This window comes from Oryzias latipes, chromosome 21 (assembly GCF_053564925.1).
Source record: "Oryzias latipes strain Hd-rR chromosome 21, Olatipes_Hd-rR_3.1".
Classification (NCBI taxonomy): domain Eukaryota; kingdom Metazoa; phylum Chordata; class Actinopteri; order Beloniformes; family Adrianichthyidae; genus Oryzias; species Oryzias latipes.
In genome coordinates this window covers 1,538,845-1,643,631 of record NC_136257.1, presented here as the reverse complement: position 1 = coordinate 1,643,631, position 104,787 = coordinate 1,538,845, and the positions used below count along the sequence as shown (strand labels likewise).

Genomic DNA, 104,787 nt, shown 5'->3' with positions numbered 1-104,787 from the left:
TGGTGACAACATTACCTGGACTATGACCAATAATATAGTTCACTTGACTTTTTTTCTGAATTGTCTGGGTTTACTCATACAATGTAAAGCTATGAAGACAACTGAAAGCATATGTCTGAATATTATCCTATTGAGAACATATCTCTTATGTATTTAGAACCTTAAAGTGAAATGGATGACCATCGGTTACCATTTGAACTTGTCGTGATGAAAAATAGTTTATTTGGGCATGAATCCATCCTGGAGCAGCATTTGTTTAGTTTTATCCTGCTTTTTGTCAGGAGCTGGACTACACTGTTGTCTGTGCACGGGGATTTGCTTTGATCCGTGCATGTTACACAAACTACTAAGAAGGTGCAGGATTGAAAGCAAAGGGTCAAGTCCAGCAGTCAGTCTTACAAAAAACCAATCAGCAAACAGATGTTTTCTGGTGCAGCTGGAATCAGTTTTGGAGCAGATTGAGAGCAGGAGGCCACCTGTGTTCTTGATGTGTAGAGGAGTTAACAGCAAAAAAAGCTGCTGATGGAAGCTTTAAAGCAGCTTTAACTGTCCTTAATCTGAAAATAAAGTGACCTGTTTTCAATTTCTCTGCTATACTTAAGCCTTTTACAGTTTTACTGCTGTGGCGTTTAAATGTGTCAAATCTGAACTGTAATTTGACCAGAATGTCCGAGAGGAGTTTTATTACATTTGACTTCAATGTTTCTATGAGGGGCAGCACTTTTCTGGTTGCTAGGAAAATTACTTAAACACAATTGATAGTTGCTGAAAACTGATTGAGCATGTTAATGTCGTATACTTATACAGCGCTCTCCTACCTACAAGGCCCAAAGCACTTTACAGTCACACACACAGTCACACACTGATGGCGGCTCCGCTGCCGAACACTGGCGCCAACCTCCCACCAGAGACAAGGTGGGGGTCAGAGTCTTGGGCGGGTAAGGCGGGAATCAAATCTGCAGTCTTCCGATCGGAGGTCGACCGCCCTACCACTGCACCACAAGAAGCGATTACAACAAGAAGAGTAAAGTGGTTTATATTTAAAATACATGGTGTTGGATTCATTTTTTTATGTTGCGCCTGGAACAATGACAGTCACGATTCATTAATCCTTCAGTTATTTCAACAAAGTCCTGGAGATTCAATTAGAAGGTTAAAGAGAAAAAAATGCCACTAAAATTCGAATTCCCAAAAACCCAATCTATAGATATCAAATTCAGGCCTTTCTTTGAATTGTCTGAACTGCTGCCATCCTGGTCCCTTTACATCCTCATCGTGTCCCTCAAACGCTAAGTAATTCAAGTCCGTCTCACCTTGTCGCTGCTCGCCACAAGATGAGACACACACACACTCTCCTTCTTGGTCAAATAGCCCTTCCACAGCCTGGAGGTGTGTTTGGGGTCTTTGTCCTGCTGAAAAAGAAATGATGGTCCAACTAAACACAAACTGGATGGAATAGCATACCGCTGCAAGATGCTGTGGTAGCCATGCTGGTTCAGAATGCCCTCAATTTGGAATAAATCCCCAACAGTGTCACCAGCAAAGCACCATCACACCTCCTCCTCCATGCTTCACGGTAGGAACCAGGCATGTAGAGTCCATCCGTTCACCTTTTCAAAGACACAGTGGTTGGAACCATAAATCTCCAATGTGGACTCATCAGACCAAAGCCCAGATTTCCATGGTCTAATGTCCATTCCTTGTGTTCTTTAGCCCAAACAAGTCTCTTCTGCTTGTTGCCTTTCTTTAGCAGTGGTTTCCTAGCAGATATTCTAGCATGAAGGCCTGATTCTCACAGTCTCCTTTAACAGTTGTAGTAGAGATGTGTCTGCTGCTAGAACTCTGTGTGCCATTGACCTGCTGTTAAGCTGCCATTTCTGAGGCTGCTGACTCGGATGAACTTATCCTCTGCAGCAGAGGTGACTCTGGGTCTTCCTTTCCTGGGGGGGTCCGCATGTGAGCCAGTGTCTTTGTGACTCACTTGGGGACACTTTCAAAGTTTTCCCAATTTTTCAGACTGACTGACCTTCATTTCTTAAAGTAATGATGGTCACTCGTTTTTCTGTACTTGGCTGCTTTTTTCTTACCATAATCCAAATTCTAACAGTCTATTCAGTAGGACTATCAGCTGTGTGTCCACCTGACGTCTGCACAACACAACTGATGGTCCCAACCCCATTAATAAGGCAAGAAATCACACTTATTAAACCTGACAGGACACACCTGAGGAGTGAAAAACATTTCAGGTGACTACCTCTGGAAGCTCTTCCAGAGAATTCATCCTCATTGGGGTACCAATGCACTTAACAATAACATTACATAACAAAAACACACAAGTTTATTTTTGCTGTGTTTTCACATTACATTTTTTTTTCAATCATAATGATAATCCAGTTATTTTTTACTAGAGAATTTCTGGAAGAAAGCCCTTCAGTGTTTGTGTTCAAACCAAGCATGTGTGTCTAGAAGCCCAGATATGTCAGTGTTTACCTCCGTGGGACACTTCCTGTTCCCTGCTGTCCACAGATTGTGTGACAGAGGAAACCACAAACTGAAGCAAAATAAACTGCTGGACTTTTAATCAGAAACAATAAAGCTACAGCTGCTCTGTTCTGTCATCTCTGACGCCATGGCAACCATCTGTCAGGAAGTTGCTTTCTCAAGTCTTCAGCATTATCATTAACATGAGGTCGGCTGCCAAGTCTGTCTGGCTTACGTTCAAACCCGCGCAGCTTACATGCCAGCTACAGAGGACTTCCACCAGCACCAGTCTTCACTCTGCCTGTTTCTCCTTTACCAAACCAGCAGCGATGACGGCGTTTTTTCTTTTTCTTTACTCAGTGGTTCATCGAGTCTCACAGGATTCCCAAGACTCCACTGGGGGGTCAGTCTGATGTGCCCTCACACTAACAACATGTGGCTCCACACAAACCTCTTTAGAAAATGGATTCTAAAATGTCACATAGATTCTTATTCAGCATTATATGTGGATTTGGTTCAAACGTTGTGGCCAGAAGTGGGACTTTGGCTTAACTAGAACATCTGACACCACAATCGTCTTTCCTGAATGTCCTTTCATGAAAAGGACATGTTTGTCTTCAGGGAAGTCCCATGGCCAAAATAACCCTCAAACATACCCCCCTCCCCCAAATAATTTGATTAGATAGTGCAATTAAAAAATCCAAATTGTTGGATCTGTAAAGGTTTTAAGTGTTGGGCTTAAAACATGTTTTTCCTTTTTTTGTTACAAGCAATTAATCAATAAGCAATATTCATCTATAGTTATTAAAATTCCTTCAAGAGTTATATATCAGGCCTGTGCACACGTAGGGCCCTAGGGGTGATGGAGCATCTGCCCTTTTTTAGTCCTTCGGATTTTTTACAATTTTATTTTCAGTAACATTAAAAAATTCCCGTTAGACACACAAGAAACAAAAATCTCACATTATTCTATCGTACCCTTTTTTTGTGATGTGGGGGTTCTGTCTTTGCGGCTCCGCTCGGACTCTGAGTCGCCAGAGAGAGAGGCAGTGAGTGACAGTTAGACAGACAGATAACTGAAGACACGTGACAGTGAAGCAGCTGGAAGCTGTGAGTTCTGGTCAGACGAGTCACGTCCACTGATTGAACAGCTAAAACGTGGCTCCTATTTCAGAAAAACGCTCCAGGACTCACTTTCTACTGTAGCTACACATCTAGGCACGGTGCAACAAGTCAGCACACAGCAGATCGTTTGGGAACAGGAAGTAGGTCCTAAATACAAATTAAAACGCCGGGGAAATGTTGAAAATAAATGAATAGTATTTATGGTGAGTTCAGAGATTCAGAGTGAGTTCCCCATGTTTTTGGATTCGATTTGCCTTCATTAGACTCTGTCATTCAGTTTCACCATCATCTGTATTAGAATCTTTCCAGTCACCATAAATTCCTGTATGGAGGATCCAAAAGAGAATTTAGCAGTGGATCCCAATCTAAAACCAGAGTCACATCGGATCCAGCTGTCAGGAACTGGAGGTGTAAAATGCAGGAAACTGGGTCTTTTGGTAGAAACGTAAAGATTTAATTAATAAACTTAAATGGGACAAAAACCAGTGAGAAACAAAAAGCAGAGAAAGCAGAAGATCTGATGATGTAGAACTGAAAACCAGACACTTATAATAAACAGAAAATAAGACCGCTGTGGATGATCAACACCAACCTGGAATGTCTGACAGAGGACAGACAAAGACCCTCGAGATGATCCCAGGCCAGTCCGTGGGTGACCGAGCTTCTACCCTATCTCAAGGGAGGGCCCAGCCCCCCTACAGAGAAAGCTCATGTCAGCCGCTTGTATTCAGGACCTGGTTCTTTGGGTCATGACCCAGAGCTCATGACCATAGGTGATGGAATGAAAATGGACCGGTAAACTGAGAGCTTTGCTTTCTGACAGCTCTCTCTCCACCACAACGGACCGATACAGCGACCGCAAAACGCAGATGCTGCTCCAATCCACCGGTCAATCTCACCGTCGTGAACAAGACCCCAAGGTATTTGAATTCCTCCACCTGGGGCAGGGACACTCCACCCACCCAGAGAGGACAAACTATCTTTCTCTGGCCAAGTACCACGGCCTCAGATTTGGCAGTGCTGACCCTCATCCCAGCCGCTTCACACTCGGCTGCAAACCGCTCCAATGCACGCTGGAGGTCCCGGCTCCATGAAGCCAACAGGACATCATCATCATCTGCAAAGAGCAGAGAGGAAATCCTGTGGTCTCCAAACCAGACCCCCTCCGGCCCCTGGCTGTGCCTAGAAATTCTGACTATGAACAGAACCAGGGATAAAGGGAAGCCCTGCTGGAATCCAACATGCACCTGGAACAGGTCTGACCTACTGGCTATGCAAACCAAGCTCTTGTTGTCATTGAGAGTACGAGTATCTATTACTTTTAGGTTTCTGTGTCTCACTCCTTTCACTTGCCTTTCAGCACATAAGCTAAAGCTAGGAACTGCTCGACTTTCCCTGCGTCTGGAAATTCTTTATTTCAAAAATGACTTAATGTTTAAAATTTTGGCAACTTTTTCTAAAATATGTATTGACAGATAGAAATGCTCTACATGTTGAGGCTGTACCCTTTAACGCCTCCTCCGGGAGCCCAGCGGTGGGGGATTTCCTCAGCTTTCATCCAGCTCAGAGGTGTGTTGCTAAGTGACATTTCTGCAGCGCTGAAAGCGTCTCCTCCATGCCGGGCATCCAGCTCTGTAGCCAAAATCTAAACCTAACACACCAAAGGGCTCCGCAAACATGTTTCCTCCTCTGTCCAGAGATGCCCAGGGGGCATTTGTTGGGTTTTTGTGGCAGTCACTGTTCTCTTCATCCAGACCCACCCTAACACAGTCAATGCTTTGTTTGCTGCATTAGGAAAAAGAAAAGCAACCTGGTGTCTGAGTAAGATGGCTGACAGGCAGCAGAAGGCATGCAGGGTTTTTGTGGTTTCTGAGACAGAGTCCACACTGAGCCTGCTCAAACAGCTTTCAAAAGTCCGCTTTATGATGGCATGAGTGGCTTTGAATCCGGCCTTTTCCCTCTTCAATTCCTTCCTGTCTGTTGGTTTACTGTGGTAACTTCAAATAGAAGGTACGAATCAGTGAGCAGGTCATTCGGAAGTCTCAGTCTCTGCATGCTTCATGTTCCTAAAGGCGGGAAATGATGCAAAGATGCGCTGCCTTTCACTTTCACCTAAAAGGCAAATATCGTTTTAACTCATTTGTGTAGCAAGTTTTTTTCAAATTTAAAGATGAACTTATGAATACTCAAAGAACTACTTATGATCAAAAGGGAGGGGGACTTGCCTTAAATATGCTAGCCCGAGAATGATTCCTGTGCTTGCTATCTGCTTCGCCCTGAAAACATACCTGTGGAGGAATGGAAGAGTTTTAAGGAGATGAGACAGAAGAGTTTCCAGCTGGACTGTTTAGAGGAGCTGTGGTTTGGGGGAGGAAGTGTGGAGCGACAGAGAAGACCGTGGTGGTGCAGGAGTCCACACTCTCCAGGCTCTTACAGACGTGTATCTATGGTTTTAGACGTCTTCATGCCTCCCAATGACATCATTTCAGACCTCATCTATGTAAAGCACGGCTTTCTTGAAGATCAGTCCCCAGTCTGGCGGTTCTGCCATGGATGCATGTTTAAGCCCTGCAGCTTTTTGGTTTGTTATTTGCATTTTACTCAGTTCTGTCTGTTCTTAGCATTTCTGTATGCTTTTCTTTTTTTAGTCTACCTTTATGAATGTTGATTCTTTCTGTTTTTATGATCTTGTTACTTGGACCTTATGTCCATAAGACATTATTCATGAATTCAGTCATTTATAGCTCTTACAGCAGCCGTAGAACTTACATGGAGTAAAGTGCATTTTGTTATTCCCTGTGAAGGTATTTGTGTTTTGATGCTGTGTCGTTTGATCTCACTATGTCGTAGATATAACTGTGGTGGTCTGGAATCTTGCACGTCTTAGCCTCTCAAGATGACCTTTATGTAAAAGTTAACGCGTGTTATCGATGACCTTCTGACCTTTGTCCCTTCTACTGCCGAGCACTTTCTTCTCTAGATTGAATGTCTTTGTCAGACTAAGGCCTATTCAAGCCCAGGTCATCTCAACTCATTATGTGTCGTCTATGCCTTTAGCCAATCAGGCGCTGATCTGCTTCACGCTGTTCTAAGGAGCAGTGAGTTCATATAATACAGTTTCCACAGCTCATCAAACTGAACAATGAGGAATCAATCTAATTCACGCTAACAGACCGTCTGCAGGCTCCAGCCCTGGACCCCTTTGGAAGCACACAACTGTTGTTGAGATGACCCGGAGTTTCTGAAGCAACCGCACACACACTGTTGGTCTTTCTGTTATTGTGAGAACTTTTAGGTAACAATTCCTGTAACCCCAGACTGTAAACGTTCTCTTTCCCTGCACTCATTCTAAATGTAAAGCTAAGTTAAACAGATCAAAACATGATGCGAAACAATGGATGCTGCAAACATTTTTGTGGGCTTTCCCTGCCACCGTCTTGTCTGGTGTTGTAGATCTGAGCCTCCGTCGCTCTGGTCCTCAGGGCTTGTTCCTGTGGTGCCGGGATGAATCGTTCTGTGCTGTCCTGTAGGCCAACCACAGGAAATACACTTTTGCAGGTAGACTTTCAAGCAAAGATCTATGATCTATGAGATATAAAGATGAGGGGTTTGTTGACGGTTTCTTGTCTTCAACAAGCCACTATCATTTTCTCTTGTAAACCTTTTCAAGTGTCTGCTCAAGGCCAGGAGCCTTTGTTTAGCAGTTTCCAGTACTTCAGGTATGGTCATCTCATTGGCACTTGGGTGTTTATTGCACCTGTCTGGGGCTCTGTCAGCTGACTCACATCCCCCCCGAGCCGCCGTGATTTTAGCCGCCAACTGTACCTTCCAGAGCTTTGGTCTGTAGCAGTCACTGACTGCAAGGACCATTTTGTGTCTGCGCAGTTGGAAAATGTTTTGCGTGTTTGAGAGAAAATTGCACGAAAAGTCACCAAAATTTGCACACACCTAGGACCCGGCAAAAAGGAATTTTTGGCTATGTAAACTACACCCCCCCCCAGACAATGATATCACAGCGAGTGATACCGTAAAAAAAATGAATGGGTGAGGTCATCTCACAATGGAGAGGTAGATGTGTACAGGTAAGACAGAGAAGCAGCAGGTTAGGATGAGGAAGGACATAGATGTGTTGATTGGCTCTTTAAGGGAGGAGTATAAACAGACTTTGGGAGATCAGGAGGTTCTTCCAGACGACTGGACAGAAACAGCTGAAGTGATGATGGAGACTGAGAGGAGACTCAGTGTTTCATCTGGAATGAAGAAGTTCAGGAGTTTGTTCAGAGGAAAAGGTTATGTAAGAAAAGTAGAACTCTGAGAGGACAGAAGACATGAGAACAGAGAGATGCAGCACCTGGTGGAGGTGAAGCAGGTAAAGGTCAAAGGGCGGATGAGAGTATGACAGTTTGGACACAGAGGAGGGAGACACGGATCTGTGCAGATGAGCAGCAGCTTAGGACGATGAAGGACAGATGGATGGAAATGTGTTGACAGGTTCTAAAAGTGTGACGGGAAGATGGAAGGAGAACCTTGAAGGTCTGATGAATGAGGAGCATGTTAGAGAACACAGAGAAGAGGAGGCTGCTGTGGAGCAGAAAACAGCAAAGATCAGTAAAGATGAAGTGAGGAAGACGCTGACGAGGAGGAAGAGTGGAAAGATGGTTGGTCCTGCAACCATACCTACAGAACGTTGGAGATGTTAGACATGGATGAAAGCTGGAAGGCAGTGGGGAGATGTTCTGGAGGAGAAGCAGAGGAGGTGGAGGTGGGCCGTACGGATGGACAGCTCTGATATTGTCTGCATTTTTGTTGCATCCATATGTTAGCTTGGGGTTGTGAGTGACTGTAAGCTAGCGGGAAAGACTCAGACGGATGTCGGGAAGCAGGGCAGGTCTCACTACATGTAAATCAGTCCCACGACTCAGAGGTGAATTTCTAATGAACGCCTGCCGCTCTGCAGAAACTATGTCCTAGAAAAAGAAAAACAGCATCATCATCATCTTCATTAAAAGACCACTGGGAACGATTTGACAACAGACTAAACAAATGATGATCAGCGTGGGACTTTAATAACATTGGTGAACAGTTCTAAAACCACACAGCTAGAATGAACATAGAAAATTAATTTCTGCTTTGCTTTTTTCTAAACTGTAACAAAACTAAATAAAAAATAAACTCAAGTTGGGAGATCAGGTTGGTCTCCTGCCACTAAGGCGCTTTCCAGCACGCCTGAGGTCTACGTTGGACTTCATCTCCCATAAGTCCGCGCGGCTTGGCGTCTCCTTGTACACCTGTGACATCGGAGCTGGCACGCGCATCATCACAACGGACAAAGCGGCGCGGCGCGAGGCGGACTGGGCGGGGCGCTGCCGCCGCTGCTTCCTGTCGTCTGGGTGTAACGGTCCGTGAGGATGGACGCGGCAGAGTGCGGGGTCCGGGTGATGTGCCGCTTCCGGCCGCTCAACGACACGGAGCGAAGCCGCGGGGACAAATTCATCCCCAAGTTCAGCGGGGAGGACACGGTGGTTCTGGCGGTGAGTGCGGGGCGGCACGCGGCGCGGAAAAAAAAACACTACACAGCCGGGGGCGGGGGGCACACCCCACGGGTGGGGGCGGGGTGAGTCTGTGTCTGACGGTGGGTGTGGGGGGTTTAAAGACGAAAAGCAGCAGCAGCAGGTATTTGACAGGGGGGGGGGGGCATCATCCGATGATGGAGGCAGAAGAAACGGATCTGCAGAAACAGACGGGGGGGGTTCTGGAAAAACCATCCATGCTCCTGTTCTGTCTGACTGAAGCTCCAGGATAAGAAAGGAAAAACGGGAAAACAGGAACTTCAAGGCTTTGGGCAGAAATCCGAACAGGAAATTCCCACTTTTCTGTGGAACATGTTGGTGGTAACTGGAAGGAAGAAGCTGCAGGATTGATGCTGTATTGCTGAGTGAAAATGAAACGTAAAGGGGAATAACTGGCCTAAAAAAGGTAAAATAAAGGATCAAATTTGACCATAAATAAAGTGAAAACAGCCCAATAACAAAAAAAAACATGTTTTTGTGAAAAAACCCAGAGTCGGGTATCGAACCAGCAAAGCTATACACTATAACTCACATTACTCCAACAACCAGGTACAGTGAATGGGACATATAATCCATATAATCCTGGAATATCTGGAAAAGTTCAAGGATCTGAAGGACCAAAAGTCACAGCTGGAAAAAGCTGAAAGAGCTGAACATTTGAAGAGTTGAAATAGATCAACAATTGTTGGGGTTAAGCAGCAAAAATGCAAGAAGATACTAAAATAAAGAAAAAGAAACAGGAAGACAATGGATTCAACCAATAATACAAAAATAATTCAGGCTGGTTGCAAATTGTGGGCATGAAAAAGTTTTCAATCACCCTGAGAAGGAGACACTTCAAGTGTCTGCAGTTTTAAGTAGAAACATCCCAAAATAAAGGACACCTGCAGCTCTTCTTAGCCTCCACTGGTTCCTTTTCAGTCATGGGAAAAAAGGAGGAAAGATAGAATTTCACTGTTTTTCCCACATCAGTTATTTTCTTTCTTCATCAACTAGAACAGATCCAGACTGGAGGCAGTAGTGAAAATGATGATGAGGCTTTTATTTTGACAGGATGTTTCCTGTGTTTCAGGGAAAACCTTATATGTTCGACAAAGTCCTTCCTCCAAACACGGAGCAGGTTCAGGTGTATGACTCCTGTGCAAAGCAGATCGTCAGAGGTGAATGTCTCTTTGTTTTCTACTGTTATGTTGCTTATCTTTTCTATGTGTGTGTTGCTCTTGTGTTTCATGTTTGTTGTGTTGCTTCTGTTTGTATTGATTGCTGTGTGTCTCGCTCTGCATTTCAGATGTATTGGGGGGATACAACGGTACCATCTTTGCCTATGGACAGACATCATCAGGAAAGACTCACACAATGGAGGTCAGTGTGTGTGTGTGTGTGTGTGTGTGTGTGTGTGTGTGTGGGTCGGTGTGTGTGTGTGTGTGTGTGGGTGTGTGTGTGTGTGTGTGTGTGTGTGTGTGTGTGTGTGTGTGTGTGTGTGGGTGTGTGTGTGGGTGTGTGTGTGGGTGTGTGTGTGTGGGTGTGTGTGTGTGTGTGTGTGTGTGTGTGTGTGTGTGGGTGTGTGTGTGTGTGTGTGTGTGGGTGTGTGTGTGTGTGTGTGGGTGTGTGTGTGTGTGTGTGTGTGTGTGGGTGTGTGTGTGTGTGTGTGGGTGTGTGTGTGTGTGTGTGTGTGTGTGTGTGGGTGTGTGTGTGTGTGTGTGTGTGGGTGTGTGTGTGTGGGTGTGTGTGTGTGTGTGGGTGGGTGTGTGTGTGTGTGTGTGCATACAGGACTGAACATGTCTGGGATTTCTACCTGTTTTCATGTCGTATCTGTGTTCAGGGAAACCTTCACAATTCCCGCCTGATGGGGATCATCCCTCGCATAGCCAGAGACATCTTTGATCACATCTATGCTATGGATGATAATCTGGAATTCCACATCAAGGTGATGTTGGTGACGTCCACCTTACATTGCAATCTATGCTTTTTAAGGATGAACGTCTTCAGATGTTTAACATCTTCCTAACTTTACTTGATGTCTATGAACTTCTCTTAATCTGCAGGTTTCCTACTTTGAAATCTATTTGGACAAAATCAGAGACCTATTGGACGGTAAGACGTGTTGCGCAGTCAGACGTATTTCATGTTTTTTGCAAACGGGACTTTTTTAAACGTAACATTTTGTTTCAGTATCAAAGACCAACTTGGCTGTTCATGAGGACAAAAACAGGGTTCCTTTTGTCAAGGTACAAGGTTACATTCCTGCATTTGCATGCAAGTTTCAAACCAACCCATAAGATGTTTTGTTTCGCTAGTAGGACTGTAACGTGTTTGAAACTATATATTTATTTGTGATATACATGTAGTATTAAGGGTACATGATGCACTCTAGTCTTTTGGCTTTTGCGTCTCACAATAGTGATCTAACCCTGCAGACTGAGGTCAGCCAGTCATAGATAAAGCTAGAAGACATTACAATGAGTCAAGACAATTCCTTTAATTGGACTCTGTGGCCCATGATAAATTCATGAAATCTCTACTTATTGAGCTGCTTAAATACAAACACGTACCGAGTATACAGTTCAGTAATGTGCATCTTTTTGGTAATGACATGACCCAGTTACTGCTCTCAAAGCTTCCCTGTGTAGTTCCTTCTATGTGCACACAGCATTTATAAAAACACATGCATGAAATACCCTCACAAACAAGTTCTTGTGGCTACGGCTTGGTTGGACAGGAATAAATGTTAAGTTGTATCCATCTCTGTGATTGCCCAGACAAGGGTACGTGTCTCATCCCACAATACATTTCCCCCGGCGTATGCAGATGAACCTGAAGAGAGGTTTAATGTTGGGATTTTATCAGCACAGTGTTACTTGTCTGACATATTTGTCTGTCCTGCTCTGAGCCCTCCATGCACTCATGCTGACAGACATGTCTTGATGCAGAAGGTCTATAAGCTCTCCAAGGAACATTATAAAATGTCTTCTGTCACGCAGGTTGGTTGTTTGAGTGACCTTTAGAAGTAGTAGAAAATGAGCGAGTACCAAAACTCATTTATCTTTTAAGCAACAAGTGTAGAAGTCTTCTGGCACATGACTTTGGTTTCAGCTTTGAGTCTGAATGTGGCGGAGGACACGGATGGATGGCCTCTGCTGACATCCCATTTTGGCTTTTCAACCACAAACGTGTCAATCAGTCCTATGTCAACTTTGACACGGGAACATTTTGCTTGGACTGGTCATGAAGTGGTTGAGTTGGACCGCCAGCGAAGGAACATGGTCCAGGGGAGGAGTTTAGCTTTATGAGCTGTACGTTCAATACTGGCATGATTCGTAGTTGATGCTTCAACATTGTTTAAACTGCCTTTCAGTGGAAAAGAATGTGCCATAGCTGGGTGATACTTTTGTCAAATACATTTAATATTTGTGTATTATGACATTGGCTTCACTGGGGGATAATAATCTCTCACCTCACAGTGAGAAGGTTCTGGTTCAAATCCCAGCTGGGTCCTTTCTGTGTGGCTTTGCATGTTTTCCCCATTAGTTTACTCCGGTCCAAAAACATACTTCATAGGTTGATTGGTGACTCCTCCTCCTCTTTCGTCTTTGTCTTCTTCTTCTTCAACTTGAGCCTTGCTAACGTTCCACCTGCTCTCCTGGACACACAGCATGTCTACCTTCCTCCTCTGCATCATGTCCACCAACTCTTCACCTTTTCCTGTCATAGTTCCAACATTCAGAGTCCCTACTGTCAGTCCAACACTCATGACTTTCCTCTTCTCTCTCTTCCTACCAATGCGCCTTAGATCAACAGTTGTCCGATTTCCACTCTGACGGGGAACAGCACCGATAGCGGTTGCTGTTAACCCGGGCCTCGACTGATCCAGTGTGAATATAATAAAGAAATGCTTGTTGCCAGCGATGCTAACCACTACAGGCCATCACTCCTGACTGAGTGTAGGTAGACAGAAAGACCGGCACTGGACGAAGCTCATGGCGCCCCCTTGGAAACAAACCCTGGTTTGCCAATCCTACACGCTGAGCCTTTCAGCCGCTTACCTGGCGCCCGCGTCACGACAAAAAATGTGCATGAAGACTTTCACTCAACAGGCTCACATAGCGATCTATGATCTTAAAATGTCCTGCAGGCCTCCTGCGTGACTCTTACAGTTTTGCTCATTTTCCACCTGCAGACAGGGCAGTTAGTGGTACCTGAGGTTTAGTGAATTCGTCTGTTTTCAGCCAGCTGTTTAGCAGCAGTTTTAGACTCTGTAGAGGCTTGGGGTGAATCTGAATTCCTCCCCTACGCCGCTGGCTTCTCCCTATCCCTCCAATTGTTGGGCGTTTGGAGGGATAGGGGTGTCTGAAATGGAGACCCTCGTGATGGAGGCCTCTGAATCCCTGCGATTCTTCTCCGCTACACAGCGAGACGCGTTTTTTCCCGTGGGTGTGTGGTCTTTAGTGTGCTCTGAAGCACAGAAGTTTACATGTAAATGTAAGTAAACCTTTTTGTTTTAGCATTTTAAAGTTAGAGAACTGATGTTGTCATGCTCTTCTGGAGCGCTGGCAACGTGCCAGCCAACGTGGAACTGGCGACTATTGATGATGTCATCGAGTGGTAGTGACGTCCACAGCAGAAGACCTTATTTTTCTGTTACTCTAAATTAGGAGGGCTAAATGTTGGAGTAGGGAGAAGCTGTAGGGGAAGAATTCAATGTGGGTCCTTTTTATCAATGGAATGACCTTTGACCCTGAGACTTTTTTCCTCATGTGAGTGAGCTTTTCTTTGGCTGTAATGCTTGATTGACACTATGTGACAGTTTGCTGTGTTGTGCCGTGTAAAAAAATGTTACTTCATAACACAATTCAATTCATTGCATGGGCAATACATTTATCTTGGCATATGCTGCTGAGTCACATGACCGGCCCATATGCCGCACTCTTCCATCAAGCTGGTTTTGACCTGTGGCCACGCTTTCTGCAGGGCGCTTCAGTGTTTCCTGTTCTCCAACACGGATGAACGGAGTTCTCTGTCCACAAAGTGACACGTAACAGCAAGCAGAAAAGAACAGACACACATTTCAGACCAGACAAGCAAAGATCCAACAGACACAGCAGCAGCAAACCGTTTCCTCTCCATCAAATCCACAGCAACACCTCAATATGGTTGGTGTCCTTTGAAACACGTCCCATCGACACACTTCCTGTATAGGTCACGTGATGTCTTAAAGCGGTACACGCACTAGTACCGCTAGTGTACTAGTACCCGCTTGTGGGTACACTCACTCTTGTGGGCTGAGCTCAGTGCGTATTTATCCGGATTGTTCATTCCAGCACTACCAGTAGTACTTTTAGTTGTGCTGCCTTGATTCTGTGTTTTCAAGCCAAAAATGTATTTTTAGCTTGTCAAAGCAAACATTGCTTTTCTAAAATTAAGAGAAGTAACAAAAATGAGATGGCAGCTGTAAACTATAAACAATGAATGTAATAGTTTCAGTAAAATGCTTTGCAAAATAAAAGGTTTTCAGTTTTTGGTTATAATAATAATAATAATAATAATAATAATGGACGCTCACAGTTCTTCCAATGTGTCCATCATTCATTCATTCTGCTGATGTAGCCTCTACATCAGCAGTTACCCCCACCTGGGGCAGACGGACAGAGGCGTGGCAGGCCGGTTGGCGCCATCACCGGGACGTTCAGACACATTCACACAGCGTAAAGTGGTTCTCTTCTCCCGTTAGGGCTGTACAGAGCGTTTTGTGTCCAGTCCTGACGAAGTGATGGACATCATTGATGAGGGAAAAGCAAACAGGCATGTTGCCGTCACAAGTAAGTCTTATGACAGCGTCACGTCTTCAGCTGCCTGATTTCTGAAGGAGCTGCATTGGAGATTTACAGTCATCCTTAGAAACCAGTTCATAGAAGTCTGCTGTTAGATACGAACATTTACAGATGGTTTATTTGATCTCATTTGTGTATTCGTGTTGTAAATAAGTGGCTTAACTGTCTCCTGGGGGAGTTTTTTCACCTATAATTCAAACTTGAAATCCTAATTGACAATTTAATCTAGCAATTTGAAAATAAATGTAGCAGTAGAGAATTCAATATGAAAACAATCCAATAGTAAAAGTTTTAAACAACATCAATTACATTTTTAATTGCCATTCATTCTTCCATACAATATTAAATTCACCCAAGCAGTTGCAATAATAAAAAAATAAAACAATCATGCCGTGTGATTTCCATATTTCTTCAGATGATGTCTCTGAGAGGAAATGCAGCGACGAAAATGTCAGAACTTGTAAAATCACAGCGGTTCACATACTTCTGTGCCTCACTGGTCACCAGGTGACAAAAGATTCAGGATAACATTGGATGGGAAAAGCGCCACACAGTAGAAAATGTCATCCAAGTTAGATGCAAAAGACACTGGAGAAATAAGGATTGTGCAGATTCAAATTCAACATTTCTCTATTAAATATTTTCTATCTTTTTTAAAACATACAACAGAAATAATTACTGTTATTTGCAGCATATTCTTCTCTGTTGTTCCTCTCTTCTTTGTCCAGTTTATAGAGATGAGGCAGAATCAACGTTGAAGGTTTATTATGATATCTGTAACTGCAGTTGAAATGCACACACTGCCAAGTGGAAGAAAGAGTCCAGCTTACTTTGAGCTGTTTGCTAAACTATTGTGAGGAAAACCAGGATGGTAGTTGGGGGGTAAAAACTCTAAAATTACCCCCAAAAATGTAACCATATTCTGTCCTCATCCAGGACTGAAACCACCAATAGAATGACATTTACATGCAGAGATATACTGTTGGATTTTTACTCCAGTGCGGTCAAGTTTATATTCAATAATAATAAAAAAAAGAGAAATAAAAAAGGTGCATCAAAGTCACAATGATAGAAAATGTCAAGTTTGATTTTTTTGCATTTTTAATTCAGCAAATATTCTGCAGCAGGAGGATCTCATTTAACAGAGGGGGGGGGGGGGTGCTGCTGATAAAAAGAAATTAAATTAAAATGGTTAATATTGAATAATAAAACAATGTTTTCATTCTATTATTGTAAATTTTGAAAGCTATATTTTATGAATGAAAGCCTTAAAGGCCACAAAAACATAATGTATTTTTCTAAAAAGTGACGTGGAACAAAAAACACACAAAAAGTATTAAAAACAAGAAAATATTTTAACAAAAAACACCAAAAATGAGAATGTGCAAACACTGCAAAACACTTCCACAGTAATAATTCATAAAAAAGACATTGAAAAAATGAATTATGAACTTTTCTCATTAGTTGTGGGTTGACTGGTTTCTGAATTTGCAGCTTTTCTAACTTCTGCCTGACTGATTTGTTGATATTGTGAGTCGTGACACGACCGTCTCCATTCTTCCTGCAGACATGAATGAGCACAGCTCCCGCAGTCACAGTATTTTCCTGATCAACATCAAGCAGGAGAACGTGGAGACAGAAACCAAACTGTCTGGGAAACTCTACCTGGTGGACCTGGCTGGCAGTGAAAAGGTGTGGCTGGGCTGGTTGTGGCTCCAGTTTCTTTAGCCTGTCCTCGTGGAGATCGTCTCTGAGCTCTTCTCATGCCGCCGCTGTTGTTTCTCTGTTCAGGTGAGTAAAACCGGTGCAGAGGGAGCCATATTGGATGAAGCAAAGAACATCAACAAGTCTCTGTCTGCCCTTGGAAACGTCATTGCTGCTCTGAGTGAAGGAACGGTGAGTCTGTTACAGCCAGTGTGACACAAACATGTTTGATTGATGCTTTCGCTTTTGCCAGGAGGGCCAGATTTCCAGTGGGGGCTGTCAAACTACTAAGTAGTACTACCAAAACTAATATTATTAAATGCAGAGTTATAGTTTAACAACATAAATTTGGTTGTTATTTCATTTGTTGCATATGTTTTGTTGTGCAGTTGTGCAAGTTCTCCCACACAAAAACATGAGAGAGGCATGAAATTTACATCATAGGTAAACCTCAACTATGAGAGAAAAATGAGAAAAAAATCCAGAAATCAAATTATCTGATTTTTAAAGAATTTATCTGTAAATTATGGTGAAAAATAAGTATTTGTTCATCTACAAATGAGCAGGATTTCTGTCTCTCACAGACCTGTAACTTCTTCTGTAGAGGATCCTCTGTCCTCCACTGGTTACCTGTATTAAAGACTCCTGTTTGAACTGGTTATCTATAGAAAGACTCCTGTCCACAACCTTTATGGACTCTAAAATGTTTATTCTAGAAACATGGTTGAAATTCGCCCCTCATTGGCTCTTCCTGGCATGCCAAATATGGTAAAAATGTTTTTTAGGTTTTGTACCTGGAACCTGGAACTTGAATTGTTAGTGTGTGCAAGTAACAAAACCAAAGTTACAAGTACAAAACCAAAGTTACAAGTAATAAAACCAAAGTTACAAGTAACAAAACCAAAGTTACAAGTACAAAACCAAAGTTACAAGTAACAAAACCCAAGTTACAAGTACAAAACCAAAGTTACAAGTACAAAACCAAAGTTACAAGTAACAAAACCCAAGTTACAAGTACAAAACCAAAGTTACAAGTACAAAACCAAAGTTACAAGTAACAAAACCAAAGTTACAAGTACAAAACCAAAGTTACAAGTACAAAACCAAAGTTACAAGTAACAAAACCAAAGTTACAAGTACAAAACCAAAGTTACAAGTAACAAAACCAAAGTTACAAGTACAAAACCAAAGTTACAAGTAACAAAACCCAAGTTACAAGTACAAAACCAAAGTTACAAGGGACAAAACCAAAGTTACAAGTACAAAACCAAAGTTACAAGTACAAAACCAAAGTTACAAGTAACAAAACCAAAGTTACAAGTAACAAAACCAAAGTTGCAAGTAACAAAACCAAAGTTACAAGTAACAAAACCAAAGTTACAAGTAATAAAACCAAAGTTACAAGTAACAAAACCAAAGTTACAAGTACAAAACCAAAGTTACAAGTAACAAAACCCAAGTTACAAGTACAAAACCAAAGTTACAAGTACAAAACCAAAGTTACAAGTAACAAAACCCAAGTTACAAGTACAAAACCAAAGTTACAAGTACAAAACCAAAGTTACAAGTAACAAAACCAAAGTTACAAGTACAAAACCAAAGTTACAAGTACAAAACCAAAGTTACAAGTAACAAAACCAAAGTTACAAGTACAAAACCAAAGTTACAAGTAACAAAACCAAAGTTACAAGTACAAAACCAAAGTTACAAGTAACAAAACCAAAGTTACAAGTACAAAACCAAAGTTACAAGTAACAAAACCCAAGTTACAAGTACAAAACCAAAGTTACAAGGGACAAAACCAAAGTTACAAGTACAAAACCAAAGTTACAAGTACAAAACCAAAGTTACAAGTAACAAAACCAAAGTTACAAGTAACAAAACCAAAGTTGCAAGTAACAAAACCAAAGTTACAAGTAACAAAACCAAAGTTACAAGTAATAAAACCAAAGTTACAAGTAACAAAACCAAAGTTACAAGTACAAAACCAAAGTTACAAGTAACAAAACCCAAGTTACAAGTACAAAACCAAAGTTACAAGTACAAAACCAAAGTTACAAGTAACAAAACCCAAGTTACAAGTACAAAACCAAAGTTACAAGTACAAAACCAAAGTTACAAGTAACAAAACCAAAGTTACAAGTACAAAACCAAAGTTACAAGTACAAAACCAAAGTTACAAGTAACAAAACCAAAGTTACAAGTACAAAACCAAAGTTACAAGTAACAAAACCAAAGTTACAAGTACAAAACCAAAGTTACAAGTAACAAAACCCAAGTTACAAGTACAAAACCAAAGTTACAAGGAACAAAACCAAAGTTACAAGTACAAAACCAAAGTTACAAGTACAAAACCAAAGTTACAAGTAACAAAACCAAAGTTACAAGTACAAAACCAAAGTTACAAGTACAAAACCAAAGTTACAAGTAACAAAACCAAAGTTACAAGTACAAAACCAAAGTTACAAGTAACAAAACCAAAGTTACAAGTACAAAACCAAAGTTACAAGTAACAAAACCCAAGTTACAAGTACAAAACCAAAGTTACAAGGAACAAAACCAAAGTTACAAGTACAAAACCAAAGTTACAAGTACAAAACCAAAGTTACAAGTAACAAAACCAAAGTTACAAGTAACAAAACCAAAGTTACAAGTAACAAAACCAAAGTTACAAGTACAAATTGAAAGTCTCAATTCTAGCTCCATAGGATTCCACCAGCAGGTGACGTTAGTAGATCACACCTGCATAGGTGAGTGTGGGAATTCCCCAAGCTGGTGGCGAGCTGTGCTTCTCCAAAGCCGGCCATGCGGCAGAAGCCTCCTGGATCTCTGAGATGAAGGGAAGGAAAAGAACAGCATGTAGGAAAACTCAGAGAGAAACAGCAGGGACAGAAACGGGCCGAACACACGAAACACTAAAAGACGAAACCATAAGCAGCAGGAACGGGAATTGAACCTCAACAAACATACATATGTATATATTTTGGCTGCATTTTTGTCCTGCCAGCAGTGCTGGAGGCCATATTTCATCCACTTTTCTAACAGGACCGTGAGCTTCAGGCTGCATTTGACCTGCAGACCGATCTTTGGACTTGCCTGTTTCAGAAACAGTGTTACATGAATTCATCGGAAGTGAACAAACTGATGACGCATATGTATGGTGTTTATGGCCATTTAAAACCGTTTTTTCTAGAGATTCTTGGACACCTGGAGGTAAAATCCTTAAAGTGGAAACATCTTGAGGGATTTGTCCTCATGGACATTCTGTCTGCTGCTCTCTTGCAGAAAGGACATGTCCCATACCGAGACAGTAAGATGACTCGAATCCTGCAGGATTCATTGGGAGGAAACTGTCGAACCACCATCATCATATGTTGCTCGCCATCCGTTTATAATGAAGCTGAAACCAAGTCCACCCTCATGTTCGGACAGAGGTAGTAGATCATCCTTCATCAACCTCTGATTCAGTCCAGAATGTGTAGAAATCCTCTGCTGAGTTTGAAGATGACAAAGACGGTGTGTCTGCCTTGTTTTCATGTGAAAATGTAAATAACAAAATACTCACCCACCTTTTTTTTACAGGAGAGCTTCTATTATTTTCTGTTTCCCAGAAAATCCAGTTGATATTTATCCAGATCTTCATCTGTAGCTGGAGCTTCCTTCCAGGACAAACTTACCTGTTTCCATTTGCATCCCTCCTGGTTTCTTTAGTGATGTGACCATAAAGCTTTTGATTCTGCATTTAAGGGCCAAAACCATAAAGAACACGGTGTCTGTAAATCTGGAGCTGACTGCTGAGGAATGGAAGAAGAAATACGAAAAAGAAAAAGAGAAGAACAAGAGTCTGAGCATCGTGATCCAGAAACTGGAGAGTGAGCTAAAAAGGTGGCGAAAAGGTCAGAAACAGAGATTTATTAGTCATATTTCATCATTTATTAGGTGTTTTTTTTAGAATGAGTTCTGAATTTAAAGCAAAACACCAAACACATATGATAAGAAAATAAAATAATTTAAATAGAAATACATTTGAAATTCAAAACATCTTCCTCAAAAGAGTCTTTCTTAGTGCTGGGACAAAAAAAAAAAACTATTGAAATCAGTCTTCTGTTCTTTTTGGGCTAATAATTAGTTTCCCCCACTGGTGTCAATATAGAGGGGGGCAAAAAGGTATTTAGTCAGCCACTGATTGTCTAAGTTCTCCCACTTAAAAAGATGAGACAGGCCTGTAATTTACATCATCTGTAAATCTAAACTATGAGACACAAAATGAGAAAAAAATTCCAGAAAATCCCATTGTCTGATTGTTAAAGTATTTATTTGTTAATTATGGTGGAAAATAAGAATTTGGTTAATAACAAAAGTTCAACTCAATACTTTGTTAAATGCTATTTGTTGACAATAGCAGTCAAATGTTTTCTGTGAATTTTCTGTGAGTCTTCACAAGGTATTCACAACAAAATGTAGATCTCCTCTAGAACAGTGGTGTTTTGGCCTATTCTTCCATGTAGATCTCCTCTAGAGCAGTGATGTTTGGCCCATTCCTCCATGTAGATCTCCTCTAGAGCAGTGATGTTTGGCCCATTCCTCCATGCAGATCTCCTCTAGAGCAGTGATGTTTGGCCCATTCCTATATGCAGATCTCCTCTAGAGCAGTGATGTTTGGCCCATTCCTCCATGCAGATCTCCTCTAGAGCAGTGATGTTTGGCCCATTCCTCCATGCAGATCTCCTCTAGAGCATTGATGTTTTGGCCCATTCCTCCATGCAGATCTGCTTTACAGCAGTGATGTTTGGCCCATCCCTCCTTGTAGATTTGCTCTAGAACAGTGATGTTTGGCCCATTCCTCCATGCAGATCTCCTCTAGAGCATTGATGTTTTGGCCCATTCCTCCATGCAGATCTGCTTTACAGCAGTGATGTTTGGCCCATTCCTCCATGCAGATCTCCTCTAGAGCAGTGATGTTTTGGCCCATTCCTCCATGTAGATCTCCTCTAGAGCAGTGATGTTTTGGCCCATTCCTCCATGTAGATCTCCTCTAGAGCAGTGATGTTTGGCCCATCCCTCCTTGTAGATCTCCTCTAGAACAGTGATGTTTGGCCCATTCCTCCATGCAGACCTCCTCTAGAGCAGTGATGTTTGGCCCATTCCTCCATGCAGATCTCCTCTAGAGCAGTGATGTTTTGGCCCATTCCTCCATGTAGATCTCCTCTAGAGCAGTGATGTTTGGCCCATCCCTCCTTGTAGATCTCCTCTAGAGCAGTGATGTTTGGCCCATTCCTCCATGCAGATCTCCTCTAGAGCAGTGATGTTTGGCACATTCCTCCATGCAGATCTCCTCTAGAGCAGTGATGTTTGGCCCATTCCTCCATGCAGATCTCCTCTAGAGCAGTGATGTTTGGCCCATTCCTCCATGCAGATCTCCTCTAGAGCAGTGATGTTTGGCCCATTCCTCCATGCAGATCTCCTCTAGAGCAGTGATGTTTGGCCCATTCCTCCATGCAGATCTCCTCTAGAGCAGTGATGTTTTGGCCCATTCCTCCATGTAGATCTCCTCTAGAGCAGTGATGTTTGGCCCATCCCTCCTTGTAGATCTCCTCTAGAGCAGTGATGTTTGGCCCATTCCTCCATGCAGATCTCCTCTAGAGCAGTGATGTTTGGCCCATTCCTCCATGCAGATCTCATATAGAGCAGTGATGTTTGGCCCATCCCTCCTTGTAGATCTCCTCTAGAGCAGTGATGTTTGGCCCATTCCTCCATGTAGATCTCCTCTGGAGCAGTGATGTTTTGGCCCATTCCTCCATGCAAATCTCCTCTAGAGCAGTGATGTTTGGCCCATTCCTCCATGCAAATCTCCTCTAGAGCAGTGATGTTTTGGTCCATTCCTCCATGCAGATCTCCTCTAGAGCATTGATGTTTTGGTCCATTCCTCCATGCAGATCTCCTCTAGAGCAGTGATGTTTGGCCCATTCTTCCATGCAGATCTGCTTTAGAGCATTGATGTTTGGCCCATCCCTCCTTGTAGATTTGCTCTAGAACAGTGATGTTTGGCCCATTCCTCCATGCAGATCTCCTCTAGAGCAACGATGTTTTGGCCCATTCCTCCATGCAGATCTCATATAGAGCAGTGATGTTTGGCCCATCCCTCCTTGTAGATCTCCTCTAGAGCAGTGATGTTTGGCCCATTCCTCCATGCAGATCTCCTCTAGAGCAACGATGTTTTGGCCCATTCCTCCATGCAGATCTCCTCTACAGCAGTGATGTTTTGGCCCATTCCTCCATGTAGATCTCCTCTAGAGCAGTGATGTTTGGCCCATCCCTCCTTGTAGATCTCCTCTAGAGCAGTGATGTTTGGCCCATTCCTCCATGCAGATCTCCTCTAGAGCAGTGATGTTTGGCCCATTCCTCCATGCAGATCTCCTCTAGAGCAGTGATGTTTGGCCCATTCCTCCATGCAGATCTCCTCTAGAGCAGTGATGTTTGGCCCATTCCTCCATGCAGATCTCCTCTAGAGCAGTGATGTTTGACCCATTCCTCCATGCAGATCTCCTCTAGAGCAGTGATGTTTTGGCCCATTCCTCCATGCAGATCTGCTTTAGAGCAGGGATGTTTTGGCCCATTCCTCCATGCAGATCTCCTCTAGAGCAGTGATGTTTGGCCCATTCCTCCATGCAGATCTCCTCTAGAGCAGTGATGTTTGGCCCATTCCTCCATGCAGATCTCCTCTAGAGCATTGATGTTTGGCCCATCCCTCCTTGTAGATTTGCTCTAGAACAGTGATGTTTGGCCCATTCCTCCATGCAGATCTCCTCTAGAGCAGTGATGTTTTGGCCCATTCCTCCATGCAGATCTGCTTTAGAGCAGGGATGTTTTGGCCCATTCCTCCATGCAGATCTCCTCTACAGCAGTGATGTTTCTTCTCTTTTATGGTCTGGTGAAGAAAACCGAATTGATTGGCCAGAGTGATGTGTTTCTTATCTACCACTAAAAGGACAAGCCTCCAACGCTAAGAACATCTTCACAACTGTCGATCCTTACAGTCCCACTCCCATCATCTATTGATCTATTCTCAAAGCGTTTCCAGTGGTCTCTTAATTATGATTATAACGTTTTACTTCTGTCGTTTTCTAGGACATAGTTTCTGCAGAGCAGCAGGAGTTCATTAGAAATTCACCTCTGAGTTGCTGTTAGTGCATAGTAATCTTGAACTCTTTATTTTTTTCTGTTAAGGTTGTAATTCTAATGCAAATTGGCTTCATAGTGTTTTCTTTTAATTCTGTTTTGGTGTAAATAATTCTTGTTTACTAGAAAGAAAAACATTTGACAAAAATGTGAACATATTTCTGCGTCACTGTCCGTCGGAGTCCAGACTTTGCACAGGTGAAGCACACGAGCAGTTTAAATGAAATGTGAAACTGAGCGGTGGGTGGTGTCTCCTACAGGTGAGTCTGTACCTGTGGAGGAGCAGCTGAGCAGCAGAAACAAGAAGAACAGCAGTGAGACGCCAGCTTTGCCTGAGAGCGTTGCTCCGCCCACCGAGGAGGAGAAGCTGCAGTACGAGAAACTCATCACGGACCTGTACCAGCAGCTGGATGATAAAGTGGGTTCAGTCCTACCAAACCAGGCTTTTCTATTCAATTTGATTTGATTTCTATAGCCCAGAATTACTACCACAGTCGTCTTAATGGGCTTCCTACCGCTAACTGTGTAGTAAACATGAATCATAGAGAACATGTAGAACTAAACTGGGCATCTCTGCCTTTAGAACATCCTTCTCTGTAAGGAAACTCCTAAAAAAAAAGAAGAAACCTCAGGGGGGTCCACATGGAGGGATCTCTTAGAGAGAATTAACCTATCAAACTCTACAACTACATGTTTGAATAGTCCAGCAGATGAGCTTCATCCAGATGGAGTTGGGTTGTTTTTTTCCGTCACGCCTGAAAAGTTGGACGAGGCTGAAGTTGGCGTCTGATTCTTTAGCTTCCATGTTGACAGTAATGGGGTAAAATCTAGATCACACTGGACTGATTCTTACATGAAGTCTAGTGATCAAATGACGTTTGAAGAAGACATTTCACAGAAGATGAAGACAAACTTTACCCTTAAAACTGGAAGCTAAAAATAAAAACCGAAGATCCACTTCAGCCTGGTACAGGCAGCTCTGTGGACAAGAACCCTGTTCAGGCCACAGTGTAATGTCCTGACCTACATTACATTACATTACACTACACTACACTGTGACCTGAAAAGGGTTGGAGACTATTGCTGTAATGCATTTCCATTACCAGAGACATTGTGCAGATTAGGCGACTAAAAGTGACTTGATGAGATTGTCACAGCTCCATAGTCACAGTAATGGTTATCTAATTTTGTTACTTTCTGGACAACAATTGCTCATTTAGTTACTAAGGAGTTGGAAACACTTGGTGACTTTAATCTGACCGTTTCTATGTGTGAAGATGTTAACGTTGCTGAAATCTTCTTCGCAGGACGATGAAATTAACCAGCAGAGTCAGATGTGTGAAAAACTTAAAGAGCAGCTGATGGATCAGGACGAGGTAAGCCTCCTCAGAAACACGCCGTCAATGTCAACGTACCCGTTCCTGAGAACCGGATGCTCCGCCCACAGCTGCTGACGTCCAGTCGTCAGGAGTACCAGCAGTTACAGGAAACGCTGTCGCAGCTGCAGAAAGACAACGAGGCGGCTAAAGAAGAGGTGAAGGAGGTCCTACAGGCTCTGGAAGAGCTTGCCGTCAACTATGACCACAAGAGCCAGGAGGTGGAGGCAAAGACTCAGAGCATTGAGCAGTTGAATGAGGAGATTGGACTCAAAACTGTAAGTCCTCCTGCATATGGAAACCTAACGAGAACGTGGATCAGTTTGGTGAAGGTCTCTGTGTCTTGTTGTCTCAGGCGGCTCTGGAGGCAGCAGAAAGGGACTCATCCACCAAACAGGAGCTCATTTTGTACCATAAGAAGAGGTCTGCAGAGATCCTCAACCTGCTGCTCAGGGAGCTCGGTGAAATCAGCAGCGTCCTTGGAACAAGCGAGCTCAGAATTGTGAGACCCCCCCCCCGTCTTTGTGTACATGCTTTGTCAGATCTGACCAGGATCTATGGTCACATTTCACCATAGATCCGTATTTAGGCGGTTAGTAGAAAAAATCCATTGGCTTTTTTTGTTTGACACTAAACACCTAAAGAGATTTACAGAACCTTTGTCATGTAAAATCAACGGATTGAGCTTTTAATTGTATTATAATTATTCCTCAACCGAGCGGGTCCTCACATTGTGACGTAGATAACTAAGAACCGCCCCTTCCAGGAAGAGTCTGTGCTGTCAGCTCCGCCCCCAGGCTAACAGACACGCCCACTTTCTCAGTAGAGCTAGCAGTGTGTGGCTGTTGTAAGGCTCCACAATCTGCACGTCCAGCTCTTCGTGGGCGAAGAGGCCGAGATGATGTCATTAAAGGGGCGGCACCCACAAGAGAGAAAGGCGGAGCCTCAGAGATCGAGTCTTACTTCTGAGTAGGAAAATTATCGGTGAAAATAACTCATATTTCATTAAAAAGTGGTTATTTTAGTGTGCCAAAGGTACTATGTGATCAAATAGTTTCCTCTGAAAGGCTTAAAAAGACCTTTGAAAATGACAGCTGTCTGTCTGTGGGCTGTAAGGCTGCTAAACATTTATGTTTAGAGACATTGTGCAGGTTAGGGTCTTAGGATCACTGAGACCCCTCCAGGTGAGATGTTGCATGGAGCCTCAGTCCGAGGAAGCTTGACAGTCATGTTTATCTTCTTCCATTTTCTAAGAATTGCTCCAACAGTGGAGCTTTTTCACCAAGTTGCTCGACAATTGGATCGGTTAGTTCAAAAGGGGCCCAAGTCCGAGAGGTTTGTTGTTCCAGGAAAATGATTTTAATTGCATATCTTAAAGGGAGGCTACACCAAATGATTCATACTTTACCCAGATTTAGCACCAGTTCATAGCTTCCAAATGTGATAATATGAAGCACCTCACTTTTATCATTTCAGAGGACCAGCAAACTAAAGTCTCTGGACTTGGGCCCTTTTGAACTAACCGATTCAATTGCCCCGTTGCCCTTTCCAGTCTTGTGATGGTCTATGATCTCTGGTGTCTTTGGACAGTTCTTTGGTCTTGGCCATGTCAGTAGTTGGCGTCTTACTGATTGTATGTGGTGGACCGTGTCTTTATGCAGCTAACCACCTCAAACAGGTGCCTCTAACCTAGTAAAGAAGTGGACGTGGACTATGTAGAGGCGGACTAACAGGTCTTTAAGGGTCAGAGGTCCAGCTGATAGACGGGGTGCACATAGTTTTTTCCAGCAGTAGCTAACAAATAAATGGTTGAAAGAATCCTGCAATGTGATTTTTGGATGATGTCTCTCACCTAAGAGGAAAATGTCAGACCTTCCTGATTTCTAAAGTTCAAATACTGTACAGTTACAACCTGAATCTCTAAATAAATACTTTCATAAAAGTCCAAAAATAATATTATTACCAAAAGTTAGTTAAATTAGTTTAACTGGCTAAATGGTAACTATCGTTAGTTGACAGATGTTGTTTTTGGTCCAGAAGTTTTTTAACACATTCTTTATGAATTTGGGTCATATTTGCTTCTGCTTCCTTTTCCCATCAAACACTTGTTTTCCTCACTGCTGCGGTTCTACAGGGTTCAGTCAGAACAAAGTTATTCAAGTTTAACCAGAAAGATTCAACTAAATACCTGGATGTGTCTCTATAGTGCATTTGGTAAATACATGATGGGGGAAAATGGAAATGAACTTCATGAATCTAAAGATTGAACTTTGTAAAACAAGGTTTCTCCTCCACTACTTTGGTTCAGATGGCTGAAGGAAGCGAGATGATGGAGGAGGAGTTTACCACTGCCCGCCTCTTCGTTAGTAAGATGAAGTCTGAGGTGAAATCTCTGGTGAGCCGCAGCAAACACCTGGAAGATCAGCTGACAGAGATCACCTGCAGGATGGAGGCCAGTGAGAGGGAGCTCGGGGCCGGTCAGCTGCTCATTCTGCAGGTAAGCTGTTCCTGGATCACCTGACACCAGTGGTGCTGGCTGGTATCTGACATGAGGAACGTTTCTATCATTCTACACAAAGTGAAGTAAAAACACACATCAAGGTAAAGATCATAACACTGCTAAAAGCAATAGCTGTTATTTCTACTGTGGACTTCAGGTTTGGGCAGTTTTTGACAGTTGATGACCTGTATGTTGTAGAAGTACTATACTGCCATCCAGTGGCTAGAGGTAGTACTACACAGAGGGCCAAATGAGGAAATGAAGAGATACTCTGGTTCTCTAATGACAACTTCTTTAGCGTTTTTTGGCCTTTTCCCCCTTCTTACTTCTTTCATTACTGTCACTCTTCTTGCTGTTTTTAGTCGTATTCACATTGAATTAGTTTAATTTTAACATTGATGGCGGTGCAGACCACTTGACAAAGCTGTGTTACGTGACTTGATGAATGTCACCAACCAGGTTGGGCTCTTTTCTCTGAGATTGTCTCCGGGTGGGAGTACAGAGTTGGAGCTTTTGTGTACATCTGAGTTGTGTAAGATGTAGGTGGCTTCTATTAGCAAACCCTAAAGAATGACTAAATACAATGTTTAGGTTGAACTTGGGAATTGATCCAGTATTTTTAACTTGAATGAACTTACCTATGAGAAGAGGAAGGCTCAGACGTGAGACTCTTCGGTGTCTTTGCCAACACTTTCCATCGGCCTCCCAGTGCAGGGCGTGGTCTGAGCTGCTGTGATAGGCTGCAGGAATGTAAAGGCCCTGCTGTTTGTTGTGGAATCTGTTCAGCTGCAGACCAAGGCAGCATCTCTGACAGACGATGTGCACAAACTGGAACTGAAGAAGAGACAGCTGGAGGAAAGCCAGGATGCCCTGATGGAGGAGGTCGCCAAGCTCCGCGCCCAAGGTCCCACATGTTCACCAAGACAGATGGTGCTGCGTGATGGCTGCAATAAATGTGTTGTGTTGTCTGCGTGTGTCCAGGTCAAATGCATGAGCTAACAGTGATGGACAAAGAGAAGGAACACCTCAGCAGGCTAAAGGATGCTGTGGAGATGAAGGTAAACCTTTCCTTGGAGCTGTCATCTCACTGAGTGATGTCAGAGTTCGGGTCAGACTGGATCCTCCCAGCTTTTGGGACCTTAACGTTGTCTTTAGATCTGTGTCAGCTTTGGTTTGGAGAGAAAGAAGAGCAACGTTCAAACCTGATTACATACAAACTATGGATCTAAACACTCAACAAACTACAGCGTTCCCCGGATATTCGCGGTCTCACATATGTTCTGTCAGTCATGTGACTCCTCCGGTTCATTACAAAAACTCAGACTTTAGCGTCTGAAGGAGATGCTGCGGGGGAGGAGGGGAGCGGCGATGAAGAGCACGCCGGCTTCCTCGCCGTCCGATAAGGAATATTTCCCAGCTGTTTCCAGCGGTTCCTGAATCACTATAACCGGACTTTGTGCCTCTGAACGGAGAAATGGCGTCAGCTGAACCTGAAACGCCGAAGAAGAAGCATGAATGACACCGGCCTTTTCTGAAAGCAACAACGCTCAGAGCACGGTGCCGCCGGACTGACGCGCCGGCGCCGACGCTGAGATCCTGCTGCAGGACGTCTTCCCTAAATGAAGGAGGAGGAACGGCTCCTGGTTTTAGGGGGCAGAGTGACAGGAGAACGTGGAGAATGTGGGTTTTAAAGTACGCTACAGTACAGGCTATTGTTCTGAATAAAAAAAATAGAATTCCTAGTAGAGCCGGGCGATTAATCCATTCAATCGACTAATTTGAACTTGTTGTTTTACACCATTTATCTTTGGGAAAATGGAGATGTTATGTTCCCAGTGCTCTGCTCTCTTCTGATGTTCGGAGTAAAGTTGTAACAATTCACTAGGATAACTAGTCCTGTTACTAATAAATAAATACACGAAAGGGGGTTAAACACAAAAGAGCGTCTTAATGCGGAGAAACAATTTGCAGATAACAGAAAATTTCAGACACAACCCGTGCATAAATCAACAGCCAAAATTAAGGTAGAGTCAGTTCAAACAATATGATCATCGTTCCATTCAAAAACAAACATTCAGGGGATTTGGCGTGCTCAGCCTTAGTCATTCATAGAGTTCAATTCTTCCGGAAAGTCAATAATTCCAAAAAATGAGGAGAGTCAATAAAGAAAGAAAAAAATAGCCCTATAGCGATCGCTATTTTCTGGTATACCAGTAACTAAAAAACTATGGTTGGATCTCACCAGTGTTCTTCCAGGATCGCTGACGTGGCCTCTCACAGCAAACTCTCCTGCTCCCGATCACGAAACACGTCTGCTGTGGGAACCGCGCCTCCCGGTAATCATCCTCCGTCGATCTAATGATCCGGCTCCAGTGGGTTTCTTTCTTTTTCCGCTAAAGCCATCAGCATCCGAAAAAGTCAGAGAATTCACTCCAAACATCCACCTGTGGAGCTGTCATTCGCGGCCTGCAGGTGACAGGGGAGATCCTCGCGCCACACCCCTCATCGGCGTTTTCGAGGAAGTCAGCTGGGGAGGCGCGGTCTCGTCATCACCCCCTTATATAGTCTTTTGATGACGTTCCCCATTATTTAGTTTTGATTCTTTTCTGTTTATGGAGTAATTTACATGAAAAAAACAGGCAACCCTTTTCTCCCCACAGCGGGAGTACATACATACGTTTTTATATACAAAACATAAATTCCTGACGGCACCATGTCAGAAGAATTTTCTTAACTATGTCTTGCACACATCAGTATAATGTGACATTGTCACAAAGTCAGCCCACCGGTCTCTCCAAAGCGCAGATGTGAAGACAGTAACTTCATTTTGGGTGTGAAGTTGTGCGTATGAAGAGGTCAAGTCAACAGAGTAATGCGTGCTGGGAAAAAAAAGAGTGCACTGGGAACATCAGAACTCAAAAAGGCCTGAGGGTCCTGGAAGACCACAGTGGTGGATGATCACAGAATCCTTTCCACGCTGAATAAAACTAGGTGGGGTTTCACTATCATAGTCTACCATTTAGAGACGATTTCAGCAGCACAAGCACAAAGGATTCACCGCCAAGCGCTATTCCGCCTCAAACCGGCTTCAGCCTGCAGTGAAGCCTGCAACACATCACAGAGGAGGAAGTCCAGCCTTTGGCGTCCGTGGATCCAGACTTCAGGCTGAAGCCTATGTTGATTTGTTTAATCAGACTTATTTTCAGCCCCTTGAATTAAACCTTAAAGTCTGAACTTCCGTTCTGTTGTAGTTTCTTTATTTCATGCAGAACCCAAAGATCGGATCAGCTGGGTTGTAGATGTTCACATGGGAAGACTGAAGAGAATGAAGCAGCCACATTCTGGTGTTGGAGAAGAGTGTCCCTGAAGGCAACTGATGCGTTTTCTCCTTTCAGAAAACTCTGGAGGAACAGATGCAGAACCACAGGGAGGTGCATCAGAGGCAGCTGAGTCACCTTCGGGATGAAATTGAGCAAAAACAGCGAGACTTGGAGCGAGTCAAAGAGTAAAGACACAGAACCTGGACTATTGGGTTGAACCGTCTCCACATTCCAGCTGCTTGTTTTCTGTCCTCAGCATGAATCAGTCGCTGGTCCTGGAGAGCAGAAAGCTGGAGTCTGACCTGAATAAACTCAAAGCTGAAGATCAGAAAAAGGAGCAGAGACTCCAGAAACTGATGTGAGTTTCTCCGCCTGATTCTTTTGATCACTTTCTGCGCTTTTCAATAACTGTGCCAAAACACTTATCAGTCATGTTTTATTATTGAAAGATCTTTTAGTTCAAGCTGAAAGGATGTGTTCACTACTTGAAAAATGTGTGATCTCGTGACGGAAATGTGAGCAGTGGAGAGGAAGCTGCCCAAACACTTGAGGTTTTCCCGCCTGTCTTCATGATTTCCGTCTCTTTGCTCCATCTAGGCTGGGGAATGCCAGAAGAGAACAAGCCAGAGAGGACCTAAAAGGCTTGGAGGACACTGTGGTACTTCCACTTTCATCTGCATTTCAGGCCTTTTGAACCACATGACATATTTAGCCACCTTTCTCTTCTTCTTTTTCTTTTTTTTTCCTGAACAGGCGAAAGAGCTGCAGACTCTGACGGACCTCCGAAAACGATTTATTCAGGACCTTCAGTCTCGAGTCCTTTGTGTAAGTAAATGGAATGAGTTTAGAGATCTGGACAGAAACAGTTGAACACCGCGGGTCATCGTGAGACGTAGAGCCCTTTCCTGAAACGCTGCATCTGTTGCTTCCATGTTGAAGTCATACAATGAAGTGTTAGTTCAGCCACTTTATGAGACGGTGCAACCCAAAACAACAAAGTACATCTACTTCTGTATTGCAGTATTCTTTTATTGACTCCTTAGGTTCTTCTGTTATCAGACATCTGACATGTTTCGACGTCCGTGTCTGATAACAGAAGTCCGTTAATCTTTCATGTCACATCTTATAAGCAGCAGCCAGCTGTTTGAGCATTAGATGTCCAGAAGGGGATCGAACTCAATCAGGAATCGGAAAGTTACCTAAAAGGCTGAGTAAATAAATAAAAAATGTTGATCTTGGCACAAAATGCAGTTGTTGGGAAGATTTGAGACAAAAGAACAAGAGTAAAAAAGGAAGAGTCCCCCCCCCCCCCCCCCTGATTGTAAATGCAGTACTGTGACCGTTGAAGCACAGAGACAAACGGAGGGCTGCTGTCCCTTCAATGCTGCTGTACTTCCTAATGATGTGGGTGCTAGAAACGTAAACGCTAGTGTCAAAAATAATTCCGTTTCTTCTTCTTCTTTTTTGGAAAACAGGGTTCCGAAAATGACAGCAGCGAGGCTGGCGGCAGTTTAGCCCAGAGACAGAGGATCGTCTTCTTAGAAAACAACCTAGAACAGCTCGGCAAGGTCCACAAACAGGTTTGTCAGAATATAGTCTGATCCTTTCATTACGCAATGAAAAATGAGATTTATTAGGTGACAGAGCTTTAGAACGAGGCCATGGATACCAACGGCCAAAGCCAGTTTCCTCCACAGGGCGGCTTGGCGCTCCCTTAAAGACGGGCCGAGTAGAGCCGCTGCCCCTCCAATCCAGATGGAGGAGAACCAAAACTCCAGAACCAGAAAATCTTTGAGCTCCCTTTAAAACCTCTCCCAGCCTGAGACAGACAGACAGTAGTCTGGAAGTCGTTCTTACGTCAACTCTTCCTCTGGCTGCTTCCACTTGTGTGTGTGTGTGTGTGTGTTTGTGGGACAGTTTGTGTGTAGAACCATGTTGTCTCTGATTAGCGTCAATGACACATGGCACCACATGTCAATGGCCAATCAGAACAATCATGTCAGCTCATAGAAACTCATTTTGTTTAAGGTTCAATAACAGCATTACGGTTCCCCGGTTACTGTATTGGTGTTACCTGAAGGCCGTCTCACACATTACCACGTACATTATGGGATGAAAATTGAACGCCCATTTGGAAAAAGGGCCACATGCACCCAGGTGGATGTTGCCATGTGGTGCATGTATCCAAGGCTTAAGCTAAATTTCATTGTTTTCTTTTATTTGGTCAAAATATTCCAAAAGTGACTTGACTGCAGCGCTATAATGACCCCGTCCCTAGTTTGTTGGATCCAACTGCCACACTTTGGACGTCCCACTACAGAAAAAAAGACCTCTTTGTTGAACTACTCCACACATGGACACACCAACCATGACAACATGTGTGTGACTTTAGATTTGGAAAGAGACCGTTTCATTCACCGTCACCACCTGCTGTCTTTAGCTTGTTCGGGATAATGCAGACCTTCGCTGTGAGTTGCCCAAGTTGGAAAGGCGGTTGCGAGCCACGGCCGAACGAGTGAAAGTTCTGGAGACTGCTCTGAACAAAGCCAAGGAGTCGGCTTTGAGGGACCGAAAACGGTACCAGCAGGAAGTGGACCACATCAAAGACGTAGTCCGATCCACAAACATCTCCAAGAGAGGACACTCTGCTCAGATTGGTAAGAAGAGGTGACCCCAGTGCATGAAAACGAGTTTTTAGATGTAAAAAAATCACAATTTGTTTGTTCAGCCAAGCCGATCAGAGCTGGCCATCATTACCAGAGGCAGCCGTCCTCATCTTTAGCCCCAAGGATGGCCGTTAAGGGCGGCAGCAAAGCGTCTAAACAAGGTCATCCTGCCGTCCAACAGCAGCACGACCCAAAACTCCTGTGACGCTAACGTCATTCCCAAAGCTAAAGCAGCCAAGCGGGAGGTGAGTCTCAGCCGCCTGAGTTCTGATATAAAGGATGGTGTCAGATTGCCGCTGGTTGCAGATCTTTATCTCTAAATCGGTTTCCTGTGATCGCCGAGTCATCGTGCGATTGTGTACTTCAAGCTTTTTCTTCTGTCTCTGCCTCATGGAAGAAGCTCCTCTTCGCTAGCTGCCTTTGTCACGTCTGCGTCTTTTAACGGCGGACTAACCTTACGCCAGACAACGGAACGAAGGAAGCCCAAGTAAGAAAGCAGAGTACTGGCAGAATAAACATCCAGATTTGACCAAAAATCAATCCTCTAACACAACCAGTCCAAAGAATGGATCAAATCGATGTACCGCCAGCCCTAACCAGTCATTGTTGTTCTGAGGGAGGATCTGATAGCGAGCAGGAGGGGCGCCGCCACGCCTGTCATTGTTTCAGGTGCTCCCCGTCGATCCACTGATTACCTGGATCAGGTGTGTGGGACACGACCGACTGGGTATGTTAAAAAGACCAGCAGGAATGCGGCCCTGGCTGCCCACCCCCGGTCTAAATGGAAGCACCAGCTCTCCCTCCGGGGTAGAGTCTTGTTGTCAGTAGTTTGGCGGCACTTTGGCACAAAAGGAGGGAGTCGTCTCCTCCTGCCATTCAGGAGACTGTGGTGGATTTCTGCTGGTCTGGACATCGCTGGTGGAGATGGGCTGTTCTCTACCTTCTGGTTGAGGAGAGCGGTCAGGGACCTTCAGGCGGGGGGCAGCTCCCCTTCCCACCACAGCTGTTCTGTGGTGGCAAGGGGGGCTGAAGGGGAGAAAGCACATATTGCAGGTGAGTGGCATGGATCACACCCAGTGGAGGAGGAAGAGGAGGGATGTTGTAATGAAGGAATGAAGAATGAGCCGCCTGAGCAACTGGACCACCATCAGCTGGCAGAAGGGTGGGGGCAGGCAGTGGGGAGGGACCAGCGGGGGGGTTTGGTGCAGATAACAGTGAGGATGACAGGTGTAACATCAAACTATAGATTCAGGTGTTCAGGTCATGGCTTCTTCAGTGCTTCCCATTTTGGTTCAGGTTCCCCTCAACCCTCTCCTTGTAGCTCTCTCTGGCTTTTCTTGAACAGTTCCTCACTTCTGTCTCCACCTTTCTTAGTATATCTTCTTTTTTATGGTGCTAGTGGACGGTAAATGTGGTCCTGCGTGGACCTAGACCACGCCCACTTTCATTTGATGCCAACCTTTAACCACGTGGCTCAGAATCTTTGAGTTACAACATGAGAAGCTAACTGTGGTGAAGGGTTATTTCGCTTTTTCTGTAGAAACAACAGTCTCCTTCTGTTTTTACAGGTAGTGTCCTGAACCCAGATCTGTCTCCTGTCACCAGAAACCTCCTGTTTTCTGGAAGAGAACACGACTTTCCAGAAATGTCCTGCTGCTTTCAGCGCGTCAAAGGCAGAGAGTCCTGAACGTTACAACAGGGTTGGTATGAAGACTGAAGGAACCAAAAGAAGCACAGCCCAAACCTGAGTGTACTCTTTTAAAACGTGTATTTATTACTGTTTACAGAGCAAACCGCTCCTTCATATACAAACATTCAAAATAAGATGACTAAAACATGAGCAAAGGGTGACAAAAGCAAATCTGAGGTCAAAAGAAAATGAAAAGTGAACAGAGTCATTGTTTGGACAGAAATGACAGACCCTCTTTTTTTAATCTGAACTATAAAATAACCACAACCCCCAAAGTGGATTTTGTTTTCAACAACCTGAAGTCATTGATCCAAACTCTAAGAACCGATACTTCAGCAGCAGATGCTGAGAAGGACCAAAACAGGAGAAGTTGTGTGTTCCACAAAAGAACATCCTCCTTCATCCTTTTTGAATACCTGAAGAAGAGGGGGGGGTGTCATCACGCTGGCCTACCCATCATTCTGTGCATCACCTTTACTAGATGCTGTGCTGCTAACACACTCACACACACACACACACACACACACATCAACCGGCTTCTGCTCTGAAGGATTGTGGTCATTCTAAGCAATGTGACTCCATAGTTGTGTTGCAGTCGCCTCATGAACAGTCGTATCATCTGTTTTAGTCAGTTATCTTTTGCTTTGTGTTCTGAAGAACACTATGAGAGACATGTGTCACCTTTTCATGTAGAAGAACAAGTCATCTGCATACAACTAGCATGTGTGGTATAAAAGCAGATCCTTTGGTATTTGGCTGATATTGGGTTCATGTAACCCCCCCATCCTCATCAGTCATCACATAAATCTGATGATGGGATGTAAAAACTCCTCAAACTTTGTCTGATGGTCTCACCACTCGGAAGAATAGACGATAAAGTGATGAAGAAAGTATTCAGTCAGCCAGTCATAGGCAGACCTCAACTATCAGAGACAAAAGGAGAAAAAGAACAGACCCCTGCCACTCTTTCACACTCTCGTGTATGGCTGCCTTGATTTGGATGTTTTTATCCTCATTCTCATGTTGTTCTACTCAGAATGCTGTCTGGAGCTACGATGCTGCCTAATGTTCTACAATGAACTACCAGGAGACGGGATTACAGTTTTCACCGACTTCAGTTCATTGTTTTATTCCTCTGTTTTTGTCCAATTTCCACTGATTTAGCCACAAAAGACTTTCCGTCTGATAAAGTTCAAACCATTGACTGTATATGAGAACTGGACTGAGTGACCCCCCCCCCCCCCCCCCCACACACACACACAAACACACACACAGGAAGTGGTTCCAGGAAGCCAAAATCCCACAGACCTTTTTAGAGAAATAAACAGCTGTTAGTGATTCTGTTGGTCAGAAGAGCCGTTCTGGACCTGAAACCTCTTTTAACATCTTTCTGATAATCCTCATTTTTCATGATTTTTTTTTCTCTATTGTAAGTTCTTCAAGTTATAAACGGACCAATCAGGTGCTCCAGTAACAGCCTGTGGTTTCTGCAGTGGAAGGAGTGTGGACCTCCAACACGCTCAGGGAGGTTTTTCCATGGATGGTAAGGAATGTTTCCTTCAGAAATGCCCCTGGACTCTGTCCCTCGGTGAACCAACAGCGTTATCCACTGCTTCACGCTCAACGCTCTCGTTTCTGACGGTTTTCATGAAAGCCCTTCTTTCCTCCGTCTTGTCGCCTTTTTGTGTATTCTTAGCTGGAACTGTGCTCATGTTGTTCTGTCTGTGAACGTCTTTGTAGATGCTCTCTTTCTCTAAAGTCGTGCCTTTTGCCCGCTCCTTGTTGTGAGAAACATGTTCTTGTTTACCTGTGACCCTTGTGCTATCCTTTGGGAGTTGGGTCATCTAGACCCACTAGACAGTGTTCTGAACCTTTTTTCTTCAATGATTTGTGATCTTCACTGGTGTCCATGGATTACATGAAATCTTTCCACCTTTATCCACCTTTGTAATGGTAGGGAGAACACATCCATGTAAGGGGGGGTCATCTAAGATAGCACAAGGGTTAAAGAAAAGTTGATTTAAATAAAAACGATGGTTTGATGGACGAAAAGACTTTTCATCTTTTGTAGTTGCACTTTCACATTTTCTTTAAAGTGACTTATCAGTCATAAGTAGATAAAATGTTGTTTCAACGTCAAACCGCTTTGAACAGTTTACAAAGACCCCATTTGATCTGAGAATGATGTTTTTCTCATGAGAAGCGGAACAAAAATGAGAGAAAAGAACTTTGATTTGAATAGAAAACAAATTCTTCTGGTGAAAAATGTATTTAAATAATTAGGGGTGTAAGAAAAAAATCGTTTTTGCAATATTTCGCAATACGTCATTTGGCAATACTTGTATGGATTCAAAATGCTGCCAGATCGATATTTATTTAATTATTTCTGAGCGTCCTTCAGCGTCTGACTCTTGTTGTCCACTTCACCCTCCGACCGCTAGTTGGCAGCAGAGAACATGGAGCCTCTTTGAGCAGCTCTACTCTGCACAAGACAACAGGAAGACTGCAGCCAGAGGCAGCTGGTTCTGTTGTTCTGAGACATGAAATACTTAGTTTTTACTGGAATGGATACCAAACAGAAACTCTGAGCCATGTTGCTGCCAGTAAGATATGAAAACGTGGATTTCTGTGCTTTTTAGAGGCTCAGATAAATAAGATAGACAATGAAGCACGGCAGCAGCTAATAGGCTAATGCGCTTAGCATCTGCTAACATGCTAGCAAAGCGGGCTAAAGTTCTGCAGAACCTCAAAGCAATGGATTCTAGTTTAGGGACCTGATGGGTCAGAGGGATGTGAACAATGCTCTGAAAAAGGCTGACTGTGGTGATCAGTGTTACTAGTTTACTTCCGTGTGTGAGAAGCGTGTCTGCAAAGGTGCAACAGAGCAGAAATGTAAACAAAGACCTTTTTTGTCACATTAAAGCAACTTTCCTTCGTTCTGTCCTGCTGCCTCATCATCACACTTTATTGTTTCTGGAAAGAATCAGTATATGTCCCCCACCCTTTATTTTTAAAGCACCATTCAGGCTCCTGAACTGTTTAAAAGCACTAGAGAAGCTACATTAATGCTGAAAATAAACAGCATTTTATTTCCCCAATAGAAACTTATTGGTTAAGAAACATCCATTCTTTGTTTTTTATATATATATATATATATATATATATATATATATATATATATATATATATATATATATATATTTTTTAAATCAGACAATGTTGACTGTTACCTTTCTATCGTTTAACTTACCAAAATAAAAGCACTATGAATTTGCTTTGGTAAACGCAACTTATATATGAGATACAATTGCAGTGTTTAACATTAAAATTATGATCATTAAATAAACTGAATTTGACCATTTTATTACAGTGGAAGACATTAAAATTCAGGTTAAGTTTTTTTCAAAGTCATATTTAAAAAAACAGAAAACATGTTTTGGTAAAATATCGGGATACGTATCGTATCGCCAGACTCTTGCCAATACACACCCCTATAAATAATGGGTGTAAATGTTGAAATGACGTCTGTCGGACCTTTAAGGTTCTGGTGGAGACTTTAGGGTTTGGTCTGATCTGGGCTCAGGTTGGGTCTTCGTGCTTTTCTCTCTCTCTCTCCCATGAATCTGCTGGGAGTCTGTCTAAAAACTCAAACAATTTGAATAATGAACGCATTAAAATATTCATTGCATGAGTGAAAGTGGACTTCACTTCTTCATGGCACACATCTGCAGACAGTTATCATTCCTCGCTCTGTTCGCCTTCAGATTAACCTGAGGCTCCAACTGCAGTTCCTCATCCGTCCACCAGGTGGAGGTGCAGCAAAAACAACTGCACATAGGAAGCACAACGTCCAAAAGAGTAAGGCCTCAAAAACAGCTTGAAGTGTTTTGAGTTTGTGCTGGAGGCTCCATCCTCACATCTTCTGGTCTCTGCCGGCTCCCAGTGTTTGTTCAGAGCAGGAAGGACATCCAGATCCGTGAACGTTGAAACATTTCCTACAGTTCAGCTTCACTGAATGCTCTGCAGGGACTTGTTTGGAATGTGCTGCACAGCAGGAACGGTTCCTCAGTTCTTGGTCCGGATTCTGTGATCCTGCAGGTCCGCTGGAATGCAGATTTACAACCTTCAACCGCCACCAGCAACGCGGGGTTCAGTGTGTTGCTCAAGGACACTTCCACACATGGGCAGGCAAGGCGGGAACCAAACCTGTGATCTTCTGATCAGGGGTTGACCGCTCCACCCACACTACATGTTCAGGAGTGGCTGGATGGCTCTGCACATGGGAAACCAGGGTTCAATTCCCAGAGGAAGCGTTGATCCAGAGTGGGACACCAGTACCCAAACATTTATGGTTTGTGTGAACCGGTTCCAAAGGAAAAGGATTTTCTCCTGATTCTGGTTCTACATGAGAACAAATGCCCCCCCCCCCCACACACACACACACACACCCACACACACACTTTCCTGATCGGTCTGGGATTCTTCTCCCTGCTGCTATTGGTCAGAATCCTGAGTGGATCAGAACATTTGAGCCGCCTTCATCCACGAGCTGGAAGAAGTTCAGAGAAACGTTTGGAGCACGAAAAGCTTTATTGTCACGGCGAGCAAGAACAAAGTTACACACAGGACAAGTCACAGGTTTCATTAAATATCTATTCAGGGGTGTGAGGGGGGCAGGGGGGATGGAGGGTGTGTGTTTGGGGGCGGGGTCAGCAGCAATGGGACAGGGGCAGCCCACAGATTTACAGTACGTTCATGTCACGATCAAGTTTCACGAGCAAAAAGACGGCGCTGCAGGCGGGGTCAACCTGTGGGGGGTAGTTCCTTTGAGGCCCCCCCCATCCCGGGAGGGTCCGGGTTAATCTCTTCACGTTTCACCGCCAAACAACAGAAGCTGTGCAAAAAGCAAAAAACGGTCCTGATTTCTGCGAAGTGGAAGTGAACCGATTGGACCATCATGTGTGGGCGGAGTCAGAACCTTTGGTCCTCGCCGAGCAGAGGAGCGATCCTTTCCTTCCTCTACTTCAGTAAAGCTGCAGGAATCTGCGGGTCAGTCAGTGCGGGGGAGAGTGCATGTGAGTGCACGTGCACATCAACACTGTAAACATGGCGGCACCTCCAGCTCCAGAACGGCGGAGCAGGAAGGAATCTGCAGCAAACACTTTCTTCAACCTGCAGCGCCCCCCGCAGGCCCCACGTGGAAATACACTGAAATACTTTACCCAGAAGGGGGGGGCAGAGTGGGCGGTGGAGGTGGGGGGCCTGGGGGCATCTATAAACACTGCAAATAATGGCAGACACACCTGCAGCTTTCAGACCTGCAGCGGCGCCGGTCTGAAAGCTGCTGGGGGGGTTTGGGGGCAAGCAGCAAATGGTGTGAAAGAACAGGGTGGGGGGGGGTGAGTCTGTGGACATTCATTAGCATGCAGCACTAGGAGTGCTCCAGCAACCACTTGAAGAGGGGGGGCTGGTGTTGCCCCGTTCCGTCCTGGGGCTCCTCCTCTCTGGGCTGGGGGGGTCGGGGCCCCTGGCTCTCTTCACAGTAGCGCAGCAGCGAGTGCAGCAGGTCGCCGACCCTCCACCTCCGGTCTCGCAGCCTCTGCACCACATCCGGCAGCTGGGGGGGCAGAGCTACATCAGATGTGCTGACTCAGCAGCTCAATGTTTAGATCGGGGGGGGCAGACTCCAGGCCTCCTGCTGTTGGTTACCTGGACCAGGTGTCTTCAGCCAATAGAGAGCCTCAATGGCAGCTTGGTTGCAGGACACCGGCCCCCCAGGCCTGGAGTCTGCCCCCCCCCGATCTAGATGATTATTTTAGACATGACGACTGCGATCATCGAGCGTATCAGAGAACTGGACGGAGGCGGCGAGGCGTCCGTCACCCTAAGAAAAGGCTTCACCTACGTCCGTCTGGTTCATTTAGGTCATTGTTTCTATGGCAACAACTCTCACCAATCGGGAGTGAGCTGGTTGGAAGGCCACACCCCTTTCCCCAAAAATGAGCAAAACGAAATCTGTCAAACCGTTTGAACGTTTGACGTTGGGACCAGCAGGAACCACATGCTGTTTATGAGGCGTCTGATTGGTCGGTTTATAACCTGAATAACTTGGGATAAAAAAAAAAATAAGACGTTAAAAAGTATCAGATCCAATCAAATCCATCCATCCGTGTAACAGCTGTTTATTTCCCTATGGAGGAATTGTGGGATTTTGGCTTCTTTGAACCAGCAGGTACTCCCTGTTGGGAACGCCAGGGGGAGGGGTCACTCAGTCCAGTTCTCATATACAGTCGATGGCTGGGAAGAACGGTTTTATTCCTTCATGCTGCGTTTGGGCTAATGAGTGGAGGTGTGACCAAAGGTCCCGCCCCCTTCTGGCAGACGTGTTCCTGCCGTGCGCGGTTCGTTTACTGAAACTCCTCCCCTTCCCCAGTGAGACGCTCACCTGCTGCAGCTCTCCGTCGGGGAGCAGCTGGATGTGTGGCACGCCCAGCACAGAGGCCGCCGCCCACTGCAACATGCTCCTGAGCTGGGGGTCACCCCGGTGCTGGGTCACCTCAGAGTTCAGCACGACCAGCGCGGCCCTGGGAGGGGGGTCCACACAGAGGGTTCCTGCGGCACAGAACAACACTCCTGACTCCTCCCCCACCTCAAGGGCCCAGACCATCTAAGACCGAATCCCCATTCCACCCCGACCCCCCCAGTTGTGGATGTGCCAAATTGTTTTTTGAAGCGGGAACCGTAGCGACTTTGGGTGAGCCATCACTGCGCCGGTAGTGTGTTCTGCATGGTGTGTGTGTGTGTGTGTGGGGGGGGGTGCTCTGAAGCACAGACCAGCGACTATTGATGATGTCATCGAGTGGGGGTAACGTCCAGATTTGAAGGTACTGGTTTTCCATAACTAGAAGTAGCAGGGAGGAGCCAGACGGGTAGGGGAAGAATCCGATTCGGCCAAACATTCCACCTGCAGTGACCTTTAACCCCACCAGGTCTGATTTAGGGAGGGAAGCTTTTCTTACCGCTGGGCTCCTCCTTCAGGTCCGCCTCCTTTTCCTCTCCGTTGTCACTGTGGACGACACACAGAACCACACGGGTCAGGTAGAACTACAGACGCACTGGACAGTCTTTACACCAAGGATGTCCCGATCAGAACTTTTGGGCCTGATCCGGTTCTGGGTCATTTGATTTTGAACATCTTCCGATGTCGAGTCCTGACCCGATACTTTTGTTTCACATTTAAAACAAGAACATTGATGAACGTTTCATACTAAAACAGAACGTCTGTGAACAGTAAAAACACTGACTGGTGTCTAGACCCAACGGTTCCTATGAACATCGTCGGTGGTTCGTCATCAGAGAACGTTTGGTGACAGAACATTTCTGATCAGGTGTGATTCATATCTCCATTAAAACTGAAAACAAAGACTTTCTTCTCTAATCGTCATAGCGTGACTGATGAGGAGTTTTCAGGACTAAATCATATCAAAGGAACCATCTATTCCTTTTGCTTGTTTGTGGGAGATGAGGACTTTATTTATTATTTATTTATGCTCTCTGTTGGCTCTTCTCATTACCAAGAAACAAAAATAAGATCTTGTTTCTGTTGAGGTGCCTTTCAGGGTCGTTGGACAAACCAATAAGGACACTTGCTGCTGGGTTAAAACGCTCCAGACTCCAGAGCAGCAGTTCATGAAAATGCATGCATGATGGCGGGAAAACGGCTAAGATTGTATTTTTCAGAGTAAAGGTCACGGAGTGCCACTTATGAGAGATTTGATCATCTGTCCACCCATCCTTCCATTTTCTTGTACCCCTTTCAGGGTCTCTGGGTTGCTGGAGCCTATCCCAGCGGCTGTGGGGTGAAGGCGAGGTCCACCCTGGACGGGTCATTCAGCTGAGGCTCGCCGTGCCGGGAGAATGTCTGAATGATGTCATGAATGCAGACATGGAGACGGAATCACTGAGACCTTTGGAGAACTCTTTAGAATAAAGAAATAAATCTGTCTGTAAACATTACCCGTGTCTTCCAAGCACTGTAAATGCGGCCATCAGGCTAAACACCTTTGACCATAGCTCCTCCCACACGCGTCTGGAGTTCATGAACACATTTTTGGACAAGCAGAGAATTTGATGCAGAGAAAAAGAGAGGCAGTGAATGTGAAGTAGATGCATGAAGTGAAGCGTTACGCCAGGCTTGTTCACAAGTGTTGCAGGTTTCTCCCAAAGTGCGACTCTGGACTTTTCCTTCTTCAGTTTGCATTATCAGGCTGCTGCGACTTATACTCCAGAGTGACTCATAGTGCAGTAGATGATGGACTCTGCTGCAGACTGAGACTCTGTTCTTGAAGTAAACCTGCTTGGTAATTATTTGTAGGACAGTCTGCTTCCTCTGCCAGTCTGAAGCTCAGCTCCCCACTGAAACGTTTGGCGGGTAGAAGCAGACCGACCTGTCTGACGGGGAGCAGGACAGGCGCTCCTCACAGATCTCCCCCTCCAGCCCCAGACTGCTCCAGCTGCTGCTGTTTCCATTACTGCAGAGAAAACAGAAGGCAGCCGTTTTTCACCTCCATCATCACCTTTACAGATCGAGCTGAGGAACGGCAAAGTCCCATCACTGAACCTTCCTGACCCCCCCCCCCCCCCCCCCCCCCCCCCCCCCCCCCGATTCTGATTCAAGACTTCTGACGTCAGTGTCTGCAGAAACAGTTACAGCAACATTCTGGACTCCTTTGGTGCTTTTCAGGCAGTATGTGGACAAAAATCAATGAAAACAGACAATGATAAGGAATTAGTGGGACGAAAAGCTACGTCCGCTCCAACTTTATTGGAGGTAAATCGATCTTTTTTGACTAAACCTAGAGATATAGCAAATTATCGAGGCGACTATTTTAAAAAAAATTCCCATTTTACAGGAAAATATCATTTCTAAACTTCCAACTCAATCATCCCGTCGAATAATTCAAGATAAAATTCTGCGTAACAAGCTGTTACTGTAGATATGAAAAAGTGAGATTAAGTAATGAAGGAGACGTCTTCAAGTCAATGACACTAAAACCAGCAGATACAGATGAAATAAATGCAGACCTGTTGAAATAATGACTAAAGGGATTGATTTTCCAAGATGCTACTTATTTAATTTAATTTTAGAAAAATATATTTGTCCTGTCGCCTGGAAAACAGCAAAACTTGTACCTTTCTCGACTTTGACGACTGGATAAAAGAAATAGATAAAAGAATGATTGGGACTGCATTATTAGATTTATGGGCAGTATTTCATTTACTTGTTGACGAGTTACTTATTCTTACATTAAACAGTTACGGGTTTGAAGGTTCTGCCGCTAAATGGATTAAAAGTTATCTTGATTACTGATCATTTACTGTCCTATTTAATGAAAGCTCCTCAGAGACACTAAAGTCATGTTGGGGGGTACCACAGGGTAGCTGCTTAGAGCCACTTTTATTTTCAATTTTTACAAATGACTTAACTTTTGTTTTGAAACATGCCACTATTACACTTTATGCAGATGACTCTACGATCTACATGTCTGGCTCTAATGCACACCTCTTGAGTAAAGATCTTAATGGGGAATATAGAGCAGTTGAGAATTGGTTTCATGAAAATAAATTGGTCATTAATGCAGGAGAAAACTAAATTTATGATGTTGGACTCAAATTATTTATTGAAAGATTGGAGTGACCTTCAAAAGAGTTTAAGAAATACTAACACAGAGCAAAAGTGGGGAATTTAACACGTTCAGTGTTTATTGCTCTGCGTTATGTGGCTTAACAAAACACAACAAATAAATGACAGAAAGCAAATAAAAATTGAAAATGTTCCAATCCCAGCTGCCCCTGAACACTTTTAAAGATAAAAACCATTAAGCGAAAAAGTGAGATTTAGAGTTGGTGTATTTTATGTCACAGTCATGCTCAGTGCTACAACAGGTAACAGGATTTTTGTGTGACATTTGACAAAACCTGGGAGTTGTGTACCTGTCACTTAGATGAAGAAAGCTGCTATTGTCATCAAGGTGATCATCTTCAAAACTCAGATTGGACCAGCTGCCCAGACTGTCATCTCCAACACTCAGCTGCTGGGACAAGGTGGACTCAGTGACATCCCTACCCGGTGAACTAAAAGAGACCGGACAAAAGACAATACAAACTGTTCAGCTGTGGCTGTGCAATCAAATTCTACTATAGTTGAGTGTACCAGTGGGTTAAAACCTAAGGCAAAGATGTCTTCATGCAAATATTTGTGAGATTACTTTAGCAAAAGACAGGCACAGTACACAAAAGCTCCTACATGAGTGAATTTGTGTATGTACCTGAAGACGGACGCCTGACAGACATTGGACATCGCTGACGTCATAATCTCAGCAGTCAGGCTCTCGGCGTAGCTATGACCATCGTGGCTGATACCGCTGTCTGCGTTGAGGCTGGTGTTGCTCAGCTCCCGTTTAGCTGTCTCCATTGCCATTGACACCATTTCCTCTGCAAACACTGCTCTATGGTCTAGGTTGATGTGGATTTTGGGAATCTGTACACTAGAGAGACGATCAGGTGTTGCCAGAGATTCCGTATCTCGTCTTTTCCGCTGTAACACGGGCAGGCAGTGCTGCCTCGTTAGCTTGGTACAATAGGGACACTCCTGAAGCTGACAGTAACGACATGTTCGTTCCCCTAGCTCCTGCGCCCCCACTGGCCTCTCGTTGAGTCTCCAAGTGTGGGACTTCCTGTCATGGCCATGGCCCTTTAGGGGCTCCCGTGGTACAAGTCCAACAGAAGTCAGACTCATCTTTAGGGTGTCATCCACTATCTTTCTTGCATAATGCTCAATAACCTGCATTACTCTGCTGCTGTAGCCTACATCATGCAGGCTTCCGGTGCTGTGGTATTGTCTGCTCCTACTTTCCTTGGATAGAACCGGACAGGAGAATGAGTTCCTGATACGATTTTCTGTCCCGTCTTCATGTGTGGATTTCTTATAAAGACATGAGTCAGTGAATGACTTTGGAAGTCGCACTGAGGACACGTGTAACTTGCATGTGACATCACAGGTTATGTTGTAAGCTAAAGACTCTGCAAAGTTAACCAGATCTGTGTAATTCCTTTTATTCTGTTCTTCCAAATCCTTGCAACAGCACAGAGTTTCATCAGCCGTCTGAAAACCCACAGATTCTTTTCTGTCTTTGGGTAAGAAGACCTGATGAGCGGAAGCTTTGAATTTAGAACTAGTAGAGTGCAGACGGGTGTTAGAGCTTTTCTGCTTTATCTTACGACTAGCGTGAGCCAAGCCCAGTTTTATAGAACGGTAAGCCAACCGACTTGCATACTGGTCCAGGACCAACTCTCTGCTGCCCCCCTCCTTTTTCAGAACTCTGATGAGGTAGCCGGCATACTCATCTGTCACACTTTCACAGCTGGGATATTCAGATGACAGACCAGAGCTAGAGCTGGAGAAAGCACTGGAATTGGTGTTGGTAAACCTGGACACTGAGGCATTCAGGTCATTAGACCAATGCTCAGCCAGCCTACCCAACCTGCAGTCTCTGCTCTTTTCTGTGTCAGATAGAGACGGCTGTGGGTTCAAATGAAGCAAGCACTCTGAACGGGATCTTTCAAAGCTTCTTCTTGGATGTGTTTTGTGGTAGGGGCATTGCTTTCCACAGCTCACCATGCTTTTCACATCATTAATGACCTCTCCAGCTACTTCACCAGCATATACCCACAAGGAGTTTAGTGTCCGCTCTGAGAACTGAGCCACACTGTCTTTTGTTCTCTCACTGCTCTTCACATTATTCTGATCTTCTGATCCCCCCAGCGTGTCAATTTCTGTTGCCATAGAGACTATGTGACATGCCAATCGCTTAGCATAGTGGAGGGCTTCATTGCTGGATATTCTGCAAGACGATAGTCGTTCATGTCTGCTGTTCTCTGACTCTAAGCATTTCTTAGGGATACTAACACTTTCTTTGTCTTCTGGGTCTTCATCTTCAAAGTCTTCAATACTGTCCATCTCCTCAGAGAGAGACCTCATCAGACTGACCATAAATTCAGCCTTGTCTGCCTCTGGTGTATTGGGTTTTGCCTCAAGACCAGGCTCATGTTGAAAGTGGGGAGTTGGAGGTGGCGTTGCAGGAGAAAACTCCTTGGCAAGCTTGCTTTTCAATGTTTTGGAAAACCATTTTATTTGTCTCTCAGTAGAGACTTCGCTGAGCTGTTGAGGAGTGGATGGAGGAGTACTGGGAGTATTACCAGATTTTAGAAAAGAGCCTGGGGCACAGCAAACCAAACGATTGGATATTTTGCCGTGTTCAGTTCCAGCTTTACTTGGCAAATTAAGGTTGTCCGTCATTACCTGACGTGGGTCAGCACCTCCCACACATTTTAGATTCCCCACACTGGGAATTCTCCCAGGGTCAGGGCAGCCCAGTTGAAATGACGTGGGAGGAGCATGACAATCAAGGTGTGGTGAACACAGCTCTTTAGATCTCCGCCTATCAGCTGCCAGCTGAGGGGATTCTATATTCTCTTGCTTTGAAATACTGTCTTTTAGGTTTCCAACTGAATTTGTCGGTACATTTGCGTTGTCACCAATACTCATCTTGGAGGCAGTTATAAGCTCACAAGCCTCGGTTACAATTATATCTACCATGTTGCCAGAGAAGTTTTGGAGTGGAAAACTCTGGTGGTCCCCTCCTGTTATAGAGATCCGACTATCGGGGCTGAAGCTGTGAGGGATCGTAGATGCAGTTGTTCCCTGGTGGGAGAGTTCTGAACTCTCTGGCAACTTGGACTGACAGGTCTCTTCACTTTTCTGAAAATGGGAGATGGCCTGACCTGCTTGTGGCACAGGGATACAGCTAGCTGTGCCTGATACTGTGAACAAAGCATTTTTTACAGTGAAGGTAGGTCCTTCTGTGGAGGACCCTTCAGTGGAGTTTGGGCCTAACACTTGCTGGTTAGCAAGGGAACTGCAAATGTGAGTGTTGCTGCTCTGTGGACTGACATAGCAGATATTGTCCAAAGAGACGCTAATGGCAGCTTGGGTGGTGAAAGTTACATTAGCCTGGGACAACTCTATAAAAGCCTCCTGGACCACTGACTCTGACAAGTCAAAAGCATAAGAGGAGACAACCTTCCCTTTTTGTTTCTTCTCCTCTGGCTTGTGGCCAAAAGACCAATCCTTGGGGGTGAGGAGGTTAGAGGTGTGGGAGAACTGACACACTTCCATCAAACCTTCAAAGACCAATTCTTCAGCAAGATCACTGGCAAATTTCGTCACAATGCTGTGGAAAGTCTGTTTTCTCACAGTGAGGAACTCCTTCAATGCACCAGAAATAGCCTCACCAACAAGAAATCCAGCTAATCCATCAAGAGCTCTCTGCTTTAACACATGTTCGCGTCTCATTCCTATTTCACGGAACGCCATCTGAAAAATTGAAGATGTGAGTCTAGCAGCTAGCTGGCACAGGGTGGTGGTACAAGAGGACACCCCCTTTTGAAAGTCCCGCAGGGCGCTGCCTAAGCTCATCTCAACCAGGTCAGAAGCAAACTTCTGGATGCCATCCTTCAGAGACTGGGACTTCTTCTGCAGCTTGGCCACTGTTACCATCTCTTGCATGTCTGACAACTTCATAAGGTAGCCTGAAGGGTTTGAGAACTCCTTGTGGCAGACACAGCTTAAGTTCCTGTTGTCGCTGATATCAACAGCAGACTGGTAGCCACACACAGATCCCAGAATTTCTTTAGACAGACTGCTTGCAAAATCGGAGTAAGCCTTATACAGAGAGCACACATGTCGAGGTTTATGTATCTCTCCGTTGTTCTGTCCATCCCCATCCGTCTTCCAGAAGTATTCAAGCGGTCCACCTGACTCTACCAGAGGACTGAAGGCAGAGGAACTTACAGGACTGAAGAGAAGACCTCCATTATCTTCAGAAGGGGTCTGCACCAGCCGTGGGGAGTCTGGGACTTCAGAGTTAATTGTGTAGGGGGAGCCGGGTTTGAGAGGAGTGGGTTTCTTCACATTGGCTGGAAGAGTTGGTCGGTCAAAACAGTGGAGATTCATAACCTTGGTTGAGCAGCCCCTGGAAACATATTTAGACACTGGTCCACCGGAATGGATCTCAGGAGTTTCCTTCTGAGTGCCTGAGACACTGATGGGGTCCAGGGGCAGAGTGAGTGTGCAGCTATCAGAGCTCAGCTCCTCTGGGTCATCAAACTGGTCAAAACTGTCAAAGAACTCACTCACTTCAGAGTCTGAGTCTTCTACCTGCTCTCTAGGTCCGCCAGGCACCTGGGGGATCTCCAGCTTGGCCAACAGACTCTTCTGGTAGCCTACATCATCAAGGAATATGATGGGGCTGGGGCTTGAACAGTTGGACTCCTCAGATTCGCTGCCTTGTATAAAATAGGATGGTAGAGGTGCCCCAGAACTGCAGTGAAGCCACTGGGGTTCAACCTCCGATGACAAAGCCTCCACTACGACAGAATTATCCGGCCCAGGCCTGATCTTCGATGAGGTTTTCTTGGAGAATGAGCTTGTGATAACACGAGCATGTGACAGTTCTCTCTCTCTCTTGTGGCATGGAATTGTCTGTGATGCCACATCACGCTTTTTGAAATGACCACAGGCTGTGGGAATGGACAGAAAAGAGACATGAGGACTTTCAAAGACAGCTTGGTTGAAAAATAAAGAAATCACAGTTAGCAACCATCCCAAACCAAATAATATAGTGCAAACAAATTGGAATTCATCACTGTCATTGCAAAATATATTCCTCTGCACAGGTAATGACCCTGAATGCTTTGAGTCTTGGATAATAGTTTGTTTCACAAATAAATCAAACTTGAGATGTAGTCAAAAGTAGAATCCACTCACAGGGACCCTCTCCATTCTCGTCCTCCTCTAGATGTTCTAGGGCTGTGAAAAAGTCGTCCTCGATCGACGACACAGATTGATTGGTATCATCTCCTTCAGGTTGGCTGGACTCGGGCGTTTTGCCTTGTAGAGCCTGGAGCTCCAGAATGTAGCGGATCCCCCCCATGTAGCCCCCCAACAGGCCCATCAGAGACAGCAAACTGACCTGGGAATGGATGTTTGTGCTGGGATTCAGCCTAAGAACACACAGAGCCTTCAGGCCACTCTGTAAGAAAAAATGAAACACGGGAAAATACTGTTTTAAATACATTAAATGAGGATTAACATTCTGTTAAGAAAACATTAAAATATTTGCATCAGAAATGCTTTTTGTAGAAGCATACCGACTGATGGACGGAGAACTATATTGTGCTGAATTTTGGGGTTAAACTCTAAGGGAAAGGAACAAGATCATGGAACCCTGATTTGGTTTTTCTGCGGCACGTTTGCGTCCGCTGCATATCTGTTGACGTGTGTCAGATTTGTTGTGTTCATAAACCTCCCACTTCTGCTGTCCGTGGGTTTGTATGAAGAAGAGGAAAGGAGAGAAGATCTAGTTTTCCAGAGTAAATATTCCACCTTTAATATAGAAGTTACAGGTCTGACTGGCAGGACGAACCAAAACAAGACAGACAAGACAGACAAGCGGAGGGAAGACAGTGATGTCCCGTTTGCTCCGTGTCCTGCAATAACAACCGCTTCAAAAGAGAAAACGCCACAGCTTTTGTGTTCATAAGGACGTTTAACAGTAGATCTAGAAGACTAAACAAACAGAAATGTATTACTGATTTATTTACTTAATGATTTTTAATTTAGGTGTTTGATTTTTATTTTATTAGTACATTTGTACAGAAAACAGTTAATAATACAGGATAGTTAACAGTATAGTACATGTTTCTTACAAATGTACTACCAAAGAAGCGATGTACCCGAGGAAGTGACACACAGCTAGTGTTAGTGTATAAAATATGATCAGAAGTCTGAGAAGATTGGGTCGGCTCCTGACGCTGAAGTTCCAGCCCAGCCTCAGCTAGCCCCAGCCCTCAGTGGCCCCACGGTCAAATGAGTCTGAGACCCCTGCTTTAGGAGATCCTCTTTTAACCTGAGCAGATGTGTGAGCCCCCCCCAGAGTCATGTGAGCTTAACTTCAACAATGAAATGTATTTTCTGTTAACGCTTCACTTTGGAGACGTTTTAAAAACGTGAGGCCCTGTACCGTAACGATAAACAACCAGTAAACCTGTCTGCTCTATGCCGCTTCATGGTCTTATCCCCCCCTCTCACTATCACCCCCCCCCCCCCCCTCTTCTTCCCTTCTTTCCTTTTCCGTCCGGTCCAACACCAAAGATTTTCAATCATGGTTGAAATGAATAAAGTTTGGCCTCAATTACAAAAGGGGTTTATTCAGACATACCTTTGGTTTGTCTGAAGATTAATAACCCCTCTTGTTAAAGTAAAATATGTCCAACACAAGAGGCCCTCAGCTCTCATCTGTTTGCCCAGCTGCTGGACAGGACAAGTTAAAAAAAAATTAAAAAAAAAAAAACGGGAGGCCCTTCAGCGGAGCAGAGATCGTTCTCTTTGGAGCAGTAAGACGACACCTCCCTCCACAAGCCTGAGGCCCCGCCTTAGGCAGGTGCCTTGCAGCCCTCCAGCACGGGGTCACAGGTTCAGACATCAGCAGCAGGACGCCTGGTGGTGCAAACGGCAGATGGGCTGATGCGCCAATGAAGTGAGCACCAGATGGCGTGCTGATGGAGGTGAGGCGAGGCCAAAGGATGGCGTCAAACAAGCACGTTAGCTGCTACTGCATGGCGACCTCTCTCCCAGAAATGTACCTTGTACTTCTGTGCACCCATATTAAAAGGAGGCGCTGAGAACCAGAGAGGAGTCAATGCGAGGTGTTTGGTTTTTGCTGACCTGCAGCTCGCCGTCCCGACGCTCTACCGGCCTGCGGGGGTCTTTAAGTAGCAGAACCTCCTCACTTTTTAGGCTGTGAACGTGAAGAGACCTGAGAAGCTCACTCAGCCACGCCGGCAGGGATGACAGAGCCTGCAGGAGAATGCATGGGCCAACAATCATTCTGCAGCAAAGACATCCCCTCACCCAGAAACAGAGGACAGAGCGGCGAGCCGTTTACAGGACGGTACCTTCTGGGTGACCTCCTCTCCCTCACACGGTCCAGGCAGGGCCACAAAATGAATCTGAAAGAGCAAAGCTGACGTCAGAGAAGCTGAGCCCCTCTGAATGACATGCAGACCTTTGGGGTCACAAACCTCTGTCACTGCTGCAGGGGGGGCCCAGGTTGTGGGCTCCAGTCCCACGGTGCAGAGCTCCTTCTTGCTCCTGAAGAGGCTCTTTGCAGACTGCACCCTCCCCTCACAGGCACTCTACAAACATGTGGGGACAGGTTTAGTCTAGACAAACCACGGCGAGTCCATTCATAGAGAAATGGTTCAGAGAACAAACTGAGCTGTTCGGAAATATTCAAGGACAGTTTTATCATACATGAACGCAGAAGCCAAAATACTTTGCCAGATAATCTTCAGATGTAGGTGTAGTACAAAAAAGACGACTACTTTTAGAAAACTTCTGCAAAGCTCCAGCCAGAGCTGATGCTACATGATTCAAGTTGTCATTTAACAAAGATTTTTTCAATCTGAAGAACTTCAAAAGGATTTCCTTTCTGCTGTGGCATAAAGTTTTTAGTTTGAAATAACCTTCATGTAGTAAACATCAGCAGTAATGAATGAGAACCTTCACCAAGATAACACTGCAGCATTTTGGCAGAAGCTACAGCTGTAGAGACACACCTCTTTCCTGGCTGCAGCCCTGGACCTCAGCGTTACTCCTCGGACGCGAGCGCAGGCATCCATGGCAGCACACGTGCATGTGGTTGGAAAGTCACCTGGAAGCAGAGCAAGTCACATGTTAAACACGTTATTGGAAGCAGGGATGGACGGACGGATGGACGGATGGATGGATGGATGGATGGATGGATGGATGGATGGACGGACGGATGGGGCCCCACCCAAAGCCCATCTGAGGGCAGTTTTCTTGGCTAACTGCCAGCTTTGCTGAGCTCAAAGCAGCGAATGGCGGTTTCCATTTAAAACAGACACACAGGTAAAGCTGAACCTTATTTCAGAAAGCAATAACTATTTGAAGAGGAAAACTGACCAACTAAATCAAGAAAACTGCAGTTTTTCTTCTGTCAAAAGTTTTCTTTTTGAGAAATTTCAGAAAATTCCATTCAGGTGTTTCTATGCCGTGGAGATTCTCCGGATGATCAGGTGATCATCAGTGAGACGACACCCAGCTGGTTTGTTCGTCTTCATCACTGAGAAGAGCTTCTCTCACAGAAACGTGCACAAAGTTGGAGCTGCATGCAGACGGATATTTATGTGAAAAAACAGTCACGTTTTTGAAGTTTAGTTGTAGTGTGTTCAATAAAAGTTTATCCTGTTCGGCCCGCGACCTTCAGCATGTTTTGAATTTTGGCCCCCTGAGCGATCCAGTTTGACTCCCCAGGTCTAAATGTTTTAGCCCACTGGAAACGCCGTCATCTGTTTTTAGCTCTTTTAGCTCAAATCAAAAACCTGTGTCATTTTCTAGGACATAGTTTCTGCAGAGCGTCAGGAGCTCATCAGATTGTGGGCGGGACTGTTGTCACAGAGCAACCCCGCCCCCACTTCCTGTCTCCCATTTGTTTACAGTCTATCCTACTGGAGCCCCTCCCAACCTTAAGCTAACGTTAGCGGAGCAACAGAAACAGCAGCAGCATCAGGTCCATCCATCCGTCCAGTTCTGATCCAGATTCCAGCTCAGAGCAGGAAAACAAAGACGTTCATGGATCTGTTTGACGGTGGATGATCAGAAAGGGGCGGGGCATAGAGACTGTGGAACTTTCTTTTTTTTACTTTCTAAGGAAAAATGCTATTTCTTTCAAACTGCCTTTTTTCTGCTCCTGATTCATAGAGAAATCCTCAGAAATGTGATTTTCATCTTAATTTTCTTTAGACATGTCCTCCATGACCAAAATGCTATTAGAACATGTTAAAAACAACAGAACAAAGCTTGTGGGTCTTCCAAATCAAGTTTTCTCGTGTCACTTTGGGCTCCTAAAAGTGGTTGGAAAGATGAATTAATGAAGTTGTCAAATGAAGACGAGGTTAAAGTTGTAAGGATGAATAAAAGCGTGGTCACATGTTGTGATGGTGACCTGGCGTGCTCTGACACTTGGCCGTCTTCCACAATCTTTCCTCAGCTGAGCCCACATCCAGAACCAAAGTCCGGCTGTGTTTGTACTGCAGGTCGGGGAAACCCACAAATGAGAACAAAGAAAGTCCAAATATTTACAAAGGAAAAGGAGGATGAGTTTCTTGAAGACTGAAGACTTTGAAGTTCAATCCCAAGCAACCAACTGACGTCCGCCCACCTGCCGGCGCCGCCCCGTTGATAAGACGATCCATGCCTCCATCCTTTAAACGTCGTCCTGAATGAAGGGTGGACGAACACGAACGTGACTGCGGCGCCAACCGACCAACAAACAGCAAAGCAAGGTGACCCACTTCTGAGAAGATGACAGATTGGTCCGTTTATCCAGAATGTGTTGTGTTTTGATGCAGTGTGTGAAGTAAGAACCGCTGTTGCAGGCCTAAAGCATGATGTGTTCACGTTTGGAGACGTCCCAACATCAACAAGAGCTCAATTAAGAGCAGCTGAGTTGTCCTCTCGTCTCTTTCTTCCTCCTGATTGCGGGAAAACCTAACAAGCACAACAAAAAGATCTGAGAGGGTTCAGCTCTCAGGGCACCGACAGAAAGCAGCCCAAACTGTGTCGGCTAAACTCCTGTTTGTGTGGCGGAGGATGAAGGCTCACATCTGAGTGTGGGTGGCTGGAAATAGAGATAAACAGAAGGCGGTCTGAAAACCTCCCAGCTCCATGCCAGATCAAACAGCAGCTCTCTGGTCTGAAAGCAGGTGATCCAAGCATTCAGGACTCCAGCCAGAACCGTTCTTCAGACGACAAGCAAAAGACACACCAACGTGCAACCTTCTCACCAAACCGTCGGTGTTCCCAGCAGGAAAAGGCTGGAGAAGCTTTTTGTGTCTCCGTCCTCCATGCAGCCCCAGCAGACGCTGGTCCTCACCGAGTCTGGGTCTGCTGGACGTGTCCTTCTAAACTTCGGTCCAAAACTTTGGTGCAGCTAAGACTGCTTTCCTCTTTTGTAATAGTCTGAGCTGAGCTGCTTTATCAATTGTGATGATGTCAGATAGTCCTGCAATAGCTTCAATTATGACCTCACAGATACACTAGACTGAGCAGAATTAAGACATTCATGGATCTATTTGTCCGTCAGTGGATCCATCAGAATGGAGCGGAGCCGGGAGCCGGCGGCCTTCCCAGAGGATTTTCTAGGAAACGGATACAGTTTCTTTTCAAACTGCATTTTTTCATCTGCCCCTGATTCACCACAATTTGCATAAAGGAATACTCAGAAATGAAATTGTCTTTATGAATGTCTATAATGAGAAAAATGCCACAAGTACATGTCAAAAACACCAACAAAAAACAGTTTGTAATTGGAGAGGGTCTTTAAATTTGAGTAGAAGATAACAAGACCCTGAAAATAGATGAATTTAAAAAAGTCTGAGACCCTGAGCAGTTCAAACGGTCTACAGCTTTTCCTGAGAATCCTTCAACTGGGTGACGTTTTGGGGGAAGTAGGTGGGCATCATTTTTAGCTGAACATGTTGGGTAAAGGGGTTGTGGTCCACACTCCGGGTCCAAACCCCAAACCTGATGGAGAGATCTTACCACTGTAACAGGTACAGCTTCAGGGTTTCAAGAAAAATGAATAACTGGACACTTTTAAAGTAAAAACGTCAGGACAGAGCTTAATGTTTAAAAGAGAAAACAGGTGACAGACTTGGCCTTAAAGTTCAGACATACCAAACCTAATCACTTTCCTGCACAACGCCAGCAATTGACTTTCCTCGATGGTTGAGGACTAGGAAGGGGATCGGTAAGATTTTATCGATACTACTCCTCTCATTGATACTGCTTATCCATCTGGTATTCTGATCTGTACTTTTCTGCATGAAAAAGGAGGCAAAAGACAAATTCCCTTTTATTCTAATGTCCTGCTCTTCTCTTTGATGAACATCTCTTTAGTCAGGTGCTCCCTGTGTGGCCCTCTAGCATTCACACCGGTGGAAACAGAAGCGGTGCTAGACGTCCCACCTGGACGGCCAAGCGCTGCACACCTCTCCACTAGAATATGGTGCATCTGGTTGAGTGCCGTGCTTGGACTGGTAACTGGTGTTACCGCCCTTACAAGCCATGTTGTTGTTACATCTGAGACCACGCGCTGTGACTGTCTGCACCTACTTTGGAGAGAGGAGGGAGGGTCCATCTTTTTAAGCCACATCCGGACAAAACAGTGCACGCCGTGTCCGCGCTGTTGCTACGTCCCTACACCGTTAGCAATCACGTCGAGGCCTGAAATTTATCGGCCATGGCACCGGTACAAAACTGTACCGGTTTCGGTACCACATCCTTATGGAGGACAGATGTACATGAAGGCCCTTGTGGGCTAGAACACTTTAATGCCAAAGTTATTACCCAGATTTCCAGCCACTCCGCACAACTGTGATAAACGGCAAGACAATCAACTAAAGCCTAAAAGCAGCAGCAGCCTGACGAAAACCAGCTAAATGACTAGACCAACCATTCCATGTGACGATTCCACGTCATAATCAATCATGTCAACAATGTTTCAGACTGACATATAGTTTACTATTGACAAACACAATGGAAGTGTTCTACTGTAGACCAGGATGGAACTAAAGTTCAGTGTTGCTTCCTCAATGACTCTTCCTCTATTGGACACTTTTGTCTGTTGCATATTTGTAAACTCTGGCTGTTATGCAACACTTTAACTGATGTTAAGGTGTTGAAGCAGTTCCTGTAGCACCAATTCTATGCTTCAGCCTCTGAAAGAAATGTTCTGATCAGTTGTGTCGACTGCAGCACAAGATCTACAAGAACAGAAACGAGTCTGCAGCCATGAGAGGATGATGGTTCGCTTCACGGAGCAGTTTCAGGGCTGTGGTTCATCCAGACTGAAACTTCCCCAACGATTAGTTTTCTTTAAATGCTCTCAGAGTTTATCTGCAACTGTTTTTGAAGAACTCCAGACATTGAGGTGCGTTCAGATCTAGAACCGCCTGTGTGAATCAGTGAAAGCTGATTGGCTGGGACGACCCCTGCAGGGATGAGCCAAAAGGTGAACAATAAGATCTAAACCTGTCATCAGCAAATGTTGGTAGAACACAGGTAGACTATTTCATTTTTTTTTTTTTAACTTGTCCTGTCCAACAGGTAGGCAGACAGATGAGAGCTGAGGGCCTCTTGTGTTGGACAGATTTTATTTTAACAAGAGGGGTTATTAATCTTCTGACAAACCAAAGGTATGTCTGAATAAACCCCTTTTGTAATTGAGGCCAAACTTTATTAAATTCAATCATGTCTGAAAATCTTTGGTGTTGGACCGGACGGAAAAGGAAAGAGGGGAAGAAGAGAGAGGGATGTCAGAGGGGGGGGGGGGGGGGGGTGATAGTGAGAGGGGGGTAAGACCATGAAGCAGCATAGAGCAGACAGGTTTACTGGTTGTTTAGCGTTACGGTACAGTTCAAATGTAGTACAAAAAGGGCGGGGCCTGTCCACACACACTGAAATGTCATCAACACACCTGCTAGCTGCAAGAAATGTTCACATGTCAACATGTACACAAAACAGATAGTGTTCACACGCATACTTATGCCTTTAAACCAACTAGTGTGAAATATTTCATTCATTCAATCATGCAAACTATAAGTGCAGGGCTCCAGACTGCGAGCAATTGGTCGCATTTTGCGACCAAAATTTGAGAGTGTGCGACTGAATTTTACATCCAGTCGCACATGTGCGACCAGTAAATTTGCCTCCCCCACCCTACGTATTTTTTATACATCAAACGTGGAAGGGGCACGTCAATGATCAATGAAATAATCAATGAGACGCGAGCCCACACGCACGCAGGCAGACACACACACTCGCGTACATACTCATGAAACGCGAGCACACACTCGCGTGATGCCCGTCTGTGAGGCGGCCAATGCGTGTGAGAAGAATAGGGAAAGCCACTGTGAGTGGCTAAAATGCGTGTAGGGGGAGGGGCCTAGAGATAATCGAGCGCGCGTAAACATCTGTGGGAGGGAAACGGAGACAAATATCACAACCTGATATGCGCGTCTGAACTATGAGCAAGCGAACTATTGATTCGTTCTTCCGACCTGCGGCTAGTGTACCAGGGCCAGAGTGTACAGCAGGGGTCTCAAACTCGCGGCCCGCGGGCTATTTGCGGCCCCCAAGATGATATTTTGCGGTCCCCGCCTTAATATGAAAGTTTAATGTTACTGCAGCCCGCCAGTTTGTATGAAAGACACTTTTTCATCGTCGTGCACCGAGCTGACCAACCAATCACAGTGGGGTATATGACTCTTGGGGGCGTGACATTGACCGGGCTTGAAAGCAGGAAACCTGACAGCCCCCTCCCCAGACCACATGAAGGACTTCCTTACTTTCCTTTTTAGAACGTATCTATTCGCTCGTAATTTTCTACATACATGCAGTCCGTGCTGAACTTTTCTCTGGGCCGCACAGACCCGGTGGAAGGTTTAGGTTTTGGTGACGGTTACGGCGGCGCATCAGACGGTTCCGCGGGAGATGGTCAGCTGAGGAGAATAAATGTCCCACACCTACATGCGTGACAGCTAACGGGGCTTGAACTTTAAACACGCTCGAGCAAAAACAACATTGGTTTTAGACTCACTGAAAGTACGTGGGGAAAATGCAACGATCTCGCCTGGATCGTTGGCGAGACCAGAAAGGGGGGCTGTGAGATGAAGGCAAATCTGCAGCGAGACTCAAGGAGAACAGGAAATTGGAGTTGTCCTTAACATTCAATTTAGTTTTAATATTCTTCTCCCCCTTAGTACGATCTGTGTTATTATATATTTTATGATTATTTTAATGTTTTGTGATGTATGTAGCCTTTTTTAATGAATTGGTATTTTAAATTATTTTAATTAATCACTCCACTACAAAAACCATCAGGACACATGTCCCATAATGCATTGTTTTGTAGTCTGTAGGGCAGCTTTCAGTCAGTTCAGTTTCCAGCTGTGTCCGGGTAGGTTTGCCCCTTGCTCCCACCCCTTTCTCGCGATACTTTTGTGATGATTGACAGTTGATGTTGGAGCAAAAACAAAAATATATGTCACACACCAGGTGATCTGTGCAGCGTTGAGTTCACCTGGGTGATCTCAAACACGGTTATTGTGCATCTTGGCTGCACCTATTTGGTGTCACAAAGATGGTGCTGTCAGTTTACCTGTTGTTGCATCTTCAAAAGTGCAGAATAAAATGTGACACTGAATTTGAAACAGCACATTGTAATTTCTGCATCTATTATTAAAGTATTTATTAGTAATACAGTGGAAATTAATGGATTTGGTTAGCATGTTGATTTACGGGATGCGCCCCTAAATTTTCTGGTTGTGCCCCTAAAATTTTCCGTTAGGGGCCACTGTGCTCCTGGTGAAAAAAGTTAGTCTGGAGCCCTGAAGTGCAAAGGTGAGCTAACACCTGTGCTCAGGTGAGTGTTTATGTTCTTCTAAAATGGATGGTGGAATGTGAAAAGAAGGAGGAGGAGCGCCCAGCCACCCCCACACCCAGACCCCCGCAGCAGCAGCAGCAGCGGCAGCCGGAATTCCCCCAACGCCACACTGGAACAGGCAGGGAACAACCGCCCCCCGGGCGACCAAGACCGCCACCCAGGCCAGGGCCAGCAGGACCGCCGCGAGGCCCCCAGAGCCAGAGAGCAGGGAGGCGCGGAGGGAAAGAGAGTCCCGCCCCAGCCCAGCCAGGAAAGCAGCCCCCCCGCCGCGCCGGAAGAGCCCAACGCAGGGCCCCACCGGAGAAGGACGCCCACAGCCCCAGACGAGCACCCCACCACCACCCAGGAGTTCCGGGCATCCCCCCGCCCCAACCCCAGGTACAAGCCAGGACCCCCCAAGGGAGACCCGCTCCGCACTCCAGGCAGCCACCCACCCGGCCCACGGTTGGTCCAGGGAGGAGCAAGGCAGGGGCCTGCCGCCCCCGCCCAGGAAGGGGAACCCCGGGGAAAAAAGGGTGGCCCACAAGGGGTGTTATAAATATGGCCCGACCAGGCTCGGCCATGTTGGAAGTTTGGCTGGGCCCAGCGCCCAGGGGTAAGGACCAGGACCCACCCCCCAGGGACACGAACACCCCCGGCTCAGGTGTAATATGAACCCCCCCCACCGTGCGGAGAGAGCACCGCCGGGCCCAGGGAGCCGGCACCCAAGGGACACGGCCGCCATCGCCAAGGGGCCCGCACCCCCCACCAGGGAAGGGGTAGGGGACAGATGGACCCAGGTCCCCCCCTTCCTTGCAAAATGTGTGTGCGTGTATGTGTGTTTGAGAGGGTGTGTGTGTGCATGTGTGTGTGCTTATGTTGGAATGTATATATTGAAGGGGGAGGGGTGTGTGTACTAAGGGGGGTGCAGTTAAAATTGGCGGGTAGGGTGCCAGGAGGACATCTGCTGCTTGCTTGCAGTGATGTCCAAGCACCCCCCCTACCAAGGACCCTAGCCAGGTAGCCAGGTAGACTATTTCAAAAGGATTATGATCACCAAGATTTTTGTGTTGAAAATATAGTTTGTTAAAAGAATATTTTCAACAGACTTGATACAGAAATATTGATAAGAAAAATCACGAAACAATGAGGTTAGAATCAGATCCAAGATACAGAAAATAATAATAGATTTGTCTGTGAAGCCTCTCATTCATCCAGGTTGATTCCATCGCAGCAGTAGGTTTAACATTTTCATCTTGACTTGGTTTTTAAAGTTGAAATATTTCACCTCTTATCCATAAGCCTCTGTCAATTCTGAAATAGCTGGTAAAAGAGCTGGTTTGTATTTTTTACATGTTTTTTCCCTGTTTGTAGCGCATGAGCGATAGTCTGAACATGTGACCGGACTAATGAAGACTTAACCTGCAGTCCAGTGATGGAGGCATAAACAGCAGACAGTGATGGAGACAAACGAAATGTTTGGCGTCTTCAAATCTGCAAGACTAACGTTATTCAGAGCTCTGGAGATCTGCTGAGTTTATTTTTGTTTAACCGTTTCCAAATGTCTGCCGTTCTTTCAAAAGGTTTGTGGAAACGGAAACATAAACCTCTAAACTCAAAGCTACACAAAAACAAAAAAAATCAACTTCCAAACTGTGAACAGGTGATGTTTTTGAATGAATACATCTTTAATAAAGACAATATACTGGATATTTTGTTTGCCAAACACAGCTTGTGTCTTTGTGCACCGGACAGAATCCGTGATCAGAAACATTTGATGTACTTGTTTACATCCTAATTGACAGGCATCATATTTTTACCAACTTGGAGACTTGAAACACAGAATTATCAGTAAATAAGCTGTTCTAAAATACAATATGCACAATATAAAGTTAGATTGAAAACCTTCCCCTGATCTAAACATAAACAATTAAAAAACCAAAAGGAAATAAGACATTTTAAACCCAGACCACTAAAGCCTGCAGCCGAATAAAAAGGTTATACTAGAACCGTCTGAAAACCAAATTTCACTGCAGAAGGAAAAAGTATTTGATCTCTTCCTGATTTTGTAGGTTTGCCCACCTAAAAAAATGACAGTCTGTCGTCCTCGTGGTGGTTTCATGTGAACCGTGAGAGAAAATGAAGAAATGCACTTTAAAGAATTTCCATAAATGTATTTGCATTAAGAGAATTAAGTATTTGATCCCCTAGTAACCAGTCAGACTTCTGGTTCCCACAGACCAGTTAGACTCTGCTTATCAACCAATCACCTGAACTGAAGACACCTGTCTGAACCAATCACCTGTAGAAAAGACACCTGTCCACAGAATCAGTCCATCAGTCAACCTCCAAACTCTCCAACATGGAAAGCCTGAAGAGCTTTCAGTGGATTGAAAGGAGAAGATTGTAGAGCTGCACAGACCAGAATGGGCTACAAAACCTGGAGGTTACCATGACAACTGTTGGACCAATTGGGCCAAAGTACAAGAACGTGACCATCAGTCCACCTGCAGGTCTGCAGATCTGACCTGGTGGGGTTTCCAGGATCATGAGAGCAGTGAGAAGTCGTCCTAAAGAACCATGGGTAACACTAACAAAGAGCTAACAAAGCCCCCCCCCCCCCCCCCCCCTGCTGAAGGTGCAGACCCAATGACCACCTCCATGATTTATAGAGGGACTGGGAGAAGGCCCTGAGGTTGGACCAGACCAACATGGCGCTCTTCGGCATCGACCCCAAGAACACCATCCCCACTGTCCAACTGTCAAGCAGTGGGGTGGCATCATTATGGTGGGGGCAGGTCTAAAGCCCAAAGTCACCAAGTGACGGCAAAACCTTAAAGTGCTTAAATCATGTTATTCTTAAGCCTTTTATAGTAAACAACATCCATGTCTGGGCACGCTATTGAACATTTTTTATTAGATAGTAGTTGTTTTTCTGAGCTCTTTTACACCTTGAAATAAGACGACTAGACCTCTGAGGCTCTGCCTTTCTCTCCTTGTGGGTGCCGCCCATTTCATGATGTCATCCTAGAAACGGCCTCGGAGGCGTGTCTGCGGTTCATCCATGAAAACTAACATCTGAACTTTTACAAAGATGGATGTGCAGATTGTGCGTTTAAAGGGGAAACGTTTATGCTAAACACCGCTAGCTCCACAGAGAAAGTGGGCGTGCCTGTTAGCCTGTGGGCGGAGCTGGTCCTGCAGACTTTCCTGGAAGGGGCTGGTCCTCACTTTGTGATGTCACAATGTGAGGACCCACTTGTTTTTGTGGATTGGGAGGGGCTGGTGCTCAGAGAGCAGGTTTTAGAGGAATCCTCAGAGATGTATGAATGGATCAAAATACCACTTTGGGGTTTCTTTCCTTGTCTCTTTGCTACACTGTGGTGTGATCTAAGACATTTAAAGATTCAGAAATTTTCTGCATAGAAGAGTGGACCAGAATTCCTGCCGATATGAGCAGAAAGGCGTTCATCAACTACAAGAAACCTCTGACCTCTGACCTGCCACAGAGCCAGAGGGATCAAATACTTCTGACGTTGAATGAACATTGATGGGAATCCTTCCAGGTGATTCACTGCACCATCAGGATGACTGACTGTCAGACCCACAAATCATCACAAAGCACCAGAAACTGACTTCCTGCTGTCTCAGCATTTTGTGACCACACCTGCTAACGAGGACCACTGCACCGACCTGATGACGTCATCCAGCTATGACCTACCTAAAGAGAGAGGAGGCCGCTCGGGCGGGCCGCGACCGGACCGAGCCTCGTCTCTGCTGCCAATCAGCGTCTAGCCGTTAAGCTGATGTGGATCAGGGTGGTTCCGAGATGCTGTGTACGTGATGCCCGCACGCCCCGGCAGAACCCCCTCACCTGTCAGAGGCGGAATCCAGCAGAACCCGCGATGATGATGGTTCCCTCCGTCATGTTTGTTTCCGAACACAAAATGGCAGCGCGTGCCAACCAGAACGCAGCTGCCAGACACGCGGGACTGGGACACGTTAAGTCACATCTCACGGCACGCGCCGCGGACCCAACGCGTCCGAAGCCGGTTTCCGAGCCGAACCTCGAGTACGAATTCTCTGTCCCGAACGCAAAGCCTCTTCATGAAAACAAGACACAGACATGAGCGGTCGAACACAGATTCATCGATGGCGCCGCTCCGCCAGGAAAAGCAATCAAACCAGATCCGCTGTGGTGCATCACTGAACTGTTCAGAGAACGACTGAGCTGGAAAGGCATTCAACGCTTACTAAACTAGTAATATTAGCATTATTAGTATTAGTAGTAGTATTATAATCAGTATTATCATCGTTATTATTATTAATATTATTATCATAATTAATATTATTATTATTTTCATTATTATTATTATTTATTGTTATTAGTAGTAGTAGTATAATCAATATTATCATCATTATTATTAATATTATTTTTATTATATACATAACATAAATTGTTATCATCATTATCATCAATATTCTTAGTATTATTATTAATGACAGAAATAACTTGGTTATCTTTAAAAAAAAATTACGTGGATTTATAAAATACTGGCATCTCATTAGCTACCTCAATACATACTATTAGGTCAGATTTATTTATTTTATATACAAACCAAGTTAAGGTGAGCAAACCTTTGAAATGTGCATACAAAAAAATACACCAAAATAAAAATACATAAAGGGACAAGGCAAGATGGCAAGGCAACAATTTAAACAATAGTTTTGATCAATTTAGATACATTACTGTAGTTTTCTTGTTTTTGTTTGAAATGCATTTAAGACACTTAAAATAATCAGAGAAATAAATCAAAAAGATACAAAACAAAGGGGCATGTGTTTTTCAATTTACATAAATGAATGAAGTGTTTAGATTTGTGAAGTGGTGTTTTTCCCACTTCACTGACAGAACACTAGTGGGCATTGCTGTGTTTAATTTGGCAGCAACTTCAGGACCCTCTTTCATATCTTTAAGCTGAGACAAATGTTCTTGACCAGTCCTAAGTGACTAAAAGCTTCCCAATGCAAGGCCATGAATCTCTGGTGCTTTTTAGCTAATGTCTTGGTGACATTTTCGAAACTTTTCAGTTGGGTTTTTAAAAAAAAGTTGTGCTTTGCCTCATATCACATTGACCACAGGTGTAGAATATTCCTGATACGTCGTGGATAAATGATGTTTAGGCTAGAGGTTTCTGGACGGAAACAGATGTTTAAAAACCTTATGATGCTCCACGATTGTGTTTCAGACCATCTGTTATAACCGGAGCTAACACAATATCAACTATCTGCAGTAGAAATAATTAAAGATACCAGTACAAAGCGAATGGCTCTTCACATAGAGCCCATCCTAAATATACCCCATCCTTGAAAAGGTAGCTAGATGTTAACATATCTGCAAGATTAGCATTTCTGAGAATAGTCAGCAGGGTCTGGGAACACATGCAAACTGATCAGTTACACCAGGGGTGGGCAATTCCAGGCCTCGAGGGCCGGTGTGTCTGCATGATTTTAAGATAGCCTTTCCCTACTCATGGCTGATTACCTAGTTCAGGTGTGTCCAGCCAATTAGAACATGCCAGAGCAGGGTATGCTGGAAAACATGCAGGAATGCGGCCCTCAGTGCCCACCTCTGAGTTACACCATCCTGTTTGTAAGTTCCACCACATTTGTTTCTTTGGTTCTCCAATCTGACACCAAGCACTTTTTCAACTGGTTCAACAGTTTTCCATTTCTGTTGAAAATACTTGCTTTGTTTTGCTTCCAAATTCAGGGAAGTGCTGACTGTGCACAGAGAGAGAGAGAGAGAGAGAGAGAGAGAGAGAGAGAGCGGTCCGTGTCAAGGCTTGAATGTATGACCGTCTTCAGCTGAGAAGCTGGACTGTAAGGTTCTTTTCATCTGAGTCTCACCAGTCTGCATGCAGACCTGGGGTCCGCCGGCATGACCTGATCCCTGTCAGACGGCAGCAGGGACCGGATGGTGGGCCTGGGTTTCCCCATCCCAACACAAAGCCCAGTCCAGTACATCATGGATTCCAAGACACTGACTCACCCCCCCACTCCCCTCTTCGCCTTCAGTCAACTCTCCCAACAATTGATCTAGTTGTTGCTGTTGGGTGGGCAACAGAAAAATGAGGGTGTCAGAATAATGGGACAGCAGCAGGAGGCTCCAGCTAATCTGATGTCAGAGACGTTTCTGTGCCAAAAGTTCAGCCCACACTTGGGGGGCCTTGATGATGATGATGATGATGATGATGATGTGCATTTGAATGTTCTGATAACACACTCCTTTGTGTATCTGTGTGTGTCATCAATCTGACTTTGAACAGAAACAAAGTATTGTGAGTTTGTGATCTCATCCAAATGCCATAAAAAGTGAGTAACCCTTGTGCTATCTTAGATGACCCCCCCTTCCATTGAGGTGTTCTCCCTACCATGACAAAGGTGGATAAAGGTGGAAAGATTTCCTGGAATCCATGGACACCAGTGAAGATCACAAATCATTGAAGAAAAAAGGTTCAGAGCACTGTCTAGTGGGTCTAGATGACCCAACGGTAAGTGCCTAGGATAGAACAAGGGTTACAAAAATGTTTTCACATCACATGATTGTAATTTTTAGGTTTTTGGGATGGGCTGCAGGATGCTGTAGTGGTTAGCGCTCTCTCTCACCTCACAGCAGGAAGGCTGTGAAAAATCCCAGCCAAGACCTTTCTGTGTGGAGTTTGCATGTTCTTCCCATGCATGCGTAGGTTTTCTCCAGCTTCCTCCTACAGTCCAAAATCATGCTTCATAGGTTATCCCCAGGTGTGAGTGTGTATGGATGCGTCTCTGTGTGGCCCTGCAACAGGCTGGCGACCCATCCAGGGTGTACCCCACCATCACCCAACAGTAGCTGGGTTAGGCTCTGGCAGCTGCATGATCCCAAAAAGGGATCAAACGGGTTAAGAAAATGGATGGATGGATACCATGGTCTCGGCTAATACTCTATTTTTATTGGCTGCAGGGTGTGGGTTCAAAACTGATAATGCACACCTAAAAAAGAAGATCCAGTTACAGAATTACCAAATATTCTATATTATTATATAAAAAAACACACATTGGTAACCGGAACAACAGAAACTTGGAACACAAGTGGACAGACGTTACTCTACAGCACATGTCAAACTCAAGGCCCGGGGGCTAAATGTGGCCCGCCGTGTCACTTTATGTGGCCCACGAGAACATCATTTATAGTTGATTACATATTATTTTATATTTTATTATGTGTAGCTGCAGTTGTAATTATTTAATGTTTGCAGGTCTTGTGTGTGTGTATCAATATCATGATGCTCAGGAACCTGATGGATTTGGTGATGCTTCTTGCTGTTGGTCTTTGACTCTAAGATCTTGTTCAGTCCTTCACAGCCAATTGATTCACCAACGGATTGAAGAACTGGCTGCCAGCACTTTATCCTGGTTCTTGAACCATTTCTTTGTTTGAAATGTCTGCACATTTTTGACAGTCTTGTCTGTTGGAAGAACACAGCAGTTGTAACTTTAGGACGCTAAGGAGTTCATCCTGGTCTTCTTCCTTAAAGTTGTTGATTGCTTCCTTCAAAACGTCCTCCCAGTAGGGCTGACACAGTTGATATATGCTTCAGTCAGACTGTCATGGAGTTAGCTCAAACCAAAAGCTTCACGGAGAGAGGGACACATGCTGGACACATGAATATGTGAAATTATGCCAACCAAAAGCCAAAACACGAGCAACTGAAGCCCTCGCTTTTTCTCAGAAAGTGTGACGTAGGAATCTCATGGGTAGTTCCACATGTTTTGGTCAAATGAAAGTCATTCTAAAACAAAATGTCTTTGGGAAGCCCATCCCCAACACCAGCTTCAATTTCTCCCTCATGAAGCGCACGCCTGAAAGAAACGTTTGCTTCCAGTATGTTTCTGTCAGCAAAAGCTTCAGTCACGTCCATTCAGCAGTTTGATTGGCAGATCACGATCACTTGCCTTTCCACTATGCTTTCTGCATTCACAAAGAATCTCAGTAGTGTTGGTTGAATCCTGGCTCAGGTTTCCTAAAGCAATGACATGTTTGATTCCATCTGTGTCTGTTGTTCATGTTTGGTCTGTGAACAGTTGGATCCATATGCAAAGTGGTTCAAACAGCACCGTCCTGGACCACATCGTCTTCCAAAGGGGTGTAAATCAAAGTGACGGTCAGATCTTCTGAAGTCACATTTAGATTTTCTCCAAAAAGCTTAACTTTTCTCTCACCTTCTATAATTCATCTCACTGGCTGACATACATCCAGAAATGTGGAAGAAGTTGTATTTTCGGATTGTGCAAATGTCGATGTACTAGAAGAAGGTGTGTTCATTGGTGTGAAGGTGGACACCGCTGGGATTGAACCCCTTTTCACTCGCAGCTCTTTCAGGATGACCTAAAGTCTCATTTGAGCGAAGTTCCTCTGGGAGATCACTGGGATCCAATTCACAACCGTCTTTTTTCGTTGAACAAAGATCAATTCTCAGCTGCTTGTGGTTTTTCTCTTCATACAAAGTTCCATCTGTAATGTCATCTGATAGTTGGTCTTCCCAACCCGTGAGACACAACATGAAGTCAAACCCTCAACACAGCCTTTTCTTGATTTTCCATTTGGGAAAAAAGCTTTTTTTTCTTTTCCAACAAGGCGCAAACCACGTCGTTTTTGTGTACTGTCATTTCTCTTATCCCGCCTGCCGTAGGTCTTCTCACTTGTTTAAATGTATGATTTTGGGGGTTCATCCAACCCAAAAACTGCAGTCTCCATAACAGGAAAGGATAGAAAGTTCCTCATCAGCAAGTCGCTTCGTAGCATCTGAGTCCACCTGAATGGAACAAAAGTAAAGACAGATTATTATTCAGTTAAAAAGGAACACAAACAATAAATGTGTTATACTGTGACAATATTATTTTACTGAGATGAAAAAGAAGACATTGTAGTTAAATATTCAGCATTTACTTTGCAAAAAGATCTAATATAGACTGTATGCTAGCTGCAGGGAAGGAAGCCGAGGACTAGTGAGCGTAGAAGCCACTATCCAGGATGAAACATCCAAGATGCATGAATACATCATGTCTCATACAACATGTCTCAGACAATGGAGAGCAGAGGATACAGTGCTGGAGGACAGATCCTCATGGGAGGGCAAACCCCTGCATGGGATGTACCACCGGACCATAACATGAAGTGGCTGATATCAAGAAGTCCTACCAATGGCTAGAAAGGGCTGGCCTACAGGACAGCACCGAAGCACTCATCCTGGCAGCTCAGGAACAAGGCCTGAGCTGACTGAGCGGACTAATCGAGAGCTGGAGGCTGCTCTCCGATGCGTCTGCTCACGCCGCCAGTCCTCCTGGAGTTCCCTGCTACCCTGGGTTGAGTACGCCCACAATATGTCATGAAAACGACATAAATGATCTCGTCATGACGAGAAAACGGTCACACAAAAAAAGTAGAGCAGGCCGTTTTCAGCTTATAGAGGCCAGCAGCAAAACCAATTTAAAAACTCCAAATAAACTGAAATTAAGACAGAGATTGTATTTGCTTTTATTATAATTGAAGTTTTATTTTGAGAGAGTGAAGCAACAGAGATAAGGACAAAATGCCAGAAAGGAACAAGGTGTATGATGAAGTCTGTGACGTGCAAATACTCATGACATGTGAACAGTGGTTTGTAATAAAACTGCAGGCGTGATTAGTTTACATGATACATAAAGAGCCACTTTTCTTTTTTGGTTACATCTGTTAACAATGGCACCGTGAGATTTCCAGAACCTTACTGAGGTATGCACAGCTGTAATACCTAAAGTGGTCCCTAGATGATCCATAACAGACACATGTACTCCAGACAACAGCTTCATCATAACCTATGCCAAGGATATCTCATTTTAACCTGAGTGTGTCTGTCTGGAATTCGTCTCTAGGACTTATGGACAAATGTTTTTAGAAAATGTTAGAAATGGGTGCAGGAAACTACTGAAACAATTGATTCGATTTTGGGAGTGATTCAAGATCCTTTTGCTGATCCAGGACTTTTTAAGGGATTCCTCCTCCTCCTCTAAGGACTCTGTGGCCACGAGGACATTCTGTTCAGGTTATTGTGATGATGATGCAACGTTCACATATTTTTCTCTTTTTTCTACAAGAATAATTACAAAAGACCAGCGGGCAGTAATTACAAACAGTGACGAAACACTGAGACAGAAGGTGTTAATCCTGGAGCCAATAGGAGGGCTTTTCTGGATTACATCACGCCTCCACATTAGCATACTGTAACACTAGTTAACCAGCTGACAGAAAGTTCTTCACTAGTTCACTAATGACTTTTAGAAGGATGCACTAATGAACTAGTAAGAAAATAAATAGCTCACTGTAATTTTTCTCTCTCACCAGTTAACTAGTAAGACTTACATACATCTCACTAGTCAACTAGTTAACCTTTTGCATGCCACTAGTAAACCAATACGAGACTTTGGACACATAGTTTACTAGTTAGCTCTACAGGAGCCTTCCTAGTGAACATGTAGGGAAATGGCATGTAACTAGTTTTTTTAGATTGTCACCACTTAACTAGTGTTTACTAGTGCACGTTTAAACATTATTAGTTAACTACTTTTGGCCTTACTAGTCAGGCTAAACCAACCTGATAGAGTTGATGTTAACGGAGCCCAACATTTGCATGTCATATTCAGAGCCGTGTGTAAGGAGCTGCCGTGCACATGTGAAGGGCGTGCTCTTCTAGCTTGTCTGCTTCTTCATCTTCAGGTGTGCAGCCACAGGTGAGCTGCAGTCTGCTCCTCCCTGTTCAGCTGTTGCTGCAGCTGTCACTCATTATGAGGGTAACGACGGCGACAGCAGACGTCCCACGGAGTCTCCAAAATCCTCGTCTTGATCAACACGATCAACCGCTCTGACATTTCAAAACTATTGTCTGCTTGTTTCTGTGAGAGACCACACACCACCCAGAAGTGCGGCGTGTGTGCGTGAAAGCCGGACAATGACTGAAGTCCCAGGGCAGCACAGACGCTGGCACAATGAAACTTATCAGCGTGGGAGCTGGGAGATGGAAACACTCAGGAAAGAGGAGGGGCAGCTGAAATCCAAGCTAAATCACAGGGAACAGCTGAGTCATGCTGAAAGAAGACTTTAGGAGTATTACAGTTCAGCAGGTCTCCTGGTGTTTTCCAAACTGACAAATCTGTTTTTCTTCTTTGGAGATGGAAACCATCAGCTGCAGTGTGGACCTGGCAGCATGGTGAATAACACTCCATATTTGTGAACATGAGGATCTGTGTGACTCACAAAAACAACAACCGTCCCTCTGTTGTAGCACACTGCCCACCCTGGTCCCACCTAGAGGAGGCAGAAACAACAGTGGAGCTCATGGTTGCCTCATCCTCTGTTGTGTCTGTGCTCCTCTCGAGTCCGTTCACGCCCACCCTGATGTTGACTCAGGTGTGTGCGTCGCCTTGGCTTTGAGTGACAGTGCAGGAATGACCTCAGAGCTCTTCCTCCACTCCCTCCTCACAGATGACTGTTTGCTTTGGGTTTATGGGCTGAGCCCTGATCTTTGATGTGACCACAGGGAGGAAGAGGAGGTTGAGCATCCTAGACTAACAATTTAAAGATGTCTCCATCTAGTCTCTCACTGGTGCTTTTCTTCCGCTTAGTCCTCTTTATTTCCCCGTGATGTCCTTAGAGCCGCTTGTCTTTGTTAAAGAAAGAGTGGAGATTTGGTTCAAAATAGGAAAATTAAAAGGCTATAGGTGTCATTACATGGCAAGCAGCAATGAATGGCTTTGTTTGTTTGTTTTATTATTGCTTTTTATTAATTATTTTATTGGTATCCTATATGATAAGACCAAAGTCTAAGCAAGTCTTCAAACTATACGTGCCATGCGTATAACTGTGGTCAAACAGGAAGGGTGTACTCAGGCTGGACACATTGGGTCCGCTTTAGGTCAACCACAGTTTCCACCTTATCATCTCTTAACAGAATTCTCTTAAACCACAGTGATGAGACAAGGCAACTCATTGAAATGTGGTCAGTTGATCATCAAAACCATTTTTACGTGACTCACATCTCTTACTGTTTTCCCACAATCTATACGTCATAAACGCTCATCAGCGTTCCTCCTCAGTAAGCGCCGTGCAGCTCGCCTCCTCCGGACCGAAGTCAAAAGTGTTAAACCTGACATTGAGACAGACATTAAACATTGGTCAGTGAAACACACAGTTGGAATCAGACAATTCAATTCAATTTCAATTCAATTTTATTTGTATAGCCCAAAATCAAAACAACAGTCGTCTCGATGGGCTTCGAAGTAAAACATGAACTCAAAAGGATCACGAATACAAAGAGTTCAATAGGAAAATACTAAGTCGAGCCGAGCCGGAGACACACACAGCCAGGTGTAGGAGCAGGAGCAGAGACGAGGTAAACGGTCAGAAACAGGAGCACGGATGAACCAACTGGAGTCTGGAAGCACTCCCACCCCCCAGGAGGGGAGAGGAAAAGAGGGACAATACATGAATCACTGCACCAAACAGAGGCATGGAGAACTAAATGATAAATTATGATCAAGAATAGAGGAGAGGAAGGGTAGAAGTAGGTGAGAAAAGAGGACAGAACCCCAGTGCACCATAGTTACCCCAGCTTCAACTTCTAGCAGCCTTTAAAACAAATAGTTATTGTTATTAATTTTAATTTAAACACATTAACATTAAGTTAAATATTCTCTGAATACTAACTAGTCTGACAATAATCCTGTCCACAGGGGAATGTTTTCAGTCTAACTTTGAATGTAGAAACTGAGTCGGCCTCTCTTCCATGAGCTGGGAGTTTATTCCATAAGACAGGGGCTTGGTGGCTAAACGCTCTACCTCCAACCGTACTTTTACTAATTCTAGGAACCACAAGCAGTCCTGCATTTAGTGAGTGAAGTGTTCTGATTGGATGGTAAGGGACTATGAGGTCCTTAATGTAGGACGGGGCCATTCCATGTAAGGCCTTATAGGTTAACAGGAGGATCTTGAACTTGATTCTAGAATCAACTGGGATCCAGTGAAGTGAAACCAACACAGGAGTGATGTGATCTCTTCTGCTAGTTCCTGCTAACAATCTAGCTGCTGCGTTCTGAACAAGCTGGAGACTTCTTAAGGAACTCTTAGGACACGCTGCTAACAAGGAGTTACAGTAATCCAGCCTCCACGTAACAAATGCATGGATGAGTTTTTCAGCATCACTCTTAGAAAGTAGATTTCTGATCTTAGCAATATTCCACAGGTGAAAAAAGGCAGTTCTACACGCCTGAGATATGTGAGCCTTAAATGATAAATCCTGGTCAAATAAAACCCCAAGGTTTCTAACTGTGGAATTGGGGGCTATACTTATGCCATCCAGGGAGACTATCTGAGCAGACAGAGTATCTCTGAGGTTTTTAGGACCTAGTATAATGACCTCAGTTTTTTCTGGGTTCAAGAGGAGGTAATTAATTGTCATCCAGGTCTTGATGTCACTGATGCAGGCGTTCAGTTTCTCTATCTGGTCATTCTGGTCAGGCTTCATGGATAAATACAACTGCGTATCATCGGCATAACAATGAAAATTAATGCTGTGTTTCCTGATTATGTTTCCTAGGGGTAGCATATAAAGCGTAAACAGGATGGGTCCTAAGACTGAGTCCTGTGGGACTCCATAGTTGACTCGAGTGCACTGAGAGGAATGTCCATTTACATTAACGAACTGATACCTATCGGACAGATAGGATTTAAACCACTGGAGAGCAGATCCTCTGATCCCTATGTCCTGCTCTAATCTATGGAGAAAAATACTGTGGTCGATAGTGTCAAAGATAAGTATCAGGACTTCCATTATTCTTTCTCTAGTTGTTTTCGCTCCCCCTCGTAATTCCTGGCCAATGACGGAAGAGATCTTTGGTCACGTGGTTTTGTTTACAAGCTTTGGTTCGTAACAGAATGTCTGATAGACGGCAGTTCAGGACTTGATCTAGACCAAATTCAGCTGACTCGGTCTGGACCAACAGACTTCTCCGGTCTGAATACAGCCTAAGATACAAGTCATGTAATGAACTGCACCCTGGAATAGGACTTGTTTCTGAATTGAATGTAGGAGGACGACAAGTAGAACCAGCATTTTAGTGTTTAGAGGATCTTGATTTACCACCAGATCCACAGATGAGTGCCGAGGATTTCCTAACACAGTAATCTGGTGAGGTGCAGCACAGAGCAGGTGACGTCTCTGCATCAGGAGGGGATTCCTCAACACCAAAGGGGTTGGACTGGAATTTCCCTGACCAGCAATGAACGGCAAGAAGCAGAGTAAAGAGGAGGATTTCAAACACTCCTCGATCTCCCAGGCAGAAGCAGTGGAGGAGAACCGAGCAGGAAACCTCCAAAGGGACAGGCAGAAAAAGTGTCAAAAACGTGAAAAGCTGAAAGACATGAATTAGGATTTGCTGGAACGTGAAACGACTAGACGAACTGACAGTGTAAAGGTGAAACATCTTCTCTTCCTTTGGGCTTTCCCTTCAGGGTCTCCATAGCCAATCAGCTTCCTCAGTCTGTCCTCTAACAGCAGCTACCTTCATGTCCTCTTCATCCTCTACCAGCAGCTACCTTCATGTCTTCTTCATCCTCTACCAGCAGCTACCTTCATGTCTTCATCATCATCTACCAGCAGCTACCTTCATGTCTTCATCATCCTCTACCAGCAGCTACCTTCATGTCTTCATCATCCTCTACCAGCAGCTACCTTCATGTCTTCATCATCATCTACCAGCAGCTACCTTCATGTCTTCATCATCCTCTACCAGCAGCTACCTTCATGTCTTCATCATCCTCTACCATCAGCTACATTCATGTCTTCATCATCCTCTACCATCAGCTACCTTCATGTCTTCATCATCCTCTACCAGCAGCTACCTTCATGTCTTCATCATCCTCTACCATCAGCTACATTCATGTCTTCATCATCCTCTACCATCAGCTACCTTCATGTCTTCATCATCCTCTACCAGCAGCTACCTTCATGTCTTCTTCATCCTCTACCAGCAGCTACCTTCATGTCTTCATCATCATCTACCAGCAGCTACCTTCATGTCTTCATCATCCTCTACCAGCAGCTACCTTCATGTCTTCATCATCATCTACCAGCAGCTACCTTCATGTCTTCATCATCATCTACCAGCAGCTACCTTCATGTCTTCATCATCCTCTACCAGCAGCTACCTTCATGTCTTCTTCATCCTCTACCAGCAGCTACCTTCATGTCTTCATCATCCTCTACCAGCAGCTACCTTCATGTCTTCTCCATCCTCTACCAGCAGCTACCTTCATGTCTTCATCATCATCTACCAGCAGCTACCTTCATGTCTTCTTCATCCTCTACCAGCAGCTACCTTCATGTCTTCATCATCATCTACCAGCAGCTACCTTCATGTCTTCATCATCCTCTACCAGCAGCTACCTTCATGTCTTCATCATCCTCTACCAGCAGCTACCTTCATGTCTTCATCATCATCTACCAGCAGCTACCTTCATGTCTTCATCATCCTCTACCAGCAGCTACCTTCATGTCTTCTTCATCCTCTACCAGCAGCTACCTTCATGTCTTCATCATCCTCTACCAGCAGCTACCTTCATGTCTTCATCATCCTCTACCAGCAGCTACCTTCATGTCTTCATCATCATCTACCAGCAGCTACCTTCATGTCTTCATCATCCTCTACCAGCAGCTACCTTCATGTCTTCTTCATCCTCTACCAGCAGCTACCTTCATGTCTTCATCATCATCTACCAGCAGCTACCTTCATGTCTTCATCATCCTCTACCAGCAGCTACCTTCATGTATTCATCATCATCTACCAGCAGCTACCTTCATGTCTTCATCATCCTCTACCAGCAGCTACCTTCATGTCTTCATCATCCTCTACCAGCAGCTACCTTCATGTCTTCATCATCATCTACCAGCAGCTACCTTCATGTCTTCATCATCCTCTACCATCAGCTACATTCATGTCTTCATCATCCTCTACCATCAGCTACATTCATGTCTTCATCATCCTCTACCAGCAGCTACCTTCATGTCTTCATCATCCTCTACCATCAGCTACATTCATGTCTTCATCATCCTCTACCATCAGCTACCTTCATGTCTTCATCATCCTCTACCATCAGCTACATTCATGTCTTCATCATCCTCTACCATCAGCTACCTTCATGTCTTCATCATCCTCTACCAGCAGCTACCTTCATGTCTTCATCATCATCTACCAGCAGCTACCTTCATGTCTTCTTCATCCTCTACCAGCAGCTACCTTCATGTCTTCATCATCATCTACCAGCAGCTACCTTCATGTCTTCATCATCATCTACCAGCAGCTACCTTCATGTCTTCATCATCATCTACCAGCAGCTACCTTCATGTCTTCTTCATCATCCTCTACCAGCAGCTACCTTCATCTCTTCATCATCCTCTACCAGCAGCTACCTTCATGTTTTCATCATCTACCAGCAGCTACCTTCATGTCTTCATCATCCTCTACCAGCAGCTACCTTCATGTCTTCTTCATTCTCTACCAGCAGCTACCTTCATGTCTTCATCATCCTCTACCAGCAGCTACCTTCATGTCTTCATCATCATCTACCAGCAGCTACCTTCATGTCTTCTTCATCATCCTCTACCAGCAGCTACCTTCATGTCTTCATCATCCTCTACCAGCAGCTACCTTCATGTTTTCATCATCTACCAGCAGCTACCTTCATGTCTTCATCATCCTCTACCAGCAGCTACCTTCATGTTTTCATCATCTACCAGCAGCTACCTTCATGTCTTCATCATCCTCTACCAGCAGCTACCTTCATGTCTTCTTCATTCTCTACCAGCAGCTACCTTCATGTCTTCATCATCCTCTACCAGCAGCTACCTTCATGTCTTCATCATCCTCTACCAGCAGCTACCTTCATGTCTTCATCATCCTCTACCAGCAGCTACCTTCATGTCTTCATCATCATCTACCAGCAGCTACCTTCATGTCTTCTTCATCATCCTCTACCAGCAGCTACCTTCATGTCTTCTTCATCATCCTCTACCAGCAGCTACCTTCATGTCTTCTTCATCCTCTACCAGCAGCTACCTTCATGTCTTCATCATCTACCAGCAGCTACCTTCATGTCTTCTTCATTCTCTACCAGCAGCTACCTTCATGTCTTCATCATCATCTACCAGCAGCTACCTTCATGTCTTCTTCATCATCCTCTACCAGCAGCTACCTTCATGTCTTCTTCATCCTCTACCAGCAGCTACCTTCATGTCTTCATCATCATCTACCAGCAGCTACCTTCATGTCTTCTTCATCATCCTCTACCAGCAGCTACCTTCATGTCTTCTTCATCCTCTACCAGCAGCTACCTTCATGTCTTCTTCATCCTCTACCAGCAGCTACCTTCATGTCTTCCTTCTCTGCATCCAGAATCCTCTCTGGTCTTCCTCTAGAACTCTGGTAGCTCTAGACTCAGCATCTTTCAGTCTCAACCATCTCAGTCTGGCTTTATCTCCAGAACCTCTACCATGTTCTGTCCCCTCTGATGTCCTCTTTCCTGATCCATCCTGGTTCCTCCCAAAGAGAACCTCAGCATCTTCATCTCTGCTTCCTGTCTTCCTCAGTGTCTCTAGGAAACAACATGGCTGCTCTCTCCACACTTTTCTCCACCTTTCCTTTCATTCCAGCTCAAACTCTTCTCTGACACTTTTCTCCACCTATTCCAACCTGCCTGCTCTCTTCTTCACTTCTTTTCCACTCTCTCTGTTCCTCTGGACTGCTGACCCTAGACCCTTCAGATCCTCCTCCTCCTTCATCTCTTCTTCCTGTAACCTCACTCTTCCTCTTGGGTTCCTCTCATTCACACACATGTTCTCCGTCTTGCTGCCGCTAACCTTCATTCCTCTCCTTTCCAGGACAAACCTCCACCTCTCTAGCTTCTGCTCCACCTGTTCTCTGCTCTCACTACAAATCACAGTATCGTCTGACATACAGTGGTGGACAAAAAAGTTGGTACCCCTCAGTTAAAGAAAGTCCACAATGCTCACTGAAATGACTTGAAACGTTTAAAAGTAACCATAAATTAAAATTTATTGTAAATTGAATAATCAAAATCAGCCATTACTTTTGAGTTGTTGATTAACAGAATTATTTAAAAAAACAAACTGATGAAATAGAGCTGGACAAAAATGATGGTTCCTAGAATTTATATTTTGTTGCACAACCTTTTGAGGCAATCACTGCAATGAAACGGTTTCTGTATTTGTCAATGAGCCTTCTGCACCTGTCCACAGGTATTTTTGCCCCCTCCTCATGAGCAAACTGCTCCAGTTGTCTCAGGTTTGACGGGTGTCTTCTCCAAATGTTTCAGCTCCTTCCACTGATGTTCAGTGGGATTCAAATCTGGGCTCATAGGAGGCCACTTCAGAATAGTCCAACGCTTTTCTATCAGCCATTCTTGGGGGTTTCTGGCTGTGTGTTTTGGATCATTGTCCTGTTGGAAGACCCATGACCTGTGACTGAGACCAAGCTTTCTGACACTAGGCAGCACATTTCTACCCAGAATGCCTTGATAATCTGGAGATTTCATTTGACCTTCACAACTTCAAGACATCCTGTGCAGATGCAGCAAAGCAGCCCCAAAACAGAACTGAGCCTCCTCCATGTTTCACAGTAGGGACAGTGTTCTATTGGTTGGATGCTTCATTCTTGAGTCTACCAACATAGAGCTGATGTTTCTTACCAAAAAGCTCCAGTTTGGTCTCATCTGTCCAAAGGACATTTTCCCAGAATGCATTTTTGCACATTCCAGTCTGGCTTTTTGATGATTTCCTTTCAACAGTGGTGTCCTCCTTGGTCGTCTCCCATGAAGTCCACTCTGGCTCAAACAACCACAAATGGTGCGATCTGACACTGATGTACCTTGATCTAGGAGTTCACCTTTAATGTCTTTGGAGGTTGTTCTGGGCTCTTTGGAGACAGTTCCAACTATCCGTCTCCTCAGTTTGTCATCAATGTTCCTCTTCCATCGTCCAGGGAGGTTGGCTACTGTCCCGTGGGTCTTAAACTTCTGAATAATATGTGCCACTGTGGTCACAGGAACTTCAAGCTGCTTAGAGATGGTTTTATAGCCTTATAGGGTACCAACTATTTTGTCCACCACTGTAAGAATTGAAACTGAGCCACTTAAATACCGTTGAACACGCCTGGAGGAAAACGAGTAATCACCCAGCACAGGTGAGTGAAAGTTAGTGAAGGAAAAAGGAGGGTGGAAATGAAGGTGCAGGACAGTATCAGGACAGAATTGAACTTTACTGATCTCACAGAGGAGAAATTCACCAGTCACAGCAAGTCAAAGGAAAAACAGGTAACAGATCACTGATCACCACATTAGGCCAACATGAACGTAGAAAAACAGATAAATTAATACTTTGGATGACCTCGGTAGACAGAGGAGTTGTGCAGTCTGAATGATCTGCACCAACACTCGTTCCTGCTCTGGGGGTGTCTGAAGGAGCTCATAAGTCCACCTCCTCCACAGAGTCCAGATGACAGCCCAGGACAGAGATGGTCCTCCTGACCAACTCATTTTGTTATTATTGTATTCAATTGTAGTTTGTCCCTTGCACCCTGCCTAAGTCTTAGTCACAACTGCCTTGACAGGTGGATGCAGACTGTCTGCAGGTGAGAAATGAGGCACGCAGGTGGACCACTGCAAATTCTAAGATCACAGACCACCAGGTGAGTCAGTATATGACGCACCAAATGTAAGACATCCTCTCCTAAAAATAATTATGTGACAAATTCCCCTCATTTAGACATTTCTTTCCATGTGTGCTGAATTTATATCCCAATATGTCAGTATTTGTAACAATTAAAGCTTCATCTGTGACTTGAGAGTATGTATCTTTAATGCTAAATATAGATCTACATATTAATGATAAATGTTAAATATGAATGTAAATACAAATGTTAAATAGCAATGTCAAATGTCCAGTTATATGTGAATAAAAAAGGTAATTAAAGCCGTGAGTCTGCGTTGCATGGCCTGTGTCAGGGTCCGCTCGGCAGAGATTGAGCCACAGGACAAAAAGATCTTCAAATCAGGGGTTTTTATTTTACCCAACACAACACGACAGGGGCTCAAATTAAAATGGGGTCAACTTAACAAAAATGTAACTGAGCGAATCAATAACAAAAGCTCAAACCAACTGAACTCAAACTGACCCCCCAACAGGAAACATTAGGGAGATTTTATACTGGCTGATCAGACCAATGACACAATAGGGAGGGGAGCACAAATACAAAACATTCAAAACCTAAATATTAATTAAAGTAGTAAATTACTAGTAATTTAACGCTTCAACAGAAACTGAACTTGTACCTCAAAGCAAGCTTAACATATTCCAAAAAATACAAACAATAGTCCAACATAAGAATACACTTCGTCTTTCCCCTCCATCTTCTCCAGATGGAAGTTGTCCATGCTCCTCCCTTTCCAAGTCATCAGGAGCTTCTTCAGCTCCTCCCACTGCCACATCATCAGGAAGTTTCCTGCTCCAGCCTCTGCCCCAGCATCAGGCCTCAAACAGAACTCAAAGAATAGAATTTCTCAAAACAATACAAAATTAACTAAATGTGTGCACAAGTCATTTAGTCAATTTTGTTATGAAATGTGTGAAATAAAATGAAATGGTTTATTCAAGAGAAAAATATAACAAATGAACTTAACTTAACTGTGGGGCAGTGGGTTCTGCCCTCACAGCCTGCAATCCACTTTTTTCAAAATGGCGGCTTTTCTGTTGGTTTTATCTCCATAGCAACCATTTTATGTTTTGTTCAACTGGGGATCACGAACAGATTGACATACGTTTCAAAAGAATTGGAAAAAGTAAACCTTTGGTTTTCCTTAGCAACCGAGGTTTTTTGCTAACCACGCCCACATTCCTTCTATGTCCGTATTCAATGTAATATACATTTGTTCAGTTTTAGCCATGGGTACATTCATTAAGTCTTAACATTATTCTAATTGCAACATTTTTTCCTAAACTGCTTCCTAGAGATGGCCGAGAAGTTCGGAAATTATCGATGAAGATCGAGTTTTCGTTTGCATCTGGTACTAAAAGTGCTTCTTTTTTTTCTAAATTCAAGATGGCGACCTCTTACCGCTGTCAAAGTTTCTACAAAACTCCAGAGGTGGTACTACACTAAAGCTGGGGGCATGCGTATGACATTTCGTGAAAAATGTGGTTGACCAAATGTGGACGACAGGTCGCATCCTGGGAGCCGGCATAGGGATCGGGATCCAGGACGTAGCCACCTTCTCCAACCATAGATGGGACGGTCTCCGGAAACCCCGCTGCACCAAAAGGGAAACAGCGGGTTCAGAAGAGAACCATCGGATCGATCCACCATATTGGACGTGTTTTTTTTACCTGCTGTCACTGAAAACGTCACATGCCTATAGTTGAGTCCCTGATTGGTTGACGCGACGCGGCAACCTCGGCACAGTTCAGATTTTTTTACTCTAATCCGTACCGGCGTGCTGCCCAAATCGTGCTGCTGCTCAGACAAAAGAGGAAGTTGCTCCTGCAATGTCCTCGTTCGGGATCTACCTCGGTTTGTTCCCAGACCCACCCGCCATCCAGCAACGCCTCAGGAGTCGTGTTCTTAATCGCAGACAAGTAGAGCATTGTGATGCATGCAGATCTGCTCAACTCTTCTTGGTATCAGTTGTCTTTTGCCAGCTCCCTTCTCTAGAGAGCAAAGGAGGCTGCTTTGATTTTCTGCTCAGGCTTCATCCCACACTTCAACCCACACACATCAGCTGAAACAGGATATGCCTAATGGTCTGGAAGATCCCCGCCTGAGCCCATCATTGTTCTAATTTTCTTTTCAAACGTTTACTTATGATCAAACCGCAGGCTAGTATGACGTGACGGCAGAGGTGGAGGGGGGGCAGAGTGTAAACACAGGGGTTACTATGGAGGCGGCAGTCTGAGAAATGCAGTGTGTGTGTGAGTGTGCATGTGTGTGCGCGCCTCAACGCTGACTTGGAACGACCTTGTTACCGCAGAGGATGTGGGAGTGAGAGGAAAAAGACAGCTCTGCATGCCATGAGTCTGTGAAGCAGTCTGATAAAAGAGAGCTCTGTGGAAAAGCTCAAGCTTGTTTTACCTACCGGCAGTGTGTGAGAACCCTGAGAGGACGTGCTGCAGCCCCGGGTGGCTCACCGCCCCCCAACCGCCCCCCAGCACCAATCCTTCAGATACTCACTCCACCCATTTCCCTTTAACTGTTTTCTCACATTTTTCCCCTCCGGTTCTGGTTACCAAACGGGCTGAATGCAGTGGAAACATGGTGGTCGCTTTCATCTGAACTAGGCAGAACCCGACCAGCTCACGGGCAACGCCGTGTTCAGGCTCCGCCCTCCCGTCCCAAGAGCTCATTCAGGTGAGCTGTTGGTCCAGGTACCAACGGTTCTGGGATCAACCAGCGGAACATTATCCTCTGCAGGAGCATCAGACCCCCAGCGACGGCCAAACAGCAGACACAATTGACCCCAAAAGGGTAGTGGTTACGTCCTCCTTCTGACACCCACCTACCCCTCACAACAGACCCATGAGCAAACCCAGAGGCTCCAGGAAAATCAGAAGAAGGGTTCACTTCCATGGCTCCCCCAGTCAGGCACTGGACCTCAGGAGCTGTGGGTCTGCCAGGTCCCCATCCTCACAAAACTCCAACTCTGGCAGTAAAATAAAATAACACAACTCCATGCAAGTGCTGCAAAGGAGGGGCGGGGGGCATGCGGTACACTACAACATTCCTTAGTTGAGCAAGCCCATAATCATGGAGTATTACATGCAGAGCCATGAAGTTTGAGGGTTTGGGCCATGGTGGGGGTTAAAAAGGAGCCAGCTTTTTCCCATGACCTTCCTTGGCATCAACATTTCTCTTGAGTTTTGAAAACCAGTGTACCCCCACCCCCCTTTTCTCTAAACACCAAGATGGATGAAGGAGAACAATGAGAAAAAACAAAAGTGAGTGGAGATGAGAATCAGAGCAGAGGGATTTGTGGGCCAGGTCCTGCAGACGGCCTTGAAGACCTGTGGGAGGAGCTTAAATTCTGTTTTCTAGTGGAGCATTTAGGTGATGTGCTGGATTGGAGGAGTTCTGGTGTTGATGGGCCAGGGGGGGTGCTCCATGTGGGCCAGGGGGGTGCTCCATGTGCTCAAAGCACATGAAACGTTTTGTGAAGAACACCCAAGAAACAGGAGCTACAGTAATCAATGCAGGAGGTGAAACAAAGAGGAGGGAGGGGCGGAGACTTTCTTTGTGCAGATATGGTGACTGGTCAAGACTTCTGATGTGTGAAATGGTAATTGGGGTTACAATTACCAAGGGGGGGGGGGAGGGGGGGTATAAAATATTTATGGTGATGGAAGAAAGTATCACTTTTGAATATGATGGACTTGGATCCATAGCAGGTCCTTTGTGTGTGAAGGTTTCTCCAGGATCAAACCACAATCTCCTGTTTGAGGGCACACATTTCAAATTCAGCAACAGTTTGACACTTCATCCAATTTTCTATATCATTACCTTCAAATGCCAAAATGTAAAGAGTCATAAAGAGAAGGGTCCGTTGAACCAGACCCCAAATGCAATAAAACAGGATTGTCGACCTCTGATCAGAAGATTGCAGATTCCCGCCTTGCCTGTCCATTTGTTAAAGTGTCGTTCTGTTTACATCCCTTGAGGCGGCCGCATGACCCTCAGGGACACACCTGTGTTGCCCTTGAGCTGCGGCCACTGTTCTCTCTGACCCCCCACAGACCCAAACAACCCAAAAACCCCCACAGCACCTGTGGGTCAACCCACCATACGGCTGGATCTGACTGAAGCAGCGTTCACGCCAAACACAGCTTCAACGTGACTTCATCCTGCAGTAGATGGTGAAGCTCCTTGTGCTGGGGGAGTCTGTGAAGGATCTCATGAACCCATGGAGATGGGATCACTGATGCTCTTGTAGAGAAGAAGAGAACCTGATCTGTCAACATGTCTTCCATGCATTGTAACTGACATAAACACAGACACTGCTCCACATAGCAATCAACATTTGGTGGTGGCTCCTCCCACATGTGTCTGGGGTTTCAAGCTAAAGGAAAAATTTTTGGACAGGCGTGGAGCAGCGAATTCGCTGTGTGTCCAAACAGAGGCAGCTGATGCAAACGTGGAAATCCCGTTCAGCACGAACTCAGCATTAGACGTTATTTACAAGAGCCATTGCTCTTGGATTAAAACTCCAGCACAACTCAACTGTCAGCAGACGGAGTCGGCATGCATCACATGGGGATCTACGGTCGGTGGTAAGAGGCTGTGGACAAGTAAGCCGAGATGCTCTGCCCCCCCCAAACGCTATATTTTTTAGATAAGCCATGAATGTCAAGTCAACAGCTGCTCCTCCTCATCTCTATAGGCAGACTGGTCGCCATCAGAGATGAGCCCCAACTCTGCGGTGTCAGCAGCCAACTTCACGATGGTGTCGCTGTGACGGACAGCAGTTCAGTCATGAGTGAACGAGGAGTAGAGCAGAGGACTCAGTACACAACCCTGGGGGGAGCCGTGGATGTGTGGCTCTGACTCTGTCTGTGACCAGAGAGGAAGCCGCTGAAGCACAGGCAGGTCCCAGGTCCTCCAGCTGGTGTGGGAGGGTGATGTTGTAATCCCCAAAGATAATCCTCACTATAAGGATCCTATTTGTTTCCAAGTAAACTGTTTAATGCATCTGTTCACTGCGTGTGTGGAGTTCCTAACTTCTTAGGTTTTTTTTTTTTTTTTAACTTGTCCTGTCCAACAGCTAGGCAGACAGATGAGAGCTGAGGGCCTCTTGTGTTGGACAGATTTTACTTTAACAAGAGGGGTTATTAATCTTCAGACAAACCAAAGGTATGTCTGGATAAACCCCTTTTGTAATTGAGGCCAAACTTTATTAATTTCAATCATGTCTGAAAATCTTTGGTGTTGGACCGGACGGAAAAGGAAAGAGGGGAAGAAGAGAGAGGGACGATAGAGAGAGGGGGGGTAGGGGGTGATAATAGGAGGGGAAGGGGGATAAGACCATGAAGCAGCATAAAGCAACAAGTTTACTGGTTGTTAATCATTATGGTAACGTTCAAATGTAGTACAATAAGGGCGGAGCCTGTCCACACACACACTCAAATGTTATAAACACACCTGCTAGCTGCAAAAAATGTCCACCTGTCGACATATATACAAAACAGATAGTGTTCACACGCATACTTATGCCTTAAAACCAACTAGTGTGAAATATTTCAGTCATTCAGTCATGCAAACTGTAAGTGCAAAGGTGAGCTAACACCTGTGCTCAGGTGAGTGTTTATGTTCTTCTAAAATGGATGGTGGAACGTGGAAAGAAGGAGGGAGAGTGCCCAGCCATCCCCACCCCAAGACCCCCACCGCAGCAGCAGCGGCAGCCGGAATCCCCCCAACGCCACACGGGAACCGGCAGGGAACAACCGCCGCCCGGGCGACCAAGCCCGCCACCCAGGCCAGGGCCAGCAGGACCGCCGCAAGGCCCCAAGAGCCAGAGAGCAGGGAAGCACGGAGGGAGAGAGAGCGCCGCCCCAGCCCAACCAGGAGAGCAGCCCCCCCGCCGCGCCGGGAGAACCCAACGCAGGGCCCCACCGGAGACGGACGCCCACAGCCCCAGACGAGCACCCCACCACCACCCAGGAGTTCCGGGCATCCCCCCGCCCCAACCCCAGGTACGAGCCAGGACCCCCCAAGGGAGACCCGCTCCGCGCTCCAGGCAGCCATCCGCCCGGCCCGCGGCTGGTCCAGGGAGGAGCGGGGCAGGGGCCCGCCGCCCCCGCCCAAGAGGGGGGGAACCCCGGGGAAAAAAAGAGGGCCCACAAGGGGTGTTGTAAATATGGCCCGACCAGGCTCGGCCACAGTTGGAAATATGGCGGGGCCCAGCGCCCAGGAGCAAGGACCAGAACCCACCCCCCAGGGACACGAACACTCCCGGCTCAGATGTAATGTGAACCCCCCCGCCGCGCGGAGAGAGCACCGCCGGGCCCAGGAAGCCGGCACCCCGGGGACACGGCCGCCGTTGCAAAGGGGCCCGTACCCCCCACCAGGGAAGAGGCAGGGGACAGATGGCCCTAGGTCCCACCTTCCTTGCAAAATGTGTGTGCGTGTATGTGTGTTTGAGAGGGTGTGTGTGTGCATGTGTGTGTGTTTATGTTGGAATGTATATATTGAGGGGGGAGGGGTGTGTGTGCTAAGGGGGGTGCAGTTAAAATTGGCGGGTAGGGCACTGAGGGGACATCTCCTGATTACTCACAGTGACGTCCCCTCACCCTCCCCACCAAGGGACCCTAAATGTCTAAGGTGTGGTTAAAATTGGCGGGTAGGGTGCCAGGAGGACATCCGCTGCTTGCTGGCAGTGATGTCCAAGCACCCCCCCTACCAAGGGCCCTACATGTCTAAGGTGCAAATAAAACCGAAAGAGGGGGGGCCCACTCCATACGGCAACCATGGGAGGGGGGCCACTGCCTAGTAAGCCCCCCCCCCCAAGGCTCATCGCAGGCTAAGCCCCCCACCCCCTCACCCTATTATGAGGTTATATGAGGAAGGGGGTAAGTTGGGGACAGCTGGTAGACTGTCCCCCGGTGGTCAGACAGCTGCCCCCCCCCCCCCCCCCCCAGCAAGGGGGCCAGGCCCACCCAGCCCAGGGGCCCCACCCCCGGAGGCGCCGACACCCCAGGCCCAGCACCACCCCCCCCCACACAGAGAGAGAGGAGCCAGAAAGCGTCGGCCCCCCCCAGGAGCAAGCCCAGGCCCCCACCCCCAAACGCCGGCCCTGGAAGAGCTCTGGTCAGGCCTCGACGGGACCGAGGCAGCCGACCGGCCGGGGAAACCGCCGATGGCCTCAGCGGAGACCCCGACCCGTCAACCCCCCCTGCCCCGTACCAATAGTGCCCCCCCCCCCTCCCCCAGAATGCCCCCCCACAAGGCAGGGCCGACAAGACCCCCCACCCCACCACCCCCCAGACCCCGCAGCCAAAGCGGATGACACCCAGAGCGACCGGGGGCCCCAAGAGGGCTATCCCGTCCCGCCCCAGAGCCAGGGAAGGGCCGATCCCAGCCCCAGGTGTAGGTGGGAAGCCCATCCAGCGCCGCTGGGCCCCCCCCCCGAGCAGCGCCCCCCGCCAACCCCCCCCAGCACAGGCAAAGGGACCACCCCCCCAAGCCAAGCCAGACCACCACCCCACCCCCCCACCACGCACCCCCACACCCAAGCCCAGAGGACCACGCAGCGCCCCAGCCCGCCCAACCCAGGCGCCGGACCCGACCCCCCGACCAACGGAGCCCCCACCACCCCCCGCCAGGCACCGGAGGCCCCGACCCCCACCCCAGCCCACGGCAGAAGGGCAAGGAGCGGCGACGACCAGGCCCCCCCCACCCCCTAAGTCACGGAGTTAGCTATGGGAGACCAGAGAGACTGAGTTCTTTCAAAGTTACTTGAACCTTGGGCTGACATTTTTTCCAAGCTGATATGATCAAGCAGCAGATTTCTGTGTTGACTTATATTTATATTTTTCTTGCTTTTCCAATTTATTAAAATAGTTTTTTTAGCAATGCAAAGAGTTATGAAAATGATAGAGCCTAATCCTCCTTCTACATCGATGGCACTCATGTCACCAAGCACACAAAGTGACGGTGAAGCTGTGATTGAAACCTTAAGCCAGACTTCTTAGGTTTTTTTGCTGAAAAATGTTCTCCAGTGTTTTGATTTCCCAAGATTCTGGCATTTTGTTCAGATTTCTCCTGGCAGGCTGCAGGCTGTGTCATTTTTCTATATATAAATATTTCTTTATCTTTCTGCTAAAAGGATGCAAACTGGATGAGATCAGGAATCAGCTCATGTCAGAGGTTTTGAAAATTGTATTTAATGCAGTGAAGTTAAATACACGTATGTATTATTGCCAATGGTGACGTTACGTTTTGTCTATAGGTTTGGTGGTATTGGGCAGGCAGTCCCAGATCACAGCGTTAAAGGCTGACCTGAAGTCTACAGACAGCATCCTGACGTAGGTGTTCGTGTTAGGGTTAGGGTGGGAGAGGGTCTCCAGGTGGGAGAGGGTCTCCAGGTGGGAGAGGGTCTCCAGGTGGGGAGGGTCTCCAGGTGGGAGAGGGTCTCCAGGTGGGAGAGGGTCTCCAGGTGGGAGAGGGTCTCCAGGTGGGAGAGGGCAGCGTGTAGGGCTAATGAGACGGCATGTTCCACACTCGTGTGAAAATGAGCCATCAGCATACACTGTAGAGAAGCAGCTTAAATGCTAGAGAAGGCTCACAAGCAAACACAGACCCCTGACCTCTTAATTAAGGTGGGGGTCTTTGTTTTCTTTCAGATGTTTTCCTTAATTGCTTCACACCCTCCCAGCCGCTCCCAAACTCTCTTTGGATTAACTTTAGCCTAACATATTGACCTAAACAGCGAACGCCACTTGGTCTGTCCCGCTTCAGGGCTCTTTGTGGCGTCAAATGTGTCTTCTGTCTGTGAATGTACGCGTGCACGTTGAGGCAGGACAGTTTCAAACAACACATTGCAACATTCTTATGGTCTGAAGAGACCACAAATGTGCAAAGATCATCTCACAACCGCAGCTGCACAAAAATGAAATGCTGGAAAGTTTTTGAACGTCATTAAAGCAGAAGGTTCATGTAGGAACCGTGTTTGTGCTGAAGGAAGTGATGCAGATCACCTCCACCTGAACGTTCAAGAATGCCCCCACACACCCCAGCTCTCTGAAGCCCACTGCTGGCTGTGTGGGCTGGATAACACAGGGATGGAAAGGGGAGGAAGACATGGGACGTATGATCTGCAGCCCTCTGGCGTGCTGTGACACCACCATCAAAGACGGCTTATCTGTCATCATTCAGAGAGCTGCAGGGGAGGGGGAGGCCCCCATCCTCTGCAGCTGAACGCCGGCCCTTGTTGCTTCTGCGTGAGGCCTGCAGACCCTCTCTAGCACGGCAGCATGCTGTGTGTTGGCTCACACCTGCAGCACCGTTAGGAGGGCCGCACTCCTTCCTCCCTTGTGCTCTGAGAGATGGCCGAGCTCTTCCTGCCTTTATAAACTCAAAAAGAGCTCAGCTGAAATCCCTCAGGTCCTCCAGCTAAAGTCTGTAAGCGTTCCAAAACCCACTTTAAGACTAGAGGAGATCTCTAGATCAAGCCGTTGCTCCTCGTCTTTGGAACTCCCTCCATTGTCTTTGCTCAGATTATTGCTCTAGTTATTCCTACTATCAGCCCAGAACAGGCTGAAGCGGTAGAAGTGGAGGCATCCATAGAAACCTCTGTAACATTAGACTGCTTCACTGCTTTGGATCAATAACATCAGTTATTACGTCCTCCAAATCCTCAACGTGTCTGTTAGACCCAATTCCCACTAGACTTTTTAAAGAAACTTTTCCCCTAATTAATGATCCCATATTAACAATGATAAATGCCTCTCTGGAAACGGGTTACGTGCCACAGTCTTTTAAATATGCAGTTGTTAAACCTCTTCTGAAAAAGCCCAGTTTGGATCCTAGCATCTTGGCCAACTATAGACCGATATCAAACCTGCCCTTTATTTCTAAAATCCTAGAAAGAGTTGTAGTTAAGCAGCTTTACTGCCACCTACAGGACAACAGCCACTTTGAAGACTTTCAGTCGGGGTTTAGACCTCACCACAGTACGGAAACTGCACTAGTTAGAGTCTCTAATGACTTGTTATTGGCCTCAGAAAAGGGACTACTTTCTATTCTCATCTACTTCTACCCTTCCTCTCTTATCTATTCTTGATCATTATTCATCGTTTAGTTCTCTATGTCTCTGTTTTGTGCAGTCATTCATGTATTGTCCCTCTTTCCCCTCCTGGGGAGTGGGAGTGCTTCCAGACTCCTGTTGGTTCATCCGTGCTCCTGTACCTGACCGAGTACCTCGTCTCTGCTCATGCTCCTACACCTGGCTGTGGATCCTGCCTCCAGCTCGACTCGCGCCCCCTGACTGTCCCCCCAACCACGGCTGGACTTTATATATGTAGTTGTAGATTTAGATAAGAGTTCTGGTACATCGCCTGTCCGTCCTGGGGGAGGATCCCTCCTTCATGTGGACACCCCTGAGGTTTCTTCGTTTTTTTCCCGGAATTCGTTTTTTTAGGAGTTTTTCCTTACAGAGAAGGGGGGTCTAAGGGCAGAGATGTCCAGTTTAGCTTAGTCAGTTTGTTAGTTCATTTTAGTATTTTCCTATTGAACTCTATGTATTCGTGATCCTTTTGATTTTGTTTTACTTTTTCAATTACCGATACGAAAGCCCATCGAGACAACGGTTGTTGTGAATTTGGGCTAAACAAATAAAATTGAATTGACTCTTTTAAATCTCAGGTCAAGACGATTTTATTCAGGAGAACTTTTAGTTGATTTTAGTCCATGCTTTACTATGTTTTGTTTTATTATTATTAGTGTATTTTAATACTTCTTTGTGTTTTGATATGATTTTAAGCTCCTTTTATAAAACTGTGATTCGTTCTGGGAAAAGTGCTACATAAATAAAGATACTCTATTCTATTCTATTCTGTCACAGAAGGTCTCCAGATACATTTTCTTTCTGAATATTCAGTGATCCTGAATCCGTCTGCAGGAGAGATGAAGATGACTTGATGAAGATGAGAACACAGATCAGTCCTGATCTCCTCATGTAGGTCCGGATGAAAACACGTTGGTCTGGATTTTCTGGATTTACAGTGACGTTAAGGGTGGAGCAGAAAAGCAGAGCATCCCAAAACTGCATGGTTCTATTTTGAAATGGTTTGAGGGTCACAAAGTTGTTTAAGTGGATTACATAACTGCGCATGCTCAAACAAGTTCGTAAAAAAGACAACTTTTTTGTTAAAATATCTCTTAAATATAAGGAGATTCTTATCAACTTTAGGGAAAATTCCCTGCGAAACCACACGTTTTCTTTCACTTTGATATTTTTACGTATTTCTTAAGCAGGAACAGTTTTACAGTTTCCCAGCTTTGGACCTCCGCGGCATCCGTACAAGTATGACTTTAATAAACAGTCTTGTCTTCGTTTCGCACACATTGCGCCGTGACACGAGCCTCGCAGCACACTGCACGAGACCGTTTCTGAGGACTGGCTGTGTCACGAGGGGCGTGTTCGCGCCGCGCGGGAGGCGTTCATATCTTTGAGCTGAGCACCGCAGCAGCCAGAAGTCCGCGTGAACCCGCCGCGCGCTCAGCTCTGTCCGCTGAACGCTCCTGCCCGAACGTGCGCTCCGGCTGCGGGTGTCACAAGCCTCCAGAGTCCGGGAGCGTGGGGCCGATCCGCACGCGACGCGCGTCATGGCGGCCGCGCACAGCGACTACAGGTCCTACCTGCGAAACGACGTGGAGGCGGGCCAGCAGCGCCTGCACGCGGGCCCGAGCTCCGAGTCCAGCCACCGGCCGCTGCTGTTCGGGACCCTCGCGGTCATGGGGCTGCTGCAAGTGGCCTCCAGCGTCGCGATCCTGCTGCACCTCACGGGGTATCTGCAACAGGTAAGGGCAGCCTGTGCGCGCGCGCGCGCTCCGAGGAGCCTGTCGAGCGCGCTGCGGTCACACACACTTCCTCGTTTACCGGGAGTTTTTAGGGCTTCGTGATTTCAGAAAACGCGCCACTAGCTGTTCCACTGTCCACGACCTGCGCGCGCACGCTCACACAGGTGGACTGACAGGAGGACTTTCAAATGTTTACAGACATGTCTGTCATCAATGTAGTGTCACGAGTGGAGCCGGGGGTCACAGAGTTCTGACTCGGTCCGGTCCAGGTCCGGGCGCGTAAACGGGCTCCGAGCTGCTGTCTGCCGGCAGAAACCTTGACTTCCATCATCCGTTACTCCGGATGCAGCGCAGCAGGTCTTACCCTTGTGCTATCCTAGGCACTTTAACATATGGAGCGGGGTCATCTAGACCCACTAGACAGTGGGTCATCTAGACCCACTAGACAGTGCTCTGAACCTTTTTTCTTCAATGATTTGTGATCTTCACTGGTGTCCATGGATTACATGAAATCTTTCCACCTTTATCCACCTTTGTCATGGTAGGGGGGACACCTCAATGGAAGGGGGGGGGGGTCATCTAAGATAGCACAAGGGTTAAATGGCTCCTATGACCCCTAGAAAGTGGAGTTTGGAGTGGGAGGGGCCTGACCTGCCTGAACACCTGGGTACCAGAGTGTTTCCACTGGGACAGCCCGCTGCAGTGGGCCTCTCCCACTCCCTCACCCAGCACCCGTCTGCTGTCGGTCTCTAACCGGCCCTCTCTCTCTCTCCCCACAGGTGGACCTGTCCACGGCGCCACACCGGCCCATCGAGGTGAGTCTGCAGAGCGGATCAGGTGTTCCTCCTTCAGTGGAGCAGGGATTTTCTCACGGGTGTTGTTACTTTGCACGCCCAGCCCCTGTAAGCGGCACAAAAGCCCGGGCCGGTCCGCTGCAGCGCAAACATCTACAGTTCCGCCTGAGGCTGCAGTGAGTCACGGGCCGGCGCCAGGGGTCGCTCGTCCCGCCATGGCTGCTGTCCTCCAGAACTCCTTTTCTCTAATCCATTTTTTGGAGGGTTTGGTGAACCTACCATAGATGTCAGTGCGGTTTCCCATGAGGCTTTGGTTTCACTTGAAAGCTCGTGTGTTTGTGTTTCGACTCTGGTGTCGCTGGCAGCGGGCTCGGAGCCACCGCTCTGCGGCGCCGTTGGACTGAGCAGGTCTCCATGTCTTTGTCCTGCTGGAAGCTTAATGAAGAACTGGAGTAACACATGTCCAGGTCCTGGACAGACCTGGTCTGGATGTCCCAGAGGGGAGGAAGCAGTGAGATCTAGCTTTGGGGATCCACACCTCAACTTGATGGAGTGAGGAAGGAGAATTTTGGGGAGCCGAAGCCCACGCAGCTGCAGGCCAGGGCATGCGCAGTCAGGCCAGCTGCAGACGACAGGCTTGCAGAGCTCGTGCACGGCAGAGCGCGCCCGCCTCCCACTTCTGCACATCTGTCTGGACTTGTGAGCAAATATTTGTAGAGCTGTTAAGATGTAGACTTCTGAACGTGTTCCAAGTGGGAGGAGTCAGAGGTGGGTTAAGTGGCTTTAAGGCGCCCAAATCCAGGCCTGGAGGGCCGGCCTCCTGCAGGATTTCCTCAAACCCTTTCTTACCTGCTGCTGATTACCTGTACAGGTGTGTTCAGCCAATAAGAAGCTTCATGGCAGGTTTGCTGGACACCGGCCCTCCAGGCCCAGATAAGGGCACCCCTGCCAGCTAAACACCTTAAAGCCACCCATCCCACCGCAGACTCCACCCTCATGGGGTGCCCCTAAAGACTTTTCTGTCCTGGTTCTCATGCAGGACAGCAGCTAGTGCACTGCAGCAGATGTGCCGTGTTCTTCTCTGCTAAACAAAGCAAATGTCAGGTGTCGTCAGTGAAAAGGCAAAGGGCTCAGCATACTGAGATCCCAAAGTAAAAGCACCCACAACCTGGTGCTGCTAGAACAGATGAAGATGAGCTGACCTCTGTGACCCAACAGCTGCTCCCAGAAACTCTTGGTTCAGAACGGACAGACGGGAACGTCTCTTCACTAAAGACATGCGTCCTTGATCACGTGACTTTGGAACAAAGTGGAAGTAGATCCGACTAGAGCTGCCCGCAGGCGTTAACCGCCCCCTTGTGGCCCACCTCCCCTTGCTGAGCGGCTGTCTCATGCCCCTCACTCTGCCCCTGCCCCCCTACGCTGTATGTGACAAATCCATCTTCTTTTCTGGTCCATCTCCATAGCAACCACTTCATCTTTTGGTTGCCGGGGGTGACATACAGGTCTAGGTCATTTTTCAGAAAAATCAGCAAAAGTACATTTTTAGATTTCTTCGTGTTTTCCGTCTGTTCTCGATTATTTTTCAAAAGTTCTCCATGTCTTTCTCCACCTTAATCTCTTCCTCACCTGTCGTCCAGGTGTTGTCCACCTGTTTCCTGTGCTGCATGACTGAAGTGTTTCTGGACCTTACAGCTCTTCACAGCTGGACTAGACGTGTTCCGGTTTAGTTTGCTTTCTTTTCTGGGAGACTGGAACTGCCGTTACTGAAACCGTTCTGCCAGGTTGAGGTTCTGTCCGATACAGGCGACCTCTTGGAGACTGACAGAGATGGAGATGACATCCCAGATCATTATAAGCCCTTTAGAAAGCACTACGTGGCTATATTTGCTTTAATTGAAACATTTCAGGGACAATAATGGAAAAACACGTATTTATCGCCAGCTATGTTTCTCTGAAGTCATGAGACTAACTAGCATGATTTCACCTTTAAACTCAAAGCATGGCGTTCCTCATTAGTGACCAGAAAGAGCAGCTTAATGCCACGCAGAAACGGACCTGAAGCTGTACTGTTCTACTGCCTGCAGGAGGTCCAGGCCAAGCCGGTGCTCAATGCGCTGAAAGACCCCCGCAAGGCCAAGAAGGTCAGAGCTCTGCCGTCAGCCCACCTCCCCATCAGAGCTCCTCAGGACTTCAAAAAAAGTGAGTTGATCTACCGCGCGGGTATAAAAGAGATTCAGTACCACAATGGACAATTCTATTCTGAGGTTGGTGCTGTGAAAAAAGAGAGACATGCACCAAATCATTTATGCAGGTACAAGTATCTCCAGTTTTCAGCCAAATGGGATTACAGCAGGCCTGCATGGTGCTGTGGGGAAAAGAAAAACCCTCTGACGGTCCAAACACGTGCTTCACAGGTCCACTGATATCTCCACTCTGGCCCTTGGTGTACAGTGGTGGACAAAATAGTTGGTACCTCTCAGTTAAAGAAAGAAAGTCCACAATGTTCACTGAAATGACTTTAAACGTTCTAAAGTAACAATAAATTAAAATTTATTGAAAATTATATCATCAAAATCAGCCATTACTTTTGAGTTGTTGATTAACAGAATTATTTAAAAAAACAAACTAATGAAATAGGGCTGGACAAAAATGATGGGACCTCCATAAAACTCAGAACTAATTTTCCAGGGGGTCATGATGAACTCAGGTATGTCCTTTAATTGACATCACAGCTGTTTTCAAACCCCAAATCAGTCAGTCTGCTTATTTAAAGGGAGACAAATAGTCACATAGTTGCTGTTTGGTGAAAAGGTGTGAACCACACTGAACATGGACAACAGAAAGCCAAGGAGAGAATTGTCCCAGGACATTAGAAACACAATTATAGACAAACATGGTAAAGTTAAGGCTATAAAACCATCTCTAAGCAGCTTGAAGTTCCTGACCACAGTGGCACATATTATTCAGAAGTTTAAGACCCACGGGACAGTAGCCAACCTCCCTGGACGATGGAAGAGGAACATTGATGACAAATGGAGGAGACGGATAGTTGGAACTGTATCCAAAGAGCCCAGAAGAACCTCCAAAGACATTAAAGGTGAACTACTAGATCAAGGTACATCAGTGTCAGATCGCAGCATTCATGGTTGTTTGAGCCAGAGTGGACTTCATGGGAGACGACCAAGGAGGACACCACTGTTGAAAGGAAATCAGAAAAAAGCCAGACTGGAATTTGCAAAAATGCATTCTGGGAAAATGTCCTTTGGACAGATGAGACCAAACTGGAGCTTCTTGGTAAGAAACATCAGCTCTATGTTGGTAGACTCAAGAATGAAGCATCCAACCAAAAGAACACTGTCCCTACTGTGAAACATGGAGGAGGCTCAGTTCTGTTTGGGGCTGCTTTGCTGCATCTGCCACAGGGGGTCTGGAAGAAACCGTTTCATTGAAATGATTGCCTCAAAAGGTTGAGCAAAAAATTTGAAGTTAGAGGTCCCATCATTTTTGTCCAGCCCTATTTCATTAGTTTGTTTTTTTAAATAATTCTGTTAATCAACAACTCAAAAGTAATGGCTGATTTGGATTATTTAATTTTCAATAAATTTTAATTTATTGTTACTTTAGAACGTTTCAAGTCATTTCAGTGAACATTGTGGACTTTATATCTTTAACTGAGGGGTACCAACTATTTTGTCCACCACTGTAAATGTGAGTCTAGGTCTCTGTGTGGCCCTGCGACACACTCATAAAGTGTCTGCAGCAGTAGCTGGGATAGGCTCCAGCAACCCCTTGACCCCAAAAGGGATTCAGTGGGGTTTGGAAAAGGGATTGTATTAAACACAGAAAGGGCTTGTCATCAGAGGCATATATGGAGCCCAGGTCGTACCGTTCAGTGTCTGTCTGCCTCGGCAGTGTGCTCAGCCTGACTACTCGATGAGTGGAGTCAGATTTCACGATGAAAGTCTGCTTCTGGCACATGGAGTGGTCTAAAATGGGCCTAAAGTCAGTGAGAACCCACTAAATCCAGCAAGGAGGTAGAAAAAAGCCAGCTGAAAGGAATCTGGTGCACCGCCCACACACTACATTCAACTGTCAACAAGAAGCTGCTGACTCGGTGCAACATAAAAGACCTGTTGGTCATGAGTACAAGAATGGTTGGCGACTTTTAACCTTCTCAGCTGGCACATTTCTATCTACATCCTCTCCAAGAGCAGTTTGGAAAACAAGTAAAAAACACGCATGACCTGACGAACAGAATGTACCAAAAAACAGAATTTAATTGACTTATGAAAAGTGTATAGCGGATGCAAAAGACCAAACAAGTAGAAGTGCGATGCAACCCAGAAGTTCTTTTGGTTTTCAGTGAAGGGTTTTCTCATTTTCGCGTTTTCTTAAATGTTACATTTGTTTAATGGCTTAGTGGAGCCCACACCATGTCTGTCAAAATTGGAGCTTATGTCTGCTATGTCAATGAAGTGTTCCTTTATTACTTTAAAGTTTTAGTTTTTGCTCCAAGTCATGAACTCTGCTCTTGTCGTTCCACAGAGGGGAACAGCGCCATCGTCATTGAATGGGACGGGCGGCCGGAAAACCTTCGCCGAATGTCCTATCGGAACGGAAAACTCAGGGTGGAGGAGTCCGGTTTCTACTACGTCTACGCCAACACCTGCTTCCGCCACTACAACCTGGAGCCGTACAGCAGCGGGCCGCGCGAAGACCCCCCTGTGGATATTGGCAACCCGACCCAGCTGTTCCAGTATTTCTACCGTGAGAGCATCAGGCAAAACGGCAAAGAAATCGTTTTGATGAAGACGGGCAGCTCCATGCGCTGGAACAACACGAGCTTCAACATGTACTGTGCCCAGCAGAGCCGGGGGGTCCACCTGGTGGAAGGAGATGCTTTGTTTGTGAACGTCTCCAACGCGTTTCTGCTGGACCAGGAGGCAGAAAAGACCTACTTTGGAGCCATAAAGCTGGGCAACTGAAATTTTCCACACATGGAGTATCCTACTGAGCTTTTCAATGACAAAGAACCACTATCGGCGAGTACAACGCTTTCATTCCACATTTGCGCCTCGTAAAGTCATCTTGGAGCCCATCGCACGGAAACGACCCCCGCCTTGTGGAAAAGGACAGATGGCTGCTGGCAGAACGTGGATTATGAGCAAGGGGGGGTGATGGCCTCAACTGCAAAGACATGAATGTTCTCCTGATGGTTTCTGTAACGGAGGGACCAGACCCGAGTCCTCAAGACAAATGTTTGGCGCTCGCACCGTCAGCAGCTCCAACACAGCAACGGAAACAACGGAAGCAGAGTTTTCCAGATTTACTGACCAAGGATGCAGGAAGTCGACAACGTCATTGAGAGCAGGACCGACGAGACTGGACTTTGCTTTTGGGATGCAGATAGCTGGACTGTCTGACCAACCGGGACAAATGGACTCTGGTCTAGAACCAGAGGAGCCGAGCTGAGTTTGGTTCGTCTTTAACTTAAAGGTTTTTCATTCTGCTCTTCCGTGAGCTAAATGGGAATATGCACTAAATATTTATTTATTAGCCATTGAAGGACGGAGGCAGGTCATTGTCACAGTGAGCTGTATCTACTGTAAATTCCATGTCTGCGGGACATTTATCATGCAGCACTTAGAGGGAGCAGCAGACATGCTTTTTGTTTTCTAAAAACACCCAGGCTTCATTTTGGATGTCGTATTTATGTGTTTTGTGTTGACAGTTTTGTTTTATTTGCTTATTCAAAAGCAATTGTGGATATATATTTTTTTCTTCCAAGATTGTAGCACGCCATTAAGAGCTTCAGCTGGTTTTTTCATTTAGTTTTATAATTATTTATGTTTATGTACGTTTTAATAAAAACCTACTTTTGTAACTGTCTGGTGTGTCGGCATCTTCCAGCTGAGAAACAAGAGTTTTGCCCTTTTTAAATGAAGGTGGGGGGGTTCTGTCCTCGCAGGAATCATGAAGGAAACCGTGTAAACGGAGGATTTGACCAATGCGCTCAAGCAGAAGAGACCAGGCTAAGCCTCACCAGAAACTGAAGACACCAGCTGGAAGTTGAACTTCTTTGGCTCCAAAACCAAACGGCTGCTCATCCATAACCGACACTTATTTAACACGTTTTAAGGCAGATTGATGATGTCATCTTTAATCTTTTGAGCTGTCAGTCAGCAGACCTGTGCTAACCAGCTGACTAATGTGGACTTGTTCTCCTTTCAGCACATCCCTTCAGGGGTTGCCACAGCCAATCAGCTTTCACTGATTCCTACAGGTGTTTTGGCAGAGATTTTTACTCCAGATGCCCTTCCTGACACAATCCTGTATTTGATCTGAGCTGGGGACCGGCACAGGGGGCCTCCCCTCCTTGTGGCTAGATAGTTGGGCAGTAGCGCGAAGGGTCTTGCCCAAGGACCCCCGGGAATCGAACCCTGATTTACCATGTGCTACTCCTGCACTTGGCAAACTACTGTGATTATCTCACCTTAACCGGTGAGGGTGACCAAGTCGCTCGCACACAAAAAGAGACGAGTTTGAACCAAACAAATTGGCTGTTCTTCCTGTTCTCTGCGTTCACATGTGTTTTGTTCAAACATTAGCTTGAGACAAATCTGGGGATTTTGGAGAAGTCCTTGAGGATTTTATGCAGCAGCTGCAGAATGGAAGAACCCCTGACTTTCAGATAGGAATTCCTCAAACCAAGGAAGTATAAACAAACCTTGGCGGCCCAGAATCGCCATGTGACTTGGTTTCTCAACTGTTAGTGTAAGAAAACATACAAATGTGTGGAGTCAATCAACGTTATGAGACGGCGGCCCAGCCTTGCAAACCCACCCGGCCACACAGACAAGGCGCTGTGTCATCACTTGGGCACTACTTTGCAATAACACTGAACAAAAATATAAACACAATACTTTTATTTTTACTCCCATTTGTTATGAGATGAACTCAAAAATCAGAAATATTTTTTACAAACAAAATAATTTCTCTCAAATATTGTTCACAAATCTGTCTAAATCCCACTTCTCCCTTGTTGAGATAATCCATCCCACCTCACAGGTGTGCCAAATCAAGATGCTGATAAGACAGCATGACTATTGCACAGGTGTGCCTTAGACTGGCCACAATAACAGGAACAATAAGTGACACACAAAGTGTATATTTGTATGAACTCCTTTTGTACTTGAGGCTAAGTTTTATTTATAATAATTATGTTAATATGTATCCCTTGATTGACCGGATGTGAAAAAAAGGAAGAGAGAGAGAGAGTGGGATGTTAGCAATGGGGGAGATGTGGAACATCGAACACTAGCGCCCCCCACACCCGTAGCTTCTGCTAGTTGCCTTCATGTAGCTTCAGTTTAAGCTGAAAAAGCAGAGGAACATGTGAGGATGAGTGTGGCGGACGGATGTCAACGATGTTGAATTGAAACTTCTTCCTAGAACCTCAGCGGGCGCCGTTTTAAATTTGACCCATTCCAAGTGCCACCGTGGGGCCACCTGCCGAATTCGCTGAAAAACTGGCATTTAGGTCATCAGGCGGTGGCACTTTGGCATATGTGACTGACTAGTCTACTATATTTGACAGATATGGTTATTTTGTGTTTGTCGAAAATGTTTCAGATCTTTGAGCTCATCTCATGAAAAACGGGAGCAAAAACAAGTGTTGTGTTTATATTTTCATTGAGTGTATCTGAATTTCTGCTTGTTTCAAACAGAGACATGGTTAAAAAAAGAGAAGGAAAACCAAATGACAACAAACGTACATGATGCATGAGTGAGAGCACAGACAAAGACATTTCTGAAGGTTCAGCCTCAGTCTTCTAGCACACAATGTTGTCCAGGTCTGGGGCTTGATCCTTTAAACCATCCAAAGTCAGTATCACCTGGTCAGCTGGGGGCTGTGGGGATAGTCCTGTATTCATGGGAGCTTGTTTGTGGAAAAGCAGCTAAAAAAAGTTATTTGGCTCTTTCAGCCAAGAAGAAAAAAGCCGTTGCTGCTCTGGAGCCGAGCTTGTTTGTGTTGTTTTTTTGCCTCACTACAGACTCCAGATGTTTCCACCATCTCACAGGCAATGGACGGTAAAATGAGGACTTTCTGATGCCACACAACAGGTTGGCTGTGGTGGTGCTTCAGCCCTCAACCGTCAAGCCAGCAACCTGTTTCTCTAGGAGTTTGCCTTGGCTATGATTGACCAAGAAGTAATGGACTTCAGTTGAATCAATCCAAAGGTGAAAATGCCTGAGTCAGGTTATCAGCAGCAAGCAGGGCAGGAATGGGTGACAAACAACCAAAGGGGTCAGTCTGGAGGACTGGGATAAGGTTGTCCTCTGTTATGATAGTTTCATTGTGGCGGCCTGCTTTTTAATGAGCCTTCCAGATACTTCTGTACCTGCTTCTGAAACGGTTTGGTGACTTAAACCAGACATCTGTAGGTTTGTTGGAGTAACAGTGAATCGGTCCGAAGCAGTAAAGCGGGAGGGGAAGGGCCTGGTAGGTTCCTCATGGGTGCTGAAGTCATTGTCCAGTGTGTTATTTTCCCACATTGGGAAGCTAATGTCTTCATGTATTTGGGAAACAAACTTAGGGTCATCATGAATGAATTCCCCCAGGCAGGACAAGGAGAAGATCTGGGTGGGCTGCCTGCTGTTCCAGTTCAATCCAAACCACAAGGCTACTGTTGATGTTTAAGCTGGGAGGGATGTAAACAGCCGAAAGCAGTATGGCTGTAAATTCCCTCGGTAAACAGAGCAAACTACCACTTTAGGACCTTCAACTCCAGCAGTGTTTACTGACCACCACAGCACTACGGTACCAGGCAACGTTGATGTAAACAAAGAGGCTCGTCAGAGAAGTGCTACGCTGTGGACGGTCGGACGGAGCGGCCCTGCAGGACTCGGCCTTGTAGTCTGACACAACGGTTAAACTTGGGCCTCAGTGTGACAAGCTGTGAAGAAAAACAGCAGCCCACAGCCTTGAATGCAGGCTGGCCTCATCATGTGTTTTGACTGTGGAGCAGTGGCTGCCTCCCCTGATGCCCCTTTCTGTCTGTTCACTTTGGAGGGGGGGGGGCATGAAGAATTTATTATTCAGCATTGAAATGAAATCAAGGAAAGAATTGCACATTTAAAAAAAACTTTGGTTTCTCTCCATATTTGACTGAGCAGAAAACGGCGGAGAAAACCAACGTTCTTCTCAGTAAATCAAAAGAGGGCAAAACAGAAAACATCCCTCCATCTGTCCTGTGGATGACGTGGAAAAGCCAGAATTAATCCAATATTTAATCTAAAGCAGTGTTTTTCAACCTTTTTGGAGTCATGGCACACTTTAACCTTGACAAAAATCCAGCGGCACACCAGCCTCCAAAAATTAAAAAAAAACTGTGTGTGTTTGTTGTTGTTTCAAGACTAAGGAGAGATGCTGTCACTTTAACCCAATGCATCCTGGGAGATGTAGTGATGTCAGACAGACTCTCTTCTCTGAGCTTCATGGTTTTGTTCTCTTGTTCCACGGTCTGACACCGGACTCTGTGGAAAGCTACACCGCTAAAGACGAGCTTTAGCTGGTATTTTTGTTAAAACTGAGAGACTTTATGAGCAGAATCAGAACAAGGAAGTGAAGACTTTAGCCACTTCTGATTGGTCAGAAGAATCATTGGTGGAGACAGGTGAAGGGGCGGGACTTTTCAGAAAACAGCTGTAGCTACGGCTGAATGGCGGTACCGTCAGTCTTATCAAAGTTGTCATGGTGTCGAGGACGTAACAGACCCAGTTGCTGAAACCCGGAAGTAAACTCAGACTCAGGAAGCTTGGTTGTAGTTTTAATAATAAATGTCCAAGGAATAAAGCGCAGGTTGGAAGCAGGTGAGTATTGTATGTAGCTTCGGTGGGAAATCCAGAAGAGCGTTTGGGGATCTGCGCCGAGAAGCCAGTGAGCAAGAGGAAGCGCAGTGGCGAGCGATCCCGAGCACAGCGTGGAGGACTGCGTGGCTGGAGCAGCATGAGGCGTGGAGCAACCAGCGGCACCTGTGGAGGAGAGGACCTGAAGGCGTAAGGTAAGGTAAGTGTGTGACTTGACTAGGAAAGATGAGACTCAGCTTGAGGCCAGGCATAGGCACGGGAGAGAGTGTAACGGACTGGCATAGAATGCTGGGGTAGATCTCCTTATGGAGGTCTGCAGGTGATGAGATGATGAAGGGCAGCTGGTTCCAATCAGAGAGCAGGGAGGGGGAGGCAAGCTGACGGAGGCACCGTGACAAAAGTGTCTTTAATAGAATCAAATAAACACAAAGAAAAAGTATTTTATGATCTTTCATATTCCTAACTACTCAGTGTTTTATCAGGGCCTGTTTGGATGAACACAGAGCTGAAATCCTGGAGATGGGAAATGACTTTAGATCAGGTAATGAGGGTAATTTCCCACGGCACACCTGACCATCTCCCACAGCACACTGGTTGAAAAACACCTATTGACTGATGGATACCTGCCTATGTCAGCGCCCGTCACCCGGGAGTAACTCAATTTTACTCCTCTGCTGCTTCCTCTGCACACCTCCAATGGGGGGTGGGGGGTTAACCCTATCCAGAGCTAACTGTGGTTGTTTGGGATTTTTAGTACAACGTCTTGTTTTTCTATGTTGCTGTTTTTTCTAGCACCAACATGGGCTCTCTGCTGGAGTATTCAAAGTCTTTTCTCTGCGTTCGCAACAAAGATTTTTGTACTTTCACTGGTTACTCCGACCTCATGTGACTAATCTTTATATGTGAGCTTTCTCACCAGCTCAGTTGTGTTCTGTAAAATACTGGGTTATCTTTCTTCAGGTAGTCCTTAGATACTAGTTGTTGTAAGTCAGAATGAGTGCTTTTCTGTTTTTCAGCACTTACAACCTATCGTGAGGTTTTGTACAGTATATCCCCTGAAATCTTGTTTCTGTGAGGATTATGACCGTTTGTTTGCTATCAGTTGTTTTCTTCGTTCTTGTCATGATCTGTTTCCAGGTCCAGTTTGTTCCCTCTGTCACAGTCACACCAGCTTTAAGTTGTCAGTTCTCCACAGCCGTCTTGATTTAAGTTAATTATCCACGGTACATGAAAGTGTCTGGTTGTCACTTGGTTCCCGTCAAGTCTTCTGCATTGTCATTTTTTTGCTTCACCAAGTGTTTCATGGTGTTGTTCTAACTTCCTGCCACCTTCCCAGTTCTTTGTTAGTTACTGACAGAATGACCTGACCACCCAGACTCAGCAGGAGGTTCTTTGCTGTAGGGGAAGAGTTCCCGCCACTGCAGTCTACACCACGCCTTGCACCGTCCAGTCTTGCAGCGACCTGTTTCTGAGGGGAATTGCCATGGCTGCTCCTCCTTCTGTGTTTTGGAAGGTCACCGGTCTGGCTACATTCACACAAGCTTCAGTTATAAATGTTTGCTTTATGAATACGTTGAATGGAAAGGCGCTGCCCGTGTCCCCGCAGTCCAGAGGGCTAACATGACCTTTTACCAATGCCTCCAACATTTTGAAGTGTTCTATGCCGGTGTGTTGCAGGGAAAGATAGGGTTAGCTCAGTTAACTTTGTTCATGTGTGTTTCACAGAGCAATGATGCTTCATCTATATCAACACTACTTTGTATTCTCTCTCTGTAACCGGGACAGCTTGAGAAAGGGTGAAGCTGATGATTCAGAACAAAACATTTTGGCAAAATGTATCTGGGTGTTTTCCCCTGTGAACACCACAGAAGCATCAGGATGGACTCATTAACCGGCTCTTGGTGCTCAGCTTTACGAGGCTTTGTGGTTGTTGTTAGCGTCTGGGTGGCTTTGTTCTTGCAGCTTGTTTACCACACTTCCACAGATTTACATACTAAGCACTTATACATTTCTACAATACGTGTACAAAATTGCACCTCTACTCTCCAACAACACAGCACACAGTCTCTGCTGAGTCAGCAAAGTACAGTGTTTCACAAGCTCACATTTTTCTGTTTTGATGTCTAACTGTTTAACCACTTGGCTAATGCTAACATTGGTGTTATAAAAATAACCGAATAAAATTTACAGGCCATACAGGAAAAGCACTGGCAAGAAAACAGGTTTATTACGGTAAGAGGCCCCGTTATCTCCTGCTGCATGAACCATCACCCATGTGTGTGTTTTTTGTGTGTGTGTGTGTGTGTGTGTGTGGGAATGTGCATTTTTAATTTTGAAAATGTGTTTAT

The 104,787-nt window shown here is 45.5% G+C and overlaps 3 protein-coding genes and 2 long non-coding RNA genes across 7 annotated transcripts; 3 read left to right on the top strand and 2 right to left on the bottom strand.

Annotated features, from left to right (window-relative positions):
- Nucleotides 1-8,889: 8,889 nt before the first annotated feature.
- On the top strand, nt 8,890-37,491 carry LOC144988578 (kinesin heavy chain-like). Its single transcript, XM_078939049.1, has 26 exons — nt 8,890-9,137; nt 10,249-10,336; nt 10,465-10,538; nt 10,999-11,103; nt 11,222-11,270; nt 11,349-11,404; nt 14,905-14,992; nt 16,572-16,696; nt 16,796-16,900; nt 19,994-20,142; nt 20,456-20,604; nt 24,148-24,305; nt 25,195-25,263; nt 25,335-25,541; nt 25,619-25,765; nt 27,572-27,760; nt 28,550-28,667; nt 28,745-28,821; nt 31,159-31,268; nt 31,340-31,441; nt 31,681-31,741; nt 31,837-31,908; nt 32,559-32,663; nt 33,524-33,740; nt 33,812-33,994; nt 35,318-37,491. Exons 1-25 carry the CDS (start codon nt 9,015-9,017, stop codon nt 33,952-33,954), a joined length of 2,886 nt encoding a protein of 961 aa, XP_078795175.1. The 5' UTR covers nt 8,890-9,014; the 3' UTR covers nt 33,955-33,994; nt 35,318-37,491.
- Nucleotides 37,492-40,010: 2,519 nt separating this feature from the next.
- On the bottom strand, nt 40,011-64,296 carry akap11 (A kinase (PRKA) anchor protein 11). 3 transcript variants are annotated; one of them, XR_013652499.1, is made up of 12 exons: nt 63,943-64,296; nt 53,179-53,273; nt 52,642-52,755; nt 52,516-52,569; nt 52,286-52,417; nt 50,327-50,591; nt 45,768-50,079; nt 45,433-45,573; nt 43,457-43,970; nt 42,459-43,360; nt 41,885-42,051; nt 40,011-41,056 (listed from the first exon to the last, which is right to left on the bottom strand). XR_013652499.1 is itself a non-coding variant. In XM_078939047.1 (12 exons), exons 2-12 carry the CDS (start codon nt 53,239-53,241, stop codon nt 40,858-40,860), a joined length of 5,592 nt encoding a protein of 1,863 aa, XP_078795173.1. In that variant the 5' UTR covers nt 53,242-53,273; nt 63,943-64,296; the 3' UTR covers nt 40,011-40,857. The 3 variants fall into 3 exon arrangements, 2 of the variants coding, with proteins under 2 accessions (XP_078795173.1, XP_078795174.1); XM_078939047.1 differs by having other exon boundaries at nt 40,011-41,070; nt 42,459-42,505; nt 43,887-43,970; XM_078939048.1 differs by having other exon boundaries at nt 42,459-42,505; nt 43,887-43,970.
- LOC144988580 (uncharacterized) lies at nt 41,873-43,452 on the top strand. The gene is made up of 2 exons (XR_013652502.1): nt 41,873-42,193; nt 43,260-43,452. It is a non-coding gene; the product is annotated as an uncharacterized LOC144988580 (long non-coding RNA).
- A 359-nt stretch (nt 64,297-64,655) lies between the features above and the next one.
- Nucleotides 64,656-91,747, bottom strand: LOC144988579 (uncharacterized). The gene is made up of 3 exons (XR_013652501.1): nt 91,611-91,747; nt 72,180-72,289; nt 64,656-68,923 (listed from the first exon to the last, which is right to left on the bottom strand). It is a non-coding gene; the product is annotated as an uncharacterized LOC144988579 (long non-coding RNA).
- Nucleotides 91,578-97,554, top strand: tnfsf11 (TNF superfamily member 11). The gene is given in 4 exon segments (NM_001278889.1): nt 91,578-91,772; nt 92,552-92,587; nt 94,654-94,768; nt 97,115-97,554. Coding segments are annotated over 4 exon segments (786 nt in total).
- Nucleotides 97,555-104,787: the final 7,233 nt, after the last annotated feature.

Excerpts from the sequence above, each read along its gene's own strand:
- LOC144988578 (XM_078939049.1), top strand. The coding sequence starts at position 9,015 with ATGGACGCGGCAGAGTGCGGGGTCCGGGTGATGTGCCGCTTCCGGCCG. Across the intron at positions 16,697-16,795 it reads ACCTGGCTGGCAGTGAAAAG|GTGAGTAAAACCGGTGCAGA; the intron begins GTGTGGCTGGGC and ends TTCTCTGTTCAG. Across the intron at positions 31,442-31,680 it reads CAGAGACTCCAGAAACTGAT|GCTGGGGAATGCCAGAAGAG; the intron begins GTGAGTTTCTCC and ends TGCTCCATCTAG.
- akap11 (XM_078939047.1), bottom strand. The coding sequence starts at position 53,241 with ATGGATGCCTGCGCTCGCGTCCGAGGAGTAACGCTGAGGTCCAGGGCT. Across the intron at positions 50,080-50,326 it reads CGAGAATGGAGAGGGTCCCT|CCTGTGGTCATTTCAAAAAG; the intron begins GTGAGTGGATTC and ends CCATTCCCACAG. Across the intron at positions 43,971-45,432 it reads TTTCTTCATCTAAGTGACAG|TAATGGAAACAGCAGCAGCT; the intron begins GTACACAACTCC and ends TTTTCTCTGCAG.